Below are 124,435 nucleotides of genomic sequence, written 5' to 3' on the forward strand. Positions count from 1 at the left end.
AAGCATGCAATGCCAGGTTATTTTAGTGATATTGAAAGAAATTATATTTCTGTAATGGTATTGATGTAATAAAAACCTAGTAATGGTTTAAAAGAGATGGACCAGGGGTCTTCATACAGAATTCAAACTTATACACTCTTTATATTCTATAATATTAAAAAAGCAGTGTAGAGAACCTGGAGTGTTTATTTTAATTAGACTTGGACCACTTTCATCCAGCCAACAAAAGACTCATACAAGATCAATGACTGCCCACATTGGACAATTAACAGCACCCCCATTAATATGATTGAACCAGGTAGCTCTGAGAAATATCTAGGGGTAAGAGTCGACCCATGGATTGGAATATCAAAGCCAGAGCTACTGGAGAAACTGCAGGCATGGTTACATCAAATCCACAGTTCTCCACTTAAACCTATTTGGTAAAAGTGAGGGCTGTTTTATTCTCTGATTCACTCTAGTCTCCTACAGAGGAGACCTGCTTTCCAAGATACACTGTACTCTCTGATGTAAAATGTGGTTCTTTTGTACCGGGAAATCCCTCCAATTGAAATCAAAGCTGGTCCATTTCAAATGTAACAGCGGTGCTAACAGAGTTACAGTTTGTTCATGAATGCAAGTCAAAGTCACACCAGAGGTTCTATCAAATTCTTTTGTTGATCAAATAACACACTTTCTATACTAGAACCTCTTCATAAAATGAGAAATAAAGGAAAATTTTAAATGGCCTCCACTACAATAAGGCATCTTCTTTACAGTTCAAAGCTAAGACTCCATTCTTAACAGCATAAACAACAAGCAGTCTGTGCTTGACATAGTAAATTCAGTTAAGCATCTTACATAAAGAAAAATACGGTGGAGTGAAATAATTCTAAGATAGTTTCATTGCTAATAATACCAACCAAATTTAAAATAATTTAAAATAAAAAAAGTATAAAAAAGACCATCAAGAAAATACTGACCCAGAGTCTGCTGTATTTACATACCTTTCAAAAGGTAAAATATACTTATTTACCTTTACTTTTGGAAACATATTTGTATATATTCTACATAATTCAAAAATTAGTTTTCCTTTCTTAGAATAATTCTGAGACAGTCCATGGCTTATCTCTACTAACTCTACTGTGTACAATTAGTGCATGGACATCTTGTGAAGAGAAAAAAATGTGGCTGCTGTTTCAAAAACCATTACCATTATCCCAGATGATGGGACACAGAAGAATAGCACAACCTTAATTCCTATCTACAAGAAGAATTAATGTATATTACCATTTTAGCTGGTGAGAGATTTATCATCCGTTACTCAGAATGCTGTAAAATGATAGCGAGGGGAGAAAAGGCCAGTAAAACACTTGTCTAGTGTTGGAACTTCAGCACTTTCAGAACAAGTGGTCAATGAGCAAAAGTGAGTTATAGCACCTGAAATGAGCCGTGGTCATCTTGACTGTATTTGACAGAGTAGATTAGTTAGAAGAAACTGATAACGTACTTTTGAATCTGTGTAATCAGATTGGTTTTGGGAAAAAGGAAAAGTACTGTATGTCTGGATGGAAGTGCAGATCGCCGAGGATGAAATATCTCACCCTCCTAAATCTGAAATTTCTATGTTATCTTGAAATGGTGGAGAAAATTCAGCTGTCATTTAAATTGTTTACCAACCTGAAAACATCCTTAACAATGTTTATTAATGAAGTAGTTTATTCAGAAATGACACCCTGAGGATAACAGCTGTAGCTGGAATTTAGTGTATATTCACTTACTGTAGGTTATTAATTTCTAAGACTTGGCTCTTGTACATACTTACAATGTAAATAGCAGAACTGACAGAAAACTTAGGGGAAACACGTGTTGTCTTTCAGCAGATTGCTAACAAAATTAATCAGATCTTCACCAGACCCAGCACGAAACTCTTAGTAAAACTGGAGAGATGAGGACCTGAGCAACAACAACAACATTAAGAAATCAATTAGAGCACAGATTTAGAAAGTAGGACGTATATGTTCAGTTTTTAAATTCCTTGGTTTGTGTAAAATATGCACCAGAGACTTGAACCTTGGTCTTCCACTTTACAACTGGAGACTCACAAGCAGTGGGTTATTCACGTCTTGCTGAGAAGATGCACAATATTAATGTCAAATGGAAATGAATGATGAAATATCAACTTTTTTCATAGAATCCATTTCGATTTTCAGACTTTTTGGCTTTTTGGGTGCCTGGTTCCCACCAGAGTATATTGGTCAAGAAGAGAAGATAATAAGACTCTTTTTTATTGGAATACTGACATTTAGATAAAACAAATCTACCAAGAGCTTCTGGAGAGTTTGAATTCAAAGTAAAATGAAAGAAAGTCAATGTACTTGTTATCAAACTACTGTACAATATGAATCATTAATAGCCACTGAAATATGAACATTAGACATTTTGTTATTCTTTTTCTTGTCCTTAAAATAGTCATGGCTTAGTTTGTTCACTTTATTCTACCCGTTCAGTGATAACAAAAGATTCTACAGGCATGAAGTGAATTTACAGGAAAGTAGAATAAGGACAAGATACAATGACCTCCAAGCAATTACAGCTAAACATGGAAGAAATTGAACGACACATCAAAGCATCAGCTTCAAAGACACTCCCAGATGGCTCTTCAGAATATGTGTCACAGGGATTGTACGATAAGGTGTTTGAACTTTTCTGTTCAAGTAAAATTTTAAGCAGACTTATCAGGGCAAAAAAGTGACTAAAATAAATTAATAAAATGACTGTGTTGAAGGACAGCTAAAAATCCAAAGTCAGTGTGTTCCAAATATGTTTAATAAAAGGGTGAATAATAGAATAAATAGTCTGGCTCCAGCTTTGTCAAGGGAAGGTGTTGTGACACTTAAATTGTGTATCAACATTTGACAGACATACAGTTTTAACTTAAAAAAAAGATGCAGATAGCACAGTATGGCTTTCACTTGACTTAATTCTTGAAGCTATGTATCACATTGGTAAAAATTTATAGTTGTAGTCAGGGATTTGTTGGGAGATAAAATTCCAGAAGCAAAATTCACAAGATAAATTAACATGAAACAAGCCACAGTGGAGTCCAATAGATGATCAGATGATTTTTTGTGATGTCTGGAATAATCTTTGTAGAAATAACCCATGAAAGCAACCATAGTAACTGAGAAGAAACCTCTGTTGTGATTTCAGTGGGCAGCTATGGGCTGAACTTGAGCTAAATTTGCAGTTTTCTGATAAACTTAGGTAAGTCGAAGAACATAAAATGTTTAAATGAAACCAAGGAGCATAAGACTCATTTTTTTCCAAACAGAATTTACAGAAGTTCTTAGATGCCTGAAATGCAAATAACTGTCTGGTTTACTGACATTAGTTTCTACTGCTGAAATTCTTCTCCTCACAGACAGGAATAGGAATATATTGTGGTGGACAGAATGATCATCCCTACCTTCCTATCCAGTTTGCATGTATAATCTCCTAGCTACTGGAAATATAACTCTCGCTGACTTTCAAAGTAACCTGAAGGCATATAAGTCACTTAAAAATCTGGGATTTAGCTTTGCAGCATTGAGCTACTTTTCAAATTTTGCGTTCAGATTTTCCTTGTATGGCAAGAGTACAGATTTTTGTTAAAATGACTTAGTGAGTTATAGAGTAGTTAGGACTTAATATTTAACTTTAGCAGTGGATTCTGGTTTTCAGCTTGAAATAATCTTTCCATCAGAATTTTCCTCTATTGTTGTGATAAAATGTTCAAAATAGAAATTATATATTTAAATGAAATATTACAACAGATTTGAATATTTTATTTTGTTGATACACATAATATTGGAATTTTCCTCTGCATCACAACCAAAATGAAGATACATTAAAAAAGTCTGTACTCCGCTGTGAAAGTTGGAACCTCTTCTACAGAAAAGCTAGTCTCGAACTCTGAAGTTTTCATAAATTTTAGCATTTTTTCAGTATTTGTGTCATTATTATACTTTATGAAATGGAGTTTGCATCTATTCCTTGTAAAAAATAAGTAAAGCAACAGTGAAAGCTTTCTGAGCATCTCACGTCTTTTTCCACTATTTATTGAATAATTTAAAATGTCCTTACTGAAAAATCAAAATCTTATTTTAGAAATGTATTTTGTTGATATTTTAGTTGAATGTTCATGATAATAATTATTATACAAAAGATTTAAGAGTTCATTACAGGGACATCCCTTTTCCCTAATCTAAATACCATACAAGGATGTAATTTTTTTGTCAGCATAAATGTTCCTGTAATAGCCTTATTACACTCATGGAAATTCATAAGCTCAATGCGGTGGCTGAAGTTAACTTAAACATTTGCCATTATTTGTGTACATTTCATTAAGATATCAATAAACAACAACATCAAAACGACGTAAGTTTGTTTTAAAGTTTCAGGCATACAAGAGAGGATTAGGTCTGTCACATACAGCTGTGGGCCATGGTTGTACTGTCATTCCCAGGTAAATAAGGATTAAATTTTCTCAATGACTGGGAAGTTCGTTCCAGATCAACAACTGAGAAAAACAGTAAGGAAATATTCATAAAGGTGTAATTTGCCTTGTTCTTGTTTCAGATAGGAAAGACAGTATTCCAGATACACATAAAAGTCCACACATATGCATAAACAAAATTAATGTCAAGGCAATTTAGGACATATTAAGTCAAGGAGATAAAGTGTGAAGCAAAATATAATCAAACCAAGTTCTGTAGAGAAATCTTGACACCTCTAATGATTTTAAGAAATCTAGGACTGAATGACTAATTATTTTATCCATTAAAAGTCAGTCATTTTGAAGTCAAAGAAATAGTAGGGAGATCTTCATGTTGCAAGTAACATAAACTGAAGTTTTTTTATGCAAGTATCATAAACCGAATACTTATATGAAAGAGAACGTGGGGATACAAAGTTGGGAAATCATTCTCATTCCTTAACAACTGACATAATTTAGTCTGTCCTTCAGGAAGGCTGTTTTTTCATTCTGCTCGTTCCCTGCTAAATTCTCAATGAAAGGTGAACACCTCTTCGATGTCTCTTAGGTGAACCTGTAAAAAGTTGCACAGCATCTTCAAGTTCAGAGATATAATTTGCATGCCTCTCTTTCCATCCCTGTTCTTTCATTTTACGTGAGTCTTTCCCCTAAAAACTCTGATCAGGACTTTTAGTACATCTGAAGTCCTTTGGAACACATAAATCCACACCAATTGGTGACAGTAGATTAATTTCAATTCAAGAAAATTCACTGTCATGTTATTGAAAAGACATATCCCTGACACTTTAGATTCACTGCTGTCCTGGGTTCAGCTGGGATAGGGTTAATTTTCACAAGAAGCCAGGTTGGCTGACCCAAGGCAGCCAATCAAATGGGATATTTGATGCCGTGTGATGTCATGTTCCGTATTTGAGTGGAAGAGCTGGCCGGAGCAGGGTGATTTGCTACTTGAGAGTGAGCTGAGCATCGGATAGTGAGCTGAGCATCAGATGGTGAGAAAAATTGCACTCTGTATACTCTTTTGTCAGTATTGTTGTTGCTATTTTCTTCTCCATTTGCTGTTCTGTTAAAATGTTTTTATCCCAACCCACCAGTTTTGCCTTCTCCTTCAGATTCTCCTCCACATCCCACGGCAGAGGGGACAAGTGAAAGAGCCACTACATAGCTCTGTTGCCCGCTGGGGGTAAACTATGACAGCTGCTCAAATTCATTGATTTATCAGGTTGAACTCTTAACAGACAGCATCTTTGGAGAAAAGACTACCAGAACAGAAATGTTTTCTTATAATTTGAACTTGTAATGCATGATGCAATATGTGATTAATATCAACCAGGTGGAAAGATGATTAAAAACATGAATTTTCAGATTAACAGTGCCAAAGACATTATTTTCTTCAAGAGGAACTCAGGGGACCTCTGTCATATTCTTTACATTTTTCAGTTTGCACACTAGACTTGCAAGTTTGTTAGCAAATCACTGTTTATATGCTCTCACTAAGAATATGAGACTTTTGGTTCTGCATAAAATCATGGATTTTTTTCCCCTATAAAGATTCGTAATAACAAACAAAATTGCACATATATAATGCTTTTTTTTTCCTTGAAGTTCTAACATTATAACATTCTTTGGGTGAAGGGACACTTAAGTTGTAATAAAGGGTACTAAATTGTACAACGGTGTATCAAATAATTGCTTTCTCCTAGATTGTGTTTATAGTTTTAATGGTATTTCATATAAAATTAGAAACTTATCAGAAAGTCTCAGAACACAAGTCCCCCAAATGCTGGTACATTTGAAAGACTGTATTCGTCAAATCACAGACACTGTTATCAAAGCAAAGTGTGAATATTCCAGCATTCAAATGTATGAATATAAATAAGTAGATGACTTTACAGTCTGTAAAATGAAATCTGATAAATTCAGAGTTAGTGATAAGAAATCATACTGTGTGACATTCAGGAAGAGGAATCTACTGTAAAAAGTACAAGATAAATTATTTTTTCTTCTTTGTTAACTAATCGTGCTTCATTTTTGGATTGGATGAGAGTAACATGCTGGATCACATATGGAATTGAAGAAACTTAACCCTATTGACAACCCACATCAGTATATCAGGAAAAAAGTATAGATATATCATTCTAGTGGGTTTATGGAACAAGGTGTCCTCAAAACTGTTAAGGATGCAGGCAAATCACCAGGTCACTGGCCTGTGGTGACACTAATGGAACGGGACAACAAAAACTCTGGACTTGCCATGAGGAATTACTCACGGACATGACAGCCAATACTGTGAGCATTGGACAAGAGGTAGGGATAGCATCGAGCAGATGGTGGCGTCTCACAGGTGGCTACAGGAGCCAAGCCTCAGAGATAATTGGAGGGGATCAATGGGGATCCACCACTAATCACAGAATCACAGAATGGTAGGGGTTGGAAGGAACCTCTGGGGATTATTTACTCCAAACCCCCTGACAAAGCAGGGTCACCTACAGCAGGCTGCACAGGACCTCGTCCAGGTGGGTTTTGAATATCTCCAGAGAAGCAGAATCCACAAACACTCTGGGCAGCCTGTTCCAGTGCTCCATCACCCTCAGAGTAAAGAAATTCTTCCCCATGTTCAGATGGAACTTCCTGTGCTTCAGTTTGTGCCCGTTGTCCCTTGTCTTGTCTTTGGGCACCACTGAAAAGAGTCTGGTCCCATCTTCTTGACACCCACCCTTAATGTATATCTAAACATTTATAAGATCCCCTCTCAGTCTTCTCTTCTTCAGCCTAAACAAGCCCAGCTCCCTCAGCCTTTCCTTGTAGGACAGATGCTGCAGGCCCCTAGTCATCTTTGTAGCCCTCCTCTGGGCTCTCTCCAGTAGTTCCTCATCTTTCTTGAAGTGGGGAGTCCAGAACTGTACACAACACTCCAGATGGGGCCTCACTAGGGCAGAGTAAAGGGGGAGAAGAACTTCCCTCGACCTACTGGTCACACTCCTCCTAATGCATCCCAGGATCCCATTGGCCTTCTTGTCAATCAGGGCACACTGCTGGTTCATGGGTAACTTGTCATCCACCACAACACCCAGGTCCCTCTCCACAGAGCTGCTTTCCAGCAGGTCTGCCCCAAGTCTATACTATTGCATAGGGTTGTTCCTCCCCAGGTGCAGGACCCTGCATTTGCCCTTGTTGAACCTCATCAGGTTCCTCTCTGTCCAACTCTCTAGCCTGTCCAGGTCTCGCTGAATGGCAGCACAGCCTTCTAGTGTATCCACCACTCCTCCCAGTTTTGGGTCATCAGCAAAGTTGCTGAGGATACACTCTAACTCTTCATTCAGGTCATTGATGAACAAGTTGAACAAGACTGGGCCCAGTACTGACCCCTGGGGGACACCAGTTGCTACAGGACTCCAACTAGACTCAGCGCTGCTGATGACAACGCTCTGAGTTCTGCCGTTCAGCCAGTTCTCAATCCACCTCACTGTCCACTCACCTATCCCACATTTCCTGAGCTAGGAGTAAGATATCATATAAGATAAAATACCATATAAGGGCAAGATTACCTAGGTAAAGGTCTCAAAAATACCCAATTTGGGTATAGGTGTGGCAAAACGGGGACTAACAGCAAAAGTAATTACGGGTAAGATGTTTATCTAGGAGAAGGCTGGAGTATAGAAAGGGAGGTACAAGGGTGTCAAAAGGAGGGTTAACTGGCAGGAGAAGGGATAGTAAAGTGTGGAAATCCTGTGAGTGGGACAACACAGAGGTCCCTATCAAGTAGCCTTACGCTTGCTCAGTGCTGCTGGAGCAGGGCAATAATTCAGACCTCTTGCTCTGTGTATACAATAAAAGTTGGTGTGCTTCTGTGGTCAGGAGGGCTGGGCTGGAAGCGGGGTGGGGTGGAAGCTGTCTTTATGTAAGGAACACCAGATGGATAGATCAAGTATCCTATTACCACCAATAGGTGCTCATTCCAGGCCTGACAGTATTCATAACACACAGTACATTTTATCTGGGTATCACAACAAAACATTTCTGAACTCTGAAGCATGGAGTTTTCTCATTCCTTTCAGAAATGTTTGGTTTAATTATGATAGTTTCTGTATTCTTGAGACAGATATTGAAAAGTAATTTTCTAAAGCTTTTTCACATTAATTTAATTATGGCAAGGCTTAGATAACTTTGGAATATGACATCCAACAGACTTCTTTACAGACTATCAATTACTTAAGAAGAGTGGATGCTATTTTTACTTGGTTTAGAGAAGTATCATTAATACTACAAAAATTCATTACCAGGGAAATAATCTTGTTTTTTGTTGTAAAGGAAATAATGTGAGATAGACAAAAGTTGTCTCATTTTTTTTTCTTTAGTTCAAAATAGCCAATTCTTATAAGTCAAATAAATTAAGAGAGTTAAACTGGAATGTTGGGATCTAGGTGATTATTTTTTTTAAAATAGAACATACAAAAGTTTATCTGGAATATGTATCTCTTACAATCAAATACTTCAGACTTGAATGGTAAATAAGCATCTCAGAAGATATATTAAGCTTAAAAAGTATATGAACATAAAGTAAACATATAAATAACAAATAAATAAAAAGACTGAGAAGGAAAGCTGGTCTTAGTGGTTAGGAACACTTCCCAAAGGACAATTTGGATTCAGTGTTGTAAAGGATTTAAAACCAAATAGAAACTGTTTCTTCAACCACTTAAACTAAGTAAAAATGAATAAAAACCTGAGGGGAAAAAGGCATTTTTTGGGGAGGGTTAAATATCAAAGGCAATCTGGACATCACTCAAAACAACCATCCTTGTATTTTCCCCTCATGTTTTTCTAATAATTGTGATGTTTACATTGGTGCTGTAGGAAAAAAAAAAAGTTAATGCACAGAAATAGAGGTTCATACTGGAAAAGAAGTTGTAAAAGAGTAGGATGTGTTTATATTGAAAGATCTAGGCAATTAAAAACACAGAGTTCTCAAATAACTGATCTACTAAAGCATGATTCATGTGGCAATTTTTAATAATAAGATACAATTATATCCTTAGAAGAAGGATATAATTGTGTAAAGAGAGGATAGAATGGATCTCAGCAAAGTCAAGACTTAAGAACCTATACTGAAGAAATAGGCGAATAAAGAGGAAAAATAAATGGAAGAACCTATGAAGAAAGCAATGGGTTCAAAAATATGGGGTTTTTTTCAGATGTATCATGGATAAAATAACTGATAATGCACTAAAAAAAAATACAATATATCTTTAGATTTTAGATCATTTGATATAGTGTCATGAAAAATAGTTGACATAAAGATGGGAGTTAGCACAAGTATCATAAACTTTTTAAAAAGAAATTGGTTAAATACGAAATGACAACAGCCATGCTGAAAGGAAAAATATTAATCTGCTAACAGAATTCAGTGTGAAAGTCAAATAATATCTTGGGAGTGATTGCATTTAACATTTCCTTAATGACCTTAATGACCTTGATAAAACAATTTGGAATATGCTTAAGAAACCAGATAAAAATTTGTAAGATAAAATCAATGCAGAGAGTGAATAGTGTTTCATACCACATATTTGGATAACCTTGAAGACAGAATAATGGAAATGAAGTGAAACTTAGCAGCATAAAATGTTGAACAGCAGTGGGCCTTGGTAGTAGTTTCTCCCAGCACAAACAGTGATGAGCCAAAGGCTTGTCTAGTTTCTGAAGTGGAGCAAGTTTCATTTTTAGGTTTTACCTACAGCTATGTAGGAGCTATATGATCTAGGAAATCAGCCTATGTTAAACTCTTGGACTCAAGAATTATTCACTGCAGTGAATACTGTGGTTAAATTTCAAATTTTCCTTTCATTGGGTTTAAATTTCCCACCTTATAAATAAATAAAATGTTGTCCTGTTCCTGACATAGAGCTTTCTCCTATTTTCCATCTTGTTTATCTGATTTCTAAAGTAAACAATCCCAATCTTTCCATATCAAAGCTTTTTCAGCTTTACCATTTCCATCATCTTTCTTAATTCTGCAATATCCATGTTAGCCTCCAACTTTGATATTACTAACAAACAACGGATAAAACCTGAATCACCCTTCATTGGCTCATGTTTACATTCATTTCCACAGTGTTCTGCCAAACTTTTATTTCTCTACATGGTACAAAATCTAGGTATTACAAGCCTGGGGAAAAAAAAAAAGAAAAAAACACATGCAAAACTTATTAGACAGAGTTGCTGTGTTTTGACAAATACAGCTGAGTAAAACAGACATGGAGAAAGAATTTGATAGTGTTCATTTTTTTCTTGTCCTTTGCGTGTAATTATGCTAAATAAGGTGTCAGGTACTTTTATGCCTAATCATATCATAAAACAAATCAATCTAAAAGTAATGAACTAAATAAATTAAATGCACAAATTGGGTCAGATTTATTGTCACCAAAGGATACAATCGTGTATATGCATTTTTGAGGATTTGTTTCCAGTCTGGACACCTGCTGCAAAGAGACTTTCTAAACATTTTTTGTGTTTTTTTAAACATTTCAGAACCTAATTGTCTCCTTTCCTTAATGATCTTTCATTTGAATTACTGTTGCAAATATAACAGTGACAGCATATGATCAACACTTTACACTCTCATCATCACAGATTGTCAACTATTTTATATAAGTAAAAAACCTGTTCTTCCTATTTTTTCTGCAGTGGCAGCTATGAAGACCGGTCATGGTTTCATTCTCTCCTGACAACCCTTATAAACAAAACCACAATGGAACATTTTAAAGCACTATTGTTGTCTTCATAACCACCATGAAATTCCAGAATCTCATTTGAAAGAAAAGTTACCACAGTTCTACATTTCTGGAACACACCTATTCCATGTTATTGTAACTCAGCTCGGTGATAGATTGACCTTGGCTGGCTGCCTATCACCCATCCAGCTGTTCTCTCACTCACCCTCTTCAACAGGACAGTGGGACAAAATAAAACAAAGAGATAAAGACAGGGAGATCGCTTACCAACTATTGCCAAAACAGGCTCCACTTGATGAAAATTAATTTAATTTACTGCTGATTAAAATACATACATATGGGGAGAAAGTACAAAAACTAAGGCACATTCCCCCTAGTCCTCTTCTTCCCACTTTCAGCTTCACCCCTTCATTCAGCCCAGCAAGGATAAGGACCTGTTGGAGTGGATCCAGAGGAGGGCCACAAAGATAATCAGAGGCATGAAGCACATCTGCTGTGAAGAAAGGCTAAGAGTGTTGGGGTTGTTCAGTCTGGAGGAGACAAGGCTGCAGGGACACCTTATTGTGGCCTTCCAGTAAGTAAAGGGGACCTACAGGAAAGATTGGGAAAATCTTTTTAGAAGGCCTGTTGTGACAGGACAAGGAGTAACGGTTTTAAAGTAAGGGAGGGTAGATTTAGACTAGATATACAGAAGAAATCTTTTACAGTGAGGGTGGTGAAACACTGGAACAGGATGCCCAGAGAGGTAGTGGAGGCCCCATCCCTAGAAACATTCAAGATCAGGTTGGACGGGGCTCTCTGAGCAACCTGCTCTAAAGGTACCCCTGCTCTTTACATGGGGACTGGGCTAGATGACCTCTAAGGGTCCCTTCCGACCCAAAGCACGCTATGATTTTGTGACGATTTCTGAGTCCTCTGCCACCCTCTGCCTCCACTGGGGGACAGGGAATGGGGAGTTGTGGTCTTTCCATAACAGCTGCTGTCTACTGCTCTTGCTCCTCTCACTTCTCCAACATGGGTTCTCTCCGTGGGCTGCAGTCTTTCAGGATAAACCTGCTCCAGCATGACCTCTTCAGGAGCTGCAGGGCATCCTCTCCTCCAGCAACTGGAACATCTCTCCCCCTCTTTCTTCTCTCACCTTGGTGTCTGCAGGGCTGCTTCTCTTACCTTTTGCCTCATTTCTCTCACTGCTACATAGTGTTTTTTACCCTATCTTAGACATTTTTTTCCCAGAGGCATCACCATCTTGGCTGAGGGGTTCAGTTTTGCCCTGTGGTGGGTCTGTTGGAGCTGGCTGGAACCATCTGTGTCCAACTTGGGCAGCCCCAGCCTCTCCTCACAGAAGTGACGCTGCAGCCCCCCACTGCCAGCACCTGGGTGCCTGCATCCCATACACTTCTTGAAATGGCACTTTTGAAAGTGAAAGTTCACTTGATAAAATCGTTATTTGGGTTTAGACCATTAAGGAAGCTATGGCTTCCTTCATCTTCATAGGAATAGATTGCATTTCAATCGTTTTCTATAACCATTGGATTACAGTGAAGAATTTCTTAGGAGTTAAGGATTTCTAGGGAGTTCTTTCATGTTGTGTGACAAAACTTTACATGTCAGAAATCCATCTTCACTTTCATGACAGCTTTTGAAGTATTCAGGTCTTAATTTTTCATGCTTCCTTAAATACAATTCAATGCTGAAAATAAGTGTGAAAACATAAGGTCAGTGATGAAAAATTTTATCAGACAGTGACACCTTTGCAACAGTTCTGTTAGAGAAGAAAAAAACAAAGAACTGATGAAAGTTAGGGACCTGGTAAGTGATGGAGTACATTATACATAGACATGCATACAAATGTACACAGAGATATGTGCGTTCCAGTTTTTCATGGCTTGCCACGCTGGTGACTACTAAGTGTGCACAAACTGTGACTGACATCAGTCTGTCCACATTTATGAGCAGTAGTTGAACTGAAACCCAAATATCAGTTCAGACTTCATTTAGTTTAATGACACAACACTACTTTGCAGTTCGATGTTACAGAAGGAAAGAGCATTTATCTCCTAGAGAATAGCTGTCTACAGGCTGAGTAAGCATTGTCAAAAGTGACATTAATTGACACTCTGTCTAGTATTCCGAGCAGAAGGGCAAGGACTGAACAGATGCTGAACAGATGCTGAATTATTTTGGTCACTAACAGAGGTTTGAGATGCACTGTTAACATACCTGTGAAAATCTTATATTTCAACAATTCAAGGATGAAAAAACCCAGAAAGTTGATCTCTGTGATATCTTCAACTTACAGTAAAGTTTCTTCCTGTCCTCCATCAATTGCATCATAACAGTTTTGTAATCCTTTCTTGAATCTGACAAGTTTGCCAGACCCTGTAATTTCAGATCTGTGTACCTCATCTTGATTATACAGATAGATAGATATACATATATAAGAATATTAGCAGTACCCAGTTTCATCTGTATCCATCGCCTGTGCCCATCCCCCAGACACCATAAAATAGCCCTAACCTTGATAATGGTGCTTAGAGGCCACCTGCTTAGACCAATAGCATTTGAAATCCCTGGGGTGGTAGGTGAGTGCTTAGAGCTTCCCAATATAAAGCTCACATACCTTGTCCCCTGCTTACAGAAAGAGATTGCAACTATTTAGATAAGTCAATTCTTAAATTGATTTGAACTAGTGAAATTCCTTTTGTAGATGTTCTTAAATTGGCTTAAGGGTGGCTAATATTGATGTATCTCATTTATTTTGATCTAGAATTTAATTCTATTACATTGGCTCAAATTCTTTGTAGACACTGGAGCTTCAAGTCTAGCATTCCAAATTAAATTTCATGCTGCAGGGTCAATGGACCTCAATGAAGTTAGGACACATAATGACACAGCAATCTTAGAAATTACTTCTGAGGGCCCATGAATCAATAGATGCAAAAAATAAACAGAAGTTTTCAATAAACACTAATAACTAAACATTATTCTGAAGATTTTATACAGGGGATACAATTTTCTAAATTTTGAGCAAAAAGGATGGTGATATATAGAGGAACAAATTTTAAGAAAATTATGGCAAAAATGAAATATGTGTCATATATGTTTGCTATCTTTCTTTTGTTTCCAGCTTAAATTCACCTGCTGACTATTGCTAGGCCCATCTAGTTTGGCATAATATTGAGAATGAAGACATGCATGACCATCTGTCAGAAATAGTTCCAGTTCATCACAATTTATAGTCTCCATTATGTGCAGGACAAAAGTCCCTGTATCTGCCTTGGGTGTAGGACCCAGAAAATTACAGGTGAGAGAAAATAAAAATAAAAATAAAAAATAAAATTTGCAAATTTCCTTTTCCCAGAGCCAATGATATTTTTTTATCAACACATAGAAATCAATAGTCTTTCTACCCATTTACTGTTCATCCCCACTTCCAGCTGCCTCAAAACTGTTATTACATTCAGTCAAACCTTTGAATATATACATCCTACTTTCATGACTTCTTCAATAATGCAGGCTGGCATTAGAATAGGAAGAAAGACCTTGAGTGAGATAGGGGCTAAGAAGAAAGTATGGGAAAATAATAAACAAATAGCCTGAAATCTGTCTATTATTTCAAATATTGAAGCTCCTTTCCATTATCAATTTCAATTTGACAAAATTTGCTAGTGACTCCTCACACAAATTTGCAACTGCACAAATGTTTCTTCCTTCTCTGGTTTTGGCTTCAGTGTGTTACTGCTAGATTTGGACCATGACAGAAGGCACAAATCCTCTCTGCTTGGCACAGACTTCTTTGCTTACAGTCCCAGCAGCTTTGTTTCATTCTTCCGTGTCAATGGATTTTAAAATATAAAAAAATTATTTTCCTACTGCTTACTCTGAAAGGCCTGTGTGAATCAAGGTGCCGTTTGAATGCATAGAGATATGGTCCCAAACAATAGCAGTTGCTATGGGAGCAGAGCACAGTGCTTTATGCAGACATGCAGAAAGAGGAATGGAGGAGGAGTGTACATGTAGTGCACAAATCCGGCATGGATTGGTCTAGGTGCTGATTGGCTCCAAGCACAACGTTAGTTCCCCTAAATATAATGTGGTAAATCACATTTATCCATCAGAGGATACAAAAGTTTATATTTAACTGAGTTCCGTTTATTTACTTATAGGAAGATTTATGGTCACCGGGAGGCTCATTAACATTGATTTTCATAGTCTCCACTTAGAATTAATATGTGTCCTTGATACAGGAAATTATCCAGAGTTGATATAAATGGCTAGCTGGAGTGATTTCATGTATATTTAGCATATTCGCTTTATCCTGTGGGGCAGTCAGACAGAAGATCCACCTTTCCTGAATGATTGCAATAACAATATTGTTAAAAAATAATGCAGGCATGCATTAATGCAGTAATGAGGGTGCCAATTTTGTTTCAAATTCTAAGGTCAAAAAGGGACATTTGCAGACCAAGGAACCAGTCAGCCCAAGAAAGATCAAATAGCATTATATATCCTTTAGTAAAACATAAAAGGTCTATAATTACTTTCACCACTAGCCTGGAACAGATACCTGCATCTTTTCAATGTGGCTGAAACGGAGGAAGGTTCCTTTGACTAGGAACTGTTTTTTTAATAGGTTTAGAAAGGGTTTGGGAATTTACGGATTCGCAGGTTGTCTAAACAATAGTTTAGAACTGCAACAACTTAGTGGGGCAGAAGGCCTTTGAAAGCCTAACAGCTGGCTTAATTTGTGTCAATTTCTTTCAATCACATTATCTCAGTGAAGGAATCTTTCAAAGTGGTCATTTCACTGATCCAAATTCATCAAGTATAGCAACCTGGCAGCACAGTTAATTGACCTTGTTATCTAGTTTTCCTTTCCGTATTCCTATTTACCTCCTCCACTGAAATTATTCCATTTAGCTCCTGTTAAGCTGCCTTTGGAGCTTGCCAGTTCATGAAAAATTCAACCGCTCCCTCTTCAGTTCTCCCGCTTTTTCACAGTAATATCTACTTGTATGTTGGATTTCCACCCGCCCTCCACATCATAGATATAATAGTTGCATAATTTTCTCTGGAATTTTAAACTTTAAACACATTTGTTTTAAAGGTAAATTTCTTTTAGGAACTGTTTTTTTCCTGTCTTAGCACAGTAACATATGCTGACATTGTCTAGACAACCCTGATCCCGTCAAGAACACTTCTGAAGGGACATGAAATATTTGTATGAAAAGCATGAACAGATAACTGCAGGCAAATAACATAACATACTATTACTTATCAGTTCTAAGTTTTAGCTGGGGTTGCTTAATGCATGTTGGGACAGCCTGACAGTGCGTGCACAAGAAGTTAGCAATGATGGTGTAACTCATTAGACCGCTAGCAACTCCACTGCTTTCAGTACTGTCTCCTTAGCCTTGAAGTGCATGAATATTTCTACACAAGTGAGTGTTGAGTAGCTAACATTTTAGCATAAATTTATCTCTTAATACATAAATTCAGCAGCATTCTACAAACTTCTGTGTTTAACTGGAACAGTCAAAAGAATCCTTTCATTTTACATTTTGCTACTTAGTCTGAAGCCATTCAGACTCTGTAGAAATATTTAATTCTACAATTTCTCTGAAATACATACTGATTTTAAACCCTGTATTTTTTTAAAATGACTGGATTCTGAAATTAATACTCACAGAATAATAAATAGGAAATTTGGCAATGTACTGTAGTTTAATTTCAGCTTCTATCAATAGTCTTGAAATAGTGACAAAAATTAGCATCCTTTATTAAGATTATTTCTAACTCTCCTGTCACTCAGTGACAGGCTGGAGTGACATTTCTAGGCAAAGCAGTCACTTTGATCCTGACCGAATTTGCTGTTTTAGTCAGTAGTGATTCAGGTAAAGATTGGGGAAACCACAGTAATGCTAGCTTGACAAAACAGGGGATAATATTAGACCTAGAATCAGATAGCTGATAAATTAGCAAAGTGATTAAGTTTCCACCTGCAGAAACTCTTAAGAGTCTTCAACTAGGGGACTGAGGCAATCTATACTGCAGTCAGACCTGCTTAACAGCTGTGCAACAGGCAACACGCTTTTCTGTTGTTCCTGTTCAGAAAAAATACAGGCAGTGCAAGTGGTGGTGGTGAATAGAGATAAAATGTTTCTCCCTCAGTAGATCTCTAGCGGACAATGCACTTTCCCAGACAGAAACTGCCTTAATCCAGGCAATAGTTTCATACACAGATTAAACTGGAACAAGCCAACTCCACCACCAAAAGAAGCAATCCTCCTTACGCCCGCAGCCTTGACTATTTATCCTAATGTTTGTCATCTCTCCCTTTGCTCAAGCACAATGAGATCCATGGTCACATAGTGAACTTGAGCAAAGAAACAATCTGATCTAAAATTATTTTCTTTCTTTTTCCTCCCTGGAGTGAATGACAGAAAGATGTATGGATATGTAAATATACATATGCTAATTTGTACAAAATCCTCAAATCAAGTCTAACAAAGTCTTGGCAGACATAGTCATCATCTATTACATTTTTAAGGTGTGACAGTAACATTGAATAAAAACAAGAGAATTTAAGAAAATAAAGAATAAATAAATGGCATCAAAACTGGAGACTATCCTTTAAAATCAAATTTTTAAACCAAAAAATACTAAAATCACATTTGATACAATTTGAATGTATTATATTTACATTTAGCATATAGTTTAAATTAGATTGATATTTAATATTTTTTTAACTTATATCCCAATTTGTGCTTCAAATAGTCTTTTAAAAATAATTTTAGAAAGGGTTGGGCAGAAAAAAGTCTTTAGTTTTCTAATATAAAGAACTGTTTTAAAATTCCTTTTTCAGTCTTCTGACCTTTGCAGAGATCCCAATCTCTTAACTCCTATGCTTATGATGTAGGCCAAAACAATTGCTTTTTGATCATGAGCAAGCTCTAAGATTTTCAACCTTAGTTGTCACAGTTTTTCCAAATAAAATATCTAAATTATTTGGCACAGTAGGAAATAGGCCACCCAACTGAACTAGAGAAAAAAGAGATTCATTATGGCATCTAGCACCTCCAATCAAAGGTGTATGTTTCCTATTTATTGTGTAAAGAAATTGTGAAATTTTGTATTGTAAAAAGAAATTGTAAAGAAATGCTAAAATAGTGTATAAAGAAATAGTAAAAGTAAAACCTGATGACTATTTATTATAAATTATTTACTGTGGAGTTAAACTCTCCTTTGAAATTCTAATTTTTAAAATGCAGGAGGGAGATTCTAGCAGTAGCTGGAACAGTAAGAGGTAGGTTAGTCACTCATCTCAACGGAATAATTAAAATTCAGATCTACCAGTAAGGTCCAATTATTATACAGACTCTGTGATACTCTCTTTACTGTAAAATGAGGATCTCTGCCTCATTGTATTTTATAGACATGAAAAACTCTACAGACATTTTCTTGCAGTTCCCAAATTGAATTCAATAGTTCAGTGATGCAATGTAAAACTAGATTAAATCATTCCAGTATTTTAGCAAGTATCTTTAATGTGCTACTACTATTTCAGTAAGTGCAATAATGTACATTATGCATAAAGAAAAAGATGCAGATAAACAAATCAGACTTTAGATTAAAATGCTGGTCATAATAAAGGTTACATTTCTGTAGTTGAAGTCTCAATACATTTAAACGAGAAAGACAGTTACTGGGTTATGACAATGCTGAAACAAGTAAATGACGGACAGTAGAATAAGATTATCAAAGCTATTTAAGAGCTTTTATAAAATAATTGCCTGAGTGTGCTTAATTTCAAAAGTGTCCTAATATAATTCCCACTGGGAATGCAACAAGGTCATTTTTTTTTAATAAAAAATCCAACATGTTCCTTTTCCTAAAAGTGATGCCATCACAAAGTCACTATAATTACTGCTAATATATGTTTATGATGTCGAGAAATCAGTGATGTGTAAATCCAATAGTAAATTTAATGGTCAAAATAGAGAAACCAACTTTGTTTGATCACTTGGTTTCATAGCTTCAGCATATTTACATGATAGATTTACATGACAGATTTACATAATGACTGCTTTAAATAAAAGTAATGTTTATTTCCAAATCGAAAACGGCAATTTTTTCATTTGCTGAATCTCCCTTGGCTTGTTTTTGGTTTTAGCATGTAAATTTAACATTTCAACTGGCAAACAGTTGAGAATACATGAATATGGATACATGACTGTGTATTATCTTTAGGAAACAGACAAAACTTAGGGAAATATTGAGATGGCTATACTTAAGAAGGAGCAGGCAAAGGTCTAATAACAATGATAAGAGCTAAGCATCTGATTCCCCTTGCATAAAACTGAAAAACCATTTACTTTTCTGCTTTCATTGTCAACTGACATATAATACTGTGGTAGTATTTCCATAGAATAATCACTTCCTGAAATCTGCTATAGATATAAAGTAATACTCAGTATTAGAATTCTATGAGATGTCAAATATGTACTAGACAGAATTAGGTCGTCTTTCAACAAGACATTTATCACAGAACGGTAGGGGTTAGAAGGAACCTCTGGGGATCATCTAGTCCAACTCCCCTGCCGAAGCAGGGTCACCCAGAGCAGGCTGCACAGGATTTCATCCAGGCAGATTTTGAATATGTCCAGAGAAGCAGAATCCATAAACACTCTGGCAGCCTGTTCCAGTGCTCCATCACCCTCACAGTAAAGAAGTTCTTCCTCGTGTTCAGATGGAACTTCCTATGCTTCAGTTTGTGCCATTTCCCCTTGTCCTGTCACTGGGCACCACTGAAAACTGGCCTCATCCTCTTGACGCCCACCCTTAAGATTTTTATAAGCATTTATAAAATCCCCTCTCAGCTTTCTCTTCTTCAGCCTAAACAAGCCCAGCTCCCTCAGCCTTTCCTTGTAGGAGAGATGGTCCAGTCCCCTCATCATCTTCACAGACCTCCAGTAACTGTTTTCCTGTAACTGTCCTCTATGTTATAAACACAAGAGTCTGAATTTGTAACTGTACTGATATATCTCTTCCTTCCCATGTGTAGCAGAAAATGTTCCTAAATCAGACATTGCTGAGTTTCAGCATCCGTGCAGGGACAGGAACAACTTTCACACATTGATGCAATGCACAGTCAGTTCACTTTATTGCTCTGCTTGCGTGGTTGTATACATTTTTCCATATCTGTACACGTGATCACGCTTATTCGGATAGGCTACAGACACAAATCACACACTGTTCACGCGCCCCACATTCCCTTATGTTTGGTAACTATGCACTAACGCCAATAGCAACAGACCGCCTCCACGTCCTTGAACACATCTTGTTTTTGCTAACCCACATCATGTGCACTATCAGAACTTTCTCTATTGTTATTCTTGGCTGTCCTTTCCAGCGGCCTGTTCAGTTATGCTAATTGTTTTTCTTAAGCGGCCTAGTCATGCTAACTCTCAAACTACATGAACCCCAACATCTCCCCCCTTTTCTTTCAATAAAAAGCTAAGCTATCTTATCATTGCTTTAAAAACATTTGCTCAATTGGTGGTAGTTGTATCACAAATTTTTTTTTTTTACAGTTGCCTCTAGTGCCTTTTGTGTTATGCGTATTATACACGAAACCAATATAATCACTGCTTCCTCTACATCTCCCCCTTTTTTATTTAATGAATTTAAAGCAAGTGCTACATTGACACACCTAAGCATCACTATTGACATTATGGTCCAGTAACAGCCCCGCTACAGTGCAACACTAAAAACAAACACAAGAACACAAATGCTAATAAAAAGACATGTAGATGTGAAGGGCATACCATAGCCTGTATTCATATTAATCACCTAGGCTAAAATCATTGTATCTAAGGGTATAACTCATGAACTATATACAATACCTGCAGAACTCACCAAACCAAAGACGCAAAGGCAGTTACTTAGTCCAGACAAATCCGTTAGATAACAGAAACCAAATAAATCCATCAGAACACAGAAATACAAACACTATGACAACAAACACATAAAACCACACATTATAGTCACGACCACATACACACAAGCACACCAAGTTTTCAACTTAAATCCAAATATTGAAGACTTATGATTTTTTAATTTTTTTTCAATGCAAAGACTTATGAACAGACAAAGACTTACAATAACTTTCAACATTTAACAGACAAATTCCCAAACCTCAGTTTCAGGAAGAGTACTCGCTTTTCAATTCTGTATTAGGAAGGGCACTTTCACTTCTCCCCAGGGATATAGCCCATTGCTGTGAAGCTTTCACTACGACTAACAGGCAGGCAACAAGAAACAATACTGGAAGAATGCCTTTGTCTTATTAATGGTCCCTGCTCAGAATTTTTTGGTCCAGGGATCAGAGGTTCTCCCCGAGAATCCCTCGGTGCCAGCTGGAGGTCCTGCAATCCCTTGGACCATTGATATTCAAGAGCAGCGTCCTACCTGGGTACCCAAAATCTATTACCAGAAAGGAACAAAACAATTCACTCTCCAAAACATAACCCCAGAGCCCTAGTTCAGTCGTGATGCCAATATTTTCACCTTTCAACAGAGTGAACATCATCTAGAAAGGCCGTCTGAACCCTGGAAAGATAATAAAGTCCAGCTGTTTGTCCACAAGGAATTCTGCTGCAGTAATTGAATTATACACACTTTTTCCAACCATTGCCTTGAATGCCAGGAAGATGTTTCTCGCCGCGCTCCTTCTGGCTTGTGCCAGGCTGGGCTGGCACTCTGGGACTGGGGGGGGGGGGTGGGAGGGGTGGTGTGCAGGCCGCGCCGCCGGTTGCCCAGGGAGGGCCATGTGCCCCACCAGGTGTAAGGTTCGCTGACCCGTCTGGTGTGGTTGTCGCTGGCACTGTGGGCTGTGCTGTGTCGGAGGGGCTGCCTGGTTTTATGCTGGAATTCACCCTGCTTTGAACTCAGGTCGAGTATGCCAATTGCTGTAGAGAGACCCTGTTGTACACTTTCGGGGTGCCGGATTTTGCACCCTACTTCCCATTTCTCTGGATTTAAAGGATTGTCAGGTTCTGGTGGATTTACCTCCCGCATTTCTCCTGTCGGGTTAGGAATTTCATCATATGTGGGGTTAAATATTTCAAAGGACTGCAACTCTGTCCTTGCTTTGGAGATAACGGTGAGGGAGTAGCAGCCGCTTCTAAGATAGTTTCTGCGAGTTTTAGAGCATTTAAAGCTGTATGCACTGTTTTCCAAGTAATGATTTCCTCAGAGATTTTAAACTGCAAGACTTTGTTCTTTCAAAATTCTCTGTAAAATCTTTTAATGGAGCTTTCATTCCTTTCAGCTGATCATGCTTTTGACAGCTTGAAAAACAGGGGCGAATTGTCACTCCTCTTTGTTGCCGACCTGCACAGAGTCCCCGATTCTCTGCCACACATCCAAGTCAAACAACCGATCTGTCGTTGCTATCAGCTTTCATCGGCGGTACCACAGTAATATTCCTGATATCTCTCCTTCAGTTAACTTAACGTTGGCTCGATCCGCCAATTCCGGCAGGCTTTTCTGCGCCGCCTTTCCAACACTGATACAGTGGAACCCATACTGCCGATGTTCATGCACCCCCAGCATGCACGGATCTGCTCCTGCCTCTATTGGGCAGCCCGGCTTACCTCGCCAGCCGGCAGTCCCCTGCCTTCTTTGGCTGTGGTATCACGTCGGGGTCACCACAATGCCAAGTTTCAGCATCCATGCAGGGACAGGAACGACTTTCACATTGATGCAATGCACAGTCAGTTCACTTTATTGCTCCGCTTGTGTGGTTATACACATTTTTCCATACTGTACACACGATCACGCTTATTCGGATAGGCTACAGACATAACTCACGTGCTGTTCACACGCCCCAAATTCCCTTATGTTTGGTAACTATGCACTAACACCAATAGCAACAGACTGCCTCTACATCCTTGAACACATCTTGTTTTTGCTAACCCACATCATGTGCACTATCAGAACTTTCTCTATTGTTATTCTTAGCTGTCCTTTCCAGTGGCCTGTTCAGTTATGCTAACTGTTTTGCTTAAGCGGCCTAGTCATGCTAACTCTGAAGCTACATCAACCCCAACAAGACATGTACTTGTTTCCTAGCTTTCTACATACAATTTGGTTCACTTTTAACAACCAATTCTTAGGTAGCAGTTCAGGCCAATTTTAATTCTGTTACCTGAAGAGGCACAGTTCACGTGTGAATCACCTTTCTCTTCACTGATGTATTTTCAAATCACTGTCTTCAGGTTCGAGACAGATTGTAAGCACACAGGCACTGTGGAAGTTCTTAGCTCAAGTATCAGTTGCAGCAGTAGGGATATCTTCACAGTATTTCCTTTGCCTGTCCGTTTATGAGTTTGGGTTTTCTTCATAGTCTTTAAGTAAAGATTATTAACTATAAATATTATCACATAGTGTATTATTATTTCAGATCACCATTCAACTGGTTATGACCTTTTTTTACTGCAAGAGATGCCTTTCTGAATCCAAAATTCAGAAGCAATTGAAGTATTTGGCTTATACTAGCCCAATGTTAATTTAAGTCCAGATGTTACAAATTTTTGTCACATAGTAGTCATTCCATAGCAGTCATAATAGTTAGCAGTAGAACAAATGACCAGTATACTATTATTTGTGACAATTGATTTTTATAAGATGGGACCCACATTTCTAATTCCACTCCTTAAAATCTTAAAACAACTCAGACTGTCTCCACTCCTGAATTACAACCAGATAAATGTGACTGTCTCTTTTAAAGAAAGAAAAGAGCAAAAGAAAAGCAAACAAGGCTGGCAGCCTTTTAAGACTGAATCAGACACTGGAAGAAATGATACATTGTACTACAAAAACAAATGTCAGGTGACGTGATCAAAAATTAATGGTTTCTGGAGAAAAGCTTATTTGCTTTGATATGTATCTTTGTTGTCTTTTCTTATCATGGAGGCATTAAAAGTAGATCCACCTGGATCTTCACAACAAAGCACCTGTGTCAAGACTTGAGAAAAATCTGTTTGTAATGAGCCTCTAGAGTTACACATCATATAAGAAGAGGTCACTGTAAACTGACCTTACAAACCATCCATCTGTCTATCCCATCACATACTGGCTTCTACTAAACAACAGCAAAAAAATCCCTAAAGGTTTCCACTTCTTCCCCTTCTCTTAGCTCAGAAGAAAAGACAAGAGAGTTATTTGCTGCCATTTAGATAAAGGTGACATAGCAGACATTTTATTATTGTTTTTCAGACAAAGGATGACAGACAGTAAAGGAACCCTTTTGCTCAGGGGGTGATAAAAAATAAGAATACTATAGATGAGAAATTCTAGCTCCCTTTCTAAATAAATCAGTGCCATGAAGTGTATTAACGTGGTCTAAAAGAATGGAAATAAAAGCGTGTGTTTGCTTTTGACATTTGTGGATATGGCAATGTGTTAGCTCTTTTTAAATAGCTGGTGGTACTCAGAGAAAAAAATTAAGGGAGAGAGTCAATTCCTCCATGAAAAAATACTTCCTTTTGCATGATGACAATGCACTGGTACTTATAAATACATACACAAATATAAAAATCCCTATTAAAAAAAAATATTGTGACAATTTCTAAAATGGTTATAGTTCTGTGGTTCTAATAACACAAAGAGTCCCAGATTCTGATGAAGTGTAATCACCTTTTCAAACCATAACCCCTGCTATAAGTTCTGTTTAATAAAGCCAAGAATACTGTTATCAACAATGAGCAGCACAATGTAAGTATTGCTATAACTGTGCATGTTGGGACATTAGGAATTTTCTACACTGTGGAAGGAACTGTCCAACCTCATTAGCCATTCATCTTAAAGACTGTACTTGCTAATTATTCTGCTTTTATTGTGCTCCTCCAGTGAGACCATCTCGAAAGCATAATTGTCCCATTCCAGAGCACTTACAAACCTCCTTAAATGAAAATTTGGGGGAGGTGAGATGGCTAGAGCGGTGCGTCTATAAATATTTTCCCAGTTTCAGAGAGTTTGCCCAAGGGAGCATTTTTTTTTTTTTAATGAATGTGAAAATGCCTGATCTAAACTGTTCTATGCTGAAGATTTTTCACACACAAGCTGTTTTCAGAGCTTAAGATTCCTCTTGTTTTATCATTGCAAGGAAGGGATAACATCTAGACAACTCTAATACACTGAAAAAGGGTTAAGACCCGCTGTACAACTGTGAGCCCAATTTCTTCTGGTGGAGAAGGGTCAGACATGTCTAGAGAAGGATAATGATTAGGATGTATCTAAATCAAAAGGGAAGGAAAAACATACCAAAAAGAAATTACAAAGAACAGTCTTATTAGGAGAAATAGCCTCAGTGAAACCAATGAATCCCTCTACCAAGGAATTAGTTAAACGGGGAATTCTGTATTTTCACTAGCAAGATATTAGCATGTTTTTCATTTGTTACACTGCTTACCTAGAGAAAAAAAAAAAAAAAGAGAGAAAAAGTATTTAAAGCCTCTCTGCTTCCCTGTAGTGGCAACACCATGCTCTCAAAGCACTAGGTCAGGACAACCCTTCAGGGTGTCAGGATTCAGTGTATGTTGAGTAGATTCGTAACTGCTCCCTTGAGGTCTTTAGGTGTGCAGCCACTGTGTCACTGACCGGAAGTCACAAGCTTCCACTCACATACTAAGCTTCCATTTTTCATAAGGAGAAAATACCACTGAGTTTCTGCTGATTTTGTTCACATTTTGAGAATACTTCTCCAGTTGTACCACAAGGTCAGCTAGTTGATTTCTTCCTTCACGTCTTCTTACATTTGATCACACAAATGATGTTGTCTCTGACACATCTTGCATTATCTAGTTTATTTTGGATCAGAAAAAATTTGGCAGCTATAGCGAAATACCTGGGTTCAAACAATGTCTGTCTTTGTCTAGAAGTGAAGGATTTGACTGAATGACGTGTTGAAAAGACTGCAAATTTAATTTTCAAAACATTGAAGTTAGAGTTCAAGGAATTTGTTCTCTTTCCAAATACAAAATTAAACTTCATGACATTAGATTGACTGTAAGCTAGAAATGAGTTATTTTGCAGAGATTTTGCATTGTGGTTGACTTTAGGTGAAAAATCTTCTGTGACATTACTGATTCAGTTATATAAACAGATCTTTCCAGAGAAATAATATGCTTTATTAAGAAATAAATGAACTATAGATAAAAGAGGAAAAAAAAGAAAAAATATCTGTTTCTATTACATTAACACTGTCACAAGTTTACACAGGGCCAGGCTGCTAATAGATAGCTAAGTCTAAAACTTGTTCTTTCAATCTTTGCTGTAATGCTGACACTTGTACCACAGCAAAGCCAAATCACTACAATCATCAGGGAGCCTTTAATTTTATTTATTGACCATTTATGTGGGCATATACATTCTGTATCCCAGTAGCATTTTCCTTAGGTATGTGATCAGATGCTTTTAACGCCTTGAACTTTGAAGTCACACTAAATACTTTTTCCAGGTAATTTATTTCTGCAGATTTCTCGAGCCCATGGTTTTGTCAAGATCAGAAGCCTGAGCACAGAAATAATACACAGTGCAGTTATACAGTTTTAAAAAATAAAAAGAAAGGTTTGTTTATACTGTGGCTTACTGTCATAACTCCATATTTATTAAAAACTACTTTTGAGGAGGCATTGCAAATTTATTTAGCAGATTTTGGCAAAAATAGCTGTGCTAGCTGAATAGTGTGAAAGAGTAGATCTGACTTGAGATATTGCTTTCCTTCTCACATTGAAGATTAATGCTTCCACAAAGATGAAAGCCAGAGGATAAAAGTATGATGTTTTCAAAGATAATTCTACTAGTGGCAATCATGATAATTAGATGAAAACAAATAAGTCATTTTCATTATCATGTGTGCTGAAAGGAAGCAAGATTCACTGTGAAGGAAAAGCATGAAGAGGGGAAATTCAAGGATTTGAAAAAATAACATTAATCCCAGAGTGCACCTGTTCTGTCTACAAACATCATATCATATTCCGAGATGTTTTAATAGCAGACAATAGTAAATTTAATGCAAAACAGACCAGACTTAACCCAATTGAGGGCTTTTCTTATAAAAACGGAAACCTTTCAAAACTAAGTGTCCTTGTCACTTCTAGTTCTACTGCCTTGCTGTATGTAACCTCATATAATGAGTGTCATTTGGGCTCTGGGACCAACTTATTTTCCCAAACAATAGAAAGAAAAAGACAAAATTAAAAGATCAAATGAAAACTTCCCCTCCTCCCCTTGCCAGTGTTCAAAACCAAAGAAAGACATATTACTTTTGGCCTCACACAGCAATTGTAAATAATGTTTGTAAGAAAGAAAAGAAATTAAAAGGCAAAACAGGTAGTACTGCATTGTCTGATGTGTTGTGCTTTGCTCTGTAGTGTTAAAAACAGGGAAATGCCACACTATTGCTACCTACAATATATTATATCAGCCATTGCAAAACTGATTAGATTCTATTTCAACTCATCCCTACCTGTTAAGTAACTGATCTTGCCTTTCTGTTCTTGTTTTGGTTTTGGCTGCCGCCGGCAACAAAAGCGCCATGCGGCCGCCCCTCTCCCCGCCGGCGTGCGGAGGAGAATGAAAAGAAAGAGGCAGAAACCGGTGGGTCGCGATAAGGGCAGTTTAACAGAACAGCAAACAGAGGGAAAAGAAGGAACAACAACGGTACAAATAAGGAGAAAACACAACAACGAACCATACGACCCAGACAGCCGCTCTCCTGAAACAGGACCAGGGCCGCGCCCCCCAAGCCGAGAGTGACTTCCCGCAGCGATGCCCCCCCCCCCACCGGAACCCAGCGTGACGTCACATGGTATGGAATACCGGGCTCTGTTTGGCCAGGTGGGGTCAGCCCCCACCCCCCGGCTATGCCCCTTCCTGGAGTCCGGTGAAAATTAACCCTGTCCTGGCCAAACCCAGGACATTATCCACCCCTTATTCCACACCATCTACGTCATGCCCAGGTCCCCCATTGTCCAGTTGATCACCACCACTTCTCCTGTCTCCAGATATCATTCCCTTAGTCTATGGATCATCACTCTAAAGTGTCCGTTGAGTTCATTTAATCCATGACTTCAGGCTCCATCTGTCGTTATGGTCTTCCGTGGCAGGAGAGGTGATGTGTGGTGATGTGCGGTCACTTGCTGCATCCGGAGCTCGTGGCTGATGTATCTGGTGCGGCCTGTGCTCACAGTCTGCAGGACATGTTGATCTTGATGAAGTTGCTGGATGCCAGTTGTTGAAAACCAGGTCCAGTTCCATCATCGCTGTGCTCTGCTAGGTTTTCATCGAAAAAGTCCATTCTTCTTTAATCTGGAGAATTCTTACTATGCTACTACTGGTACAAAATATAACAATTATAACAGTGATAACAGACAGTGACAGGGTTATTTAACAATTAACTTTATACAATTTATTTATGGACTATTCTCGCCCAAAATCAAATCCCCATGAGGTACACATCGGACTTCCCCATCCTTCCGCATTACCCACCAGGTACACCCAGGTCCTTGAGCAAAAGCAATCCCGCGGACGGGCTTGCCTTTGCCCGAGGCAGGACTAACCCAAACCATCTTCCCTAACATGTTCCGCATGTGCACTACAGGGACTTTATCTACTTCTACGGAGCGCTGAGGTTTTGACTGGGCAGGACCAGCCCTGTTGGTGGACCCTCTGGTGTTAACCAACCAGGTGGCCTTTGCTAAATGGGTATCCCAATTTTTGAAAGTCCCACCCCCCATTGCCCTCAAAGTGGTTTTTAGCAGCCCATTGTAACGTTCAATCTTTCCCGAGGCTGGTGCATGGTAGGGGATGTGATACACACACTCGATACCGTGTTCTTTGGCCCAGGTGTCTATGAGGCTGTTGTGAAAGTGAGTCCCGCTGTCCGACTCGATTCTTTCGGGAGTGCCATGTCGCCACAGGACTTGTTTTTCCAGGCCCAGGATGGTATTCCGGGCGGTGGCATGGGGCACAGGGTAGGTTTCCAGCCATCCGGTGGTGGCCTCCACCGTCGTGAGCACATAGTGCTTGCCTTGGCAGGTCTGTGGCAGTGTGATATAGTCAATCTGCCAAGCCTCCCCATATTTATATTTTAGCCATTGTCCTCCATACCACTGAGGCTTTACCCGCTTGGCTTTTTTGATTGGAGCTCATGTCTTACATTCATGGATAACCTGTGCGATGGTGTCCATGGTCAAGTCCACCCCTCGGTCACGAGCCCATCTGTATGTCGCATCTCTTCCTTGGTGGCCCGAGGTGTCATGGGCCCACCGAGCTATAAACAGTTCACCCTTATGTTGCCAGTCCAGATCCACCTGAGCCACTTCAATCTTAGCAGCCTGATCTACCTGGTGGTTGTTTTGATGTTCTTCAGTGGCCCGACTCTTAGGGACGTGGGCGTCCACGTGACGGACTTTTACAGCCAACTGCTCCAGCCGGGCAGCAATATCTTGCCACATTGGGGCAGCCCAGATAGGTTTGCCTCTGCGCTGCCAGTTGTTCTTCTTCCATTGCTGCAGCCACCCCCACAAGGCATTGGCCACCATCCAGGAGTCGGTGTAAAGATAGAGCACTGGCCGCTTCTCTCGACTGGCAATGTCTAAAGCCAGCTGGATGGCTTTCACCTCTGCAAACTGGCTGGACTCACCTTCTGCCTCGGCAGTTTCTGCGACTTGTCGTGTAGGGCTCCATACAGCAGCCTTCCACCTCCGCTGCTTCCCCACAATGCGACAGGACCCATCCGTGAACAGGGCATACTGTTTCTTATCTTCTGGCAGCTGGTTATACAGTGGGGCCTCTTCAGCATGTGTCACCTCCTCCTCTGGCGATGCTCCAAAATCTTTGCCTTCTGGCCAGTCCATGATTACCTCCAGAATTCCTGGGCGAGTGGGGTTTCCCATTTGGGCGCGCTGGGTGATCAGAGCGACCCACTTACTCCACGTAGCATCGGTGGCATGATGAGTAGAGGGGACCCTCTCTTTGAACATCCAGCCCAGGACCGGAAATCGTGGTGCTAGGAGGAGCTGTGCTTCAGTGCCGACCACTTCTGAAGCAGCTCGAACGCCTTCATATGCTGCCAGAATCTCTTTTTCAGTGGGAGTAGAGCGGGCCTCGGATCCTTTGTATCCCCGGCTCCAGAACCCCAGGGGTCGACCTCGAGTCTCCCCTGGTGCTTTCTGCCAGAGACTCCAGGTTGGGCCATTCTCCCCGGCTGCGGTGTAGAGCACGTTTTTAACATCTTGCCCTTACCGGACTGGACCAAGGGCTACGGCATGAACTATCTCCCGTTTAATTTCTTCAAATGCCTGTCGTTGCTCAGGGCCCCATTCAAAATCATTCTTCTTCCGGGTCACGTGGTACAGAGTACTCACAATTTGGCTGTAATTTGGGATGTGCATCCTCCAAAAACCCACAACACCCAGGAAAGCCTGTGCTTTCTTTTTGCTGGTTGGTGGAGACATAGCTGCTATTTTGTTGATGACATCCATTGGGATTTGACGGCGCCCATCCTGCCATTTTATTCCCAAAAACTGGATCTCTTGAGCAGGTCCCTTGACTTTACTTCGCTTAATGGCGAAACCGGCTTTCAGAAGATTCTGAACTATTTTCTCCCCTTTCTCAAAAACCTCCTCCGCTGTGTCGCCCCATATAATGATGTCGTCGATGTACTGCAGATGTTCTGGAGCTTCACCCTTTTCCAGTGCACTCTGGATTAGTCCATGGCAACTGGTGGGACTGTGCTTCCACCCCTGGGGCAGTTGATTCCAGGTGTACTGGATGCCCCTCCAGGTGAAAGCAAACTGTGGCCTGCACTCTGCTGCCAAAGGGATGGAGAAGAATGCATTAGCGATGTCAATTGTCGCATACCACTTGGCTGCCTTTGACTCCAGCTGATATTGAAGTTCTAACATGTCTGGCACAGCAGCACTCAGCGGTGGTGTGACTTCATTCAGGCCACGGTAGTCTATTGTCAGTCTCCACTCTCCAGTAGATTTTCTCACTGGCCATATGGGACTATTAAAGGGTGAGCGAGTTTTGGTGATCACTCCTTGACTCTCCAGCTGGCGGATCAGCTGATGAATGGGGAGAAGGGAGTCTCGGTTGGTACGATACTGTCGCCGGTGCACCGTTGTGGTCGCGATTGTCACCTGTTGTTCTTCAACCCTCAGCAACCCCACAACGGAAGGATCCTCCGAGAGACCAGGCAAAATGGACAGCTGTTTAATTTCTTCCGTCTCCACAGCAGCTATGCCAAAAGCCCACCAATACCCCTTTGGGTCCTTGAAATAGCCTCTCCTAAGATAGTCTATCCCAAGGATGCACGGAGCCTCGGGGCCAGTTACAATGGGGTGCTTCTGCCAGTCCTGCCCAGTGAGGCTCACTTCAGCCTCCAGTACACTCAGCTCTTGGGACCCCCCTGTCACTCCCGAAATGCAAATGGACTCTGACCCTTTGAAATCTGATGGCATTAAAGTACATTGTGCACCAGTGTCCACTAGAGCTTTATACTCTTGTGGATCTGACGTGCCAGGCCACCGAATCCACACCGTCCAATAAACACGGTTGTCCCTTTCCTCCACATGGCTGGAGGCAGGGCCCCTCTAATCCTCGTCAGAGAATTTGCTGCTCACCTGCTGTAAAAATGACTTGGAGGTCCCCTCCAGAGGATCGGAATCAAGGTCAAACTGTCTACCTGGTCTGGAGAGCTGGCTTCTGGAAACTGGAGTGACACTTTTCCTAACAGAATCCCCTTTTTTGATTGTTTTACCTCGCAACTCATGTACTCGTGCCTCTAGACTTGAGGTGGGTTTTCCATCCCACTTCCTCATGTCCTCTCCGTGGTCACGCAGGTAAAACCACAGGGTGCCCCGGGGTGTGTAGCCTCTGTACTCTCTATCCTGAGCAGAGAAAAGCTTGCCCCTAATAGCTGAGATGCGGGCCCGCACAGGTGGGCAGTAGGACATATCCTCTTTGAATTGCTGGAACTGTCGGGAGAATTTATTCACAACTGAGACAAGGGAGGAAGAGAGACTTTCCTCATATTGGCGGAGTCTGACAGCCACCTCATCCACTGTTGGTGCCTCTTTACCTTTCCAGTTTACTACTGCCAGTGAGTTGGCATATGAGGAGGGTGCGCTCCGCACAAACTTCCTCCACATGGATTGTGAGCACTGGAGTTCATCTGGGTCTGTGGGTACCTGCTCATTGTCTGTGTCACAGTAAACCAGCTCCCGCACAGCTAATTCCCTCAAGTACTGAATACCCCTTTCCATATTGGTCCACTTGCCAGGATAGCATACAAAATCGTCACTGAAGGGGTACCTCTCCCTCACGCCTGACAGAAGTCTCCTCCAGAGTCTGAGGATTTGTTCCTTTTTCCCAATAGCCTTGTCAATGCCCCCATCCCTGGCCAGGGATCCCAGCTGCTTGGCTTCCTTGCCCTCTAATTCCAAGCTGCTGGCCCCGTTATCCCAGCACCACAGCAGCCAGGTGGCAATGTGCTCGCCTGGGTGGCGGCTGAAATCTTTCCGCATGTCTCGCAGCTCGCCCAGGGACAGGGACCGGGTGATGATCTCTGTCTCTATCTCCCGTGATGACCCTGGCTCATCGTCATCCCTCCTGGAGCGATCTGTTCTCTTTGCATCTTTCTTTAGTTTTACGGGGGCAACTGCTACTGGCACAGGTTGGTCATTGGGCTCAGCTGCGATGCCTGCAGTTGGAGCTGGGGCTGGAGCAGCTGCTGTGCCTGCCAGGGAAACCGAGGCAGACCCTGCAGCTGTGGCAGCCGTGGTGCTGGCTGGGGGGGCTGTGACTGCCTGCTGGGCTGGAGGGGCTGCAGGGCCGGCTGGGGGGGCAGCGCCAGTCGCAGTGCCTGCTGCTTCGTTCCCCCCCCTTTCCCCTTTAGGGCTCTGAACAGTGTTGAACAAGGCAGCTCGGTAGGTGTGGGCCAGGCCCCAGCACATTGTGGTGATCTGTGTCTCTCTGGAGTTCCCAGGGTGGCAGCACACTTTTTTCAGATATTTTACCAGATTGTCCGGATTCTGTATTTGTTCAGGGGTGAGTTTAAAACACACCGGGGGTGCCCACTGCTCTAGACACCTGCCCAATGCTGTCCCACACACCCAGCCACTCACAGCTATCCAGCCCCAGGGCAGGTCTCTGCACGATGTTCTTAACGACTCGCTTAACCCTAAACAAAAACCAAAACCCATTCAGGAGGCAGAACAAAAGGAGAGTGCTGCCCTGAGCATCCCACGGGTACTCGAAATTCTCAAAAGCCGTTAGGACTGGCCTGAAGGAGAGAGGGGGGGCGAAAGAGTGGGGGAGGGTATCCCCTTCAGTTTTCCCCACAGACTGGGTTTGATTATTCACAAATTCTAAGACATAGGATCCGAGGTATGGAAATGACCGCAGTGCCGCATGCAAATACAAGCCTAATTTCACACACAGTGATGCTATCATGTCATAAGTCGACATCGTACAGTACAGCACAGCAAAATTATCATCCTGATCTTTTTCCCAGCGATGATGAACAGCACGGCATTGAATACATACTGCAAATAAGGATTCAAAAACCACAGCCATCTGATCAAAGACAGAAACATTTTTACCGGCGACTATTTAACACAGAAAAACGCGTATAACAAAATTTAACAAAACGTAAGAAGGCAGTTTTAACACCCGCTGCTCAGCCCTGCCGTTATCCGTGCCCCACGTTGGGCGCCAAATTAATGTTTTGGTTTCGGCTGCCGCCGGCAACTAAAGCGCCATGCGGCCGCCCCTCCCCCCGCCAGCGTGCGGAGGAGAATGAAAAGAAAGAGGCAGAAACTGGTGGGTCGGGATAAGGGCAGTTTAACAGAACAGCAAACAGAGGGAAAACAGGAACAACAACGGTACAAATAAGGAGAAAACACAACAACGAACCGTACGACCCAGACAGCCGCTCTCCTGAAACAGGACCGGCGCCGCGCCCCCCAAGCCGTGAGTGCGTTTCCGCCGCGCCGCCCCCCCCCCCCCCACCGGAACCCAGCATGATATCACATGGTATGGAATACCGGGCTCTGTTTGGCCAGGTGGGGTCAGCCCCCACCCCCCGGCTGTGCCCCTTCCTGGAGTCCGGTGAAAATTAACCCTGTCCTGGCCAAACCCAGGACAGTTCTGTTTCCAATGCAACTATAAATTCATCTACTGTTTCTCCAGACTATTCAATTTTTATTGATTCTGTTGTCCTATTCAAATTCTTTACTGATTTAGTGTGTCCTACATCTTTACCCCAGATTTTAACTGCCACTTCATGCTGACCTTGCATATATCCCCCTGATACTCCTGTGATTCCGCCTAGCCCAAGCTGAATTGTCAAATCTTCCTACTTGCAGCTTCATTCTGTTAATTGAATGGTTTTCTGTGCTAAAACAGGCACCTCAGGTTTATTCTTCTGTTTCATTTCTAGCATAAGATTTTCAGACATCTGTCAGCCACTAGAAATCCTTTCCTAACTGGGTTTTTCTTTAGCATTTCTTCTGCAATTGACATATTGTGTATTTTCTGAAAGTGGTGGGTCAAAAATGGCTTTTCCCTTGCTCACAACAAGAGTTGTGTAATAAGAGACAGGGACAATCAGTGAATTTCTGAAAGAGAAGCTTTGTGAATCATATGGGCAATTCTCTGTCTGACCAGTTAAACTGTGCACATCAGGTAGTGGATTATTACCTAAACTTGCTATGAACTTTCAAGATTTCATTAACCATGGCAGGCTGATATAACCGTTCTTTGATCAAGAGAGGTTTGTATTTCTCGTTTGGGGGACATCAAGACTTTTGCATCCACAAGGACAGAACTTGAATGTAACATATCCACTTACTGTTTGCACTTTAATTTAAAGTGTTCACTTACTGTTTACACATTAGTGACAAAATCTTGGAGAATGGAAAATAAGCATGACTTTGTGAGCCCTTAAACTAGCATTAAATATAATTGTGGATTCAATTATGAAAGTTTGAAAACTGTAACAGATGTCTGGAGAAGTAACAGATGAGCAAGAACATATTTTAATAACTATTATCTGAAAAATCCAGTAGCTGTCACAGATGAGGAGTTATTGACCCATTCCTTTTGATGTGTTCTTTATTGCACTTTGGAAAAACTCACTCAAGAGCAGACACCACAATATATAAGCAGAAGTACTTCTAATATACCAGCCTGAACTTCAGCGTGTCTTTCTTTCCTTCACTGTATCTTTAAAACATACAAATGTTTTTCTTGGCTTTCCAATGATTTTGTACAAGAGTCTCCACCCTTACAGATTTCTCAGGAGATTCTGATGTTCTGCTCCTTCTTGTCTTCATGAACAAACATCAGCCAAGGCTATGATAAAGAGGAATTATCTGGATGTAAGTGATAGAAAAAGGAATAATAATGATTTGGAGTTTATATTAAGCTGAATATTTTTTTTTTTATTTTCTCTTTACAACCCAACAAAAATTTTAGTTAAACTTTAACTGTTGTTGATCTTGCTATTTTTCAGTAAGCTGCTCAGCATTTCTGAGTTCAGTTAAAATCAACCTTATTTAATATGCAGACATTCAATTTCCATCTGTATCAGACCAATTGAACAATAGGTAGAGTTAGATGCCATTTTCAGCTTTTTTAATTGGAATGGCTTTTGGCTAAAACAATTCAACATCTTACTTTTTAAAATGGCATGTGAGGAAGAATCTACTTTTTGTCATTGGCCTGAAATTCCTCCCTGCTTTTAGTATGACTTCTTTACTGCTCAGTAGTCCTTTGAGGTACTGAAGCACTTTTTATTTTTTTTTCCTTGAAAGATGGCTTACAGGGACAGCTTGAGAGATGTGCCTTCATCTCCTGTGCACCTTGCCCATAGTGACAAGTGAACTCAGTTTTGATGGAGATGTGTATTAGTCTCTACAAGTTCCTACAAACAATTTATCATAGAACCTTAGTAGCTGTAATCTTGCATAGCCCTGTTGACTCCACCAATTTTAGCCTGGATGAAGAGATAAAGATCTCTGAGTTCTATCACTTCATCTTTTGGAAGCTTTATTTTCTGCCCTTAACAACAAGCTAATACCACACAAAAACGTAAATTCAATTTCCTCAAAGAAGATAGAGCAAGGAAAATTAAACACTGAAATTGTATCTCAGTGTCACAGTTGCTTTCAAACAGTTTCAAGTCAGAATCAACACTTTCATTATATTAGACATTTTACAAATACAGCAAAAAAAATCCAAGATCTCCTTCAACGATCCTATTTTTGTGGGGGTGAATTTCCCCTTAAAAATTGTCATGCAGGTTTTGGGAAAATAATAGAGTGTTTAAGAAGGACTGTAATGAAGAAATATTGTCCTGAGGCTTCAGTGTCCAGCTAGTTTGCTAAAGGACTTGATATACCTCAATCTGGAATAGTGACACAGTATAGGCTACAATATGTCTGATAAACTGTCTGTTGAAGTATAACCTGCTTCCACATAAACAGTGTGATGTATTTGATAAGAATTTCTGACTCTAAACATGACCAATGTGTCATGAAAATTCCACAGTGTACCCTGAACACAAGTCTTCCTAATAACTTGGAAATTAAAACTTTCCTGTAGGAGTTAAAACACATAGAAGCGTGCGCACATGCACACACACATCCTGTGTTGTGAAAACATGGACTATTGTCAACCTTCAAAGTGTACTGTGATGCACAATAGTCTTCTTATTGAGCATATAATTTCAAATATCAATAAGGTAATACGTCTCTGTAAACTACCTACCTTGGCAGACTAAAGGTTCTTGGCCACCGAGCAGAATCCACTACTGTTCACAGTGGTAATCTTATTGAAATCTAATAACACTCTGTACTGGTTTTGGCTTGGATGGAGTTAATTTTCTTCCTAGTAACTTGTATGGTGCTGTGTTTTTGATTTGTGATGAAAATAGTGTTAATAGCATAGCGATGTTCTAGTTATTGCTGAACAACGGTGCTTGCACAGCATCAACGCCTTTTCTGCTCCTCACAGAGCCCGCGAGCAGGGTGGGAGTGCACAAGAAGTTGGGAGGGGATGCCGCTGGGACAGCTGACCCCAACAAACCAAAGGGATATCCCATATCCCATGTCATACCCTATGACACTGTGCTCAGCAATGGAAGCTGAGCTATGACTCACTGGAAGGAGCCATCTCAAAGCTCTCATTTTCTTGCTGTCTCCATTTTCTTAATTTGTACAAGTTCTTGAAACAGTCATGACCTTTCCACATTCAAGGGAAACAGAGCCTGAAATTTGTCCTCCTGTTTTTTTTACCTTCTCGTATTCACCTGTCTACATATCTTCCCTTTTTTTCTCTTTTTTTTCCCCCTCTATAATAGTATTATTTAGTAGCAGCCAGGCAGAATCACAAACTGTCCAGTCCTTCTATCTTCCTCCAATAAAATGATGTGGTGGATCAGGCTGGGAGAAGGTCATCCCACAGGCTGCCATGCAATGTATGAGTTTCCAAGACAATTTTGACCAAGGAAAACAAGACAAATTGGCCCACACAGAGCTATACACTGCAATAGATTGCTTCCAGGATAAGAGTTTGCTTAAGGTCTCAGAACATTACACAGTGCAAATTGCAAGTATGCTTAGTCTTGCTTTTGTGTACAAACTAGCTGTGCTTTTGGTAGAAAAAAGAAAGGTTGGCATACAAAAAAACACTGACTTTTTTCCATTAAAAACAAAAAACATGTTCTGTTGAAAACTAGATTTTTCAAAATAAATTATTTTAGAAAGAGTTTATTATTTCTGCAGAAAACAATATTGTTTCTCTTGAAGCCAGACACAAATACTCACAAATTTTCTGTCAAAATTTGGAATAGCCCAGCTCAGATGGTTCCACGGAATTTCCAGCTCCCATTGCCCTTGCTGGGCTCCTTGCTCAGATTTACCAGCCTCTTCCAGAGCTAAGGCTTGGAAACATTGTAAAACATGAGGTATAAATATGGAGTCCAGTTTGAATTACAATACTTTCATTCTCAAAAATATTATCACCCTCTCTTTTGTCTTCAGAATGTCATTACTTGTGGAAAGTCCCCTCACAAAATAGAAATACTTTCCAGTCCTCAAGTAACTCTAAAGACCACCCCAACCATCCCAAAGATGAATGAGCAGTGGATGCCTTGTTTTTCTTGTGCACAGAGACCCAGGAAGGAAGTCTCCATCACTGTAGGGACTGAGAAGACCTCCACTGGCAAAGTTATATTATCTAAAAATAAGAATCTTCAAGATAATATAATATAAACCCAAGTGTTATGAAAACCCCTATTTGAAAGCTTACACTGTTACACTAATATGAACCTATTTATTACCGTAGTGTATCACAGCACTTTGATAATATGTTTGGAATATTACTAACACAGCATATGCCATAGCAGATCAGACCATCTATTCATCCAAATTCCTGTGACACAGTTAATATCCGTTCTGATATAAGCCATGTAAAAAAAATTAAAACTAATCTAAGTGGTCTGGAACAAATTGACTAAATATAACAAAAACAACAACATGGCAAAACAGATGTTTTAAAACACATACATTATCCTTCTGTTGCCTGAAATGTGAAACAAGATTGGATTTACAATATCTTATAAAAAAAACAATCAACATGTTGTGGGGCTAGCTACAATGATAAGGATTTACAGGAAGGAAATCTCTGAAAGGGGCTTGAGATGGCTTGAGACTTCTGTAAAAATATATTTCAGCATTTAAGATGGGCTTTTAATGTATTCTTTATGTATTATTACTATGTTTTTCTGCAGGTATACAGCCTCAAAATAATACAGGTCCTTTTCCCATGCTAGAGTAGTGCTTTTCAATAAAAAAATAAAGGAAGAATAGATTTGATGTTTTTTAAGATAGTTTATCACATCACAGATATTTTCAATTTCCGCAGAAGTCAGGTAAGCAATTTAGATTACAGTATCTGGAAGAAAATTTTCTCTATTTTACAAATTATATTTATAGGGTATATGGTGCAGCTGACACTTCTTTTGTAACATTACTTGGTAGTACTTTCAGAGGGGTGAATTACTCTTCCACATCTTAACAATTGCAGCTGCACAGAGAGATAGATATGTTTGTTTCTGCTTTGCTTTTCAGAGAGTATGTGTACCATGAATATTTTGTATAGAGTACAGTGCTGTCTGAAAAGAGGCTAAAACTGCTTGAGTTTTTTGATTGATAGTGATATGGCATCACAATAAAAAGTCATTCTTTACAGTGAAAAGTTATTCTGAAGTAAATACCATCATTAATTTGGTATAGATTAAATTACTGTGCAATGTTTCCACGTGAAAATACAAAAAAAAAATCCCATTTTAGTATTTATTGTTTCAATTTCAAGATATAAGCTACACTATAATGCACATTTATGAAGGGTTTTGTGGAGTCTTCAGATGTTTAAAAACTCTATACAAACAACAACTCAAATTAAGTGTCTATTCACAAAAGTAAAGTTTAGACATATGAAATCTCAGATGCTTTAAAGCTTACCTTCCATGTCTACAGAATTTCTGAGAAATACTGAGCAACTGAAGTGCTTTCTCTTACTTCCTCCTCCTTCTAAGCACTTGTTCAGTTTATGCACATTAGTGGATGTGATCAAGATGAAAATTCTGCTGGCTTCATCTTCTAAAAGTCTAATACTTCTATCACTCTTCTTACGGAAGCATTGGGTTTTATGAACAGAGTCCCTTTAATGAAGAAAGTGTGTATGAAGATCTCTTAGCACCTGTTGGTCTACTACAAGTGTATATTGGGCCAAAAAAATAGATGAGGAACATAAACTTCGAACTTTCCTGCTCTTTGTTATTATAGTGCAAAGAATCTAGTTATTTTGCCTACATCACCTTCTCTGTTAAGAATTTCACTTATGTAGAGCGAAGGTACATGTGTAAATGCATCTCAGGTCAAAGCTCCATGTATACTTAGGCGTAACTGAAGATATTTCTCAAGAAAAGTCTTCCAATTTACAGTTCTTTTTTTTATGAAAGTTTTGAAACTGCAACTCTTCAATTGAGGCATTAAAAACTGAAGTTAAACACTGACAGTTAGTTTGCAAGCCGGCCATATCCAGGAGCTATTTATTTAGATATTAAATTCAGTTTCTTATTACTATTCCAACATTTTAAGTGAACTATGTGTCTGAGATTGCAAACTTTATACTTTAGGATTACACCAACAGTAACCTTCAGATCTACTTGACCTTCAGAGCTACTTTTCCTCCAGACTGAAGATATCAGAAAGAAAGTCTTTACCTCAATGCTGGAGATTAAAATCCCATTTCTGGCATCAAGACAGATGACAAAATGGGGTAAAATTTTTAGTCTTGGATGTGATAATACTGGGAATACAACTGCTATAATATATGCATATATTTCACATCTTCCACTTGACACACCTCTTTACATCCAAATCTGTTCTTCTCCAGTTTGGTCAGCAGTGCCAAACAATGCAACTAATAACCTCCAGAGGAATTATTGCAACTTAGCAAAATGTGGTTATTTTTTCTGACATCCCTTGCCAGATTCAATTCCAGGTGGGCCTTGGCCTTCCTCATTGCATCTCTGTATGCTCTGACAACTTTCCTGTATTCTTCCCAAGTGGCCTGTATCAATATGTTAGTGAATGTTGTCTCGCATCTTGAGATGAAGGGAAGGCTTTCATTGAAAACTACCCTCAGAAATCACAGTTCCTCTCCAATACATTCTCCTCTAGCTTCTAATTCAAAGACAAACTGTAAGAAGCAACCAAGAGCAGTCATATATTAACTTGCCAGCTACACCTTGATGAGACCTATCTCTTAGCTACTTTCTCATGAGCACCAATAAATGTGGGCTTTTTTATTTTTTACCCTTAGAAGTGACATCAAAAGTGATTTGCCATCTGCATTTTTTTTTTTACAAAACAAGTTCTTTAACGCATTCATAGAATAGAGACACAATTATTAATTATTGTCAGAACTGTTTTGAATTGCTTGGTGTTAGAAATCAGAAGACAGCATAAATTTTCAAAATAATTTTGATTTACAAGTTTTGGATTTACTAAAACCACAAATCATCTAGTCAAACATATAAAAGAGAATATAATAGACATTTACTTTGTGTTTATAATTTCTAACCTGTTGCTTATTCCTATGATGTTTGAAATAGTATTTGAAACTTAAGATACAGTAATGGAACTGTTTCCAGATTCCGATCTTGAACTATAAAAACCTTGATGAGGACCTGTTTCACAGGTGTGCATATACCATACTGAGAATTCATTAATCCTCAATCACATCCTGATGAACAGAGCCCATAAAAAGATCTCAGCCCATGAAAGATGGGTCAAGTGTATTTTTGGTGAATGGCATCTAACTGTTAATTTCGTTATGTGCAAAGATACATTCATACAATATATTCTAAAAGAACTGACGTAGAGAAAAACTTTCCCCCCTAGCCCCCAGTAACCAAGAGCACTTTCTCTGACAACACACTGATTTCAAATGGATCTATTGAACAGAAGATACTCATCAATCTGACACTGTGTGACTTCATTTCTGGAATTACATATCAATACTGTAATGATAGAGTCAAGGTGCATATAAAATACTGAATTCAGTTTGAAATCTTGTTCTGGCATTTTATTACATGTGGTTTTGCCATTACTATTACGTCATCCATGATGGCTAGAAGTATAAAAATATGTGTGTGTATATATATATCTATCTCCTGCCTCCTGCCTTCATAACAGCACTATTGGAATACCAACACATATTCACAGCATTAAAATTTTGCAAGTAAAAAGAGCACAGAAATTTGGGCAAGGAGGATTTCTAAGTCTTAGTCTTAGAATAATTCCATAAATGTTAATATGCATTGCTAATGTGTCATGCATAAATACAGAGATAGACCTGGGTGTCCTGGTGGATGACAAGTTGACCACGAGCCAGCAGTGTGCCCTGATTGATAAGAAGGCCAATGGTATTCTGGAGTCCATTAAGAGGAGTGTGGCCAGCAGGTCGAGGGAGGTTCTCCTCCCCCTCTACTCTGCCCTAGTGAGGCCCCATCTGGAGTATTGTGTCCAGTTCTGGGCTCCCAACTTCAAGAAAGATGAGGAACTACTGGAGAGAGCCCAGAGGAGGGCTACAAGGATAACGAGGGGACTGGAGCATCTATGAGGAAAGGCTGAGGGAGCTGGGCTTGTTTAGACTGAAGAAAAGAAGGCTGAAAGGGAACCTTATAAATGTTTAGATATACATTAAGGGTGGGTGTCAAGAGGATGGGGCCAGACTCTTTTCAGTAGTGCCCAAAGACAAAGGACAATAGGCACAAACTGAAGCATTGGAAAGTCCATCTGAACATGGGGAAGAACTTCTTCACTCTGAGGGTGACGGAGCACTGGAATAGGCTGCCCAGGGAGGTTGTGGAGTCTCCTTCTCTGGAGATATTCAAAACCCACCTGGACAAGGTCCTGTGCAGCCTGTTCTAGGTGATCCTGCTTTGTCAGGGGGTTTGGAGTAGATGATCCCCAGAGGTTCCTTCCAACCCCTACCATTCTGTGATTCTGTGATTCTGTGAAGTGAAGGATGAGTAGAATAAGAGAGAACAGACTAAAACAAAACAGATAATGCAAAGGCAATCCCTCACCACCTCCCATGCCCAGCCAGTTCCTGAACAAAAGATGGCTAAACCTCCTAAAACCTCTTCTTTTCCCTTTTATTACTGAACATGTCGTCATATGATATGAAATACCTCTTTAGTTAGTTCAGGTCATCTGTTCGGTTGTGTTCCCTTGCAGCCTATTGCACCCTCTAGTCTATTCACGAGGAGTGGGGCACATGAAGAAACAGGGAAGGCCTTGATGCTCTGCAAACACTGTTCAGCGAAAGCTATAACATTAGTGTGTTATCAGCACTGTTTTGGTCAAAAATCTAAAACACAGCATCATATGAGCAGCTATGAAGATAACTAACTCTATCCTAGCCAGGGAAAGTGCACCAGCCTAGCAATTAGCTCTTACTATGCTGTTTGCATGTAATTCCCTTCTACATAATAGTATCTGTTCATTTTCCCCAACCTCAGTAGCCAGAAAAATCCACTTCTGAGGAATAATTTCCTCTTGATTGAATTCACAGTCTGCAACTATGTTATGGAAACTATTTCTTCATTCGTGTTTGTTACTTTACAATAGTCTGGAAGTATCTGACTGTATATTTGATCTCTTCTGCATTTACAAGGTGATTAGAAAGTACTGACAGCAATTCAATATGAACATACAGATGGGATGAGAAGTGGATTTTTAACATTAGAATGTCACCTGCTGTCTATATTGAACTCATGACAGGACATAGGTTTTGTCCACAAATTTGTGATACTTGGTCCCAGAGTTTGAGGTTTTAATGAAGGCTATGTGGACTTCACCGCAGGTGATTAGTCCGAATACCTGACGCAGTTTGATAAACCAGATGGTAAGAGTCAACATGAAGACAGTGAGCAATAGAGACAGTAACATGGGGCAAGAATCCTGAAAGGAGGTTAGGCAAGGTATATATTAATTAGGGTAGCCGTGATTAGCAGAATACAATGTCTAAGAGACAGTTCTGAAGGGTGTATACAAAGCAGGTGCCCTCAAATTATTTGACAGATTAATGAACTGAACGACAAAGGGCATGAACCAAAGCTAAGAAAAGACTGGTGAGCAACCGATTCAGGATAAATTTCTTCTCATAGAAGAAATTATGTAATTAATGTGTAGCACTACAAGCTATTAGGTGGGGAAAAACTAACCTTCAAATGCTAAACATATCTAAGAACAGACAGGTAGATGAGCTGCATGGACTAATACTGTATATTGTCTCTGCTGCAAGAATGGCAAATTGCTTAAATTAAAGGAATAATAAATGAAGTTGTTTCAATGAGAATTACAGTGATAAAAATGAAAGGCAACCACAATTAATCTAATAGTATAGCTCGCCACAACAACAACAAAAAAAAAATCACAGAACTTGTTTTACTCCAAAATATTTTAAGCAAAATAATTCTTCCTGACTTTATTGCTCACAAGAACATGATAATCGTGGATGCATCTCCCATGAAAGTTATGTATTCATAATGAAGGACCAAAACAGGATTTGTTAAAGCCACAGTTCTTTAAGGGAAAACAAAACCAGGAACTTTAAAACCCAGAAGGCTTCTTCCCTCTCGTTTTTTAGCTGAATTTCCTACTTGTAAGTCCAGGCATGAGGCAGGCTGACCATGTGTTCAAGAGAAGAGATCCATAATTTTGTTTATCAACATAACAGGAGCAGGCGAGTGCTCAGTCAGAAAAACGGGCTATGTGCCAGCCCCATGGCATTGCTCCATTCCTTCTACATGGAAGCCTCAAACAAGATCTTCTGCCTTTTCCCACTTCTACTTACCCCGAACCGAACAGCCAAACCAACACTAACCTCCAGCACAATGCATCCAGCTTTATTCTCTCTTTACTGTCCGCCAATCCTAAACCAATGCCCCATTCCACTCTGCCTTTTTTCCCACAGCATATGCTGCAAGCAGCTCGAGACCCGCACTCCCTTTTTGCTGGCAAGAGACTTAGGAGCTCCCGGATCAATAGTAACAGACACTTTGCGAGCACGTTTCTGGACACCCCATGCCAACACTGACATGCCACTCTGCACTGCTCCCTAAAAGGTAAGCAGCTGTGTACAGCCAGTAGGGACCTGCTGCCACAGACCAGCTGGTACTAGAACGACATCACCCTGCTGCTGGGAAATTTCAGGCTTAGGTAGCCAAATCTGTTCTTATGTAACTGCTAATTATCAGGCATGGAAATACCAGCCACCATTTTTTCCCTGGATAAAAGCCTGCTGTACGTGAGCTCTGCACCTCCAGCGTGCAGTGACACAGATGATGCCTGCCTGCGTGAATGCTCACCACTTCCCTCTGTGCTTCTTGCAGCCCCTGAGCAAAGGCAGGGCAAGTAAGATGGCACTGGAAGCAGCTTATTCCTTTCTATGCTTTGACATACATACACTAAATATAGCTCTGTTGGAGCATAGTTTATCAGAAGTGTATCAGAACATCAGCTGTGAGATTTAACAGCTTCAGCTTTCCGTGATGGAGACTGAAGTATCTTCAAAATATAGGGCATAAGTAAAACAGTCAGGTTATATATGTGGATTTTTCTGTAGGCTGAGCAATATATTGACTGAGATCAAAATCATTAGCCTTTATTCTGCTGCAGATGAATTTCTGTGCTAAAAAAGATTTTATTAACATCAGATACTTTATGAATAATGCCTAAATAACTTATTGCTATGCATATTTAAATTTCACATCATTGCACTTTTCTTTAGTTTCCCTTCCCACTCAAAAGAAAACAAGCCAAAACAAACTGTCAGTGTTGGATTTTGTATATTTACAATTTCAAAATGCTTCTGCAAGGCAAACAATTGAATTGCTACAATAAAATTAAAACAGTTTATATAACTGTACCATAAAATCCAGGTTTTATAGAAAAATTTCAGTTATCTTTATTTTCATGGAGCATGTTTAACCAGAATTCAACTGATCTTATGTTAACTGTAATATTTTTCAAGTTAAATGTGTATGTAAACATTTTAAAATTGGCTTTTTTAAATACGGTTAATGTAACTTATGTTTTCTAACACTGAAAAGTCATTGCCACATTCAATATCTATAAATTTTTTTATATAATAAGGGAATGTAGATCATTTTAAAAAAAAAAGCTTTTGAAGATATTTATATACTAAGAAACCAAAATGAGCCATTATCCAATTCATATGATTGACCTTTATTACATTTAAGATCATCAGTCAGGATGACCTACGAATTTGAAAGCTGGATCCTCTCCAGACTGATAGGGACTTCAGACCAACAGGAACAGAATTTAAGTTGCAGTAAAAGTGCAGGAGAAAGCAAATACAGAAGTCAGTTTACAAATAGGAATTTCTGCTAAAATATTACTAGTTATCCTGCTCTCAAACACCTGAACCAAAGGTGCATAACTGTCTTCTGAACTGATTACTGGGAGTGGAGTTTATGCCTAAGAAACTCTGTTGAAGCCAGCATTAGGTTTTCAACCAGATGGCTCATATTACAGTAGTAAATAGTTTAGGTATATTCCCGTATGAGAAAGAAGAAATTAGTGATACTGACTTTCTTTGTATATCTCTACAAAGGAAGAGAGATATCAAGGAGGTAGCTAGTGCACTGGGAAATTACTTGCTTGGCAAGTGCTTTGTCTGGACATAGAACTGAGAAATAATTTTTAACAATCAAGCAGCCAGGAAATTGCGTTCATACATTTTTGGTTCCTTCAAGCAAAGTTCTTAAAAAGTCAAATTTCCACATATTTCTGAATGCTGTTTTGGCAGGAAATTCCAGATATGATAGAAATTTATCACCAGAAAGTGACTATTACAGATATAAGAAAAACAAGGCACAGCAACCTTCATAATTCCTATGACAGTTCATTCGTTGGAAATATGACACAAGAGATTCTGGGCTGGTGAGGAAAGAGTTTGACCACAATTTTAGGTTGGGAAACACAAAGAAGTCTGAATTCTTATTGAACAACAAATTCATCGGGGCTGGGATGGAAGGAAGGAAGGGAGGAAATGGGGAATTAGAAGATTTATTACAATGTGATTGCCTCAGTTCTAATACAAAACAGGAATAGAATCACAGAATCATTAAGGTTGGAAAAGACCTGTAATTCTTATGAGTTCTATAATTCCTATAAGTTCTGACCATTGTTACTCCTTGTATTGTTGTCTATTCTGCAACACCCCATGCAGACAACACGAATATCACGAATGACCTCCAGCCTGTTACTTTTCTCACAGGCCACTCCCATTAGATGTGCTGTCTCCTACCAGCACAGTCAAACATTTCCTGGTCAGAAATCTGGACTGTGGCTGCTAGAGACTGAGCACAACAAAAAGACAGACTTTACTTTCTTTACTAACTAAATTAAAACGAGACAGACACTTAGCATGTCCTTGGATTCAGCTGTTTCTTCTAACACTAACCTGGGCATAGGACCAGCCTCGCGCTGCATAGCCAGGATAATGAGGGAGGTTTTTTCCGCTGCCCCACCTCAACATATTAGTATATCATCGACTTTCCTTTCTCCAAAGCTGCTTCACCCTTCTGAGGGTAGAAGAAAGACCCTAAAAGGAGTCTTATTTTCTTTCCTCTACTAGTCATCCAGACTTCTCCTTTCCCAACGTTCTTCTGACCTTAAGGTTTTTGCATTTCTGTTTGGGAAGGTCAGGAAACTTTCAGTTTCCTAGAACAGACTGTCCTGCAACACCTTAAAATTGTTATTGCTTTAACATTTGTGACAGTTTCACTCTATATCCACATTGCTCAGAAAGCACAAAATCTCTTCTACAGTTGAGAGTCTATGTAGTGGAAAAAATGTTAAACAAAAACACGACACAACTTCTTTTATCTACAGATGGGAAGGCACTGCACGAAGAAGGTGTCACACCATTTATTCACAAAACTGATTTATCTCCTTGCTTCCTATTACATTGCTACTAATAATAATCAAGATCTTCTTATGCAAGTGTAATTACTTTATTTTTAAACATTCATGTTCAAACAGTCCATTTTTTTTAATCAAACGAGTTGCCTGCAGGAACATAAAAAATTATGCACCTACACTATGTAGATTCAGACCTTGATGTTCATACTTGTCTTGCAACAAGACTGGCTCACTAATACAAAGTAAAACGACAAATCTCAAATTAATTAAAAAAATAAAAATAAATATAATAAAAATAAAAAGCCTATAAACGCGCACACACAGGAACTTCGCTACAATATGAACATTCAGAAAAAGGGGGAAGATTACATCACTAAGTAGAGACTGAGTCAGCTTAAAAAATATGATTCTACAAACGATTTATTGCATTACTTCTTTTCTCTATCTCACCAGCATAACGGAAAATCCTAGAGAAAAAAATCGCTAACATGATTATTTCAAGTACTGAGCCCAAAGGTGGTTTAAAGTTGCTAATCACCTCTGAATCTGGCATTAGGTTCACCGAAGTTTCTTGGCTACATTGACCTTTCCCTGAGTTCCCTGTGCTCAGAATTATGTAAGATTAACTATTTGTTGTACAAATTATTTAATCAGAACTGAGTTAATACAGGTCTATTAGACAGCAGCAGCCAAGCAACCACAAATAATATTAATATGCATATAGAAGTACAAATATACATACATATACATATTATGTCTAGAGAGAAAAATGTAAATCAGTGGAAAACAGAAAACACTGCAAAGATTTAGGAAGCAAACAAAAAAACTACTTCTAGATTCCTCTCACTATATATGTGCAGTAATCAAACAAATACAATTGTCTTTAGCTTGATTTTTTGATGAAACAAATATTGGTAATTTGACTGTCAATACATCAGTCTCTCATACCCTAAATATGTTTTAAAACCCTGGACAATTTCAACTGAGTTTCTCAAAAGAGTGGAGATCACAGATTTTATAAAAAGATTTTATAACTGGTCAGCAGGTATTTCTTAAAGCCCATGAAGGAAGCAAAGAACCCTGATCCAGCCTGCTTGAATTGCCTCACAACCTGTAAGTCTAACCAGCTGTGTGTAGTTCTGACCAGCAGATGCAGCATATAGCAGCCATCAGGCCAACCTCAGCCAGGCGAAACAGCAGTGGTGGTGTTAAGTTACATGGAGAACAGAAGACAAAGCTACGGGATGAAGGTCTGTCTCACTAGTAACACCATGTTGGAAGGGACGAAGAAAAGATTTTAGTACAATTAAGGAATTGGGGAAAATACAGATTTTGAGGGCAAGAAATCACACCTGTGTTTAGGGCATGCAGGAAGAAACTTCGTTCATTTTATCAGAGTAAGAGAGACCTAGACAACCTACTGAGGTCTCTTTCTACCTGAAATATTCTATGAATATAGGGGAGGAGGACTACAGTGTGCAATAGTACACTATTCTGTCATAAATGAGACTTCAGTTATTCCAGTGCTTCCAAAATACTTCGTCTCCTAAATTCTGTTTTTTCAGATCACGTTAGGAGATGCGTGCCTCATCCTATGCCCATGCAGTACAAAGTTGCTTACTGTTCAGATTTTAAGGTTTTCTAACTCTTTGTTCCAAAAAGATACCGTTATTGTTATTTCTGTAGCAGTAAACTCTGGCCCTAATTCCAACACTTCATTGTATGATAATTAGAAGTTCTATTTCTGTAAGTGCTTCTAGGGTCAGACCTTATTAGACCCAGAATTACTGGTAAAGAAGTCCTAACAACTTTGCAGTGTAATTTCAGCCCCTGACAGTAAGAGGATTTGACCCCTCCTTATGAACACCATTATGCCTTCAAAGCACTTATTCCTACTGACTGGTGCTCTACTTGAGGCAAAAGAGTGAATTTAATACTTTATTGCAAAATTACAAGAAGCATCCTTGCAAATACTTTTCAAAATTTTTCTGTTATTTTAATTTGTGCTAGCAGGCAAGAAGTATGGCCACATTTTAATTACAAAGCACGCTGCTCTGCTAGCTGACTGGAAAGTTACCCATGACTCTTAAGGATGAAAAAGAGATGATTAATAATTTCTTCACTAAGCATCTTGTAACTGGTTATTGATGTAGTCTCCATTTAGTAGTCCTCAGCCTTAAATAAACGCAACACTGTCTTAAATTAACTCTTGCTCTCACAGTTCCCATATGGCTTTTCAGTTGGGATTTGAAGTTGTTGGCGTGTGTCCCCTCTGGCTATGCCTCTATTCGCCTGTCAAGCAATTCCCCTTCTGGCCCACCTACATCAGCACATGTTCCACAGAACACAGTACTACAGAAGGCTTTATATACTGGCAGTAATATTTTCAAAGTTAACATAAACACAAGCATATACCAAGGACTGTTTATGGGCAGGTCTATACAGCATGAGGACCAGGCTCACATGAAGACCAATGCAGATAAACATTCAAAACGGAAAAAGAAAAACAAAAACCAATCGAACACCCCCCCACCTAACTAAACGACTACTTGAAGGCTATTTATTACAAAAATTTGAGAAGTTCATATCAGAGAATAGAAGCATTTAACTCACATTAAACAAGATCCATAACAACAATACATAAATTCCTGTCAGGAGCAGAGGATCTTGAGATTGTCACTGATGTTCAACCTCAATTTGGATGTCAGTAGCGGGTGAAGATCATCATACCATGGTTTGCACAAACCTGTCCCTCCCAATCAATCCTCCAAAAAGAGAAATTAGGAATACATAATTGTTACTGAGGAAGAATATATACTGATTTTTTCTGTTAAGAATAAAGAAACCTAGCACAAACATATTCCTAAGAACTTAGGTGAAAAATATTTAACCTTAAGTAAATGAAGCTTTAAGATGCTTTGAAGTTTCATAAACCATAGATAAAGCTCCTTTGGGAATTTCATTTTCTCAGCAGGAAGCACAAATGAGCTCCTGAAATAAATCTTACAAGGTATTTTTCTTTTATTTTTTAGTTCATATCTTCCTTCAAGGGAAAGTAAAATACACTATGAGGTGGGTAATTTCCTCCAACAGTATATTTGCTTAATATTTTGTAGCTATGCAACACAGCAATTTGTTAGAATTATTTTTGTATACAATATAAATATAGGGTTCTTAATACAAGTATTTTCATCCATTTTAGAGATGAGCAGTGAGGTGCACTACAATTAGTAACTAAAGTGCTAAAAAATATCATTTATAAAATGAAAATCCACCATAAATAAGTAATTAACAGAAGTATCTTTTAATTTTGAAAGCTAATTTGTTTTCATTTTAAATAAACTGATTTACTCCCTCCCAAGTTGCTGGACACATTGCTTCACTGGGGCCTTTGTTATATTCACTGCCATTTCCTGAGTGGATACTTGGCTAAGGTTAAGAGGAATTTGGGATTTTCAGAATTATATGAGTTAGTGTTTGATCCTAGTAGGAAAGTTGGACAGGAAAAAGATTCCTCTTTCAAAAAATATTTCTGATATCAGCATTTCCTCCATTTTGTAGAAGGCTGAAAAACTAATGTTTTGAAAACAAGAAATTCTTACCTTTCCCAAAAATAAGTAGCTGAGCTATAGCCACTTATATCCTCAATACTCATCAAGGATACGAGATACACGGATTCAGTCTTAGTGAGTGCCATTTTCTTTCCTAGCTAAACAGGAACTAATAAATTAGTTACTTCTGTTTCTTAGCTGAAGAGGGACCTGCAGGCCTGAAAGCTGGTTTACTTTTCTTGTATATCCTTTAAAAATGAGTATCAGTTCTATTACTCAGTTTGTCTTTTTTCTTTGGAGCAATTCCACCTTGTCCAACCGAAATATTTATTAGCACAAAAAAAGACTCCAAAGCTTATGTCCTGCCAAAATTTTCTGGGCTTCTTTGGTCTTTATTTCAACATAGACAGAAGCTCTCTAATTCTACAGGATGGTTAGTAATTAGTATTGCAATGAACACTCTGCAGTGTCCAGGTTTGTTTTACAGAAAATTGCAAGTCTGTTAGAAATAGGAAACCTTCATCCCAAGCATCAACGTGCTGCCTAAGTGCTTTTTTGACAATTACATTCATTAGGAGAATTGGAGTTTTACAGTCTTTTTTTGTGTGCTCAGCTGCTTGTGTTGTATGGTTTCTCCAAAGTCTTTATCTTTTGGGAGCTTGCAGCCTTTAACATGTAAATTTTTTAAAACTCTGATTGCCTTATTGGCAAAGTAGCTTTGCCATTAGCCACAGATTATGTTCATTTAAATTTCAGTTTTAAAATATTACCAGGCTACAGGAAATTTAAGAGAAGAACAACAAAACCTCTGTGTTATCAAAGTCTGGATCCTAATGTCAACAGGGAAAACAGACACCTGATTTAGCCCCAAGAATCCACTGGTAAGATCCAAGAAGAATTAAGCTTCTCAAAATGGCAATCCAAAACAGTCAACAGAGTAAGCAGAGACCAGTCTGAAGTCAGATATGTTCTGCCTGAAACTGCCTGCAGCAGGCCAGGAGGAAACACTGACTCTGCATCCTTCCTGAGGCTGAAATGGCTGGTGCCCTCTTCTACTCGGGATACGCAGCCCTGAACCTTCTTCCATAATTAAACATATTTTTCCTAGCAAAGGGGAAAAAAAAAAGATTTTCTCTTTCTATAGAAAGAGAGCTGGTGCCTATCACTTACAAAATAACAGGTAGTACTAGCTCAAGGACTAGAAGTCTTTTCCCAGACTAAAGGAATTTGAAGATACAGTCTTTAAAGTGGGTGCCTTAACCAGGAAACTACAGCTTATTTACTTAGAAGCCTTTTTCAGATGAAGTTGTGATGATATGCAGAAAGAATTAAGAGTCATTGAAAAAAAAAAAAAAATCAAGATATAAGAGGACAAGTGCAAGAGTAAGTTGTAAATTCAGGAGTTAGAGCAGTCACTTGGGTGAACTATTACTGGGTATCAGTCTCTGCTTCCAGGATTGCGTGCATATTTTTTCAAGGATTTTTTCATGCAAAATAATTCTGAAGTAGGAATCCAAATCCAGAGTACTGAGAGTGATGTGCTTCTCACATACCTTTAGGTGCACAATCAAGATGTTCGACAGCAGCAAGAACTGGGTTACTCCATGAGGGGAGACAAGCCAGGGGTGTCCCCAGAGCAGGCAACACACTCACTGACCCAGGCACAGTCCCACAGAACCCAAGCAGGGCACTGATGATGGGACAGTCAACAGCCCCAGACACATCCAGTGGTGAACCAGATCCAGGGCCCCTTCAGGGGGCCAAGTGAGGAGGAGCAGGAGGTGGGTCCAGAGGCAAGACTGACAGATAGGCACAAGGCATCCATTTGGCAAACAGGCCAGGAGACAGGCACACCTAAAGCATAGCTCAGGAAGGGATTAAGGCCCCTAAACTGAGTTGAAATGGGGCTCCTGGATCCATGGAGAAGTGTAGGGGGAGGTCCCAGGGGCAGGTGGTCAGGGTCAGTAAGGCCTGGTAGTATCCTCAGGGCCTTGACACAAAGCCTCCATCAAGCTTCAAGATCAAAACCAGGTTTTAGGCTTCACAGTAATTCTCAGGATAGCAGTGGCCTTGAGTATTGAAATATTCTGATCCAACTACCGTAGGTCTGGGACTCAGACTGTATATTAGTGTGTAGCCAGCTGAGAGAAGAGAATTACAGTGGGCATGCCTCAATTTGCATATACGCAACGCACATTTTTATCAGATCTGCCACAAAGTTCAGAATATTGAATTGACTGTTGAGGTTCTACTCACCACATTGGTAACATTCCACTCTCAGATCAACAAAAATAACCGGAACAGTGAAAGTAGAAAACAACATTTCAAGTTCAATTTGCCTCTGTTGCCAAAACAACATAGAACTATCCTGATCCTAGTTCCCAGTGATAGGGATTTTGTGGCAATTATGTCATCACTGTGATGAACACAGTGATGACACAGTATTCAGCCTGTGTAATCCTCTGACTGAGTAGTACTGATGTCTCAGCCTGGTCTAATTGGGCAAAAGTTTCAGGATTACATTAGGGTCAGACAGAAGACATTTACAGAGTGAGGTCAGCAAATTACACATAGGAGGCAGCAGTGGTAGTGGACTAATGGTCATGCCTTGAACAAGAAAACAGTGTGGCCTTTGGGGATTCTAATGGAAAACTAAACAAACCCTTGAGCCCTTGCCAAGTCTACAAACACTGAGCAAAGAAAACAAAATCAAAAAAGATAAAAATTATAAACAGTCTCCTTGCACACATTTAGGAAAGCCAAGTGTAGTCCTGGCTATAGTTGTAGTTGAAATGTTCTTGGCAAAAGCCACATTTTTAAAAAAATAGTCTAGTCACTGGACACTGAAACTGGACACTGAAACTCCATTCCAAAGTGGAGTTTATTCTACTGGGGATGTACAAAGCTATTTTTCTTAACTACTGAAGCCACTCTGACTACTACAAGCCTATTTCTTCTCTGCTGAAGTCAATAAAAAGGCTCCTATCGATTTCAACAAGCCTAGGATGAGATCCAATGCCAAAATCATCCAGGAGGTAGAAAAGAAAATAACAGCTGCCATTTTTAGCACTGCTTTTATACATTATTCTAAAAAGAATAACAGGAAGGTGTTTCTATTTTAGTGAAATATTCATCAGAAATCATAGATGTTTCATCAATGCGTAAAAATACCATGGAATTATTACTTTGTTTTGTGCATAGTTGATGTGAAAAAGGATAGTGGGTGCCTAAGCTTCTTTATTTATTCAAACAGTATCAGGAACTCTAAGAAAAAAGACACACGATAGATCAAAGGTATGTGTAAGCAGAAATTGTCTTTCTTTGCAAAAGCCCAGTCCAAGAAATTCTGTATTTTGGTTAAATGTAATGTTTCCATTAATAGAGAGAGATCAGAAAATTAGGTTACTCATTTCTAAATGTTCACTACAGATAACTGTTTATATATGTGAAGCCAATTAGTCTAGACTTAAAGATTCTAAAGGTATTACTCTAAAAGTGTTTGCATTAGTAAACTATAACTCAGAATAAGAAGAATGCATCAAAGTTTAATTTATTTGTTGAATAAACAAGCTATGTTTGTCTAGAGGTAAAGAACAAAAACTGTATCAAATATAATTCCTAGGCTGAAGCAGAGTAATAAACAGTATCATTTCTGCTACAGGTTCTGATTTTTCTACTGATTTTTCCTACTTTCAGCTTTACCTAAAGCAAGTGGTAAAAAATAGTAAAATGATTTCCACAGAAGAAGAAAGCACAAAGGATAATAAAGAAAGATTTTGTGTGTCTTCTTCCTCACTTTTCCTCAAAATATTTGTTACTTCCATTTGTCTGTAAAGGCCTTTGCAGGTAAGAAATTTGGCACTGTCAAAACCAGCACTACTTATCACAGTATAAATACATTTTAGGCAGCACATAGCTTTCTAAGCTATTTGAACTGCCTATTGAACTTTTAGTGCAGCATATTCCATGTTATGCACAACACTCATGCAGTAAAAAGAAAGCTGATTCTCTACCTCATATGTCATAAGAGCAGATGAAATTGGATATATTCAGCTAAACTTTATTGAAATCAATGCAGAGGAGGCAATAATCATACAACAAAGATAATAAACCTTTGTTTACTTATATTTTACATATTCTGGTCATGTCTAATTACAGTAGCCTTTCTGATCATGCTTAATACCCATTACAAATGGTTTCTGTAGTACATGCAGTGGCAGGTTATTTTGAGGTTGGCAAGCTAGCAAGAGCATATTATACCTTCATTGTTTTGGTTTCCCTCCCTTGGGAAGAAAAGGACAAGCAGCAAAGAAGGGCAAGCCTTGGAAGTCAGGAGGAGTGATCAACATAAAGGTGAAGTGTTTATAGCTCGGTAGACCCATGACACCTCAGGCCACCAAGGAAGAGACATGACATACAGATGGGCTCGTGACCGAAGAATGGACTTGACCATGGACACCATCACACAGGTTATCCATGAATGTGAAACATGTGCTGCAGTCAAGCAAGCCAACTGGGTAAAGCCTCAGTGGTATGAACACAGTGGCTAAAATATAAATATGGGGAGGCTTGGCAGATTAGACTATATCACACTGCCACAAACCCACCAAGGCAAGCGCTATGTGCTCACAATGTTGGAGGCCACCACCGGATGGCTGGAAACCTACCCTGTGCCCCAAGCCACCTCCCAGAACACCACCCTGGGCCTTGAAAAGCAAGTCCTGTTGCAACATCTGTTGAACTGACTTTCCATATATTTGAAATTTGCTTTTATATATATATATATATACACACATATATACATTATATACACATATATACATATATACACATATATACATTATATACATTTATATATTATACATATAAAGGCAGTACATATATTATGTACTGCCTTTATATGTATAATATATTTCACATCTGCTTTCACAGATCTAGAGGAAGTTAATAAAACATTAGCTAAGTATAAGCCCTTATTTCTTTTGCCTTGTTCAGTATTTGCAACAATTTTTTTCCAGATTACAATATTCCCAAAAGCAAACCAAAGAAATTCTGGCTGAAATTTAACAATCCCCCCCCAACCAAAACCAAATGGCAACACTGATTTAGCTCTGATGGTAAATTTATTGTTAAAGTTCAGGTGATATTATCAATACTATTTTCCTCATAAACTCCTTCACTTTATTATACACAATGCAATTCAACTAGAAGAGCAGAAGAGCTACTTCAGCATCCCATGGATCCAAAGCAGGCCACAAAATACACATAATGATAGTCAAATATGTCACCATTCTGTCTACGCCATGCACTGGAAAACAAGGAACACTGAATGTCATGATCTACAGAACTATGACAAAATCATTGACTATACGGAGATCCTTAATAGAAAAGGTAAGATTAATATGAATAAGGAATGAACGCAAATGTATTGATGTGGAAGCACCTGAAGAGAAAAAAACAACAGAAAGGCCGTAAGAATGGTTTAACAGGTCATCAGGGTCCTAGCACATACCTCTGTGCTTCTCAGGACACTCAGACTGAGAGAAAATCTTGGTCATTCACAGATCTGTGACAGAAGACTGCTGCCAGCTCCCATAGTGCACAAAAAGGCATATTTAAACCTCGTACATAGTAAGCAGACGAAGAGGAGATCTGGAAATATGAGTAGGACTGGTTAGGTGATGTCCCTTGTCCTCAACATTATCACAAGGAATCCTGGACAAACTAGTTGTATACCAAAATGCTTGTATGTGATGACTGGCCAGACTACCACAACACATCCATCTTGCTGTTTGTGAGTATGTGGTTGTCAGAATACAATACTCTCTGACCAGGTTCATTTACATATCCCACATGTGGAGGGTGTAATATTTAATAAAATTTACTCACCTGAAGGTATTTGATGTTACACAGGATTTCTGATTTAGCAGAATGATACAAAAAATAATGAAGACATAATACAAATCTAAGTTACACTTAGCAAAATATAGCAATTGTAATACAAAGTTCAACCACAATACCAATCTGATCTCCATTACCAGTCTCTATAATATGCTTATCATCATCATACTGGGCATCCCTAATGCCAGGAAGGATTACCTGGGTTAAAGCCAGCTCAAGCCCATTGCTTTCTTTGAAATTCTTTTGCTAGTTGTTTAGTTTTTATACTCTGTCTTGGGCTCAGCCACGTATACACTGTTCCCATGCTGGTGTGGTTAACTCAGGGAGACACTCACACTCTTTTAATGAGTTCATTAAAACATTTATACCACTCAGCTGTGATGTAGTCAGCTGATCCATCCAGCCATCATAGTTGACTAAAATAAAGGCCACTTTCAGGTCCCCTATGTCTTGAGAGAAAGTCAGTTTTTTTGCAGCAGCTGTGGTCCATCACACTCTACAGTATTTTCTGAGCTTCACAGACTCATCACCCTTCCATTGCCTCTGAGCCTTATTCCATTATAGGGGATCATTATTCAGTCACAGTGGTATGACAGTGTGAGTGTGTATAAGTAAAATCAGTTGTTTGAATTTACACCTTCCCTAAGAGCTCAAATTGAGATTTTCTGTTTTGTTACAGGACTGCAAGAGTATTTCTTGCAGAAAAACTTTTGTTATTATTGTCCTTTCCACTGAAGATTGCTCTGGATCTTGTTTCTTTTGCACTTCCACTTTCATTTTATAGGATGAAGGCATTTGTTCTCTTCCTTCCACTGTCCTCTAAGCCTTTAGAAATATACAAGTGATCACAGTGGTTTTTTCACCATAGATAGTGACATATCTCATTTTATGCATTATGTTAATAGTTATTTTTATCTTTACATCAAATGGAAGTCAGACCCTATTGCACTAGGTCCTTCACAAAGATCACATAGGAAAAAGCCTCTGGGGGGTTGCAGTTAAAATGGGGGAAAAACTGATCAAAGAAAATGAGAAAGCAAGTATTATTATTGCCTTTTGTCTCTAAATATGATGATTGACAGGGTTCCCTGCAGATGTAGAGAACTTTCCACTTTAAATTAATCATCTTACATAAACAGTCTGATTGATCCTTGGGAAGTAATCCACCATGCTAACTCTTTAAACATTTGGAAAATGAAAACTAAATTTAATTGTCTTATCCAGATATATGAAAAGAAATAAAGCACCAGTGGCAAATCTACTCCATTTCTTTCTGAAAGACTTTTGCTGTTGTTGTTTAGCAAAATGGATTAGATTTTCAGTATTATTGTTGACAGAATGATGCATATTTTCTCCTGAGGCTGAAAGGACATTTAAGAATTGGGTACTGAGAGATTGTTACTGTCTGCTCTTTACAATCATAAAGGATGTGCACTAAAATATAATACTATAGTGAATGGTAATTCAAAAGATATTCTTGCTACCATATCACCCAAAAGATATTTAGAGTAGACTAAGCCATTTTGATGAGACCATTTTATGACTATGCATTTTCACTGATACAAGTAAGACTACAAAAAATTAACGGCATAATGAAGGGGCAGTTTCTGTCTTTACACTACGTACACAGAGTAGAATACTTTTAGGCACCTTATTCTCAAAACTGAGTCCATACCTTTGAGCCAGGCACCTAATCTTTACACATGGTGTAAAGAAAGTGAAGCACCTCTGAGCAGTGCTCATAAGGGCCAGGCTGGACTGATACTCTGGGACTACAATTTAAAATATTGTGCTGGTTTTGGCTGGAGTAGAGTTGCTTTTTCTTCACAGTAGCTAGTATGGGGCTATGTTTTGCATTTGTGCTGAAAACAGTGCTGATAATACAAGCATGTTTTTGTTAATGCTGAGCAGTACTTGCACAGCGTTAGGGCCTTTTCTGCTTCCCAAACTGCTCAACCAGTCAGTGGGCTGGGGCACAAGAAGCTGGGAGGGGACACAGCCAGGACAGCTGGCCACAACTGACCAAAGGGATTTTCTATGGCATATGACATCCTGCTCAGCATATAAAGGTGGAGGAAGAAGAAAGAAGGGGGCGGTGTTCAGAATGATGGCATTTGTCTTCCCAAGTAACTGTTACATCTGATGGAGCCCTGTTTTCCTGGAGATGGCTGAACACCTTCCTGCCAATGGGAAGCAGTCAATGAATTCCTTGTTTTGCTTTGCTTGCGTGCGCAGTTTTTGCTTTACCTATTAAATTATCTTTATCTCAATCCACAAGTTTTCTCACTTTCACTCTTCCAATTCTCTCCCCGATCCTACTGGGGTGGGGAGTGAGTGAGTGGCTGTGTGGTGCTTAGTTGCTGGCTGCAGTAAATATATTTAAATGTTATAGTATTAAATATTATTGTATTATACTATATTATCACATATGGATTATGTTAATAAATATTTAATATTACAATTAAAATACCTATCCCAAAATGTTTTACTTTGGCTTTAAGAAAAACCTGTTTTGATCTCGCAGTTTTTGACTCCATGCTATTTAATGTTCATGTTGTATCCAATGCTTCAATGTTATTTCAGGCAGAAAAAATTGCTGGGTGCTTCAGTGAAGTTCAATACTTTTTTTCAGATAATTCATTTGGGGAAGAACACACCAAAGAATTCCCGTAACCCTCCAAAAATAAATCATTCCAAACGGTAACTGTTCTACAGTTTCTGCAGTTGTAGTGATTTTGTCTAGTAGACCAGAGAGACAACATAAACACTCTATAGCTCAAGTAAATAGACACTCCCTGCTTTCAGCAAGTATCACCAACAGTTTTCTAAATTTACCGTTTGTCCCAAGTAATATTTTCTTCCTTCCTCTTCATTTTGCAATAGCTAGCGTTCTTCATTTCTGGCAATGTCTGTCCAGCATAAATTGACAAAAGTTGTGAGCTCATAGCCTTGGATTCTTGTACAGATCACTTAACTGTTTAGCATTTACAGTGATGTTGATGTGTTTGATATTGTCCAGCATTGCTGACTGTCAAATACGTGTGAGAGAACAATTCTTTGTTTTTCTAGCTGCTTAAACTCAATTGATTTTTCCGCTCAAGTAAGGAAACTTAGGAAGTAAACACAGCATACTGAAATGTGTGGATTCACTGATTTATGTGAGCTGAAGATCTAGCTGCAATACATCTCAGTTTTTAAGATATGGTATGGAACCTGGAGGTTTTGTGACCTTCATCATTATGGATAAATGTTGTTTATTTTTTTCCTTAGGGAGAAAATGAAGAAAGATCACCTGCTAAGAAATGTTATGCTTTTCCAGGAAATGACTATTTCACAGAGAACATTAACATTTCTAGTATTATTACCTCCACAGTTGCAGCAACAGCTGTAGAAAATTACAAGGTTCTCCCATGGAACCAGTATGTAAAGATTTGGAAAAGATGTTAGACTGCTTCTAGGCAACATTTGTTCCCCTCCAATACACAAGAATTTGGAAATATCAGCCACTGAAAGTAAGCGACTCTGCAAGGCTGTCAGTAGTCATGCTCTTACTGCTCATCATAATCTTTCAGAATCTTATTTCATAAAACAAGTGTTTTCATCCAGGTCACTGAACAGACAGTCTGCCCAGCAAAAGGTCGTGTAAGTTAACAGTTATTTCACATGCCTGAAAAAAATTCAGTGATTTTTTTTATAATGAGATGGCAGAAAAGAATTAGGGTTTCAACAGGTAATTGAAATGCTAATAAGGCCAAAATTGTGCTGAACTAAACTTGTGATATAGATGCACTAGCCAGTATTTCAGATATGACAAGGTTTCTCCAAAGTAAAAAAATTATGATCTAAGATCCAAAATCTTATTACTTGAACTGCTGCATACTGTACAGTTTGTCTCTCAGACACAAAATGGGATCTCTGTTCTCATACTCATCCTAACTCCATTACACAGATATCTTCACACAGTTTACAATTCTGCATTCATCTGTGTAAGTTCTTAAATTGTTTTTGTTCTTTAGAATCATGCCTGCTGTATGCGACCCTGCTTTGGCAGGGGGGTTGGACTAGATAACCCACAGAGGTCCCTTCCAGCCCCGAACATTCTGTGATTCTGTGATTCTGTGATTTCACAGATAGAAAAGAGACAAAGTGAGAAGTAACTATTTGAAGACACTGTAGGCATAAGTAATAATTGCAATACACATCTAAGATCTAAAATGTGCAATTATGATAATTGGTTGAATTTTTTAAAGTGTCAGTAAATCTGTATGAACAAATATTAGCTACTGAATGGAAGAATCTTTAAAGAACCTGCACTTTTCTGCTGTACTGCTATTCTTAAGCCATAGCTCTGACTGAGCCCAAAGAGCTGTGCTGTTAAAGTACTGGGTATGTATAGCTATGCTATTGATTTTGAAGGATGATATTTCTAATGACAATTTAAAAGTATGTAAAAGAACCACACAGAGAAGATATTCCTGTCATTTAAATGTCACTTGACAGATAAAATATTAACGAAAAGCTATTTCACAGTGTCCTCTAGGTTTTTTGTTAAATGAGAATGTTGAGACATTCTCAGAAATCTTATGTGCTTATTTGAATTTCCCCTCAGTTTTGAAGAGAAATCTCTTTCTACCAACATATTCTCTCTCGTTTATAGCATCCTATGAAATGAAATCAATCTAAGAATTTTTTTTTTTAAATATAAGTAGACTGTTCATCATATGAAACAATTGCTAGCAACTACCAAACAGGACTAGTTCCCCTGGGTAAATATGAACTGCTCAAACAGAATTGTGTGTCTGTGGCATTTTATCTTTGCTCTTGTTTCATTAGTGTTTATAAATTGAGCCCCTAATTTATCTTCAGTTGAAGAAAAAGCAGAGTTAAGAGTTCAAAGTTTTATTGCTTACTGTTATTTGACGTTGTAGACTTAAATTTCCTTCCCAAGTTATTATCCCATCATTAACCACAAGGACATCCTTTATCTTACTTTTTCTGGATCAAAAAGAGAGATAAGAGTAATATCTCTTTGCAGAAACTAACTGAACTCTGGCCAAAGCAAAATTCATCAACATTTAACCTAATAAACACAGTTAATGTGTTTGTATTTTAGCCATTGGTGACTGGGAAAGATATCTATATGCAAGAACCCTGAAGTTAGTCCAGTGGAATTACACACTGCATTTGCATATCCTGCAGTATGCTTATTCAGCTTTGATGTGATGCTGAAACAGTGGCTTGTGTTTACAGACAATTTTAGGATTTCCTTCCAGAACTCTTAAGCGATAAATAGCAATTTCTTATATCACAAATGCAACATGGGGAGTTAATAGATCTTTCAAAATGTTTCTAACATATCAATTAGTAATTTAATCTTTATATTCAGTGGCTTTCTACTGATGGCTTTATAGTTATATGTTGTTGTGGTGGAGAAGATGGGAGGAGGTGAAGAGGTATATAAATCAAAGAAAAATCATTAGAAATGCTTAAGTTGGAAATCTTTGTATCTCTAGTACATTTCATTCCAGCTAATGACATCTCATCTTCAGAAACATCAACCTTTGATAAGAAACTGAATGCAGGCTGACATATAAAATATTCTAATAAATAGTAAGAAAGCTAAAAGCTAAAATATTGACTGCTAGTTTCCAGTAAAGGAAAAGCTACTTCTAACATCAGATGACTGAGTCGCCACATGAAACCTTTGTTCACTGAGGAGTGTCGCATAAACTGTGACTAGGACATTGCACTTTGTAGATCTAATTTCTGAGTAATCTTTTTTTGTATTAAAAACTTTAGCCACAAACACAATGTATTTATTGTAGTCTTCCTTCCTTTTCCAGAAAGGGAAATACTGGTCCTTGGTGCATTGTGCCCTAACCTATGGGAATAGATGTGTTTCAACAATAGGATGCGACTCTTGTGTGTGAATTTCTCATCTCCAACCAGATCAAATATTTTTGTTTGTTTTCAGTGAAAAAGAACATAAAAACATATATAAACCAATGAGCTGGGGTTTGGGTTTGCACTTTTTTCCTGAGAGTGGGCCTTAATAAAATTTAAGGGGTATATATTACACCATTGCAATCTCACTAATATGAAAATGAACTTAATAGGACCATTAATAAAGCCATTTGATTTTCTTTTTGAATGTAACATTTTATTTTCTCGGTGGAAAAGTTTGTTTTTGATTTTTGTTTTTTTTTAAATTGCAGTTTGAAAAGAAAAAAGAGAAGAATAGCCTTTGGAAAATATTTGCAGGTTTTTTTTCATCCCAAAGAGAAAAACATGGTGAAATTGTTTTACTGTTCAAGGAAAATATGTGGGCTTTTATTGCTGGTATTCAAAATATGGTGACCTTCAATTTTATTTGTCTGTAAAAGAAACAAAATATTGGAAGAGAGCTTGAAAATGAAAGAAAAAAGCACTTTACTTGAAGTCTCTTCAGGGAAGAAAATATCATTCATCGCCAGATCTGTGCAGGAAATGTAAACACAGGTCAAGTTTAAAGAAGACGTAGGCATAAAACCAGAATGAAAGACACTTGTCTAATTTATGTCAGAGACCTTACACAACAACTTTGAATGTATGTGGGAGGATGAAAAAATACAGAAAGGGCTGAAAGTTCCTTATGATGAGGAGCAGAAAGTAGACATGCAGTGTGTTGGAACTCCAGGCACCTGCAAGCAGCATGCCTCCTAAAAGCCCCTTAGATGGAAAAGTTCTAAACCATCTCTTTACATGGTTGTCCTAAATAAAGGTATATTTGGAACCTTAAAATGAGAAGTTGATACTGAAGATGAAGTGTCTGTGCTCTGGCAGCCATTAATGGAAGAATAAATTTTCTTTTGCTCTGTATCTTCTGCAGACATTTTCCCCAGCCGAGGTGGATCTGCTGGAAAACCACTGCTGGTAATCCTTTGTACTGGTTCCTGCTTAGCTGATGGAAAGGCAAAACACTGGTTCGCACACTATAAATGCTTATCAAACCTACGAAAAACAACAAAAGCCCTAACACAATCTTTGACAAAGCCAAAACAATACCTCTGCCTTCATTACAGCAGGTAAGCCTTGGACTGTCATTTTGTACAGCTTACAAATAGGAGGCCAAAACCTGATACCACTGAAGTACTGGAATCAATGACATTGACTCAATTGTCTCACTCACTGTTTCTATCTAAACATTTGTAATTTGAAGAAACTATCATTTGGACTTTTTCACTCTAATAAAAAATAATTTATGTTATTATTTTTCAGCTTTTAAATAAGTACAATAAATAGATTACTAACATCTTACTGAGTATATTTAAACTGCTTGAATGTAGAAAAAAAAAGCTGCAACCATATTTATCAGTATTATTTTAGTAAGAGATATTTCATCAGATCTTTACATATACTAACATAAAAGTAAAACACAGAAATAAAGATAAACTAGTGTTCGTTGGCAGTGAAATCTAGAGTGCATTGTTGACAACTTTCTAGTACGGGTGATCAAGGAGCCAACAAGAAACAGCGCACCCCTGAACCTCATGCTTACAAAGAAAGAACTGGTTGGGGACATGGAAGCTGGGCACTGGCTTGGTGGCAGTGACCATAAGGAGGTGGAGTTCAGGGTCCAGAGAAAAGGGAGCATGGCAAAAAGCAGGACACAGCACTGGATTTCAAGAGAGCAAACTTGACCCTCTTCAGAGATCTGCTTGGAAGAATTCCGTGAGATACATCCCTGGAGGGAAGACGGATCCAGAAATGCTTGTTGATAATCACAGATCACAAGTACAGGCCAGCGGAGAGTGGCTTGAGAGCAGCCCTGAGAAGAAGGACTTGAGGGTACTGGTGGATGAGAAGCTCAACATGAGCCGACAAAGTGCGCTTGCAGCCCAGAAGGCCAACCGTATCCTGGGCTGCATCAAGAGAAGCGTGGCCAGTAGGTCGAGGGAGGTGATTCTGCCCCTTTACTCTGCTCTCATGAGGCTCCACCTGGAGTAGTGCGTCCATCTCTGGAGCCCCCAACATAAGAAGGACATGGATGTGTTGGAGTGGGTCCAGAGGAGGGCCACAAAGGTGATCAGAGGTCTGGAGTGCCTCTCCTATGAGGACAGGCTGAGGGAGTTGGGGCTGTTCAGTCTGGAGAAGAGAAGGCTGCGGGGTGACCTTATAGCATCATTCCAGTACCTGAGGGGGGCCTACAGGAAGGATGGAGAGGGACTTTTCACAAGGGTCTGTAGTGATAGGACAAAGGGGAATGGCTGTAAACTAAAAGAGGGCAGATTTAGATGAGATATTAGGAAGAAACTCTTCACCATGAGGGTGGTGAAACACTGGAACAGGTTGCCCAGAGAAGCTGTGGCTGCCCCCTCCCTGGAAGTGTTCAGGGCCAGGCTGGATGGAGCTCTGAGCACCCTGGTCTAGTGGAAGATGTCCCTGCTCATGGCAGGGGGGTTGGAACCAGATGATCTTTAAGGTCCCTTCCAACCCTTACCATTCTATGATTCTATGATTTTATGATTTTTCATGTGAGGAGAGGCTGAAAGAACTGGGACTGTTCAGCCTTGAGACACTAAGGGGGCATCTCATCAGTTTATATAAACATCTGAGAGGAGAGAATAAAGATGAGGGAGTCGGACTCTTCTCAGCAGCATCCAGTGACAAGACAAAAGGAAATGGGCAAAATCTGAAACTTATGAGATTCTATTTGAACAGAAGAAAACACCTTTTTTACTTGACATGGTCAAATACTGGAGCAGGTTATCCAGGGAGGTTGTAGAGTCCCCGTCTGTGCAGATATTCAAAGCGTGACTGGACTTGGTTCTGGACAGCATGCACCAGTTCACCCTGCCTGAATAAGGAGGTTCAACTAGCTGATCTGAAGAAGTCTCTTCCATCCTAAGCAATTCTGTGATTTGGTGAAATCTGAGGTGATCTACAGGCAGTAGTTCAGACACTGCATGAACTGTGCCCTTTTTTAATGTGTTCTTATTGCAAGTCAAGCTACCAAAAAACAAAAAAAAACGAAAACCAAAGCCAACACCTGACTTGGAATAATCTGCACTGAGAATGTATCTGTATCGTTTGTTTGTAGAGATTTAAATAATTTGTTGCACAGTGGAAGTGTAATATTCAATTAAACCTACCCTCCGGGAGAAAAGCTATTAGAACAACACTAATCTTAATGAAATGTGTGAGATTTCAAAATTCATCAGTTTCGAATCTGAAAACAGTATGACTTATGTTCTGTGAAACTGTTTTACCTTTTAAAATAAATCATCTGTCTCCAGTACCCTGTCATTATTCATCACTTGCATGGAGTTCTGACACATTAAAACAATTTTTCTTCAAATAATACAGAAAACCTAAGAAATCTTTGTTATATTTGATAGTATTTGCAGATATGCAAAATTAATGAATTTCTATCAACTTACAATCTAGATATGTGCATATGATATAATGAATCATTTTAGGGAGATACCATGTCCATTTCTGACATTTAATAGCTTTTTTTCCCCTTGGGAAAAAGCAAAACCGTAACATGATGGTGAGATCTTAAAATTTAAAGACGTCAAAGAGATGCTGAAGTGTAAACTATTGGTTTATAACTGATTTAATATTCTCAGATGAACAGTGTGGTATAAATGTGCTTTTATACCCTTTTCCCAACATACCCGATTTGCTGCTTACAAATATTTCTAGACTCCATACAGACAAACATATACATAATTCTGGAAATTTTGAATGCTTTAAAATATCTTGATGCTAATAATAGGTAAACGGAAATGTTCTCTTTGAATGTCTCACTCTCCCAAAGGTATTATGTATTGTGAAAAATGAGGAAAACTCATACTTCTTCAACATATGATGCAGAAACATCAACCCTCCATAATACTCTGTCGCTGTTATTAGGAATTGAATACAGAAAGGAACATAGTGGTCTCTCTCTATCTACATTTACGGTATAAATGCACTACAAGGAGTGTTTTTAAGAGTTTAATCTCAGCCTCTCAACATAGTGTGGCAGGTGTTAATATTCACTGACCCAAGTAGCTAGATTACAGTCACTGCAGGATTTCTACCATCCCTACCTATAACCCCATGCTGGAAAACAATGGTCACGGTATTAGAAACCCTGAATTATTAAGGTGTCATTAAATCTCTACTGTACCCAAAAGAATTAGCTAGATTTGATAAAATCTCAAATCAGAACTGGTTTTCACTGATAGTGTTCCAGAAAGATTATTGTTAATTTAATGCCAGGCAACAGTTGAGTTCATTAGGCATTAAATGTAGAGAATAATCCAGTATCTAGCACATTCTTTGAGGCAAAACTATGCTAGTTAGATTGCATGGGAAATTCTGTTCCCAAATACTGGAACTCCCAACACAATTCCCATTGTATTGTGGCACACTTCAATTCTTCCACGTGTCTATGAATGTTTTTTTAATATATTTTGAATTACCAAAATAACAAAACTGGCACTCAACAACCAAACACCCATTGTGTGAAAAAAGCAAAAAGTAACACAGCATGTAAAGTAGTAGGTCTCTGTTTTCCATTTGTTTCTGTTCATCAAATCGCAATATTCTTAATCGCAAAGTATTCTTTCTGTGTGGATTAGACAAAAGATTTCAAAGAATAAAATTTCAGTGTGTATAACCAAGCAGTTTTGAACTCCGTTCTGCCAGCTTCCCAATATGGGGTTTGAAAAGTTACTGATATCCTATATGAAGACAAGAGACTACAGCAAACTTGACATTTGCATGGAACAATTTTTCTCGTCAGTAATGAATTGAGTCCTGTAGTACCATAGGTAATGACATTTTATAATCCTAATCAAAATGCCTTTAAGATCCACCCTAAAAGCAATTAGATTTTTTGCTGCCAGTGTTGATCATATTCTTTTGAAGGTATTAGGCTGCAGTTTTCCTCAACGCTTACACTATACAACAAACTTGTCTCTAACATAGCTAAAGTACAAAATAACGTTAGTGTGTCAAAACATGGTACGATGTACTGAAGGACTTTATTTTTCAAAATGACACAGAGTGAACAAGTCTGTACAGTTCTCTTTTACAAAGTCAGTTTTCATTTCTGCAAAAGATCTCGCAAGTTTATCTCCCCAAAACTACTGTTTCTACTTGCTTCCATTTTACCTTCATGAGTGTTCTTTCTTTGTCTCACACACACAAGCATTTAATTCCATGCCATTTCCTTACCTGTATCCAATTGCACATTGATGACAATTTTGGCAAATAATCGTGACAGGCTATTCAACGACAAGCTTGAGAAGTGGGGCCATGCGAACCTTGTGAGGTTCAACAAGGCCAAGTGCAGGGTCCTGCACCTGGGTCAGAGCAACACCCGCTATCAGTACAGGCTGGGAGATGAAGGGATTGAGAGCAGCCCTGACAAGAGGGACTTGGGAGTACTGGTGGATTAAAAGCTGGACATGAGCAGACAACGTGCACTCACAGCCCAGAAAGCCAGCTGATCCTGGGCCGCATCAAGTTTGGCCAGCAGGTCGAGGGAGGTGATTCTGCCGCTCTACTCTGCTCTGGTGAGACCCCACCTGGAGTCCTGTGTCCAGCTCTGGAGCCCTCAGCACAGGAAAGACATGGGGCTGTTGGAGCGGGTCCAGAGGAGGGCCACAAAAATGACTAGAGGGATGGTACACCTATAAGGAAAGGCTGAGAGAGATGGCATTGACAGCCTGGAGAAGAGAAGGCTCCAGGGAGACATTATAACAGTCTTCCGGTACCTGAAGGGGGCTTATAAGAAAGATGGGGACAAACTTTTTAGCAGGACCTGTTGCAATAGGGCAAGCGGCAACAGTTTTAAACTAACAGCGAGTAAATTTACACTAGATATACAGAAGAAATTTTTCACAGTGAGGATGGTAAAACACTGGAACAGGTTGCCCAGAGGGGTGGTAGATGCCCCATCCCTGGAAACATTCAAGGTCAGGTTGGACAAAGCTCTGAGCAACCTGATCTAGCTGAAGGTGTCCCTGATCATTGAAGGGGGTTGGACTAAATGACCTTTAAAGGTCCCTTCCAACCCAAAATATTCTATGATTCTATGAACATGATCTGCAACAGCAGAAAATGTAGGATTGAGGGTTTTTTTCCAGCTAAAACTTTTAGTAATATAATGGTTTGATCATTAAAACCCCACATTGTCAGACTGTTGGAAAGAGTTAGGGAAGATTAAATATCAGTTTTAGTTAATGTTCACTCTATGAAAGTGCTTAGGCTGAAAAATGCTCAGGACTATGTTGGCCTCTGTAAGAGTATACATGAAGCCTTGGTCCTTGTCCTGAAGAGTTTAGTCTCAAAGAAAACTTAATATTTAAAGACATTTAATGTGAGAGAGAATGAATAAGGTGTCTGCCAAAAGGCTCCCTATGAATCACATTAATATTTAAATCCACTTAAATACCCAGAATGGAAGAAATGGTTGAAGGCTACCACATTCAGCACTCTATTCTTGTCCCTTTAAACTTCAATCAACCTAACTTACACATACCAGCCCCCACCCATAACAGCTTGCTGACTATTTCTTTAGGAATGAATATTTCATTAAAATAAAGGTTAGCACCATAGGGTGTTGATGGCATTGCATTTCTATTCACAACGTTAAGTGTAATTTGAATCATCAATAGAAGAAACAGAAGGAACAGAAGGAATGACCTTTCTTAAAAGATGATGCAGAAGAGAAATGTCAATAAAAAACAGATAGTGTTTTGCATATCCCTTTACAGACAGCTATTTCCTGTTTACGCACTTAACAGAATAAGCTTCTTTCTGAGCCATCAACTTGGCAGAAAGGATCACTTGCCAACATGGGAGTGAAATAAGAGCTCACATATCCTGTGCAGAAATCAAATATACATGAAGCTCTATGCTCCTTCAAAATGGCAATAAGTTTAGGACCAGCAGATTAGAGAAACCAATGCCTTTATCTTTTGCTATCCTGTTGTCTTTAAAATTACAAGAATGTCAAGAAAACGAATACAAGACCATAATACAAATGCCATAAAAAGACCATAATGCCAAAAACATTCAAGAGCTGAAGAAGCAAACACTATTAAATGAAGATTTTTTTTACACAACTACATTGTTTCTGAATAAGGCCTCCTCAGATCTTCTGGTTCTCCAAAAACCGCTGTAAAGCTTGATGAAAGCACTTTTGAATCATCCTCAAACTCCCTGAAATTTCTGTAGTTTTCTGTAGTTAACTTGATCCCACTAATTTCATGTAACACAAATAAAAAAGCCCAAAGATTTACAAAGCAAAAAACTCACCAGCAAACAAGTGTGAATCTTTAAGCACATAAATGTGATAAGCACATTTTTCTAAGTCAAGAATTTAGCAACATATCCACTCTGCAATAGAGAAGGCACTGTGAAAGCAGTTGCTTCTGAAAACAACTGATGTTTGAATAATTAAGTTTAAAAAGTTGCACTACAATTCAATTTCTTTCTCTTCCATGCAGTTCATACATTTGCAGGAAGGAACTCCAATTAGATCCACCTCTAAGCATTTTAAGTCTGTGTTCTTCATCCTCTTTATCATTCTCTTTACCCTCTAAGGAATGCAGTAAACGAAATAGATAAACATACTGGAGAGTTAAAAACATGTAACGAGAGAGTTATTTGATGCAATGTGGGCTAAATACTGTCCTCACTTGCCAGTCTTCTTAACCATCACTGGCCTGTCAATAAGTCTCAGGATTCACCTCTGCACTTTGTTTCAGATATGTTAATCCATGATGTGCTCAGCACAGACCAGTCCCAACTTCTTAATACTCACCGGAACTGGGACTGATGAGTTTATTGAAACATTGTCAACAGTTCAAACATTTAACATTGCAGGATTTTACTTTTCAAGAAAATAGAAGCCTGTGTAACATCTGTGGGACAGGAATTAAATACCTCGGAAAAATAAATCACTTTATTTCTACAAATATAATCAATTTAACCCTCATTATAGATGTCTCTTCTCTCCTTCCTCTCTTATCGCCTTTAGCTAGCACATCTTACGTGAACTGAATCATGAGAGAAACAAATTGTTTGTATGGCTAGTAGGTAAACAAAGGACAGATTTCTGGAGGCATTGAAGGTAAAGATAAATTGTAATTTTTACTTCCCCCCTCAAAAAAATTGACTATCAGTAATGCTTATAGGGGAAAAGAATTACCCTGGATGGAATCTTTTTAAAAAGAGCAATTCTAAATTACTCTTTGGAGAACAACTTGATATTTTCTTCTTATTTTCAGGATAGTTTCAATTCACTTTAAAAGTTCATCTGAAAAGCTAATTAAGACAAAAAGAATCTCCAGAGGTAAAAAAAAAAAAGAAAAAAAAGAAAAAAAAAGAAGATAAAAACCAGTCTAGTAATGGAACACTTATTGAAGCCTTAATTAAGAGGAGACACTTGATCACTCTGTAATCACTGCTTTGCATTAAATGTCTGAGGTACAACAACTAAAACATAATGGTACCATTCAATGCAATAGAATGGAACAACTCACCATTTTTTGGCTTAGTCTCCATTCCTCCAGATCTCCTTTTGCAAGTATCATTAAAAATGCATATTTTTATTGCTTGGAGGTAACCTCTTTCCATGAGCTCAATCACAAGAACAACAGAAGTGGCAATTGCTAACATGCTTCTTGGATTAAGCATCTTCTACAGGCTCAACATTTGTATACGCCGAGTAACAAGATCTCTAAAGCTTTGAATAAATAGCCTTTCTGCAAGGAAAATGAGACTACTTTCCTTCACATCAAGTTAATCTTGAAGGAAATCCGTTGAATTTAGGTTTTCTCTAACACAAACAAGAAGCAGAAATAGGGGAGATGAAAGGGAAAAAAGAACATTGTATAGGGCAACACTGTAAAGACAACAAAGTAAAAACAGAAGTTGTTAAGCATTATGCAGACAAAATGAAACAGTGAAATAAAATTAAAGAAACAGATAAAAAATATAAACTGTCTCACTTTTAATTTTTACAGGCTGTCAACTTAAGACACCCCTGTATTCAGTGAATGTAATACGTACACGTGTAAGTAAGTTTGAAATCCTTATTCTATGTTCTTTTCTTGCAGCAAGTTTAGTACTAGGGTTTGGGGCTTTTTTTGACAATACCCTGGTGGATTATTAAGGAAACAAAAACAATGTCGAAAGCTGTTTCATTAGCAGGTTACTTCACTGTAAATGAAAAGGCCTGCAAGCAAGCACATATGGCACATCAGGTATGGGACAGAGACAGTCTTATTAAAAGCCTAGAGTATGTTACTGACAAGAACTGAGGCAGAATCCAGAAAAATAAATAAAGGAAGTTTACGTATATTCAAAATATCATTCAATTTCTAAACCCTTTATTACATGTCTAAAATGGAAAACAAATAATAGGGAACAGATTGTTTTTTTCCTTGTACTACTATTTAATGTACTACCAAAGAAGCAAAACAACAACAAAAGCAAAAAAAACCCGAACATGACAAAGAAACGCAGATCTTACTTCCACTGTAGTAGTGGAGTTCTGGTTTTGCTGTACAGTTGGGTTTTTTTTAACCAAATTTACTAAATTCTGCTGCTTTCAGAGATAGAAAAGTATTTGTTTCCAACTGGGTATCTTCCACCAGTCCGAGTCTTTACTTTCTACCGCATAAAAACCAACCAAACAGAAAACTCTAACTTAACAGGCATAAAGTTTGGTAGGAAAAACAAAACAATCCAAGCAAGTGAACAAAGAAAGAAAGAAAGAGGAAATACGAATTCTCAGAGCTCTTACAGGTTCCTCCTAGCCAAGGTGAGGGATTGTATCCCCCAAATGTCAAAGAAAGTTAAAGAATTTCATGGAGTTGTAGCCTCTGTGATTACTTGACTGAAACATCAATCTCTATGTTGTGTCCTCTGCACGGGTTCTTGAGATCATAGTGCCTGCGAAAGCGCTGCCTATAATAGCAGAAACCTGGAAGAAAGCTGAAGCAACCCCAGAGTGCCTGCACACTCCATTTCCCAAGTGAGAAGTAGGTAACTCAGTCCTTTCTGAAAAGCTTTTTCCCCATCATTAACAAAGTTACCCCAGAAATCACCTCCTAGAGCCCACAACAGAGCCAGCACTCCTGTAGAAGCCAGAGGTTGCTCTGCAACTCCTGCCTTAATATCTGAAGGATTCTTCACTGAACATACGCCATGCTGAACTCACGCCATGCTGAACTCAAATACAATGTGACAAATAGGCAAAGAAATTCATACTGTAATTATACCAGTTAAGCAATTTTTGTAATTGCTTATAGCTCTACAATTGTTTATTCATTCCTATGCCAGCTTAGAAGTGTTAACAGTTTAAATGGAGAGAAGTGCAAAAGGAAGTTAAATCAATTACTGAAAAAACTTGCTAAAAATGACACAGGAGTAAGTCTAGTCAGACTTGTTAACAACTACACATTAATTATCTTCATAGGTTTTGGTAGCACTTAATCTTTTTGACATTATTTAAATTAGAGAGCAATGTGGTGCATTACTGGACCTGCAGGAGGTAGGATGTCTCTAAACAGGGGGGCAGCCTGTGGGCCTGAATAGTAAGTTAGTGGGCTATGCCTTATTTAGTACATTTTTTAATGCCACATATTGCTCACACTGAACTTCAAACATTACACTTAGAGTCCCACATTTGAATTGCATGGGCTGAATTCTTTGCTGTGATAGTTCCACTCAAGCTTATAAAAAAATAAGGGGCCTAAGGGGGATATAGGCAGTAACTCAGCAGAATGTTCAAGCCGTCAGCCTGGATTTAATATTAGGGTAGAAATCCATCAACTGAACTGTGAGGGCAGAACATTTTATATCTCTAAGGTATACAGCAGTGAAGTGCAACCCCTGTCAAGGACACTGTAATACGAACCGTCCAGGGGTTACTCAGTGATATGTCTGATAGGACATTAAAAATTTTAGTCAGCAAGTCAACATCATCAATGCAAACCCATGCCCATCCTCAAAATAACATCAACGGGACATTACACCACCTTTTCTGACTCAGTCTCTGAATACAAATGGGGACAAGATTTCAACTTGATTTTTTAATTATGTTCGTTTTCAGAGTGACAGGTTTGAGCAGAAACAAGGGATCTCTTCTCAGCCTGCCAGTGGAGGAAAAGCTAATTAATTTTCATTCATAAATGCTGAGCATGGTCAAACCTTTCCTGAGTTCCCAAGTGGACTATGTACATTTGCCTCCTCTGTCAGCTAGCACTCAGCACCTTGAAGAACTGTGTCCTCTGCCAAAAAACCTGACAGATTTCCTTCTTTTCTTTACACCAGGTACATAAAAGGAGTAAATATACAATGAGATACACTGGTTTCACTTTGGAGAAAAAATTTCCCTTGTAGAATTCTTCAAAGGAAAGGCTCCAATCCTTTTGCGTCACTTTAGTATTCCTATAAGATAGTGGCACAGTTGCTGTTTCTAGAAAATACATATCCTCACAGACAAGAGCTCAGTAGATTGGCAGGGATAACTCTTTCTTGTGTTGGCTGGATCCAGGAAGCAAAGTATTTAATGTGGATTCCACTGATGTTTTTTGGAACAGCTGTTTCTAAAAAATAACACAGAAATTGATGAAAGCATGTCAGCTTTCTTTTGACTGCCATAAAAAAAATTCCTTTGAGGCAAAGCACAACAGATCAATTCTCAGAGGGCTTTTTGCACTAGCAGAACCCAAAATCCCAGTTTCACAAAATTATTTTTCAAGATAAAAACAGAAAAACAGACCACCACACACACTCTCCAAATTTTAACAACATAATAAAGTTAGAAAGGCTCAAAACAAAACCTTTTTTCATACAGATGGCAATTTTTCTCTCAAACATGGAGTGATACAGGCCATATACAATAGCATGATATAATATCGCCATTCAATCACATTTCAGAAACATATTCTGATGCATTTTTAGGCGTTCGGGGGGGAAGATACATATATATGTAGGATTCTATGATATGATCTGAATGATAGTATTTTGTTGCTGTCTTCTCTAATTTCTTCCAACTACCTTATTGATGTCTCTTTAAGATATACCTCTTTTCTTCCTTTTTCTGACCTGTGAATACACGTTTTACACATATATTGTTAATTTGGAAAAATATGTACGTATAAATGGGGGTTTTAGAACTCTGTTTCTTTCTTTCCTATTGATATAACACCTTATCCTAGTAAACTGACTACAGTACATAGCAAGCACAATTAGAACAATACTGTTGTCAGGTCCATAAGGCAGTGGTAGAGCTTACCTTCGCAGTGTTGGTACAAGGAAGAGTTTACAGCACGTAGGGGAAGTACCAATAATCTAAATGGTTCAGGTACTGTGATGGTGGTGTTGACAAAGACTTGGATATAATGATACTGAACAAAGAAGAGTCAAGCTAGTCCCAAAGGTTGTCCAGGAAATCTAGAAAAAAAGCCCATTTAGTCCTACTATTATATCAGCAGTGCAACAAAGCTATAGAAACTAACTCAGAACAACCTTGCTTGAGTAACCCACAGTGGATAATGAGATGAAATGCAGCAAAATCCAGTCCCTCTCAGCTTCCACAACAACAAGGTTCCTCACATAGGGAGGAAATGAAGGTTGAGACATCAGGCCTGGATCTGATCCCCTCTTGTGCTGTCACTCAAAACAGTATGCAATTTTTTTTTTACTTTTCCAGAGACTAAATTAATTGAAAATACTCTAATTTCACCTTAATTCAAGTGTCAACTAGTTCAGTAAGTAGTATAATGCAATGGAAATTTTATCTAAATGTTTTTGAGGAAGATTGTTTTATAATGGTCTCATAGAAATATTTCCTTCACTCTCTCTTGAGATAGGCACCAGTGCCTCCATTAATCTCCATTCTTGTTGGCATTTCATGTCTGCCCTTACATTAAAAGACCTCTATGATTCAGCAAAAGAGCATAAACAACCAAATAAATGGATATGAAAAAAAAACAAGTATAAAAAATAGCCCTGGATGGGAAAGTTATAAGCATCAAAACCAGTGAGTGAAAAGCAGAAAAAGCAGAGAACCGCTAAACAGAAATAACTCTTAGAAGGTGAACTAAGAGCAAAGGAATACTGTCTTTGCCTGTAGGACTGATGTCACTACAACTACATATGCCAGGAGGTCCTCCCCTTACTTCTTCCTTCCTGATCCAAAGGATGGTTAGTGGGGATATGCAAGCAAGATGTTGTCAAGGAGGTGTGACAACTTTTTGTGGGTTCAGAAGCATGTGCAAAGGAAAGGAGATGTGGTGCAGTCTGACATCTCAATAAGATTCTGGAGGAGACATAATAGGAGTTGCAGTCTAAGCAAATATGCCTAGATATGAGTCAAGATTTTCTTCTTATGGCAGTGTATAATGCCAACCTAAGAATATAAGATCAGCTAGATAATTGGGAAATTTCACCATTTTTAGCTGTAGGTAACAGATACACAAAATGGAAATAAGTAGTTGCCCCTGCACTGTAATACCAGGCAGTGATATAACAGAGGAGATACAAAATCTTAGTGTGATGGAAGGAGGAGCATTTTTCCACAGCAAGAATATAAACATACAAAAAATCCCAATGTTTGCTTGCATAATGCCAGAAAATTCTGTTTTTACTATTTTTTCTCTCTCCTATCATGGAAGAAAGTATTATTTTTATCTTTCAGATAATCCTTAGAGTGACTAAGTTAGTATTTTGTTAAACTGTATGGATTATTGCTCTGAGAAGCTATACAACAAGCAAAACATTTTGTGTGCCCCAAAAGATTACTTCTTTACAAAAAAGAGATGAAGAAAAATGTTATATTCCACTTTAGCCTTAAAATTATTTCAGGTTGCTATTGGACTTTAAAAGCTCTTTCTTGCTCTCCTCTTCTACAGACCCTTGCACCTCTAGCAGAAAGCTAAAAATAAACTCCCCAGCAAAACTCAAATGCTGTTTCATGTATTAGAGATGACTGCCATTGACTGAATTTTTTTAAAACTTCTTGACTTAAAGATCTAAAATCAAAACTTTAAAAAGAACGCTGTATCCCTCCAGCTCAGTTCACTTTGGATCTCAGTCACCGTTTTCCTTTGATAGTCTATGTAAGTTGCAGGCACAGCCTCCAGCAAAGACAATTCAAAAAAAAATGCTGTAACTGTGCGTTTTTCATGCCAATAAGCAAGGGAGAAATTTAAACTCATGTGCCTGCCACTCAAGAAATATAATCGTATTTACAAAAATTAAAATAAAACCAGAAAATATTTTATTAAAAGATATATTATTAGATATAATTTCAAAATAATAATAATGAAATAATATAATTACTGTATTCCATAATGTATCAGGAGATAAATGTTATTTAATATTCTTAAATGTGTTATGTAAATTTCTGTCACTGTTGTGTCATGATGCTACTTTGTAAAGCACCTCAGGGTTTTTTTTCCCATCACAGAATAATGCAGTTTTTTTCTATTCAAAATCTAATCCAATCCAGCCTTGTTTCATTCATAAATTCTCAACAGTTAGAGTTAGTTTCTTATCTCAGAGGAGGATGAGGAAATATTTGAAAACAAACAGCAATCCTACATTAATACATTGTTACAAATGAACGCCTTGAAATGATAATAATATGGAGATGCTAAAGATTTTAAATCCCAAGGGCAAATTTAACATTAATGTACTATAGGTATACAGCACTGTATTTTCCTGAATATATTTTCTACTTAAAACCATGAGAGGAATGATCTTTTCTTTTGTTGTGGGCAAGAAGCCCTCCTAAAAAGACAGAGATTAATATTACAGCTTGTGCATGCATATCACAGAACATACATTTTAAAAGCTTTATAGCTTGATTCACGTTTCACTGATGCTTTGTAAGACTTATCCAGTCAACTAAAAAAAATACCAATGGTATTGACACCTCTTCAGAAATTCTCCAAGAAATCTGTTCACCAAAGGAGTCTGTAGGTCTTATTGAACAGAAATGCGAAGGGATGCCAACAGGAAAATAATCCCTTGAGCCTTAGAAATGCTTAGCATTTGGCTTGAATTTCAAGTCAGTTTCCTTCCCATCTTCCTTATTTATTTCTTGCCTGCCTCCCTTCTTTTTTCCTTTCCTCCTTCTTTCCCTCCCTCCCTATCCCTCTCTCCCTCCCTTCCCCCTCCTTCCCTGTTCTCTTGCTCCTTCCCCTGTACAGTCTTCCTTCCTTCCTTCCTTCCTTCCTTCCTTCCTTCCTTCCTTCCTTCCTTCCTTCCTTCCTTCCTTCCTTCCTTCCTTCCTTCCTTCCTTCCTTCCTTCCTTCCTTCCTTCCTTCCTTCCTTCCTTCCATTTTTCTTTAGTTAAGTGTGTGTATAAGCAAAGAATTAAATTTTCTCTTGCCTTCTTCCATTTTTTAATACAAATTCCATTGTGTTACATTTATTGTGTTTCATTATAAATTATAAAAACTGTGCAGGTTTGTATTTTTGACACTGGAGACCCCACAGCCACAAACAAGTGATGAATATTCAAAGACATACAAACTTGGAGCTTGATAAAAGTGGTTTTAGGATTAACAAAGAGAACAAAGGAATAGTATCTACCATATGTAAAGGTGACCATATACAGCAAATTTGCATGTAATGTGGAGCTGCAGATCAATGAAGAAAAAAAAAAGTGTAAATGCATGTTAACAAACAAATAAAAAATTATCAAAGTGGATCCCAGAGTGAGGAATAAGAAATCATCAACATGAACATCATATTCCTCCTGGCAAAGGACTCAGCTTCGCTGCTAACATTGGCGCTTACCACCAGCACCAGAGCAAAGCCACTGACATCAGGACCCAGAGGAGCAGTGGAAGGGGGAACATAACTGCAAGAAATGGGGTAGGAATGAAATATACATGTAGCTGAATTAAACTACAGTGTTATTCTTTCTTTTCCTATAACAAACATATTTGGACTAATAACGATTAGAATCTTAAGATATCAGTTATAGTAGCAATATATTATTGGGTTTAATTATATATAAGGTGTGCTTTCTCTCCCAATAAACAAGATTTGAACATAACATGCAAAATTGGTTGTATTCAACTTAATATATAGGGCTAACTATCTGTAATATTTTTTCATGACAGCTTGCAGAAAAACAGATGAAAAAAAGGACCAATGAGGAACCTAATTTAAAGAAGTAATTCCTGCTTTTGAATGGGTTAAACACGTTTCCTATCTGAAAAAAAGTGAGGAAAATAGTGACTAGACTGAACTGTGGTTACAAGCCTATGGTATCTCCAATTTTATTTTGTTGTTTTGCAACATGTTTGGATAATTTGGACCTGAACAGATAAATACTCAGGAATGGATGGTTATGCATTGTCAATACTCACTATGACAGCATTTACTCAGCAAGAGGAAGGCATATCCTTTGGTCCTCCGTACAGAGAGGTAAGGTTGCCTTATCTCCATACCTTGCTTCACAGCTCTGTCAGGTCTAACATTCATCCATCTCTGAGAATGTAAGTCTATGAACAGGGGTCCCCTGCCTTGTGCAGACTTGTATAGAAAGCACAGAAGGAGTCATCCTCCTAATTCTTTTAAAGGATCAGATTTGCCCTTGAGGTAACTCCAGGGTATTCTAGGGAAGGTATGGAATAGCAGATTTTACCTTTTTGGCTTGCTTGAGCAAACACATTGATTGGTGTGCTGTCACTTTCTGAAGTCCACAATAATGCACTTTAGCAAATCTATTGGGAATCCACAGTGTGGCTTTTTGCACTCAGCAAAATCATCCTGAAGGCCAAACCAACAGGTAAGTGAGGAAATAAATGCATTTGTGGAGACTGCACAGATCAAAGACTTGTATGGAAGAAGTCCCCAAGTTTAAATTTTCCAGTTTCTTTTTGATATACAGATGTCCATGAGGTGTGTTTGTTTTTTGGTTTTTTTTAAGGGATAGGCACAGCTTCAGTCATAATAAAAGATATGTATAGGACTTTTTCATCTAAACACTTCAAAATACTTTCTAGCTTTTGTCAAGTAAAACTGTGGAATTATTAGTAACATTAAGGTTTGACATCTGAAAATTAAGGTTTATATGAAAAACGTAGCAGTGTTCACCCATTGAGGAAAAGCATGAAATCAAAAGGAGCTCTGAGGATGGGACACAGCTGCAGCAGGCATGCGAGGAATCCACTAACACAGCAACTCCCTGCAATGTACCATAGAGGACGGAACGGAATGGAGACTCCGTGGCCCTGCTCCACGACGATAAAGCGGGAAGAAATGGTCCTCAAGAACTGATAAGCAGCTCATCTGGCCCCCTGAGCCAACAGGTATTCGAAACCTTGCCAAAGTGCTACCCTCTCGTGAACTTTGCTCATTTTAATATCATTTTAATACCAAAACACACCTCCATCCCAAAGGTTACCCACCTCTGAGGTGCAACCACCCCTCTTCGAGTCTGCGCTCTCAATGTTTCGTAAACTATACCTTTAAACGTGAAGCAAGAAAATTTTACACCAAGCATGATAAAAAGTATGTATGACTACAGTCACTCAAACTCCACCTTAAAGGTAGAACGGATATAAAAATAGCCAGGGAAATGGAGAAGAAAAAGATAACACCGTAGATTTTTGGAGAAGAAGATAACACCATAGATTTTCGGAGGAGAAGAAGATAACACCGTGAGCAAGTCAAGGGAAACTCCACCTCAGACTACCTCCAACAACCGGGATTGGCCGACGGGCTGAGCCTTGCTTCTCCTCCCCCTTGGGACGCCTTGGGTGAGACTCAGACTAAGCACTTTTCTCGGGAATAGTTACTCCCTAATGTTTATAGCCAGGCTGTATTATTTATAACCTTTTCACGTGTTTTGTATTTGCACGTGCTTTCTTGCAGACAGTCACTATCAACAGCAATTCAAAGAAGACCTATATACCTGTTGCACAAATAAAACTGCACTGTTGAAGTAGCCAGTTGTCACTGTTTCTCACTGAACGCGACCAAATGCGGCCATGCTAGTTCATGAGCACAACTGGACTGAAGGTGCAGACTGCTATTAGTGTATCCAGAGTCGTGGTAGTTTAATATACATATTAAACATGACTGGACTGGTAGTGGCAAATTGGACATCACTCAGAATTTAAACCTAGCCGCACCTAGCCTCTCACTTCAGTTAAGAGCATTAGAAAGCAAGGGGGTTTATTTTCTGCCAAATTAACGTGACAAAAACAAAACACCCAGATCATATTTTTACACTCCTTTTACATGTGGACAAACTGAGGCATAGACCACATGGCTTTTCTGGTAACAAGAGAATCTAGTGACAGAACCATGAACAAAACAGGGCAGTGTTAGGACTTCACTCACTACTTTCATAGAAAACCGTAAAGCCTCTGGTATAAATACTATTCAGTTATAAAGACTATTTTAAATGCTGTAGATTCATATCATCAAAAGACTGTTTGTCACTGCTGTTCTCTATTTTTTTTTCATTCCTACTTTTGTGAGCTGATGAGAACCAATCGTATCTAAGTAAGTAAGTTTCATAACTGTCATCAGTAGTGGCACAGTTTGGTGGATGTGTACTGAGTCTGGCTGGGATGGAGTTACTCCCTTCATAGCAGCCCAGATGGTGCTGTGCTTTGGATTTGTGACTAAACCAGTACTAATAACACACCAACGTTTTAGCTGTTGCTGAGCAGTAATTGCACAGCATCAGGGCCTTCTCTGTTGCTTACACTACCCTGCCAGTGAGCAGGCTGTGGGTGGGCAGGAGGCTGGGAGGGGACAAAACCAAGACAAATGACCCAAACTAACCAAAGGGATATCCCATACCCTATAGCATCATGCTCTGCAATAATAACTGACAGAAAGAGGAGCGGGCAGAGATGGACGCTTTCATTTGTCTTCCTAAGTAATCCTTACACATGCTGAGAACCCATTTTCAGGACGTGGCTGTACATCTGCCTGCCACTACATGGGAAGTAGTGAATGAATTTCTTATTTCACTTTTCTTTGCTTGTGCAGCTTTATTTCACCTTTCAAACTGTCTTTATTTCAACCAATGAGATTTCTTTCTTTTGCCCTTCCAATTCTCTGCCCCATCCTACTGGAGGGAAGTGAGCTGTGGGGTGCTTAGATGCCTACCAGGTTTAAACCACAACAGGATGTTAGCTATATGTTGTTAAAAGGGCATTTTTATAGATACATATAAGTATTGGATAATTTTTGTATGGTAATTGTATATATATGTAACGACATATATATGTATATATATAAATATGTGTGTGTGTGTGTGTATAAAGGCTTTTCATACATATATATATATACATATGTGTGTGTGTGTGTGCTGTCACTACTGAATCCTAACTTAAAATTCCAGTAACCAGACAGCAGTGCCCTTCCTGGTACCCACACAGACCCACAACATTTGCACAAGCATGAGCAGCACTTGACAGCCCCATCCTGTTCCTCCTCTCCAGGCAGCCAGGGTCAAAGTCTGCTAGTGGATGGGTCTCTCCTGTACCTGATCTTAAACACTTGGTCCATGTAATAGCTGACCCCTGGTGTCCCCCTGTTGCTGTGCTTGGACCAACAGGCCCCAGAGGTTTGTGGTTCCCTTCCCATTACTGGCACTCAGACCTCTTACCATGCTGGCAGGCTAGTCCAGCGCGAAGGTCACTGGCACCCACACGTACACAGTCAGAACTGAGAGTGCACCCATAAAAATTGTATTTAGAAGTAGGATTTGATAAAGCGTAGGATAGACTGCAGTGATAAGGCACAGAGTCAGACAAGCATACTAACCAACTTCTGTTTACACATGACCAGCCTCTTTTATCCCCTTTTCCCTCTATTTTCCTATGCCTGTTCCTCCTTGATTCACCCTTATCCCTCCCTATGGTCCTTTCCCTAAACAGTTTATACCAAATCTCACACATTGCCACAATCCCATTATATAGCATCCCATAATACACTTTACAAAGTCCCAAAATGCCCTTCCCCTTGCGTCACTGCAGCCCTTTAGGCCACATCTGAAGGGCATTACAGGGAAAGAATTTCCCTACTGACCCCTCTGCATGGGTTTCATTGCAGGGACAACAGTTTGATCGTCCTCCTTGGATGGTCCTAGGGAGCAACTGACTCAGTGTGCTTCCTTCTCACTGTGATTAGGTTCCTACACTCACCGTTTCTCCTTGGATACCCTCAGGGTCCCAGTGGTCAGCCCTAACCTCGCAACCACAACTAATAGCATAGGCGGAACTGCCTCCTGGCTATGTACATAAGGCTATAACAAATCCCACAACTCACACAAGCTCTCCTTTTTTTTTTTTTCCAGTTAGGTATGCAGAACAGATCACTGACATCTTGTGCTATAGTCCTCTGTATGACTGCTATCACAAAACTCAGTTTGCTGATGTCTTCCCTACCCAGGAGCCTGGCTGTCATTTGATATGATAATACTACTGTCCAAAAGGCAAGATGCAAAATGGGAAAACAGGTTAGAGATGGAGAAGTATCCACAAATGACAATTTCAGTTCAATCTTTGTATTGCTGTTTTCAGCCTTCAATAGCCTCTGATTGTAAAGTTAGTATTTTATAATGAGCTAAATTGCACTTTTTACTGACTTCTGAAATAGAACGTGCAAGGATCAATAGAAAGCTAAGCCTGATAGTTGTCTCCTGATAGGTTAGCATCATAGGCCTAAGAAGATGGCATATATAATTAGTGACAGATTCAGCTACAGTTTTTTATCACTGGCAGAATGATGTAACCCTCATTACAAAAGAACATTGTTTAATTGATCCATTTGCTCCCAGCAGTCCTGTGGTTTTTTCCTTACAACACAAAGGCCAAATTGTAGTTCAGCTTCAATCAAATGAAAATATTATATTGCAGCAGGAATAAGAAATAATCCTTGCACATTTTAATTATCATGGTTTAAATATGAGAAAATTATTATACTATTAATGTTACAAATGTTGCCAGAGGACATTTTAAATAATAGTTAAATTAGTGCAGAGAAAACATGAAAGGATTTTTCCTTTTTAATGTACCGACCCCCAACCTTTTCCTAGTTCCCAATTCTTTCTTTAGGTTTGCCAGAGTTCACTTAGCTTGGCATACAAGCCTCATCATTGCTAGCTCAAACATATATGAACAAGAGAGATTTTTATTCTCAATTATAGTGAAAGTCTTTAAAGCAACAAGTGTTATACTTAAGTCAGGCAAACCAATGTATAGTATATAGGTAATAATAATAACCCTCACATTTTCCTGCTAAAGGCTGAATATACTGCACAGAATTTAAACAAAATATCTATAGTTTCTAAATTGCTTTAAATAGGCAATCGTTTCAGAAAAGGGAGCTAATAACTTCTTCCCTCACCACATGGAATTCTGTGGGAGGAAAACAAAACAAACATTTTTATCTACAAAAGGCAATTGTAAAGAAACAAAAAGTACACAAAGTGCATCCTTCATAATTGACCAGAAGCCAAACTGAGAACAAGTTACTCCAGAGGTTTAATGGGGTATTGGCAAGAATGAAATGGTTCCTGCTGTGGCTTTTTTCTCACCTCTTGCATTTCACGTAACGGAATCTGTTGGCTTAAAGACTGAATCTCTTTAAGCAGCTTAATTTTTTTGCACCAAGCTCTATCCTACTAACTCTCCCCAGAATAATAAAAACTCTGGAGCATTCCCTTGCTAGAAAGTAATTAATTTCCTCTTCTCTGCAGATCATGCCAAATCAAGCACCGAGTACAATATACAAGAATATATTGAAAAGCTTGGTTACAGTTCTGTACCCCCTTATTCATTTTTACAGAGACCAAACTTCTTGACATCTGCAGTGTCTATATCTTTAGTAAGTGTTCTCAATCCTATTTGGGATACCAGGACAGTGTTGCAATACAAATACAGTATTTTATTCTCTTTGAAGAAGAATATTTCCCTTTTATTTTTCCTTTTTCCTTTTTCCTTGCCTTGCCTTGCCTTGCCTTGCCTTGCCTTTGCCTTGCCTTGCCTTTGCCTTGTCCACATTATTCCTGCAGCTAACATCCACTTTGCTGCATTAGAGCTGCAGAGACACTTGCTTTGATTTTGTATATGTCAAGCTCATCTAAGGTAGGACTACAAGCTCAGAAGTAAAACAAATGGTTTTGAGCAATGAGATCTCCATATTTTAGCCACAGTTATGTCCAGACACATGTGAAAGAGCAAGGAGCAAAGGAAGAGCATTTTGGGATTACATAAGACTCACTATGGGATACTTAGGGGAAGAACCAAAGACAGAGAAAGGGTAGTTTGGGGAGGAACACACAAGGGAAAATAGAACAGTAAAGGGATAAAAGGTGATGGTTGCATATGAACAGGCTGCTGGTCTGTAAGCTTGTCTGGCCATGCTGGTCAGCAAGGTCTGTCCTGTCTTCTCATTATACTCCAAGTCTAACTGTTTTAATGGCTGGGGTATGTCTATGCATGTGTGTGTACAGTCAGACCACAGGTTCTAGGTGTGCATGTTCCTGTGGTGCAACATCTGCAGTGAGTGAGGACAGGGATGTCAGTGGGCAATTGCTACCAAATGTCAAGCCAGTCTACCTAGCTAGTGGGATAAGTGGCCCAGGGTATGTGCATGCGTATCCCAGAGCGAGTTATGTGGACAAGTTGGCTACAGGACCAGAGGAGTCCTGGAAAACTGCCAGAGAGACTGTGGGATCTGGGGGTTGACTGACAGACCTCTCTGTGTTTGTGTGTCTGTGTGGGAGGTGACTGCGTAGAGCAAGGATCCAGGACCAGCTACCAGGAGGACTGCGTGTGTGAGAGCAGCACCAGAGCTATCCACATTATTTGTATATCTATAACGTATACATTTCCCACTAATGGACCTTCATCCTGATCAGCCAAAGAGGGAAATTTCTCTCTCCACCATAAAAAAAAACAAAATCAAAAACAAAAAAACACCAAACAAAAAAGTAGCAATGTTGATCCTTTACTTTGATGCTTCACTAGTGGTTTATTTTTGCCTTTCTCCTCTGTATTCTCTAACCTGCTTTGGTCACAGTCAAGATCCAACATGTTCAATTCATCTCTGGCATTCTTCTTTCATGTCTCCTTTATCTTCAAATTAAAATACAGTGCATTTCACAGGTAATGTCTAAGTGTTTGCGAATGGCATTTAATGTGAAAAGAATTGATTTAATATTATCCAGTATAGAACACTTAGAAACTTCTTTGCACTTTCAAAACTTCATACGATCTGTCTACATCATATTTAGATATGTCCGATCTAGGGAGAGGGAGCTACGGATTAAAACAGACCTTCGTATCAAATGCGTAAGTTCTAATAGGCTCTAAACATTGTCTTCCTTATGCAGAACAATAGTCTGCAAACTCTAGAGAGAAAGTAAGTCTGTTATTATTTTATTTGTACTGTTTTCAAGGCTGAGGCTTTCTTTTTTGTTGTCTTTTCAGTTTTCTTTTTTTAAAAACTTTTCACCACTGAAATTATTGCTTCTGAATAGAAATATCTATGGAATGAAATCACATCTATCTGTCATCTTATAAATACTTCAAATAAAATGTGTCGAACTACTTTAATCATGAGAGTATCTCATTCTGGAAGTTGATGTTTTGCAAATTTCTCTGTTGACCAGTGTGAGCTGTGACTTAGCTATATTAATACGTTTGTATAACAGTAGTTTAAAGCTTTGCAGAGTAGTACAAATACCTCAGGACAAAAAGAAAGTAATTTTAAAAAATAAGGTAAAAATAAAATGTCACTGTAAAGGCTTGATGTAGCCACATGACACACACACAAAAAAACGAACACATTTGCCCAGATAACGAGAGGAAGAGGGAGTCGGGAACTAAGGATACACACAAATAGAGCAACTAGGAATCAGCCCTGTCCTCTCCCAGTGTGTTGCTGGTCAGCTCATCCACTGCAGTGTATAATAAAGGTGATTTACTCCTTCCCTTATCATCTCCCTTGCAGGACTGAACTGAACAATACTTATTATATGTTGTCTTGTGGCTAGCTTTTCCCTGCTGATTCCTCAGTCTTTCAGATTTTGTTTTCCTTTTCTTGTTCTTATGAACCTTTTTATCTTTAAAGTGGTTTCAGACACCTTATGGAGAAATATTCTAATTACATGATTCCCGTGGGTGATTGGAGAAAAAAATGTAGTTATGAACTAACTGACAGTATTCCCATAAGTGATTCATACAGTTCAATAATATTAGATATAATTTAATTTGAAAATATATTTAGCTATTTAGACAATGAAGTATATGACACTCTCCCTTTAAGTAGCTCCCTGGAAGCTACAGTCATGCCCCTTCTAGAATCACTGAGGTCATGTTCATAAGATATACAAACAGGTTTACAACATTTTTGTGTATCAACTAAGTTCTTCAAAATCTGTGGTGAATAATTAATTTGTGTGATTCACCATTAACAAAGATTTATAGGTTAAAGTGTTGACAGAAATTTTTAATGCACTGAGTGAAAAAAAGAATTAAAAAAATATTCACTGCTATCGTACAGTTTCTTTCATTAAAAATATCAAAAACAATCAAAACCCCTTCAATATCCCAAACCCAAACCAAACCAAACAAACAAAAAAACAAACCAAAAAAACCCACAACCCTATCCAAACTCCAAGAAATTAAATTTGTAATTTTCAGATCAGGTAAAAACTGCATACCAAAGAGCTCAAAATCCCAAGGTGAGTAGTAAATACTTTATTCTGTTCTTGAAATCTTCTACAAAAATGAGTTACTGAAAGTGAGAAAACAAATGAAAAACAGATCTTTGGGCAGAATCTATCCCTTTACATGCAAAGCCAAGGAAATCTGATCTAGTATTCTGATACCATAACCCAATCAAATACACCAACAGGAGCATAGCTGCAGGTCTTTGAGTAGTCCTACTGGGACACATTCCTGACCAAATATTTTGCTAGAATAAACACTGAAAAGCATGGATGGAAAATACTGTTAGGTTGCCCCCCCCCTCCCCCCCCCCCATTTTTCATTAATTATATTAAATAAGCAAAATAACCTGAGGATGATCTCTCAGCCTTATCGTTGCATGTTTTACCAATTGTTGTTTTAAGAGACACCTTTATCATGTCAGTGTGTAAACAGATTTTTCTTAGCACCCTAAAGAATAGTAAGGATTAAGTAGTAAAAAAATTCCAATTTTTTTTTTCTTTCTTTATTTTCTGTTCATTTTTTGTTAGAGACCTGACTGAACTGGGATATGAAAGTAAGGAATTGTGCTTAATCAAGTGTGGTACTGAATGGCACTAACTGCAAATTACAGAGGTGACATTTCCCTGTTGTGCCAAGCACATTTACTCGTGCACTGGTTTTGAAAGTGCATCCTATTCTTAGTGCTCAGTTATGACATTACTGGCTACCTGCCTTTGCAAATCCCCTGTATAAGAGTACAGTCAGGCTAAAACATGTCAGAAAAGTATGACAATGTTTTTTTGCCTAAGAAAATTAAAATAGTGGAAAACAAATCTGCATGAAATGTAATCTTCATGGAGAATTAAGTGCATATTTAAAAAAGCCAACTTAGTTTACCAGAGGCTCTAACAGCTTTAAAAAGCGGCATCACTTCTGAAGCTGAAGATCTGGTCCTATAAGATTTTAAAACAGCATGTTTTAAAAGAATGCTTCTTGCATTACTACATTTTTGTATACTTATATAATTCTAGTATATTTACGTACTACCTACCGAAAAGCACCCGATAGTTTAGAATGATGTCAGTAAATTCATTAAGTAAGCTTCAATAGCCATTAAGCCATTCAATATGAGACAAATTCAAACAACAGATAGCAAATTGTTAGACTTGATCCCCAGTTAATAAATAAAATAATAATAATGAAAAGCTAGTATAAAATATGAACACTGTTACCTCTTAGATTTTTCTGTTAACTGCAGAATAGAGGTCAAGAAATTAACATGAGATTGCAGTTCTTTGTTTTTTTTCCTTGCCTTCACTGAGAGTTTGACATCCATCCAGACTCATTAGTTTTAATTTCTGAAAGAAAACATCCAGAAGCAAATGATCAACATAGTGTTTAAGTCTCATTTATGGTAAAATCCCATAAACCCCATACACTGCTTGCACAGTTTTTAATTTCTGTCCAAGTCTTTTGTGAAGGCTGTGTGCATATATGCATTTCCAAATCTGATGTGGATACAATTTTGAAGTATTGACTACTGCTATTTAAATGCAAATTAATATGACAGACTAATTATTTTTTGTAGTAGCTTGCAGGATATGTATCATGGAAAAAAGATGAGAAATCATATGAATATTAGCATTCAAATTGTATGCAACTTGCAATTAATAAGAATTGAGCCTGCATGCAAGCTTTTTCTGATACAAAAGAGTATCACTGAAATTAGTCAAGAAATAAACGTTCTTTCTGCATAAGAGTCCTACAGATGGGCAAGCATTTACAGACTCAAATTCTACTTGGAATTCATCACATGCTTTTTTAATTTATTTTTTTTTTTAGTTCAAAGTATATTGATGCCATTTATTACTGGTTCTACTTAAAGTTTTTTGGGGGGTGGGGGCTAAATCTTCTTTTGCCTCATTAAGTAAAGGCTTTGCTGAGAAAAAGGTATCCAGGACTTACAGAAAAAAACTCATATTTCAGCATTGGATTCTTCAAGGGAAAGAACTGCATAAAAAGTACATTATTCATTGCTGGGTATTGCCAGACATGATGTCACTTGGGGTTCCCAAAGTAGGAAACACAAAGAGGTAAAGATAATACAGTTAAAGACACAATGATACTGCACTAACAGCTATGCTTGCATATTTTATCCCTTTGAAGAAAACTGATTTTTTTTTTCTTTTCCCATTTTATGGAAAATCTGCTACCACTCTTAGCACACTGGTATCAAACCACTCTCCAAACATGTGCCTGCCTGTCTGTGTGATTAATATGCATTCCCACCAATGTTGTTATTCTCTGCGTGTGCATGTGTGATTTTTTTTTTTCTTTAATTTATAGTTGATTTCAATTGTTTCTCTTCTGAAAACCACACATCACACTTTTACACCAGAGAAGGCAATATCAAGGAAGCTATTTTTCCAAAGTACAAGCATTTTGATTCATTTATCTATATAGATGATTCTAGTCTCTTTGAGTGTTCAATAGCAAGCAATAAACAGCTTGGGTCAAATGATGTTTTGATTTAAACAAGTGTCAATAGAAAAACATGCAAAGAGATTTGAGCATATCAGACTGATCTGAGCATAGTTACAGTAGTCATCTGTAGCATATTCAAACAGATCTGCTCCATGAGGTTCTCTGGTCTTCTTTTCGAAGTAGCGCAGATGTAACTTTTTTCACTAACCATCTAGTTTTATACATGTGATACGACTTTGTACAAGAGGTTTTAGTACTCTATATACAGTCTCTAAAATGTCCTTATACATAGCTACGACAAATCCTTATTTAACCCTCATGTTCACAGAAGATATTGAAGATATTATTAATTCCTTACTTTTTGTTTTGTTTTGGACATCTTAGCTAGTCTAAGTGAAAGAGTCAGGGCAAGTAAATTCTGTTATCACTGAAGAAAAGTACATAACAAAACTTTTATTCTTCAGGCTGCAGTTAACAAGTTTTCATGCTATTCTTCAATTCTTAAAAAGCAATACTTGGATTTTGCTTATTTGTTAATTGCTTCTCCTTCAGACTTAAGGCTTCAGCCTTAATGGTAGAAAAGACTTAGTCACCTTTTGCTGTTAAGCACAGTTTTTATCGCCGATGAAAGTTAGCCTCTTCTGTAAAGAAATGCCATCCTCTCAGGAGTTCCACACTCGCTTCTTTACACTGCATTTTATGGAAATCACTAATAACAAAACAAAACAAAAAAATCCTGCTATGAGACCATTCTAAATTAAATGTGTAAAGTTTTTGTCATAGAATTTCCTGTGATAAGAATTCAATCTATACCTAGATAAAGATCTGGGATTAATCATCAGATTCGTGACAGCTATTGAATGGCATACATGACCACAATAACTAAGGGACAAATCCCTCATTATGCTGAATATTCATGTAATTGAAGTGATAAAGACATACTAAATTCATGTTCTTTCAAAGAAAAGTACAATTTCTTGTAAAGAGGAATGCATTACTCGCTGAAACTCAAGATATTCTTAGAGGTATAAAAGAGGAAAATACTATAATAAAATTCAGTATGGAAGACAGAATTCCAGTCGCCAGTAAAGAAGGAAGATATATACTCTTAGATAAAAGTTGATTATTATCTCAGTGACTGTAAGCAAAATAGAAAGATATGTGAATGCTTGAATTTGTGTCATAAATGTAAACTCGTTGGCTAAAATAGTTGAAAGAGGACCCTTCTTAGTAACACAGATATTACGTGTAGAAGTAATTGATAATCTATAGAAAAATCTTCAGGAAAAAAATAAAATCTTATTCAGCATATTTACAATAGGCTAAGGTAACATTCAAGGAAATAAATGCATTAAGTGATTCTTCCCCATTCACTACAATGACAGCATTCAAAACTGTATACTGGAAATATTCATATGCACAGTCCTTTTAAAAGTGCAGTATAACATGTAAAGACATCACTGTATGTTAGTAGCAAAAACCTTCAGGACGTTCGCATTCTTGTGAAGATCACAGCATGTATTAATCATTTTCCTACACTATTTTAGAGACTACAAGGCAAATTTAGTACAAGGCTCTAGTCCTAAAAACTCACAGTTGTCATTACCTTATATTTGAGAATTGCATATTTTGTAATACTATTTATCAGCTTTGTTAAGTAGGAGTACTATATCCTCCTTCATGTTACCAAAAGATTATTGAAAAGAGAGAGACCTTGCTTAATGTAATATTGGTAGTCCATTGCCTTGCTTAGTATAATATTGGCAGTCCATTGCAGACCAAGTTATTGCTTCTCAGATACCAGGATAATTCCCTGTTTTAAGCATTCATCTATTTTGGGTGAGTAGTTAGCCTGGAAACTCATTTATCCCATTTAGATGTACTCCTTTAGAGAGTGGAGAGATCACTTCACACTATATTCTCAGACACACAGAAGACATAAGTCTTTTTCGTGGACTTTGTGTTTCAGAACATATCCTGACTAATACAGCGTTAGCCATATAGAGCGTTAGCCATATACAGCTTTAGTCCAGGCTTTCTGGTTCCAGCTGTTTTTTTTTTTTTGTATAAACACAGTGCAATGTCATGCAGAAAGCAAGATAAATCAGTAATAAATGTATAAAACATTACAGAAATAAAACTGAACTTGGACAAAGAGATGCAATTGTGGTTTAAATCGGTACAATTCTGTTCAAACACAGCCTTCAGAACTTTATTCAATAGTGCTTGGTAGGGTTTAATACAAATGTAATTATGGATGAAGACTAAATCATTATTAGTTATATGAATAATAATCCTTGTACTTGTCATTCACAGCTTATTAACCATAAAAAGCTTTGAGTGAATCAATATAAAAATCACCGTCAGCTTGCTGATACTGCCCATCTTAGGCAATTCATTTATTTCAAGGCATAAGCTATTTCCCTTTGCAGCCTTTATTTAGTTTATTGGTAATCAGAGGTGGTTCTAAACAATCATCTCCATACCACAGGCACTTACTGAAAAAGGAAAAAACACGTATTCCTTTCCTCTGAAGTCTTGTTATCTACTATCATATCAATAGCCTCCACCTGCAAGAAGATTGCTACGTCTTCGACTGGAGGTTACATAAGTCAATGGGATAAAATCAAACTCTAGTTTTGGGATAATGTTGTTCATTTCTTTCATCTACATGAGGCATGTGTCTGGGTCGGGGCTTCCACAAAAATGGAATTTTTGACATAATTACACTTTAAGACAGAATGCATACATTTGACAACCTCAGTACGGCTGTGGACTTGCTACTGACATGGTGCCATAGTCTTAACTTCCAAAGCTGCACATTCCGAGTACCTCAGTTGAAGTACAATCCCCTCCACTAACTTTTCCCTTCTTATACAAAATCCTTTCAATTTTCTGGTTTATCTCAAATAACTGAAAATTGACTGAAAAAAATGTTTAATCTGGGCCAGACATTAGAAAGGTGTACAACCTTGCAGAAATGGTAGGTATTTGAAGGGAGTCGATTGTCAATGCAAAGTTATAATTCCAAGTCTTATCGACAGCAGCTTTTCATTCTCCTCAGAGCATAGATTCATGATTCATGGTGGACCTTGTACTTATAATAAACAGTAAAAGAAGTTGTGAGTAGCTTCTTTAACCTCTGAAGTATGCTCAGGGAACAACTAAACTCTGCATCGTGAGAAACGGGACAACTTCCAAGCATCCTAGCACTGATTTGGACTTCCATAGGAAGCAATATCAGTGGCTTAGCATCTGCCGATTTATCAGCATCAGGCAGTTCTGTGGGCATTAGATGACAGCTTGTGCACAGTGTATAAAGCCACGTCCCACAAATTCCTCACTTCTTGCCTTCGGAGCCACTTGTGAAGACTCATATCTGTGAATAAACACATCTGAATATGGCCACCCATGATCTTGTAAAGCTTCTGACTCAGATATGGAGGACTAGTTTGTGATACTTTGCTGATGCTAAGTAGTTAGTTATTTCTTAAGAAGCCCCAGTTATGCATTTACGCTATTTCTGGCATAAGAATCTACCCAGTGAAACTAATACAATCCTTTAATTTACTTAATGACTTTTTTGTTTCTTAAAAAATAAAATAAAAAATTCTGCTACTACTGTTTTGCATCTGTAAATTAAATGGTCTACAAAGGCAGAGAGTGGAAAATGGCAGTTTTGAGAGCTTCAGCTCATTCCTGGAAACATCAGCAGTGAAGAACAGGAAGAAAACAATACTTTACATCCAACAGCTCCAATTATGGTGCCCTACAGAGCTTAACTGCCTACTTCAAATCTTTCCACACCTTTTACTGAGGAACAGCGGAGTGATAAATATCCTGAGGAGTTGTCTTGTTTTCCTAAATACTCTATGCAACTAGTTCAGTTTAAGGAAAACCAGATCCATAATATTCTCACCACAAATTGAAGCCATTTCTATGTCACAAAAGTAAAGGTGCATTTGAAACCACTAATGTATTTTTGACCCTCTAAGATACAGTAAAATATCAAACTTGACCTAAACTACTAATATTGAACTTTTTTGGGGGGAAGGGGTCTCTTTAACATTTGGTTTCACATGCTGTATCTAAATTTGCCTGAAGTATTATTTTTCATAGATATTATTTAGGTTTCTGAAAATAAGACTTTAAAGCAGAAAGCACACCAAACTTTTAGGCAATATAATAATAAATATGATTCTACTAACAGCTCTGCATTGCATAAGTATTTTAATACACTTACAGGGCTGAGATGAACCACACTGAGTTAACAGTAGATTCTTTCTCATATTTGAACCTGCAGCCATTCACCAAAAAAACTGTAATTCTCCAGGTGACTGGAAGACCATACAATGTCACAGTGCAACATAAAACCTATTGGTAAATCAAAAGATAAAAACATATAATATTGCCATTATAAATATTCCTTGTAACTCAAGAGATATCATTTCCAGAAAAAGAGCAGAAAATATGCCATGTTTTTAACATTTTGTAATGATTCCCTAGAAAAAATTACAACAGTGTTAAAGCATTTCTTGTCTACTATAAATAATATCTACGCACAAAAAAGGTAATTTAGTAACACCTAGCAAGGATATTCAAAGGAGGGAGTATACTGATAGCAAAAGCACAGAAAATATAGATGATTCTTTATGTTATCTGGGAAGGTAAACTCTTCCTGATAGAACAATGAAGTTTCCAGATGAGGGCTGTTTAAAGGATCACTGTGATACCAACTGGTATTATTCTACTTTGCTGCTTACCACAACTTTAAACCCTTGCTTCCAGTGGACTCTTCTCCCTATTCAGTTTTCCGCTTACGGCTTGGCACTCCTTTACTTAGCTTCCAACTTCTACTTCATAAATAGTAACAAAGAAAATAGCTGGTATTCATTTGTAAAAATCCTAAAGAAATAATTCTGTTTTTAAACACTGCCCTTCTCAACCTTGAATATTTTCCTTCTTGGCATCCCTGGGGTCGAAGCCTTGCTGTGTAATGGACACATCCACGGTCTGGCTATGAAAGGGAACACTAACCACACACTTACTGTGTGACCCTGAGCAGGGCAATTTGCGGCAGTGCCCATTTCCTGTCCTTTGACTGTATGCCCAGTCATTTTATATAGGAAACAATTTTGTGGGAGCAATTGTTTATTGCCATAAATGTATTCAATGCTGAGAACAATGAGCCCCAGACTTCACTTTAGCGGCTACATATTGTAAATGCATGTGTGTGCATGTATGCACAGTCACACACATTTTCTTTACATATATACTCTTCAAACATTCTATAATCTCTCTCCCTGTTTTTATATATATATGTTACAATATACATATATATTCTTACAGTGGCATAATATTATAGTATAAACTGGTAATACAGTACCAGTAACTGAGTGTTAAGCTTGCCCCAGCTGATCATAGGTATTAGAGGATCCACTATATCTGTGCTTCCAGTTCTCTTTATTTTGTACTGCCATAGTGGTACAGAAGATGTAATAAACGATTGACAATATGCAGAAAATAATTAATTCTGCAAGTGCTTATGAAGGATGCTTTTGAGAATTAGCACATATCACAAGGACAGTGCTGAACCCAGAAAACTCCAGTGACTTTGTCCACACAGGAGCAGTGCTGGAGTTTCCCATGAAGTGCAGCAATCTAGACAGTCAGCAAAACTACATAACATAATTGCAGATTATAAAATAGAGAACCATTCTGCATAATTTAGTCCCTAACAATATCAAACATATGATATGTTGCATTTCTGCATATAGAAATTTAATGCAATAATGTAAGTACAGTGTATATTTATTAGTAACATAATACAATATTAATGTAATCAATATGTAATAGTATCATAAAGCAATGTATGAGCTGATGGCTTCCTATTTTCATAACATTGATACAATAAATACTATACCTCGTCTTGGTATCAATATTTTATCTTGGAGAAGCCTTTTATCCCTGATTTCTGAGAGTTTAATACACTTTGGCTTTTGAAACCAAGAAACCAGCCAGCATGATTTTCTGGTACTGTATTCAGCTAGCTTCGATATCTCTTTTACAAAAATAATTCTTTTTTGTCACTCAGTTGGGCAAAGGAATAGGAAATTTTTGTTTCCTCTTTGAAAAACAGTCACTAAAATTGAAATCTCAAAGAACAATAGAAGCAGAGAAGATTAATATCTTTAATCATTGCGAGAAACATTTAAAACACTGAATAGTGATTTTTTAAAAAAAACCATGTTTCATTTAAACATTCTCTTAAATTTTCAAAGCAAAACAGGACCAAATACATCTAGAATATCATTATATCATAAGGATAGAAATAGTCAGACTTAGCAGGAAAGTTAGGATAAATAAGTCCTTAATATGCTGTAGAAAAAAATACCTTGCGATCAAATGCAAGTGCTAACTTAAGGGCCGGACCACCAAAGTCATATTTATGCTTTATATAAATTAATCTTAGAAGCATATCACTCATTTTTTTCTTTCTGTTCTTTCTCAATAAAAGATGGAAGATATAGGGTTTGACCTTCCAAACAGACTGGACAAATTCATAAGCAGAACTTTAGTATCATGGACAGACATTTTATTATATATATGCAGTAGCATCTGTTTTACACCAAATGACTACAACTGTTACAAAAAACTATAAGGATTACAGGATTACAGAATTACAGTTTTATCTTTTATTAAGTAGTTTAACAGAGTAAAACTGTTCTCAACTTTCATCCAAATATGAATAATTTTCATATTTTCTTGTTCTCTTCAGGTTTTAAAATGAACACTGGTGAAGATTTAATTTCTAGATTAAGATTCATCAATCCTATATATTCTCTACATACACACCAGATATGTGGAGGTCCTTTTACCAAAGATGGTCAAGTTAAAATCAATGCTATTCAAACTCCAAATGTCAAGACAGAATTTGCCTTTTCTGTTAGTAGATAATCACTTAGAATAACTGTGTTTGTCAACCAGGTCCTCACATTTGTTCAAAGAATTAAAGAATGCAGCTGAGGAATCATGATGTTTATCCACATGATCATCAATACCAGATTACTTATTGGTAAATCTTTAATAAAATATATTATCCAGGCAACAAATCATTCATTTTCTGCTTTCTACACTTTTTTTTTCAATAATTTTCCACTGTCTGTTGTATTTTCTCCTGTCCTGGGAGACAATTAATATTATTTATTGTTTGTATTTCCCTGGAGAGTCACCAAATTCTCCAAAACTTTTATTCTTTAAAACGAACATCAGTTTCTATTGCAGAATTCCTGTTCCCCTAGCTTTTCTTTTTACAGCTGCTCTCTAAATTTATTTCTTGAAAGTTGACTTCTAACATAAACAAGTTGTGTATTCTTTCTCTGGATATCTATATATCTAAGCAATACGATCTAAAAATATCACTGCAGATAAATAAAACTTAAAAAATACACTTTGAAACGTAATGATGTCCAATTAAATGTGCTAGAAATAACATTTCATATTTTTTGCTTCAGCATAATATTCTTTCATATTGAGATATAAGTCACCAAAGAAAATTATGCTTTTCAGAATATGGATTGTCAAAGAAGTGATAACTTAGCTTTCCGTATTTATGTCATACCAGTGAATGCCATACAAATTGTGGTTCATTTTCTAGTGAAAGGAAAGCTTTTTTTGACCAGCTGTGCTTCTGGGTTTCTGAAAGACAGACTCTTTTCTTTTTCATAAAACACACAGATGCCAAAATCAGAAATTTCCTGGCAATTTGCGGATGAATAACTATAAATTTGCTGAGTTCTCCTAGCATTTTTTACAGCTTCTTTTTTTCTTTTTTTTTTAAAAAAAAGCATATGTAATAATATAATGCATGTAATAGAGAGATATGTAATATAAAAAAATTCCAAAAGGGCTTTGTTTTGTTTTGTTGGTTTTTTTCTGGGTTTGTGAGACTTTTTTTCAAGCTATCTTCATTTTTTGCCTCCTTAGGAGTGAGAACAGTCTCTTTCTTTCTTATTCAGTTTACCTTGAAAATATCTTATAAGTCTTATGGATTCTTGTTCTAAACCAACACATAAATCTATATAGATATGGAAATGATAATTTTGTCTCAAGTCAGTTAACGTGCATCTATCTGTTAAGATTCTGCATGTGGTTTTCTATAGAAACTGCTTTTTTAGAAAGGGTGTACAGAATCAGAAATACATAGAGCGGTGCAACTAATTTTGCAACAAAATAAGGCCAAGTACTCAAAGGGCAAAGGCAGGGCTAGGAGCAGGGCAATCAAATCCCTTACATCATTTCTAAACACATCTTTGTTACCCACTGTTCAATGACTCAGATGAGTGCGGGTCTGTTCGTGACTTACATTAGTGAAAAATGGACTGCAACGTTTCTGAGCTCACATACATCACACCAGTGTAAATGGCAATGTAGTGACAGAATCTGATCAGCAGTGCCCTTGCCATAGGTCTACATGTAATTAAATCTTTAAAAAATGATAGATGTTCTGTAAATGCCATCAACAACTGGATATCTCAGGAAATGCTCTCTGGTTTGGATATCCTATACTTGTGGAAGAAAATAAAATTAAAACATTGAACAGCAAAAAAACAGTTAAATTTTTGCCCTTTTCTCCTTTTATCATTCTGAAACTTATAAACCCTACAGCATGAACCAGCTTCTCTGCCACAGCTAAATATGAGGATAACATCATTACTTTAAGTTCTCATGGATTTTTGTCATTCAATAAGAGCTGAGGGAAGAAGAAGAGAACTCAGGTTCTCCAGAGTGAGCAGTAAAGCGTTATTTCTGGGAACTCAAAAATTTAATCATCTACTACTGTTTCAAGAAATCTATGGAGTAGGAGGTTGGAACACAAGATAACAAGATACGCACAAAACTTCATCAGTACTCGGAACTGCATCCCTCAAAGGGCTCTAAACTGCAGTAAGAACCTATATTCTGCCTCATTTGTTATTGTCTCTGTCTCTTACAGTTATTCCAATATTATCTTAACAGTATGGCCACTGGTCCAGGCCCTACCCAAAGAACAAAATAGAGCCCCTTTTCTAGAGCACCACAGGCACTGACGTGTGCATTCCATGCATCCTCATACTTAACACCCCAGCCCCTTTAAACCGCTTTATTCTCTGAACATGCCACAGTTGCCCATTGACAAATCTGACCTTCTGTCCTCTGACGTTGGCCAGACTGTCCTTTGACAAAAGCATGCCTACAACACAGCTGATCCCTGTGTTGAACGCAAGTCTCCTGAGAACCTGAATGTCATGGATTTTGAACTTTTGCTCCTCTGGGTAAATGCAGAATGAACAACTGTTTTTCAACATCTGTGAAAAATTTTAGTCAGAGAGCTTTCAAATTCTTTGTACATTAAGCCATTAGTTTAGTAATGGAATGATTTATCTTGACCACACAGGAAAAAAGTCTCAGACTAGAAATATTTTAGCTTTTCTCTGCTGACAAAAACTAAAGTAAATATTAGATATCAGTTGTTTTTCTCCGTATGCTCCCTCCTCCATCGGGATGGAGACTATTCCTGGAATCTAGAGCTTGAACCTGCAGGAGTGATGAGGCTCACATAACCACCAGCAGCAGCTTCTCTGCACTGTATCTGGCATTTATTTTTCTACCCTGGAAGTTGTGCCTGTGATAACAGAGGCAGTGACACACAGCATTTTCTCTGGTTTTCTCAGCAATGACATGACTGACATATTTTATAATCCTCCTCCACACAGCAGCATATGGTGCCTACCCTTTCTCATCCTGTACAAGACTTGGTATTTTTTCTCTGTCAGTCATAAGACAGGTTTTTGCTTTTTGCTGGCTGCACAAGCCGTGGAATTTCATACAGCAGTAGTTATTTCTTTGCCAATCTCATACCTCTTGAGGCCCAGACTTAGCATAAGTTGTTAACTCTTGGTACAACTTTTATTCCAAACATAGCTAGCATTGAATGATCACTGACTAGCACTGTTCTTTAGAAGGACTGACTCTCAAAGTGTGTGCAAACTAAAGGCAGAGGTATGATATAGCAATTCAGCACAAAGATTAATCACTCTCATTACCACTAGAGTAAATGTATCTATTAGTAGAGGGCCTGTTAACATCACAGAGAAACGGCAGAAGATGCATGCATGGTCATCCACCCTTTTTGCTCCACCTTGATGTGAGACGACAGTCATATAGCACATTAAAGCAGTACAACACTCAAACTCATACACCACACTACTCAACTGAGCTTGTTCATTTAGGGTCAGAATCATGCTCAAACACCTGTGCTTAGTGTTCCTTCCCAGCTCTGTGTGCAAGAAAAATGTGCCCAAACAACTGTACCTCATTGTGTGATCCTCTCCTCTGTTTGTCAGGGATCTCATGAGTCTCACTGACTCATCCACTCACAAGAAACATTATTAAATTTGTCACAAATCTTTATCAAGAAACTACACTTACCACATGAGAGGTGACCTTTGGTGAGTGCATAGCAACCTGTGGAAAAAGGCAGAAATGGATATCCCAAAAAGAATAAAACTACTCAGAAACGGAAAAGTCCAACCATTCATGCCTTAACATACCCATCCAGGCTGAATGAGACAAAGTCTAGGCGACTGTGCAGCACCTGTAATTTCCTGGGATGTTGGTGAAAGATTCCGGTACTGATAACCGTGCCACAGAGATGACTTCCTGTATTTGGCTTCAGCAGTGGTACTTTCTGCTCTCCCCTTTTGCAGTATTTCTTATAGGTGTTTTTAGAACATAGGGACTTTCTTTTTTACTTCCAGCCATCAGATTGAAATGTAAAAAAATGAAGAAAAAAAGAGCAGATTTTTCTTTTTTAGTTTGTACAATAATCTCCATTATATTTTTCTCTTATTTCTGAAAAGTGATTTAGTCCTTAAATTCTCCTCACTTCTCAGGTCTCATATTAAGGACAGTGAAAAGAGAGCATTTTAATTCATGCTGAAGTGGTTTGCTAAACTGACACTCAACTAATACTCTTAATTTAGGTGAGACTTCCCAAGGCATGCTAGGAAGAGGAACCAAAAATACAGAGATTCAACAGAACACTGAGACCTGGAAAGTAATTGGCTGAATGAGGTTTTTTGGTAATGTTATTTGCCATGGTTACAGATTATTTATTCACTTGTTCCAAATGTCAGTCTCATGCTTTCAACTTCTACAAGGTTTTGGGGGAAGTTCCAGATGGGTTTGGCTCATGCTAAGTGGAACCGAAACCTGGTTATTCCAAAACCAGCAGCAAATCCACCTATGAATCTGTTACAAAAAGTCTTACCAACCATTCCTAGACTGTCTTCTTCCAATAACCCCATGGTTGTTTTATTTCAGCATGTTCCCTCCAAAACATTCCCACCCCTTTGCAATGCCTGACGTAGATTTTTTTTGCACTTAAGATTTTTATACATTGGACACAACAGGGTTTTTTATGAATCACATGGGAAGTAAATAAAATCTCTACAGTTAGAAGGACAAGCAATATCCTGAAACACACATCAATTTCTTAATGAAGACTAAGTCCTGCTTGTCATTTTACTCCCTATTAATCTCATTCTTATATTCCAGTAACAACCTTATAACAAGCACAGAATAGTTAGAAATTCTTCCATGACAAGCAACAAAGAAGTAGAGTTTTTGATTAGTTTCTGTTAGCTGTAATATCTAGAAATAATGTAAAATAACGTATTGAATTTATGATAAATAAAATCCATGTATTAAAAGACTATGAATAAAACTTTGAAAGTAATGTTGTTATTGTGAAGAGAAAAAAAGGCAAACACCATTAAGTTTAAACCTCCATTGCTCCATGTTTTTTCTTTTCTTTTTTGGTAACCCAACAGGATATTAAAGAACCTAAAAAATTATGAGTAAAGGATCCCATATCATTGGTGCTTCAAGAGAATATCTTCAATTGTCCCAAATTTTATGTTGGCTATCAGAACTTAATTTTATGACAGACCGAACTTGTGCTTGAAGGCTGAGTGTTGATCAGGCAGTTGCAAATGAGGTAACCGTTAGGGAAGGGTACACCTCTAGTCTTTGAGGCCCGAGGACCTAACTGGAAGGCATTGAAAGATCTGTGCATTTAAGATAGCTATTAGTGCAGAAGGAATAAGACTAGATGAAGTATTTCTATCCAAACCTTTTCTGATGAATAACTGCGGTTTTGATAAGGTGATTTTCTGTGGAAACAGTTTGCCTGTCTTGAAATAGATTTCTCAGCATAAACCTAGGACCTAACTTGAAGAAAAATGCTGGTTTTGTAAAGTTCTCCCTCTCTTGTCTGGCAAAAATTAAGAGTTCTCACAACTGAAGAGAGAGAAACCATTTAGAGCAGCATTTATCAAATCAGCCATTTCACAAACACCCACTAACTTGTAAATATATAATGTCGTTGAAGATATGTTGCCTATCCAGAACAAAGTAAGTGCAAAAAGGACACAACAAACAAGCTAGGGGAATTCAAAAGCACACCAGCATTTTTTTGGAAAGAAGAAAATATAAAAAAGGAAATTTTTTCACACTGAGCAAACAGAAAGGTAGAACTAAGTAATGAACAGACTTGCTGAGTGAAGTGCTCTATCCTGCCTTGAAAACATTAATATCTGGTAAATCATAAGAACTGTAGAACCTGCATCAATTTTGTGACACCACTTAGTCTGTGTAGGTTCATATTTCAGAGTCTGTTTAGTTGTCATTAAGCTGTTTGCCTTAAACAAAAAAAGGGGGTGTGTGTGTCAAAGCTTATAAGCCAGTTATGTTCGATTGATCAAATTATTTTCTTCTTCTGGCCATGTACAGCATGTACTTTATTTTATATCTAAGCAATGAACCACAAGCTGTATGGCAGCGATTCTTGGGGGAGTCAGTCTGAAAGAAGCTGCCCAAACAGCACCCTTCACCGCACCTGCACTATACGTTGCCTTGGAACGGTGAATCAGTAAAAGAGTATTATGCATGTGACTGGAAGAAGAAAAGCTGGGATATGAGCAGTAAATGTCACCAAAATTCATTTGGTGTGTTCAGATTTACCAGCATGAAAACAACATCATTGCTCTGCGGTCAGCAAAAAAGATGTTCTGCAAGTGTTTGCAGATCACATGGCAAAGGTTTCTCCGGTTACATTCTTGCACACGAGATCTGCTCTTTGTCACCTTCAATTTGACATTTTACAGGGATTAGGAACATAAATCAGAAAGAAAAGCATGAAAGGCACTTTTCTCCCTGTGGCTGACTACTGCTAATCTTAAGTCAACAAATGTCAGATTTCAATTTTACTGAATTACTGCATCACAGACTGCAAAAATCAATCTTGGTTGGTTTTATGTTCTAATTATTTCACATACAATGAGTGGGGGAAAAAATAATTCTGCTTTACCTGTCTGACACCTGCTTACAATAATAATTTTGAACATCTGATTGAAGCAATCAGAATTGCCAAAAATATACTGGCTATACAATGTACTTTTTTTTTTTTTTTTTTTTTTTTTTTGTATTTTATGTTTTGTGAAGGAAGATCCCACATCATGACTTCAGGCATTTTTTCTCTATATAAAAATACAAAAGAGTGCTTTAGAAATTGACCATATATCACTGAAAGAAATGAATGTCCTAGGAAATATTTTATTATGCTGGAACTTTTTCATGGACACTAATGTGAACATAAATAAAAGTCAAAGACTTCAAGGACATATGAATTTCAAAGTTATTTATGAATTACTCTAACAGGAAAAGTATAAGGAAATACGAAACTTTTGCAAATTAAGATTTTTGTCTTAGAATTTTAATGTTAAATAATTTTTTACCTTCCATGCTTTATAGATGTTATCCTGTATGATAAGGAAATGGCTACTGAATCAAAATAAACATTATTTAATTTAAGTACATCCTTATTCAGCACAATCTGAGAAAAGCGTTAAGAAGATTTCACACTTAGCACCACTACTTAATTGTGCTTATAATGTGACTGCCCTCATTATTGTGGATTAAACTGACATTGATTCTTCATAAAATATTTGGTTTGAGAATGCTTCCTGCCAATCTTCACAGTGATCTTCACAGCTTTTCTTGACCTAAAACCCTTCCATCTTTGATGGACTTTAAGATCTCTGAATCAGACTGCTTTTATTTATTTATTTATTTATTTATCCTACATCCAGCAGTGTAACTACAAAGTTGGCATATGGGGAGAGATTGAATTGTCACAATCAATCCCCAGAATGGATTTTTAAAGCCTTTAAAAAGCCACATGTCTTTGCAACTGATTTTGCAAGGATGTAAGTGTTGAATACGTCTCTTCAAGCAAAACAAAACAAAAAAGGAATTAGTACTGGAAGAACACTGTGAATTTTAGGCACAAAGTGGGTGGCGGCTTCAGACAACAGATGAGAAAACAGCAATAGCCATGATGCAAATATCATCTGTATTTGCAGCAAACATTGGAAAAAGTAGGTCTGCTGCTGATGCTGTCCCTGCTGAGGCTGAGGTGAGGGTTAGGCGGTGTCCCACGGCAACTACTCCCAGCTGTCTTCAAGTCAGCACGCCCAGCTGCTGAGCCAGCACCCTTACCCCCTTGTAGCTTTCCCAGGGCAGCAGCAGCAGTAAAGCCAGTGTTCTCCCATTTTTCCCTTGTTCTGTAGGCAGCTCTGCCATTTCTCTCCCCTTCCTATGCCCAGAGAACCCCAGGTCTATCCTAGCTTCCACTTCTCATCCTCAGGCTGGTAAAATTACATTCTCATATACACTGCCTGGAATCAAGGGAGCAAGGTGTTTGTATTGGAGCCACTTCAGATTGATTCTGAAATTATGCTTTCTCTGGTTTAACACATATGAACCTTTCACATTAACACCTAGTAGAATCCGTTGCCAACTAAACACACATCACCACAATATTTACTGAGTAGCTAGGCATGAAATAAGGTTAAGGAGGTTAGCCAGAATTTGTAGGCTATAAAATTTCAGGGGATTGTTAGGTTCACACTTGGTCACCCAACGTGACTTGCATATTAAGCCAGAACCGTGTACAAAAATTCTAGGGCTTAGTCCAAGTGTTTAGAAGACCATGTAATAGAGTTTCACACAGCAGATCAATATCTGCTTTGTCTTTTGAAACAAAAACTCCACTAGCTCTCACTGGATAATGAGAATGGGAGCTGCTTTTCACCTCCTGATCCAAAGCCCTTGGAAGTCCACATAAATACTCCTGTTGAATTCTAGGAGCTTTGGATTGGGCTTTGAATGATGAAACATGAAAAAGTTGCTCTACAGAGCAATCATTAGGGTTTCTCTGGAAAACAAGTAATAAGGCCAAGCTCTGTTTTTCCAGGTCAGGATGATGGACTACACAAAGACGGCACATCTGTATTTGACTGAAAGTATTTGCCTGCAGCTGCTGTATTTCCTACTTACTTGTAGCAAATCAAACAAAATGGTAACATTTTGTAAAAATAAGAAAAATCTTGTAATAAATTAAGTTGTAGTAGATTTACCACTGCCTCACTAGATCATTATAATAATCTCATCAACAAAGACTCCTATGACATTCTACATACACAGTAATAAACAACTAGTATCAGAAGCTCCTTATAAGTTCTCAACAGATCCCAAAAAAGTAATCTTTTTTTTTAACATGTGCTAAAATGTATCATTAATTGTACCAATATAAGGCATTTTAAATCCATGAAAGAGGGACATTTTATCACTGTAACTATAACAACATTCAATAACTAGCTTGAAAACAATTTTTTTCATTCTGATGGAAAAATCCATGAAATAGAACTAAGAAAAAACATTTTACATTTGAAGTTTTATGGAGGGAACACTTGACAGTTGACATAAGCATGAGGTTATAAAACCATATTATCTTGTACTGCATAATATTTAAATAATTCTACGAATTCCTCTACTGAAAAATAAAACATTCCATTCTGAAATGATCCAATGGTTCCATTTTGACTTTAGCAGAATATCCTTTCCTTGTCTTAAATGTTATCAAACTGACAGATTTCTAAAAATATTTTGCTTCTGTCAAAATGAGATTTCCTCATATATGTAACCAGGGTGATAGAATCAGCTAACCATGGCAATGAACAATGCTGCTTGTACAGCCCTATCCAACTGGACATTAGGCCTGGGAACATTGAGTATATGAAGTAAGTCATTCGGGATAGATGTAGGTAATCATTAATGAGAACAAAACAATAGACAGAGTGGTTCTGTCATAAGAGAATGATGGAGCATGGTTTCATGTAGCGAACTAGGAAAACTAATCAGGACTGCCAAGATTGCAAGCCGAGTGAGTAAAAGGTGATTCCAGCAGGGGGAGATCGCGACCACTGACCCATTGACCACCTACCCAGGTCATACCACCTACTCAAAAGACAACAATGGAAGAGGATGAATGAGTCTGCGCAATAATTTGCATGTAAAGTGAGCAAATTTGCACCAATCACCAAGGAGAATAATAATGAATATGTATAAATAAAATAAATATACATATTTTTGGTCTATATAAACCACATGAAAAATATGAAGTATGCACGTTCTGTGGAGTTATCCCGTGTGCATCCAGCGCTGCAATAAAGAATGCCTGCCTTTTAGCACTGCATTGGTGTTACGAGGTTTTATTCCCGGATTTTCGGTGACATATACATATGGCATACAAAAGCATCCTTGACCTGTTCAATCGCATACGTCAAGTAGTACAGCCTTTCTAAATAGACAAGGCATAGTGAGCTGGTATACTTTACACAAGGTATGACAAGACAGTTCTGCTAACAGTCCTATCTTTCTATTATTTTTACACTTTTACCTACATTGTTAATTACAGTAGAAATGAAAGAACTACCAACTTAAGTGATACACCTTATGCTACCATAAACTCCCTTCTCGCTTCTTCTTATTTCATAATGTATTTATCTAGTTCTTTCCTGTGCTAGATCTGAACCAGCTTTCAACTGCAAATGTTCTAAACCACGAGACAGAGACATAATCTCTTTTTGCTCTTGTTTATACTGTTTGCTTACATACATCAAAATGCATACTCCGAGTCTCTGAATTTCCTTGATAAACAAGAACTGTATTACTGTTAAAGCATTTGCAATACTATTGTCTAAAAGGTATCTTGCTAATACCGAAATTAGTTGTACAACTAATCTTTACAACAGCTACTCCTCATTAATGAATGGAAGTGTACTAAACACCAGAGCAACAATGTAAGCATTTCGGACTTGAATCCACAGGTGGTGATTACCAGTCTTTTGACCTGGATTTATTTTATGTAAAAATAAATATAAAAATAAAACAAAAAAATTCCTGCAAGGGGTGTGTGTGTAGGGATTCATGTAGATTTTTTTTTCAAATGAGTGAGCAAAAAATAGTGAAATTCTGTTGGATGAGGGACAATTTGGAGAGGATAATATTAAAGTGACAATATATTTAGTTCAATCTTAAAAACAAGTTTATTGTAGCAATATGGCAGATATCATGTTATTTCAAACAATTAGCAAAATGCATTTATCTGTTATAAGGGATTAGTCTTCTGTATGATATGCTGACCTAGAGAGAAAAACTAACAAAAAAATTCGATTTACCCTTAAATTTTTTTCTACAATAGATGTTTTGTTTTCAGTCTTCATTTGCTCAATAGCATTAAAAGTTAAACTCCTGTAAGAATCTTTGTTTTTTAAGGTTCTGTGTCTGCATGCAGATGTGTGTGTCTTCCTTCATCTTGCATTATTTCATCAACATGTAAAATCTCGGCAGACATGAACCTGAATCATAGCAGAATAGGATCTCAGAAAGGGAAGAGGCTGGGATCACTGCCCGTCAGCCATCTAAAGTGCAGCACACAGCACACAACACACATTGATAGCAAAGGCAGTCAAGTGCCCATCTGCTTGCTTCAGAAGTATTTTTCTCGCAGACAGAGTGGAAGAGAAGCACTTTTAGTTAAGCTCAGTAATGAACTAATTAGGCTGGTTGTGAAGCCAATAGCGGTGAACAGCCTGTCCATTAACAGTCAACTCACGTGATAATACAAACCCATCTGGTCACAACGAGGATAACTTCTTCAGTGTTTAAGGAGTGATTTGAAATGAAGAGTAGTATTGTTTCTTGAGGGCTCCTGAACTACTGTAGCAAGTGCACAGCAAAATGGAATCACCAAAGACAAAATAAAGCAAGACAAGAAGCAAGGCATCTCCTCTCCTCCCCTGAATAATAAACTAAATTGTCTACCGCTGTTCTGAGGGAATGCTGGTAGACAGCATTATTACCAGGCCAACAGACCTTCAGTGAAATAAACAATTCGTACTGAAGATTTCACCTTGTGGTTTAACATAACAAACAAAAAAAACCTAGCTCTCAAGCTTTCCTCCCAAAGCTACAGGACTTAATCAGAGTGACTATGACAATGGGCACTATTCTGAACAAGAGATGGAGGCTGGGCTGGGTCCATGAAACGTAACAGATTTCTATCACTTAGCCTTTAGTTAGGAGACAGAACCTAAAATGACCACACATCTCAAAATCAGATGGTTTGGTTTCACCTAAGTGGCCTAGCGCACGCTTGGCTGCGTGAGCCTGCACTTCACGCTCCATGAGGGAGGGTGGCCCCAGCCCTCCTTTCAAAGAACTCAGTCAGGTTCTACCACCAGCACCCTCAATGACATTTTGCTGGATGCTTAAATTGCTAAAGATTATGTAAGTCACATTTCATTGAGTTGTGCACTGTGAAACATCTGATAAACTTTGATCTGTGTTAGCATCGATACACTACTACACAGATCAAACGGAAGCAGCTTGCTAAAACATGTTGACAAAAAATAGCATTACAAAAATGCAAACCTTTTTAAGGGATGGTGAATTTAAAAAAAAATCAATAGTAACAGCTTCCTATTAAACACATTGATACCTGTGAATGTAGCAACAGTAACAGATGTAGCAGATGTAGATAAAAATTACCACTTTCGGTCGTCAGAATCATTGCACAACCAAAGCAAGTCTTGGTTCTTTGTGAATAATTGGGACAGTTGTAAACTAAGAGACTCCTAAATAATCCCTTTAGGTGTCTCGGCTTGGGAGAGCAGATGTGCAAACTACAGAGATAAGGAGGCTGCAAGTTGACCATAAGACTGGAACAAAGCAACCTTGGAAGACATGATATACGTGATCTTAGAACTGAGTTTGCGCAGAAGCAAAGGTCAACCAGCAGACACTGTGATGAAGAATACTAGCCTTCATCTGAAGACCCCCGATGACCACCGAGAGTACTCAACAAACATGAGTGAAGGACATTAACACATGCTAATGAGTTCTCGCAAAAATCATGAATATGATAAGCATTTTTCAGAAATGTAATGAATACGTGTGTTAACATAGCATAAATACCTAGCAATTGTGTCTTATTGGCACGCATGCTTAGGCGGAGCATCCTGTGCAGGAGCATCTCCTGTGCATCCAGCGCTGCAATAAGGAATGCCGGCTTTCTAAAACTCCAAAATTAAGTCTTAGAGAGTGAACTATTTTGCTTCTTTCTGGTAACAACATAGTGCTGAATATATCAATGTTCTGCGTTTTTTTACTATTTTTCACATCAGGTATTCCGCTGCCTCTGTTTTTATCCCTTTTTTTTGTGAACTATATGCAAATAAGAATCGCTTTGGATGCATAATTGCCCACAAAACTGACACCAATATGGCTGTTGGAAAACCCAGAACAACTACTTTCTGAATTACTGGGCTGACCCCTGCTCAACTGGCAATTTTCAGCAGCAGTTCCCAGTTTACTGCAAAGTTAACACCGTGTTTCTTTGTTCTTTCAAATAAACAGAATTGTCAGCTCATAAAATTAAAGATAAATCACTTATACACACTCCCTAAACTGCCCATAGCCTCCCTATTGGTAGAAAGCGCTTTAGCAATCAGCACTTTTTTCCTCAGGGCTGCACAAGAAATAGAAAAACAACCAAACACATGGATATGGGACTGACTTACTGCTATGACTTTTCTTTAAGAAGAGAGAGGGGGCACTTCAAGAATTAAAGGTAAACCTCCACCCCAAATTTCCCTGCCCCTTGTCCCAGTTTATGTGTCTGAAGGAATGTAAGCAGAATTTAGTCACCTGTAGGCTGTGAACAGAAACACTCTCAGTCTGAAAGCACTAATTAGGGACTGCACATACACACCAAACAAAAACCAAAGCAACTGCCTCAAATTTTTTGAAAACTGAAAACATTGCTTTTCAGATAGCCTAAATAGATACCTATTAGCAAGACAGCATCTCAAGCTGGGGATTTCAAGGGAATGCTTTTGAAGTTCCAACTGCTGAGTTTTAAAACCAGTTCTTCATCTCAGCACTTCCCATCACCTAGTCCGTCTTGAATCGGACAATAAGCAAATCTTGTTTTCAGGCAAATCCCCGCTCATTCTGATGCCTGGTGTGGACCCTGTTTGATAGTGCTTATCTTTACCCACGCACCATCTCTTTACTTTTTTCATGGCCCTTCAATTTTTTAGGGACTTGTCTTCCCTGAAAATGTTGTTTTCAATATATCCATGTGATGTCAAAGGGTAAAGGAACTATCGATATGTTGTCTGTTTTCACTTCCTCACTCAGACACAAACTTTCTGCAAGACCCTGGAAAACCACAACGTCCTTTAATCCTATCATTCATACTTTTAAATATTTTAAGTAGGATAAGAAACTATTTCTTTGTTTTAATGTGCTTGTGCAAAACTCTGAGTACAATAGCTTCACCCTGAATTGGGATGGGGTCTCTCTGATAAAAAAAATGAATAATTTTCTGCCTTTTCTGACATACACTCTAGTCTTTCCAGCACTAATACAAAGCCAGATGTGAACAAGTGAAAGGCATCTGCTATGCACTCCTGCAAACCAAAGGTTTGCTTCTCAACAACTGGAAGCTTAAAACTGCTTAAAAATGGGGCTTCTACACTGCACATGGTCTACGCACACAGTGGACATGAAAATAAGCATCCAGATACTAGAGCATAAAAAGTTTATCAGATGAAATAAACCCAAAAAAGGATTAATTTAATTCCTATGTGTAGCAAGTTAGCTGGGAATTTTTAATACAATTTTGGATTTTACAGAAGCTTTTATCAATAAAGATTATGCAGCATATTACATCCCCGTCTACACTACTGCTAACTGCTGACAGCGATCATAGACTCTTTTTAACTCATATGAACAGCAGCATAACAAACTGAAAAATAAAAAAGATGACACTCGCCAGCACTGAACACAAGAGATTTTGATCTATAAATTTTCAAGCATTATCACAGTATGGATTTCAGATGTTCTTTAAGGTATTTCGTTTAGTAACCCACTCTCATCTCACGGCTGATTTTTGTTTTCTTGCTTTGACAACTTCTGCAGATTGACAACAAAAGTATCACATCTAATATAACATCCTAAATTACTCTGAAACTTACAGTATCCAATTAATATTTCTTCATATCTATATCACCTTTCCTTATCCATCCATCATTAAACTAGTAATTGGAGTGATCTTTGATTCATGAATCATTCTGTGTTTAATTATTACCCTAAGCAATGAGGAAAATGGAACCTAAGGAAAAAGGAAATAGAACCCACATAATGCACATTTTTAATAAAAATATTTTTAGTCAGTATTTGATGTTGGAAAAATGGGATACTATAACCTTATTTATAAATCTTAGCTCCTGTGTAACTGATCATTCATAAACTGATACTCTGACATATTACAATGAGTTTTACACGCTCAGATTCTAAGATTTTCATAATTTTCCTACTAAGCTTTTGCATTAATTTCCCATTTCAACATTTTATTTCTGTCTTGGGCCATAAAAACATAATTGTTACCACTAAAGTTGCAGCTCTTCTATTCCCAAAAGGCCAATTCATTTTACAAAGCACATACACTGTACTGCTTAGTGGCCTTGATTTTCCATCATCAAATGTTAACACTACTTGGACAAAACTTTAAGTTTGGAAAATGTCAATGAATAATGAGGATGGCTTCTATAATATGGATTTGCTGCCCAGCATAACAAAACAGAGTTTTTATTGAAAGTCATTTCCCAGAGGTGAGCTATTTGATCTATACGCTATTAAAAAAGTAGATTATGTTTTCCACAGCAGCATGGGTATAAGAGAGTTAATATCCACAACAAACTATAAGATGAGATGAAGTAGACGGTAACTAATGTGAATTGTTCCCAAGTCAGAGAGCAGTTCAAGTTCCAATGCGTCCTCAGTGTTTCTACACCCTGATCCATTACAAAAAGCAGGAGGCTAAGAAACCAGGTTGTAAATAATAATTTTTTGAAAGTGCACGTAGGTTAAAAATAAGTTTGGGTTAACATACAAGATCTAGTCAGTTTGATTTTGAGGGGAAAAATGGGAAAGATACATTCTTTGGATCCTCTTATCCATCTAGTACTTCCTTTATCAAAATGATTTTTTTACCATACGATTATTAAAAAATGAAGGAAATAAAACACAGTTTTTTTTTTAAGTTAGTTAACTTACAAATAGCTTTTTTTTGCCCGCCTAGTGCAACATCTGTAGCCAGTTACAGCCAATAACTACTTCAGTAGAAGATACAGCACTATGTATTAGTTATTTATAGAATAATTTTTCCTCAGGTAATATTGCCTCCTATTTTCCCAATGCTACAGGTTAGTTTATGACCAAAGGGGATTTTCTTTTAACTCTGGACTCTCCCTTTATCTTTAATACAATATGTGTGTATCTTTGTATAGATAGACAGGAAAGGAGATAGACAGAGACAGAAATACAGATAAATAATTTAGAAGGTCCACATGTAGACCCATTTGATCCCCTTCAGTTCATGATTTCCTAGCGTATTTTCAGCATTCACTATGATTTTCAAAATCAGTCTGTTTATTTTTATGCAGTTATATCAAGCACTGCTATTTATACTACCTTTGTTCAGCATAAAATTTACTTTTCTTTCTAAATACCAGACGTACTTACTTGTCTGACATATGTTTATTATCCAAAACTGAAAGCCCGTGCAACCAACTTGGCTTATGTTGGAAGGTCACAAGCCAAGTGAAATCCTTTAGGTCTAGTAAACAGTGGTTTAAATTGAACTGTTCCCATTTTCCCTGCCATATATTTTGCTACCTTTAAAGCTTTTTTCATACTTTTGATCTCTTTCATTTTATTTTTTCTTCTTCTGTGTTTTCCGCTGGGGAATAAAAACATCCTACAAAACTTTTATGTCGGTTCTTTTCCGCATGCCATCTACTATTATACCATAGTAGTTACCCTTCAAGAGTACAAATACTATTCTGAATTCCCTTGCCAACCTTGCTACACTCAATTTACAAATCCTTAAGGTAATGGACATGTTTTCCTTTTAACTGTTCATTGCCTTGCCTGATGGGCTTATTTTGGTACCTTTTTGTTTCTTATGAAAATAATATGAAGAGCAAATATAAAATGTAAATCCTTTATAAAGCTAAACTAATGCACACAGCAAAGCCCATGAAGACAAAACACACTGCAAACACTATTCCCATTACAAAAGCAGTCAGGAATGAAAACTTGAACAATTATAATCCCAACTCAATTAAACAAAGCAGATAAGCAAAGACTTATTTTCCCCATTAAGAATATACACAAGAGCTTTCCCAGCAGTGTTTTTCCCTTGCTACCCAAATCACCCTGATGTTATGTATAAAATCAGACAGATCTGAACTCCTCCAGTAGCTGAATTCATGCTCCTATGATGAACAGATTAAAATATTTTAACACTAGGTCTTTGAGCCCAGTCAAGGAGGCATGATCCTCCAACACTGGAAATTAATGCCTTTCACACAAATATATCACAGGGTAGTGACCATTCAGTCTTTTTTGTGCTTGTAAATGGGAGAAGAGGTCTATTTAAATCAAAAAGCATTTCCAGTTGAGAAACACTGATTTAGTTATTCAGTTATTCAAATCAAACTAGTGTGGTGATTATCATACATAAAGTGTGCTGTAACACAGACTTTCCTTAAAGAGCTTCAGTTCAGAAATGAGAAACGCTAACGAAATCATTTGTATTTTCCTTAAATATTTAGGACCATATTTAGCAGAAGGATTTTTAACAGCATGTACCAAATTTAACACTATGTTTGTGATATTAGTAAGTTAAGCAGTTATCATGCACTTGCATATACAAGCATACTTGAATACATCTTGCAAGACCACATATTTCTGGTATTAAATTTTGTTAAAGCTTTTTTCCATCCACCAGTCAGTCCATAAAGGAGGGATGCACTACTTTTTGTTCAAATCAGCACTTTGAAATCAGCAGAAAAGGGGGAATGCTTGAATACTATGGAAAATAATCTATGTTAAAAAATCAGTAGCTAGTTTTCAGCAAGGAAGTGTTAACTTCCATCCTGCTTTGAATCTGCATAAGTTAAAAAAAAAAAAAAGAATGCAGTAAATTGGCTCTGAGCAAGACATTACATTTCATTTTTTTTCTACACAATTTAGGATGGCAATTATTTCAGACCTAAAAATAATGCATGGAACTTCTTAGGAATTTTAATTTTCTGTAATGAACAACATAAGGACAGTCACAAAATTAAGCATAAGGCAATACAGAACACTGAAGAAAGTAGTTCTTAACTGTAAGCTTATTGTTAATATTTCACAAGCATTAGCATAAAGTAAAAATTATTGTACTCTTTACCTAATGTTGCATTACAGCTCACTAAACAAATTACTGTAATTGGACATTAGACACTGTAGCCTCCATTTTTAAAGAGCTTGCAATTAAAGTTTAAAGTATAACAAGCCTAACCTGGGGGAAAATTGGGACCTTTATAAATAGGATGCTGGGAAGTACAGAGATCACAATCTATATGACACATCCGAAAGAACCCACCCACTCTTTACACTTACTTCAGTGTGGATGACACCAGATCCCACGATGAACTAAATGTTGTCTCCCTCCTGTCCTCTGGTTTTCTTACTGGGACAGCAAATTGCTTGAGAGCACAGCAGGGAAGGCTAGAGCAGGGCAAGAGGGCACCAGAGGGTGGAGGGAGCTCTACAAAATAGAGAGGAGAATACATCACTCTGAGAAGATGTCACAGTGCTCATGAAGGAAAGGTCAGATGGGATGCTGCCTTTGTCTTCACTGGCAGCTTCACTTTGCTTTCACCTCTCTGCATCCTCCCTCCCCCTTCTTTAAGCGCTTCAACTATGAGGTGTCTCTCCCTCCATTTCTTCCCAGTTCATTCCTCCAAAATCATTTCCACTGCTTCAATCACCTCTGGTGACACCTGCTCTTCCTTCAATATCCATAATAACAGACAAACCCATGCATTCCCACTCTCGCTGAAACACAGGGAAAACTCATTACACCCTGGGAGATGGCTGTCTTGTTGCTGTTCTGTACTCTGAAAATATGCTTCCTAATATACTGTGGAAGAAATAATTACGGTAGTGAATCTTATCCTGGAGTTTCATGATGGAAGGTCTGTACTGAGAGTGATATACCCCTTTCTGATATATGCATACATCCTTCACTCATTGCAATTTCACAGTAGAAACCTGGCGTCTTTAGCTCTCAGCCTGAGTGGGGGCAAAAGCTGGTCAGTGCCAGACACAAAGCAAAGTCACACTTACGGTTTGCCAAGAGAATCTTACCCACATACTACCTTTCCCTGCCTCTTCTGCTTCTTCCTATCCCACACTTTCTTCTGGGTTTTTCAGTATTTCCCCTCTGCCCTGACTGAAGACTTCCCAAATTCTCTTGGTAGCAGCCAAGAACCTCTGTCTTCTAGAAAGAGCAAGTTCTTTGCTGCTTCATTCCTCACATTGAAGATGTTAGGGTCCTCTTTATCACTATCTGCAGTCTGAAAAATGCTTTGTAGAGACTCGAAACAAAGTCTATCATTCTCTGTTGAGCAGGAACTCAGCTATATTTTCACAAATGCAGTGAAGCAGCAGATGTGATTTGTCACTGTGGTCAAAACCATAGGTGCAGCAACAGTATATGTGATGTGAGAGTTTGCTATGTTAACAGCTCAGATGGGGTGAGGATGCTTACATGACTATCAGTCAAAGCATGACCCTAGCCACTATGCCACTTTGACAGCCATCTCACAGATGAGCCTATGGCTTTTTTTAATTCAGCAGCTTCATTGAAGGCTGAAGGTTGACAAATACACATAGACTGCTGTAATCACCCAGATGGTCTGTAAATTGGGCAACTGAACATCCTGCTTATGCTTTAGAGTGTTTGGTTTGTTTGGGAACCAGGAGTTTGATGTGAAGGAAAAACAGAGGAGCCCATTTTATGCTGCTTTGTCAGATACGTATCAGAGGACCAAAGAGCTTCAAGCCAATGTGAATAACTTGGACTACTCAAGGATCTGTCTCACATGGCATCATATTGGCCAGAGACTTCTGGATCCCTGTCCTAACCAGAAGTCTCTCACAACACACCAAGAGTGTGCATGACCAGAATGCGCACAGCCAGTGAATCTGGACTACAGGTCTAATCTAATTATTTAACAGAATCAAGTGCATCCATTGAACAACTTTCTTTGGAAATGGGACTTAAACATTTAAGCCAAACAACCTAGTAACACCGAGAAAAGCTGTACTTAGACAACTTTAAAAAGTGAATCTTTTCAGGTCTCCACCAAAGTCTACCTAGTCACAAAGCAACCTTTAGGGACCATATCTTCTCCTTTATGTATTCTCCTTCCTAAGGACAGACATACAGCTACGTGTTCAGAAACTAGACTGATTTCTTTACTCCTTGATATAAGCAGATACACCAGATGGTCATGCAGGAAACAGCACCAAGAGATCCAGCACTCTATTCTAAGCAGAAAATGTTGCTTGACAATGAGTATTCAGAGAAGGGTATGTTTGCATAGGAAGGCATCTTAACATTGGGTATATTTTACCTATGTACTTGTGAGAAACTTTGCTATAAAGAGAGAAAAAGAGAGACAGGGAGACACCTGCAGGACACCGCATTTCTTATAATCATGTATAAAGATAACAGTTCTTGAATATTTAAAAAATTAATTAAAAGTTCTTGTACCTTTTATTTTTTTTTGTGCAATGCCATGCAAAATCCAGGGGTGATTCTACTTTCAGATGTAACAAGCAGCACCTTGTGAAGATTAATAAACTGGGTAAAAATTTCAGAAGTACACAACAGACGTTGAAGACCAAGTTGCGTTCACTTTCAGAAAAAAGACAGGCTGCTCTGTTAGTATTTGTATCAGCTTATTGTCTATTTATTTGCTATTTTGTCCAGAAACTTCACCCATTCTTCTCTATGACAGATTTGAAAACTAGCAGTAGGTTTCATTTCTAAGAAAAAAATAAACTTGGTGTTGCTTAAATTTTACCAGAGTGTTTATTTGGCCACTTTTCTTTCTAAACAGAGGCTTTGCTTTGTAGAGCAGTGCCTGAAGTTTTTTGCTATGACTTGTAAACACTCAGTTAATATGGTCATAATTTATTTAGGACACTTCTGTGCTTAACATGCAAACTTCAAAATCTCTCTTGGAGAATCAGAGTATAAAACAGAACTTGTTACAGTTGCAGGAAAAGGCAAATATCTTCAAAATATGATTAGACAACTTCTGCCTCCACCACCAAAGGCAAACTAACTTGGAGTCATAATGTTACCCATTTGTGTTTGCCCACATCTTCAACATCATATGCAGCTCTTGCCCGCCTTGGAAAGATAGTAACAAAAAATGAGATAAGGGAAGCAAAGATGATTACAGGAGTGGAATGCTTTCAAGCAAAGAGTGACTAAGCAAACAAGGACTTTTCAATTTGGAAAAGAGATGGCAGGACCCAGGGTGAAAACAAACACTGAAAGATGGCACTTAAAGAAAGGAGGAACAGCCTCGTTGAATTCCTTGCCAGAGGACATAATAGATTCTAAATTTTACACAGGCCCAAGGGAAGACTGAAAAAAACTAATGGAAAAGAAATCTATTTAGATTTTCTAAATACATCTAGCTCAGTCCTGAGGCTGAGAAAGGAATCAGAGAAGGAATCCTATTTTTACCCTGCTTTTACTCTTCCCTAAGTGTTCACATACGGCAAGTACTGGAAACAGCACACGGAGAACAGAATCATAGAATCATAGAATCATAGAATGGTAAGGGTTGGAAGGGACCTTAAAGATCATCTGGTTCCAACACCCCTGCCATGAGCAGGGACATCTTCCACTAGACCAGGTCCATGTCGCTCAGATCTGTAACCTCCGCTGTGTTCATCAAATGGGATAGAATTTATAACTGCAGGGACATCAAGAGTGCTTTTCTCATACCTACTCCTCTCACTGCTGGCCCAACTTTAGCTTCAAAAGGCTTGCAGCAAGAGAGCTATAAGCTGGCTCATACACATTAAAACAGGCATACATCAGCTTTGAGAGCCAGAGTGAAACTCTACTGACTTTAAATACCACTTATTCATTGAGTCTCTGGGGACTGAGTTCTAATAAACCAACATCAAATTTGGGAAGAACAGCAGAACACCTGTAATTCTGTTAGATTGTAATTTCTGTAACACCTGCTACAGAAAACTTGCTAAGAATAAGGAAATTTCACTTAGGGCTTTTATCTTGGATGGTGCAACTCAGAATCCTCTTTATCAGGTGACCCTATCATAAAGAAAGCCTGTGACAGGAAGCAAATGAATCATTATAGCTGACGTGACTACAGATTGAAGAGAATTTAGAAAGGGTGCCTGTTGGAGAACAACTCAGCCTTTGCTAAGGAGTAAATTTTTTCCATGTAGGCAAGAGGCATGATGTTTCATGCAAGTATGCACTTTGCAGTTCCGCCCAAAAGTTAGGCTAATTACTCTCTTATCTTGCTTGAAATATCACTGCAAATTCAGTTCAGGATTTTTTATTCACGTTATTTTTGTCTGTTTGATTTACTTGGCTGGTCTTTAGCTGATGTTTTCTCAAGAAGTTCTAATCACATTGTTGATCTTACATAACTAGATTTTGTTCAGCTGCAGAAGAGACAGCGCAGGACTGTTGTGCACCTTAAAAGAAATAAGGAAATGAACCAATTAGTAATTCAAGGATATTATTTTTAATTCTGAGTTTAAATTAGAATCTTTAAATGAAACTAAGCTGAAACTGGTGGGATTTTTTGGCTTCACCATACCAGTGCAGGTATCATTCTTTGTTATTGTGCTCTGTGAACCAAATATCTCCACTGTTGGCAAATGTCTGCAGGATATGACTAAATTACCAGATCTGGGACACGTACCAAGTTCCAGGATTTGGGTGCAGGATGTAACCATGAGATAAACCTGAACCTGTGGATTCAGAGCTCACACAAAAGTGCCCTGAATAGAAACCAGTCCCAGGAGTATGCTACCGGGTGGTTCAGCACATTGGTACTGACATAGTCTAAGATACTTGATGTCTCACAAAACCATAGCAGGCATGATAAGCAAAACCCCTTTATTACTATGATTTCAGTCAGGTCTTCAAAGAGAGATGTAAATCTAAAGCTTAGCAACCACTTGGCCTATCTTTCAACCTTTTAAGCCTCTGTGATCTACTTTGCTACCAGTTGGTTTTTCAAGTACCAAAGCACAGAAATAAGGTGCCCAGCTAGCTCCTGCACAGCTTTTAGATACAGATCCAATACTCTTCTTTACTTGTTATCAGAACACGGACTGCCATACTGCCTTGTAAGAGAACAAAGTAGTACGCAGCTCAAGTGCCAGTCAGTACTTTCCCTTTGTGCTGCTGATTGATTGCAGGCTGATTACACAACACTAATGAGAGCTTTTATTTATTTATCTAAACGAACAGAAGCCAAAACACAGAAAACAAAAGAGGTTAAATCTTCACAGAGATCACTTTTACTGGTCGTAATAGGGCTGTGCTCCTTTTTTAACTACAGAAGGAAAGCAGGAGCAGGGATTTGGAGGGGAACACAATGCATTGCACAGGCTGAGCTTTACAGTATCTATCTTCTGATTCACTCCCGAGATGTTATGCCACCCCGTCATTAAGATGAACTCTCTGTCCCACACTGACATTTCTTCTGCAGATAGAAGGCTACCTACCCTCAGCTGTTTTAGCCCTGCTCAGCTTCATTATCTTCAGTGATACTATGCTAATGTACAGTGGTAGAGCGTCAGACATTGTTTGATTTTGGAGCCCCTTCTAAAAGGAGAAGGTGCTTCTGTTTTTTGAAGATACATATATATAGCTGTTCATTGTTTATTCATAGAAAATAAATAAAAACCCCTACTCATAAAAGTTACATGACAAAATTGAAAACAAAGAATACAAATGATGAGACACAGTAGGAGCTTGCTACATAAAATTATTTTGTTACAAACTAATTTCGTAATACTGAGGCACAAGATTTAGGAACTTTGCAGATGACATCCCAGTTTTAAAGTATTTAATTTGAATTGCTTGGAATTAGCAAAGCTCTCATCTCTCTCACTCTTCCATATTATTTTTAGTAGTTCATGAGGTGCATATTTTATTCACCTACTCCTAATGGAAAGTTGTGATTTAAAAAAAAAAACAAAAAAACAAAACTAATTTTCAAGATACTACATTCTGAGATTTAATTTGTCATTAAATAAACAACACACGATGCTAGTCGTTTTCATTTTTGTAAAAAGTACTTAATTATAAAATTAAATGAGGCTTTTACAGAAGTAATCCTGCTATTCTCCTTCACGGAAACCTGGAATGATAGCCATATTGCACAGCAGCTACCTTAGAGAAGTGCTATTATTACAAGCACTACAGCAGATGCCTGTTAACATGGCACACTCTGCCTCCTTGCAGATGGTTGGAATCTCCAGTCCTCTACAAATTATTCATATCTCTTCCCTTTTCCTTCCTGTTGTTCATCTCAAGCTGCCACTGACTTTTCATTCACACTACGTACTTCCCATCTTTCATACCCACTGTCAGCTAAGTCCTGAAATTGGCCTTGTACAAGCCACACCTTGTACATACACTAGCATATTTCACTAGTTCAGAACCAACGCATTAAGGACCTACAATGGCATCTTTCACCAACATGGAAAATTAAGGGAGTGGAACCTATACCCTCCTTAAGAGACCTGAATAAATTCTTTTGTTTTGATCACTATCTTAATCAGTGCCTAAGCTTTGTGCTGACTCTAGCCACAGCTATCAATCTGAACCAGCACTAGAAGCTGTGCGGAAGTCCATTCTGTCAACTTATTTGTCTACTTTCAAGTTGTGCTGTGTCATGTACTTCTGGCCTGATGAGCTGAAACATTGTGTTTCTTATATTCCAGAAAATTACCTTTTCTGTTTCTTGACAATATCCCACACCTGGGCATTTTCAGTCTTTTAAGAGTGTCAGTCAGGGTCATGGAAGTTGTGTGATTACCTCATATGTCATGAGATTAAAAGTAATTTTAAGGGTTATTTTTTAAATCTCTTCTCTTTTCTGAGTCTGTAGGGTGCTCACAAGTAGGAGACTCCCAAGATTTTATCCATGCTCTAGGAAGAAGCAATAGGCTTGTTCTAGTTTATACTGTGGCTGCACAGCAAAGGAGACACTTTTGAGGGTCATCACATTGCACAGGCATTCTGGCATACATCTCCTCCAGCTATGTCCTTTTTGCTCTGCTGTGCTGGCAGCAGGGAAAGACATAGCACCAAAAAAATCCTGCTGTCTTCCAGTGAAGAAAGAGATCACTCTTTCCACAGCTCGCAGTATGCCCTGTGACCACAATAATCTATTTAGAGTGCATTTTTTGGCAATATTAAAATGCAATCAGTGAAAAACTCTAGGCTATAGTCTACACTGTGTTGACTACCTCTTCTGTCAATGCATAATATGGGCTAGTATGTGATCGTGTTTTCCTAGTGCCTGTAGATACTGACCTCAGTCAGAAATACATACCCCAGTAAAATGCGATTCTATATACATTCAGGCAAGAAAAGTAGTTATTAGGAAGGCCTGTTATATATTACTATGTATTGATTAAAACCACTATTTTTTCTTCTTGAGACAGTTATTGTGCTAGTGTCAGGACATCCAAGAACATCCTATGTAACTGTAACCAGTACAGGCCATATGCTAAAGACATTCAAAATAGTTTAACTCTTGTTTATTTAAATTCAATACTCTCTGGCCAATTAACCCAATCTAAACTTTAGTGAAAGAAGTAAGGAGTAGCCCTATTAGAATTCTGCCTGTCTGCAAATATTGGAGTGGCACAGGTGAGTTAATTTACAGGTGAACTTAATTAGATGAGTGCATTTTTTCTGTCAAAATAAAAGCAGAGTATTCAACTTGCACTCATAAATAAGAATTGCAAGAATCAAATATGATAAAATATTGTTAAATTAAGTTTTCTTGATGTGTTTGGCAGTGTTTTAAGTGCTATGAACAGATTTTACCTTAGAGCAAGAAACCTATGAAGTTGTTGGCCGCTCTTGTCACAATTGAAGTCACAAAAGGTGTAAGAGATATTGCAGAAGATTAGAAGCACTTTTTTTTTCTAATTAGGAGATATTCATAATAATAATTATTATAATTGTAAACCTCACGTACTTATTTTGACTAAGGTAATGGGTTTTTTAAATTTTAAATAAAAATGGGTTTAATTTCAAAATAAATGATACAATTATACCAATAAAGTTGCTGTAAAGAAAATAAGGTTAAATTCTTCTGCTTCTTTTTGTTGGTATACGTCATTTTGAAGTGTTTGTTGTAGTATGCAACCACAGTTTTATTCTGACTACTTTCTTTAAATTGTATTTTTAAGAAATTCTGATAGATTCCTTCACAAAATGCCTGAAAATGTGATTTCTACTTTTAAAGCAATAGAATGAAAAAGTAATCAAACAGTTCATCAAATTCACTCTTGATAAACAAATAAAACTTTCAAAAATAGATAAATAAAAGTCTTATAGGGAAACTACACAGCATAAAAAAAAAAAGAAGAGGAACAAAGAATGGTCAGTCTCAGAACACTTTCAGCTAAAATGCCACACCAGCAAAACAGAAGTCCTTCATTTGCAAGGAAAACATAAGACACAACCTAAACATTTCCCAGTAAGCTCCATATATGAGTCTGTTTTAAGACCTAAATTCAGAGGAAATTCAGTGTATTTGCCAAGAGCCATCATCACCTTATAATCTCTCTGCACTTCACTGCATACATTCTCCTTGTAAGACTTAGTTCCACACTGCAGACATTGCTCGCTTTCCAGCATTTTGACTCTGTCCTCTTAGCAGGACTTTATGAATTTGATGATATGCATGCACCACATATATACTACACAACACTACACTTGACCTTAGCCAAAAGGCCGAGAATCCCCTGACTACAAGACATTGAGGTGCTGGAGCACATCCAGAGAAAAGCAACAAAGCTGGCGAGGGGTCTAGAGAATAAGAGCTATGAGGAGTGGCTGAAGGAACTGGGGTTTTTTAGGCTGGAGAAAAGGATGCTGAGGAGAGACCTTATCGCTCTCCACAATTACCCAAAAGGAGATTGTACGTGACCCATAGAAGCAGACTGAGATTTGAGATATTTAAATTCATCTTCCTTTACATCTGTACAATTGTCTATAAGACTTATGTAAGTTACTGGACTTTTAATCCGTAAAATAGAGATGCTAATAGTTATTTACCATTTAGACTGTGAGATCTTTAAAGTTATGGACCATTTCTCCCAGTGCTCTCACACTCACTACGACTAATACACAACAACAACAAAAAAATTGTACTCAATAAGAGCAACTGCAAAGTATCTGAATATGGGTAAGATTGCCTTTTCATGAGGTTGTTACATTTGCTTTCAGTTACAAGTTGTTTGTGTACATAACTGATTCCATTTCAGAAGTCAAGCAAAGGCAAATTTGTGG

General features: G+C 38.0%; 1 long non-coding RNA gene across 2 annotated transcripts; it reads right to left on the reverse strand.

Moving 5' to 3' along the window:
* Nucleotides 1-72,758: 72,758 nt before the first annotated feature.
* Nucleotides 72,759-115,854, reverse strand: LOC142360751 (uncharacterized). Of its 2 annotated transcripts, none has more exons than XR_012763327.1 (5): nucleotides 115,447-115,854; nucleotides 91,077-91,192; nucleotides 89,232-89,357; nucleotides 75,594-75,751; nucleotides 72,759-74,901 (listed from the first exon to the last, which is right to left on the reverse strand). It is a non-coding gene; the product is annotated as an uncharacterized LOC142360751 (long non-coding RNA). The 2 variants fall into 2 exon arrangements; XR_012763328.1 differs by lacking the exon at nucleotides 115,447-115,854 and adding an exon at nucleotides 94,727-94,830.
* Between the last annotated feature and the right edge of the window lie 8,581 nt (nucleotides 115,855-124,435).

This window comes from Opisthocomus hoazin, chromosome 3 (assembly GCF_030867145.1).
Source record: "Opisthocomus hoazin isolate bOpiHoa1 chromosome 3, bOpiHoa1.hap1, whole genome shotgun sequence".
NCBI lineage: Eukaryota > Metazoa > Chordata > Aves > Opisthocomiformes > Opisthocomidae > Opisthocomus > Opisthocomus hoazin.